At 45.0% G+C, this 144179-nt stretch overlaps 3 protein-coding genes, 2 long non-coding RNA genes and 1 pseudogene across 8 annotated transcripts; 1 reads left to right on the top strand and 5 right to left on the bottom strand.

The window, feature by feature from the left end:
• Positions 1 to 8412: 8412 nt before the first annotated feature.
• Positions 8413 to 12431, bottom strand: LOC133886535 (uncharacterized; annotated as a pseudogene).
• A 26365-nt stretch (positions 12432 to 38796) lies between these two features.
• Positions 38797 to 52008, bottom strand: LOC133886889 (putative disease resistance protein RGA4). Of its 3 annotated transcripts, XM_062326798.1 has the most exons (4): positions 51968 to 52008; positions 51596 to 51819; positions 47683 to 51028; positions 38797 to 39139 (listed from the first exon to the last, which is right to left on the bottom strand). In XM_062326798.1, exon 3 carries the CDS (start codon positions 50957 to 50959, stop codon positions 47717 to 47719), a length of 3243 nt encoding a protein of 1080 aa, XP_062182782.1. In that variant the 5' UTR covers positions 50960 to 51028; positions 51596 to 51819; positions 51968 to 52008; the 3' UTR covers positions 38797 to 39139; positions 47683 to 47716. The 3 variants fall into 3 exon arrangements, with proteins under 3 accessions (XP_062182782.1, XP_062182781.1, XP_062182780.1); XM_062326797.1 differs by lacking the exon at positions 51968 to 52008 and having other exon boundaries at positions 51605 to 51945; XM_062326796.1 differs by lacking the exon at positions 51968 to 52008 and having other exon boundaries at positions 51596 to 51944.
• Positions 52009 to 52033: 25 nt separating this feature from the next.
• On the bottom strand, positions 52034 to 52826 carry LOC133886892 (uncharacterized). Its single transcript, XR_009903466.1, has 3 exons — positions 52489 to 52826; positions 52290 to 52384; positions 52034 to 52090 (listed from the first exon to the last, which is right to left on the bottom strand). It is a non-coding gene; the product is annotated as an uncharacterized LOC133886892 (long non-coding RNA).
• A 20725-nt stretch (positions 52827 to 73551) lies between these two features.
• Positions 73552 to 125120, bottom strand: LOC133886891 (putative disease resistance protein RGA1). 2 transcript variants are annotated; one of them, XM_062326800.1, is made up of 6 exons: positions 79467 to 79767; positions 79268 to 79362; positions 78918 to 79069; positions 78597 to 78774; positions 74548 to 77683; positions 73552 to 74240 (listed from the first exon to the last, which is right to left on the bottom strand). In XM_062326800.1, the coding sequence occupies exon 5, from the start codon at positions 77640 to 77642 to the stop codon at positions 74565 to 74567; it is 3078 nt and encodes a 1025-aa protein (XP_062182784.1). In that variant the 5' UTR covers positions 77643 to 77683; positions 78597 to 78774; positions 78918 to 79069; positions 79268 to 79362; positions 79467 to 79767; the 3' UTR covers positions 73552 to 74240; positions 74548 to 74564. The 2 variants fall into 2 exon arrangements, with proteins under 2 accessions (XP_062182784.1, XP_062182783.1); XM_062326799.1 differs by lacking the exons at positions 78597 to 78774; positions 78918 to 79069; positions 79268 to 79362; positions 79467 to 79767 and adding exons at positions 123006 to 123219; positions 123365 to 123507; positions 123591 to 125120.
• On the bottom strand, positions 85757 to 87593 carry LOC133886534 (uncharacterized). The gene is made up of 2 exons (XM_062326207.1): positions 86933 to 87593; positions 85757 to 86804 (listed from the first exon to the last, which is right to left on the bottom strand). Exons 1-2 carry the CDS (start codon positions 86961 to 86963, stop codon positions 86041 to 86043), a joined length of 795 nt encoding a protein of 264 aa, XP_062182191.1. The 5' UTR covers positions 86964 to 87593; the 3' UTR covers positions 85757 to 86040.
• On the top strand, positions 90532 to 91799 carry LOC133886215 (uncharacterized). The gene is made up of 2 exons (XR_009903374.1): positions 90532 to 90926; positions 91343 to 91799. It is a non-coding gene; the product is annotated as an uncharacterized LOC133886215 (long non-coding RNA).
• Positions 125121 to 144179: the final 19059 nt, after the last annotated feature.

The raw sequence follows: 144179 nt of genomic DNA, 5'->3' as shown, positions 1-144179 counted from the left end.
CTCAGTAAGCACTATCCTCTTTGTTTTCTTCTAACAAAATTTCGAGTTGAAGTTAAAATTTCGAAGGGTATTAAAACCTGTCAAAAAATGTTTTCAAGTTTCCATTTAACTATTTGTTTCCACTACAAATTGACAACAGGAGGAGAAAGAAAAGCTTGACAATTTTGTGAGGTAAGGATGGATGATAGTACATCCACTAAGATCAGTGGATGTGGTAACTAGCTTTGGATGAAATGCAAGACTAATTAATCTAAAATATATAGGTTGATAGATAACGATAATTAAATGTTACATAGTAATCCGACTGTCCATGCTGAACCAAAGATCATCAAATGGTAGTTATAAGTGCACGCTACAGAACAGAGCATTTTGTAAGGCAAGGATGGTGATAGTATATCCACTAAGAGGTGGCAATGTGTTTCTGATGAAACCAGACTGCCAATAAAAAGGTGAGTTTATGAAAAAAACACATTGGCCAAAACGAATGGCTAAATGCAACATTAATTAATCTAAAGTATACATGTTGATAGATAACGCTAATGAAATGCCACAAGTGCCGGATCAAACTAGGGAGCATGGCTTATCGAGTGCAAAGTTCAAACAAGGTAGGAGTAGTAATGAAAGACCCAAAACTAAATCTATGTCCAACCATATGAAGCCTTAAGCCACCGTATTGGATTCAATTTTAGCTCAAAACTTGATCATTCATTTTATTAACTCAACATAGAATTTAAGATATGCAATTTTTCACAAAGCCAGAACAAGTTGTGCCTTTGCGACACAAAAGAGCACATGCTCTCTCAAAGGGTTAATCATGAGCTAAACATTTATATAGATAAAGGTCAAAGACCCTCAATCCGCTGAACTGAACAATGTGGCCTAGCACAAGCTTTTCACAGAACTAGTCCTAATTTAAGCACTGATTAAGCTAAAGCAAATACTCAAGGGTGACAAGAGATTATGTTTGTATTTCAAGTTCATTCTTTAGAAAATACAAGCTTGCTCAACAGATTTTATGCCATGTTTTCAATAAGAGCCTAAGCTTGCATAAATTATTATACATCCACTACACTTAGCACAAATTCACAACTAGTACAAGAAAGTGCAAAGAACATATAAGTGAAGCTTGCTAACATGATTATATTACAAAATGTATGGAATGCAAATGCAATAAAAGTAAGATAGAGTATGTATAAAGGCAACTCCCCCTCACACAATGCCATAGGGATGACATACACCAAGCTCTCCCCTCAGAAAGACAAACCTTGTTGCATCTAGAGGCTTCGTAAAGATATCGGCAAGCTGGTGTTGGGTATCTATGTAGCTCAACTTAATGTCTCTATTCTCATTATGGTCTCTCAGGAAGTAGAATCTCACATCTATGTGTTTGGTTCTGGAGTGTTGAACTGGATTATTGGCTAAGCTTATAGCACTGGTGTTGTCACACAAAAGTGGTACACTCTTGAAATCTAACTCAAAATCCCTCAAGGTAGCAACCATCCACAAAATCTGTGAGCAACAGCTAGCAGCAGCTACATATTCAGCTTCAGCAGTAGACTGCGCAACGCTAGACTGCTTACGAGAAGACCAACACACAAGATAAGTACCCAAAAAATGACAAGTACCAGAGGTACTCTTCCTGTCAATTCTACAGTCAGCAAAATCCGCATCCGAAAAACCTCAAAGAAAAAGCGAAGAGGAAGCAGAAAACCAAAGCCCAAACTCGAGAGTGTGCTTGAGATACCTTAGGATGCGCTTCCTGTCCGTGAAGCTTGGAAGCGAGCATACAAGCAGACGGCGAAGTGGATGTCGGGTCTTGTCGCTGTCAGGTACAGAAGGGAGCCGATCATGCTCCTATACTACTGCTGGTCCACCTCCTCGCCATCTTCATCCGGATCAAGCACGGTCGAGGTAGCCATCGGTGACGCCATTGGCTTTGCATCGCTCATGTCGAACTTCTTTAGCAAATCCTTGGTGTACTTCGTCTGATGGACGAATGTACCTTGCTTGCATTGCTTGATTTGCAGCCCAAGGAAGAAGTTGAGCTCGCCAATCATCGACATCTCGAATTCCCTGCTCATAGTTTATGCAAACTTGACCACAAGTGCATGAGAAGAGCCACCAAAAATGATATCATCCACGTAAATCTGAACAAGTAAGAAATTATTACCATGCCTAAGAGTGAACAAAGTTTTATCTGCTGACCCCATCACATACCCATGCCGTAGCAAGAAAGACCTAAGCCTATCATACCAAGCCCTAGGTGCCTACTTAAGCCCATACAAAACTTTTTGAAGCTTGTATACTCTATGTGGGTATTTGGGGTGCTCAAAACCTGGAGGTTGCTTGAGATAGACCTCTTCCTCTATGAGGCCATTTAGGAAAGCACTCTTAACATCCATTTGATACAACTTAAAACATTGGGATGCCGCAAATGCAAGAAGGATTCTAATAGCTTATAGTTTAGCTACTGGTGCAAAGATTTCTCCAAAGTCTATCCCCTCTACCTGAGTGAAACCCTGAGCCACTAGTCTAGCCTTGTTTCTCACTACAAACCCATCCTCCCCCTGTTTGTTTTTGAAAACCTATTTGGTGCCTATGGTGTGAACATTAGGGGGTGGCTCTACAAGGATCCAAACTTAGTTTCTCTCAAAGTTTTCAAGCTCTTCATTCATGGTATTGACCCAACTCGAATAACATAAAGCATGTCCAACATCATGGGGCTCAAAAGAAGCAACAAATGCAGAATCAGTAAAATAAGCATGAGAAGAGACTTGGACCTCGTTACCCTCTTCTCAAGATCTCCGATCATCATGTGCGGAGGGTGTCACCGCTGAATGTGTTGAGGGGCCTCACGCCTAGAGGTGAACTCCCCCTCAACCTGTGCGGGTGCAGGCTCGAGAGCAGCCAAAGTGGAAGTAGAGGCTGCAGGACCCTCTGCTGGAGTAGAAGAAGCAGGAGCAAGCCCTGGAGCAGGTGTGGTCGAGGGAAGTAGTGGATCATCCTCGTCATCACCAAAAGCTGGAAGATTTCCATCTACAAAGATGATCTCGCTCATCTCCTGATCACCTGCATACTCAAAGGGAGAACTAGCACAGGGGGTTGATTCATCAAAAGTCACATCATAGGATTCCATGATGGTGTTAGTGTCAAGATTATAAATCATGTAAGAATAACCATGAAAAGAATACCCCAAGAAAATACCATCGGAAGAACGCGACTCGAACTTGTCAAGATTGCCACGCTTTAGGATGAAGCAACAACAACCGAAAACTCTCAAATGAAACCTTTGGCTTCCTCCCAAAGCGCAACTCATAAGAAGTCAAATTTAAGATCGTGCATAAGAAAATCCGATTAGAGATATAGCACGCTATGCTAATGGCCTCAGCCCAAAACTTCCTAGGAGTTCTATGCTCATCGAGCATCGTCCTAGCTATCTCCACCAAAGTCCTGTTCTTTCTCTCAACCACGCCATTCTGCTGAGGGACGCGTGGGGTAGAAAATTGATGTTCAATGCCATGTTCAAGGTAGAAAGCATCAAAGAGATAGTTCTTGAACTCGGTGCCATTATCACTGCGAATTGCTTTCAATGCACCAGGAAGTTCTGTGAACAATCTCAAAACTAAGCTCCGAAAGTGTGAAAATACTTCATCCTTGCTCACAAGATAGAAGATCCAAGAGTAGCGAGAGAAATTATCAACAATGACAAGAACATACCACTTCCCACCCGCCGAACGAACCCGAGAAGGACCAACAGTGTCCATATGGAGAAGTTCTCCCGGTCGTTCAGTCATCATCAGATTGACTGGTGGGTGAGGAGCGGCAACCATCTTGCCATGCCGACAAGGAGCACACACAAGGTTCTTCTCAAACTTGAGCTTGGGCAATCCTCGGATTAAGTCTAGAGCACTCAAACGAATAAGCAAATCAAAGCTCATATGCCCTAGTCTCCTATGCCACATCCAAAGCCCAAAAGAAGGTTGAGCAAGTAAACACCGAGAAGAACTAGAAGACTCAGAAAAATCAGCTCCAAAAACTCTCCCAACTCGAGAAATCTTGCAAATCAAAATGCCAGAAGAATCAAGAATACGAGAAGTATTGCGTTTGAAACGCACTTCCAAGTCCTCATCTGGCAACTGAGATACAGAGAGAAGATTGTATCTTAGATGCTCCACCAAAACCACATCTTTGAGAGTGAAACTCTCATTCACCCTTATCATACCTTTGACTTTCACCCTTCCTTTCCGATCATCCCCGAATGTGATGTATTCGTGTCGCTTCACGGGGGTGAGGCTGGAGAACCATGATGAATCTCCGGTCATGTGGCGTGAACAGCCAGAGACAATGAGCCACTTGTTCTCCAGGCCTCCGCCTGCCACCTACACATGAGAAGAATAGAAGGTGGATGGCTCAGTACTAGGGTTAGTCAAAAACCTGCTAGGAATCCAGTACTGGATCATCCGCCCTGAAGCAGAAACAGTAGGTAACTCAACACCAACACACTGGGGCGAATACCACGATGAGAAAAATGTGGTCCGTCAAAGCGCTGGGACTCAATGCCTCTTACACATAGACCAAAACCATATGAGTCATGGTAAAATCCACGCCGGGCACCATCTCTAGGAGAAGACTGAAAAGCGCTAGAGACTCGTGAGTGGAAGTGAGGAAAAGACTCATGTACACCAACAGAGGGGCAGTACATGTCCCGGGTGCTCCATTCCCACTCACGCCGCTCATCTCTCCTACGGCGAAAGCAAAACCCAACCAAGTGACCATCTGTCTGGCAGTAGGTGCAGTGGTAGCGTCTCTCGGGAACTCTATTGTCGGTCACTCGGGGCTCTCGTACAGGCTCTCTCATCTTAGATTGTAGAGCTCTCTTGGGTTGTGGTGTGAGATTCTTCTTTGTGGGTTGTGGAATTGGTTTCTTGATGGGTTGTGGTGTGGTATTGATTTTGGACTTCTCAGCATCTAGGGTAGTAGGTGTGGTGAACACAGTCTTACTCTCCCCATTGTAAGCCACTCTCTCAAAACCCAACTCAAGAGCTAAACCTGCCTTGTCAATACACATCTTGGTCTTGGACAAGATCAAATTCATTTTCCCTTTGCCCTCTGAACACTTCTCCACCAGAGAAAGGAGATACTCATTTTCAGTCAGAAGCTTTTGAACTTGCCCTCTAACCCAATTGAGTTTGTCCTGAAAGATGGTGTAGGTGGAACAATTTGGCTGCACATCCTTAGAACTCCCAGCACTCTCCAATCTAAACTCTAGCTCCTTCAGTCGCTTGTCTTTCATATCAACATCCTTTGCAAGTAAAGGTCAATTTATACAAGCACCTAAGAGAGTAGACCTAGACTCCTCCTTAAGGAGCTTCTTCTCGGCACTCTCAAGCTGACTGGTGACTTGAGCATGCACATTACGAAGCTTAGCAAGTTCAGTTATGATAATCAGGCAACTCTCACACTCCTCAACATCAGGCCTAGACCTAAGTAATGCAAGTTCAGCAAAGGCAGACTCATACTTAGGCCTAAGATCCTTCAACTCACGCACAACTTTCTTAAGTAACCTATCCTGGTTACTAATAGCATCATTCAAGGTATCTACTTGGATGGAAAGCAGATCGCATGAAGGCAATACCTCAGAGGGATCCAGCTCGGGGTCGCTGTCGTCATTATGGTCGTCCGCCATGAAGCAGAGGCCGATGAAGTCCTTGGCCTTCTTCTTGTTCTTTACTTGCGGTTCATTCTCCTCCGAGCTATTCTCCTCACTAAAAGAAGTATTGATGTCGCTGAGAGCTGCCACGAATGCCCTAGAAGCCGTCTTGGCCGCCTTCTTGGCCATCTTGTCGCGGTTCTTCTTGAAGAAGGGCTTCTTGTTCTTCTTCTTGTGCTTGTTGTAGTCGTGGTCGCCGTCCTCCCTCTTCTTGAGCTTGGGGCAGTCCGTCTTGAAGTGGGTAGTGTCACCACACTCAAAGCAGGTACGAGAACCACCCCTCCTCCGGTCTCGGCAGTTGTTGTAGAAGCAGGTGAACTTCTTCACAATCAGCGCAAGGTCCTCATCATCCAGCGCGTCCACCTGCTCCTCTGTAACAGAAACCAAGGAAGACAAAGCAAATCCACTCGATGAAGTGTTAGCACAAGAAAAACCAGCTGCAGACTGATTGCCACCATCAGATCCGGAAACCAACGCCATGTTCTGAGACAGGGGGTTTTCGAGACCGATTCGAGCCGCCTTGACTATCTCGGTGGACTTGAGCTTGCTGAAGAGCTCATCACAAGTCAACGTGTCGTAAGTTGGAGACTCTTCAATGCTCGAGATCTTCACTTCCCATATGCTACGATCAAGAGCATAGAGAAGCTTGATCGCTCTCTCGTGGTCAGAATAGGGCAAAACACCAGTTGATCGAAGATTGCTAACAATCCCATCAAAGCGAGCAAACATCGCATCCAAAGACTCTCCGGGACCTTGCACAAATATTTGGTATTCTTGGTTGCATGTGTTTTGGCGTCTGGCCTTAATCTGATTAGTGCCTTTATGAAAGACACTCAGAGTAGACTAGATCTCCCGGGCTGTACGGAGGTGCTGAACCCTGTCAAACTCATTTTGACTCAAGCTTGTGAACAAAATATTTGTGGCCTTATTGTTACCCTCATACTGTTTGATTTGAACCTGAGTCGTGCGAGCAGCAGGGATCTCATAGTTGGAATCAACTATTTCCCATATTACACTTCCTTGGCATAGAAGATAAGCTTCCATACGCACCTTCCATTACGAAAAATCATGGCCATCAAACAGGGGAATCTTCCCACTTCTCTCCATGTCGCCTGCGGATCACAAAGCCGGTTAAGGTCAACAAGTGATCAAACCTGCTCTGATACCAATTGTGGGAACAAGAATGGCGACTAGAGGGGGGGTGAATAGGCGCCTCAATAAATTTCTTTCGAAATAGATGGTCTTTTCCTATTTTTCACCCAACGCACCTCAAAACGCTCAAGTGGAAGAAAAAGAATTAAAGAGACAAAGCAAGAAGACTAGTTTCATGGCAACATGACTCCACAGATGGAATATGAACCATAGGTTCCATTCAAGACCATTTCATGTGATTTTGTCCACAAAACTCGCAACTTTCAAAGAAACTAGAGAACATGGACACCAGACAAGGTTATCCTCCAAGATGATAGTCTAGTGGCAATGGGACTCAAGACATGCTCAAATACATGAGTATGTGAGTGTTTAAGCCACTAGCATCAAGAAAAACAACTCTGCAAAGGTGAAAAACTACAGCTCAAAGAAAAGATCTCCGGGCAAGGAACCTCTCCAAGTTGATGATCTAGAGGCAAGGGTACTCAGGACCCATGAGCATACACTCGTATGTGAGTTTTTATGCCTCTAGCAACAAGAAAAATGATCTCACAAGTTGCTGAAATTTCAGCCCAAAAACCAAAACAAAAATCAAAACCAAAAACCAAAAAACTTGCAAACTTGCAAGGAACCAATAGAGAGAAACTAGAAGGAGGGGAATTCAAGCATATGCAAAAATATAAACTTAATTACTCAAAGATGTCAGACCTATTTTAGACGGATTACAAAGATTTATCTCTCAAAAATCTCACCTATTACATAGGCTAAGCACTAATCATTCTCTCCTCTAAAACCCTAGCTCTAAGGCTCTCAAATGGGTGGCACAAGGGGCCTCAAGTGGCTGGTTCAAAGCTCTCTCTAGCCCTACCCCTCTATTTATAGGCCTAGAAAATTTGACCCTTAAGTTTCCTAGTTTTTCCCCAAAATACCCCTCTCTTGTAGTGCACTCCTACCTACCATCGAGACATTTTAGTCCATTTTCTTCTCCATTCATCGGACGGCCGCGCCGCCTTCACGACTTAGCTTCGCCTCGACGCAAGCTACGCGATGGTGCCACATACTCCTCCAGTCCTCCCACGGTTTTGAGGCCAAACCTCGAAACCGCCTGCACGCTTCTCAAAGCGTGACTCACCGCCTTGCTTACACCTTAAGCAAGCGTTTCGATGTCGATGCGTGTACTCTGTCATGCGATCCTGACTGCCGGTAAGTCTCCCCCTCTCCCGATCCCGCGGGCCGCTTGTTATTTGCACCGGCATCCCCTTCGCTTGACTTTGTCAACACGCCGTCTCCATCCGTCTTCAATGCTTTGCTTGACCTTCACGTGTTCAGTTAGGATCACCCTTGACTCCGCCCGACCTCCTTGATCGTCTAGCACCAAGTACTCCGCTTGGCCCCGATCATCCCGCCGTCGACCGCCAAGTTGCATCCATCACCTGCACACCATTAGACAAGCAAACACATATCTCCAACTCCAATTCCAATTAGTCCATAATCATTATGCTCAAATGAAATCTCAAATCAATTCAAATCACATCAAAGCTCATACAAAATCGAAGATCATCAAACCAAATAAATGACAATATTGATCACTCATCACAAGAAAACTAATGCACATTACAACTTGGTTTCTCAACGATGGATTCTGCAAGATAAGATATGTCAGTCTCACCAAGATCAAGATATCGTAGATGGATCAAACTTCCAATACAAGATGGAACACTTTGTACAAGCGTGCCAGTCAAATTCAAAACTCGAATGTATGAAAATCTTCTAAATATTGTATTATCAACTCTCAAAGACTTGTGGGATGCAGTACCTCTCCAAGTTCTCACTTCATATTTCTCCTTATCCATGCTAGGTAACACCAGCATATCCTTCACAGTGACAACTGAAATACGTCGAAATTTACTTGTAATATTAGCTCCTAATGATTCTGGATCTCCGACAAAACATCCTTCTCTAGACAAATAACGAGCAAGCTGCCATAATAGATCATGCACTTTGCATCAACTATGGTCAACATATTTATAATTTGGTTGGAGGAAATTCTGATAGATCAACTCGTAGTAGTATTCTTTTGCTGTATCTTCTAGTAGTTGGCCTTCTTGCTCATCTATAAATCCTTCAGCCACCCACAACCTGATAATATCTTCACGAAAAATACTTTTACCTTCAGGATATATTGCACAATAGACGAAACACTATTTTAAATGTTGTGGTAGCTCTTCGTAGCTTAGATATAAAGCACCTCTTATTTCACTGGGAAGGTTGCCCATGGACCATGCATCTTTTCTTAAAATCTTTTTCCATTCATTCTCTGTTTGATCTTTGCTTGCGAAAACTCTAGCGATAAGCTTTATTGCAAGAGGAAGACCACCACATTTTTGAACAATCTCAATCCCTATGTCCCGTAGATTCTGCACTTCTTTCTCTTCTTTGATGTTCATGCTCTTCCAAAATAACTCCCATCCTACATCCACTGACAGCAAATCAACTCGATGTGTATCATCCACCCCAATTTCTACAGCAACAGTTATTGAGAAAAATAGGAAAACTTTAATGTTTTCGTGGGCCTTTGGCCTGTCTCCTCTTTGTGGCCCGGGCCCATTCACGATGAGCTCTTAAGCTCGGCTGGCGCTAGGGTTCGACGAAGGGCTCAGTGGGGGCTGGCGGAGATGCTGAGAGAAGGAGGCTCGGCGGCGGCGCAACCATCTCCGGGTCCTTCGGGCTTGGGAGTTCGGATGGCGTCGCCCTTGCGCCTACTTGAAGGTCAGCATCCTCTCGGAAACGGCAGACGAGACTGGAGTATTCCTCTCGGTTTTTCCTCTCTAACCTCTCTAATCCCTTTGATTTGGCTTGATTTCTGATCTGGGACCGGAGCTTCTATCTCTCTGGAGTTGGTGCTTCGGCATTGGGAGATCGAGTGAAGGAGCAGCTGCTCCTGGTGTTGTTTGGTGCTGCACCGCTGAGGCTCGCCCGCACTGCAGTGGTAGTGTGGTAGAGGCACTGTATCTCCGTCTTCCTCACTCCGGCGGCAACGACGGGCTGTTGGATTTCTGGGACATCGGCATAAGCCGTGCCTTGCCTCTCTGATTAATTTGTTTGAGTGTGTAGCACTGTGAGTATATCAACCTTCCTCTCTCTTTCTCGGTTAAATTGGACAGCTTAGATGTGCATGCTTAGTTGCTCGATGATGATGAGATATGTAGATATATAGAGCAAATTTCTTGAGTTCTATAATTGTGATATGAGATGAGTTTGGCTCTGTGATTCACTGCCTTCCCCTGGAGGTTATTTGAGTGATGTACACTCTGTTCCTGCACCTTAGGTCATCTGTGTGATCCCAGTATGTGTGCTCGTATGTTCTCAGGGGTGTTAGTTTCCTCTGGTATTGAGTTTTGATATGCTGGCAGTGTAGAACTGTCTTTGGTAGCAGGTTGCTCCTTTCCTGTTATAAGGCCGTAGACTGCCAGCACTGAGAAACACTGAGAATTACTGAGAAACACTGAGAATTACTGAGAAACACTGAGAACTCTTTTTGATCTGTCTAATTCTTTTCAGTATGATGAACTGAAAATTCTGAGAGCTAGATTAGACTCTATCTGCTATTGTGGCACTCTGAAATTTTGCTCTAGTCATGATGCTTATTGTGGAACAATTTGGGAGCAGAACATTTACAGTTCTGGAGCCAATTGTCATTTCATTTCTGAGAGCACTAATAATTCTTTGTCACATCTGCTGTCCAATTTATACATTACTCATGATATGTGTTATTTCAGTTCTTCTGTCCCTTTTCATTCAGATCATGTGTATTGTTGATATACTATCTATATCTTATATTCTTATGTATGGAATTAAGGAATCCATGCTCTTATTTTCTCAATTTATTCAACAACAGTGTCATGTCGAGTAGTTACTAGAATTATCCCTATGGCTGCAGCATGCAGTGGAGTTCTCAGTAGATTTGTTCATGTGTCAGACTGCCAGATATCATCCAACATAAGGAAAAAACTCTTATCTTTAATGGCTGATGCTAGATTGCTTTGGAGCTCTCCAACTGATTCGCCTTGCTCTTGGTGTACTCCAATACATCGAAGAACCTCCTTTAAGAGGGCAACTTCAGAATAGTCTTTGGAAACACAAACCCATCAATGTTTGTTGAAGATCCCTTTTATCTTTTGGTCGTTGTAGATTTTCTGAGCTAATGTCGTCTTACCGACTTCTCCCGTTCCAACAATAGCGAGCTTGTAAAACTTCTTTTTCCTTATGTGCAAGCACCAAATCTACTACTCTCCTGCAAGCATATATGAACTCCTTACCCACAAGGTTGGAACTTTTTCTCAGTTTTGGTGCTGAAACTTTTTCAGTAGGTTGTGTATTGGTGAGTGATAAAAATACTTTGTCCTTTACAATAGTCTCTATTCTTTTGTTCAGGTTTCTAACACTACTATAAAAGCTATTTTTCGAGATACCTAGGTTTCATTTCTACAGCCGGTTCATAGGACAAACCGCCTGAGTAAGTGGTTGCGGTACTGTGCAGTTATAGACCACCTGTGAAAACTAATTTTCCTAAGAGGTTCATATAAGGAACCGCCTGTGAAAATAACTCCATAAATAGTGCATCCAATCGGGTAGCTCCATTCACACAGAGAGCTCTACTATTCAAACAGTAGAGCTCAAGGTGGCGGCGGATTTGGAATGTAAGGGGGGAAGGTTTTGTTTTTGAATTCTTTGGAGGAGCCATCTAAGGTAAGGGTATCTCATCCCCAGCTAGTATTTTTTTTGAAGTTTAGATTTAGATTTAAGGCTTAATTAGGGTTTAGATATGATCTAGAGATGCTCATGGTTCTTGCCATTTAGATCATCAAATTAGCTAAAATTTATTGCCAATATTGATTCAATTGTATAGATTCACATGATTCTAGCATTATATTTCAAAAATGTAGCTAGAATTTGAAGTTTTTTAGCCTTAGGAGGTTTCATCATGAATGAGGATTTTTCTCTCTAGATCTAGATCTCTAGGGAGAGAATAATGGATTCACATTATTTTGAGCCATAAATTTATGCCAATGTAGATTCAATTGCGTAGACATATTATAATCATAACATGGTCATTTTTTCTTTTTCTAAAAAAATCTTTTTTTATTCTGATTCTCAAATTAATTAATTAATGTATCTAATTTTGTGGTTGAAGTTAAAGATGGACAGAGCATGGTTGTACGATGCGCCAAGACATGAAGAAATATACATCAAAGAACTCTCTGCTTTTATTGAAGCTGTCAAGAAGGATGCTTTGACTAAGAAGACAAAGGAAATATACTATCCATGTTCTGACTGCAAGAACCAGAAAGTGTGGGACAAATCAAACATAATCAAATCACACTTGATCTTGAGAGGTTTTGTTAAGGATTACACATGCTGGTACAATCACGACGAACAACGTACAAGTGAACCAAACGAGGACATTGCTGTTGATCAAGTGGATGGTGATGATGAGGGAGTAGTCGAAGGCGACATTGATGTTATGATGGATCATGATACTGATTTTGATCTGGAAGAAATGTTGCGTCATGCAGAACCACATTTTTTTAAGGGAAATGCGAGGTTTAGATAATTTTGAGGCGTTACATAAAGCATCAAAGGAACTTTTGTATGAGGAATCGAAGGGTTGTGATAAGGATTTTACGGTGTTGCATTCGGTGCTTGAACTTCTAAGGTTGATAGCCAGCAATGGATGGTCTAACAAGAGTTTCTCGGATCTACTGAGTCTCTTGGCAAACATGCTTCCGAAGTCTAACTCCTTGCCCACCACCACTTATCAAGCGAAGAAGCTTATCTGCCCGTTGTTATTGGATGTGCAAAAAATACATGCGTATCCGAACCACTGTATCCTCTATCGTAAAGAGTACGAAGCCTTGGATAGATGTCCAGTGTGCAATGCGAGTCGGTACAAGAGAAATGATGATTGTGAGGATGAAGATGCTTCCGCCAACGCGAAGAAGAGGAAGAGTAATGCTGGTCGTGACGAAGAAGACACTTCTTCCAACGCAGAGAAGAAGTCCTACGATGGTGATGTGGTACCTACCAGTGATCTCCCGCTTGCAACGTTTGTACTCGAACCTTTGGGACTCTAAACTGATACGTTGGCATTTCGATAAGCGTAAGAAGGATGGAACTAAGCTTTGATACCCCGCTGATGCTAGCCAATGGAGAAAATTCGATGCCATGTATCCAGAATTCGCTGAAGAACCAAGGAATATAAGGTTCGCATTGAGTACCGATGGTATAAATCCTTTCGGTGACATGAGCATCTCACATAGCACTTGGCCAGTAGTCCTGGCCATCTACAACCTTCCTCCATAGCTATGCATGAAGCGGTAGTACCTTATGCTATCCATTCTTATCCAATGACCGAAACAACCTGGCAATGATATATATGTGTTTCTAGAACCATTGATGGAAGATATGTGAAACTGTGGAACGAGGGGGTCTGGGTGTGGGATGAGTTCCGACGACAGTACTTCACGCTAAAAGCCATGATTTTCGTTACCATCAATGATTATCTCGCCCTTTTTTCCCCTTTCGGGATAGGTTAAAGGGAAGCAAGGATGTGTAGTGTGCTTGGATGAAACCGTGTCTGTGTACCTTCCGTACTCACAGAAGGTAGTGTACACACGATACCGACGGTTCTTACTCAGAACTCACAGATACCGCAAGATAAAGAAACATTTTGACAACATGGTTGAGGAAGGTACTGGCCCAAAACCTCGCAGCGGGGCACTAGTGTTTCAAATGGTCAATAGCATCAATGTTGTTTTTGGGAAGCCGCCAAAAGGTAAAACGAGGAAGAAAAGTGAGACGCCGACCAGCATGCTGTGGAAGAAGATATCAATTTTCTTTAAGTATTTTCCCTACTGGAAAGACTTGGACGTCCGTCACAGCATTGATGTCATGCACGTAGAGAAGAATGTGTGTGATAGCATCCTTGACCTCTTACTGGACATACCGAGCAAGACAAAGGATGAAATCAAGTCACGTAAGGACTTGTGCATTTTGAAATCAGGCCAGGGCTACATCCTGAAGACAGACCAAATGGGAAACATTATTTTCCTCCGGCTAGCTACTCTCTGACACCTAAGACGAAAAAGGCACTGTGCAAGTGCTTACGTGGGGTGAGAGTCCCGACTGGTTACTCATCTAACATTAAGAACCTAGTCTCGATGAAAGATTTGAAGCTAATTGGCATGAAGTCTCACGATTGTCATGTGATGATGACACAGATGCTCCCTATTGCAATCAGGGGTATCAAGCCAAGATACATAAGGTGGTCATCACACGGTTGTGTCACTTCTTCAACGTAATTGCTCAGAAGATGACCGATGCTAAAAACCTGGATGATCTACATAGTTACTTGGTAAAGACTTTGTGCCAACTTGAGATGTGCTTCCCTCCATCCTTTTTCGATATCATGGTACACCTCTTGGTTCACATCGTGAATGAGATAATTTCACTGGGCCATGTATTCTTACATCAGATGTATGCGTTTGAGCGGTACATGGGCATTCTCAAGAGCTATGTAAGGAATCGTACTCACCCAGAGGGTTCCATGATCGAGAGATACAGTACCAAGGAAGTCATTGAGTGTTGCATCGATTACATAAAAGATTCTAAACCGATTGGTATACCTGTATCTCGACATGAGGGAAGATTGTCTGGAAGAGGGACCAAAGGAAAGAAAAGATTCATCGATCATGATTACAAAGCAGTGGAAGAAGCACATTTCACCATCTTGCAGCAGCTCCAGATAGTGACACTGTACGTCGAGTAACACCTGAATGAGCTTCACAAAAAAAATCAAGGCCGATCATATGATTGGATCTTGAAAGAGCACAAGCGTCGCTTCACTACATGGTTTAAGAACCAAAATCTTCCGGATGCTGAATCTGTAGATAACAAAAATGTGAAAATATTGACTTGTGGTCCATCAAGTTTAGTTACGTCATGGCAAATGTTGATATTAATGGGTACACGTTTTATACCAAAGCAAAGGACAAGAAGAGCATGATCCAAAACAGCAGTGTTCGGATAGAAGCCTATGACACAACAGGGGAAAAAGTCACCTACTATGGGTTCATAGATGAAATATGGGAACTCGACTATGGAGTGAATCTGTATATACTTGTCTTTCGGTGCAAATGGGTCAAACACCCAAATGGCGTTACGGTGGACAACTACGACTTCACAACTGTCGACCTTAGCATTGTAGGCCACAAAGATGACCTGTGGGTACTCGTTGATCACGTCACATATGTTTTCTATATAATCGACCCCGCAAATGAAAAGAAGCACGTAGTTGTTGCTAGAAAACAAAGAATTGTGGGAGTTGAGAATGTGGAGGATGAGGAAGAATACAATCAATTCGACGACGTGCCGCCTTTCGGAGATCCACAAAAGATCAAACTTGCAGAAGCAACCCTAGATAGATCTGTGATGCCCTACATGCGTCTTGATGGTGTAGGAAAAATAGTTCAAGGCAAATAGTTAATAGAACATTGTATCCAAATATTCAAGTTGTATGCTTTAACTGTCAGAGTACGTTGCTGAATACTGTACTATTTCTGAAAATATCATTGTGACCAAACAAGTTGATGTTTTGCATTATTTTACTCAAAATGTATCCACAGTCAAGGACTACCTCAAACATCATTAGAAAGCTAATAGAATATTCTATCCAAATATTCAAATTATATGCTTTAATTTAAGAAGCTTAATATGTAATAGAAGAATATTTTAAAAAAATAATCATTGCCAGTTCTAGCGAAAAAGATATGTTTCCACAGACGGTAGACCTAAGGAACCGCCTGTGGAAATACATTTCTACAGGCGGTTCCTTAAGATAACGGCGAGTGAAAATGGTTTTTCATAGGTGGTCTGTTTTAAGCCTGTCAAAATTGTTCATTTCCACAGGCATTTGATCCCAGATAAATTGGCTAAACACCTGTGAAAATGAGTTATGACCCACCTCTAAAAATTGCTTTCGTAGTAGTGTAATCTTGGCAGCAACCTCATGACGTGTTTGGAAATTAGAAAGGCAAGAGGGAAAGGGAAAGGCCACTACATGTACTTGATTTCCTTGATAATGGCGAAGAATCATCCGGCAATAGCTTGCATCCTTTCAATCTAGCCAAGCCAATAATAATATCGGCGTCATGCATAGCATCTCTTAGTTGACCAAGCCAATTGTTAACAGCTGGTTCTTCTATGTTCCTTCGCTCTCTCAAGAGAATTTAGATCAGAGAGAAGTTTACTTAGCAAATTACTTTTAGCCACATAATTACTTTTATTAAAGAATCACTCTCTCAAAAAAAAAATTAGATCAGAGAGAACTTTATCAAACAACACTCTGATAGAGTTGCCATCAGATAGACGTGAGGGAGATTCACCAAAAACGTTATGGGCTGGCAATGAATGCACAAATGATTCAACCAAAAGTTAGCTCATATGATCAACCCATCACTACTTTAACTTGCAGCAGACTGAGCCCAAGGGAGATGAAAACTAACTGATAAACCAATTTATATAACGAATAGCAGAAGCTAGCCAATCACCAATGGAAAACCACAGATCACGCTGCTACATCTAAAAAATTGGAGAAAGATTGAAAAGGCAAAGTGCTTGCTCATCGAAAGAAAGCTGGTTCAATCACCGGCTATAAATAGAATGATTCAGCAGAAAATAAGAAGAGTTACAGTGGGAAAACGTCTCAGTCTTGAGATCTTGAGATAGTTAGATGACGTACAACAGTGTTACTATAGCAATCATAAAATTTTAGTTACCACATCATATGTAAAGGGGTAAATAGCTCAAAATACTCTCATATACACATGATTGTAATATAATTTTAGAGATAAGTTGGTAATTTTCTTTGCCTCTTCTCTCTATAAAATACGCCCTCAAGAGGCAGGCAGGGGATCCCTCTCTGGACTCAATCAGACAGCTTTTCTCCCTGCTCGTTCCTCCCCTTTTGGTTTTCAGTTCATTCTTAAGTTTGAGCCACCTCGTTGGAATATGCGCTCGCCGTATTCTGTCTGGAGCCCACTTTCGTATCCTAACAGATGGCGCCGCCAATGAGAATACCAAATATAGAGTTTTGTTGGAAGGAGGGAGCAAGAGAGTAGGGGGAACTACTTATTTCTGCTCTGCACATTCCTCGGTCTTCTTGCAATGATGTCATCCGTGCGTCTCTCATCTTATGAGAACAGCACCGAGCATCACAAAGCAAGGCACAGCAACGGCGAGCGGACAAACCACCAGGAGGCAACGTGTCGTTGCGGTGAGCAAGGCAACCATGGACGCAGTGTGCACGCCATCCGCCGCCACGCTAGCATGTAGGCCGTCTCCAGTCCCAGCATGCCGCCGACGTGTGGGCTAGGTACTGCTTGACCGCGCGCATGCGCACACCGGCTCACACCTGGCGACACTTGCAAGCATGAGCCGGAGCACATCCTCGCACACCCTCCAGAAGGAACACGAAGACCTTTCTGATCCCTCCGGTTAGGTGCTAGGTACGCATCCTGGTGTTTTTGGACTTCTTGTTGGGAAGCGTTCACAATGCAACAGTGTCGAACAGGTGAGATATGCAATGCGATGGACCCGTCGTAGTGGCTTGGCACACTTTTGACTCATCACGAGCTAGGTATCTGCTCCTATCACTAGCTAGTACATCATGTAAAAAATACCGACAAAATAAGAGTATGAATCTATGCACTCCATCTTTTTCCTTTATTTGCAAGGACATATTCACTGTACACATACAATGTGCCCGACTCATAAATCTTCGGTAGCACGCGTGGCTTGCACGTTATGTGAAAAACCAAGTCACAGGCTCACAGCAGCACAGGTAAAAAATAGTGGCCGTGCCCTTAGCCTTGTGACTGCTGGTACACGCACATTGTTGGCACCCCTTTTCATGTCTTGAGTTCCGCACCGAGCGTGCTTAGGGAGCTTGTGGGTCTGGCAGACCTATAGTTCACTCCCGCGCAGCATGGCTGCAAAAGTCAGGATCCAGTACATAACGTAACTACAGTCAGATCATATGCAACCTGACCGTCACGCGGTCGACCACTGCCCCGGCCGCTCATAAACTTTTGTGTCACGACCCAGGCTCACCCCGCGGCGAAAGCCTGTGCTCAATGGACCTCAGTCACACGGCCAACACGCGGCAAGCCTTCGGCCACCTGCGGAGGCCTCCCGACATCAAGCCCTACGTGGAGCCATCAGGCGCCCTTGCCGGTGGGTGGAGCTCAGATCAGACGCGCGGAAAGGAGAGTCAGGATCCGAGGGTCCACCTCGCACGTGGGGCTATCTACGCGGCGCGATGCCACCCGCCACGTCGCGGGCTCTGAGAAAACCACACGCTCGCACTCTCGCCAGGCACAGGACAACAAACATCGCGTCCACCTGCGGCGGCGGCGGCTATTTGCTGCTGAAGCCCGAATGCTTGCCGCCGCTTGACCCAAAACGGGAAGGCTCTGGCCCACCTGCGGAGGCCTCCCCGCTGCGAGGCCCGTGCCGGAGGGGCTCCGACCGCGAGTTTTTTTATATATTTTTTCGATTAAAAATTTAAATAAATAGATTTCTCGTGAAAAAAATTGTAAAACTAGACGTCTGCAACGGCTTGAGAGGGCTACAACCCTATAAGAGCCTAATCACTCTCTGAGAGGACGGATGACCTAACCGCCCCCTCAGAGGGCGATGGGTAGACTACTAGCAGTGCTCAATAGTCAAGGAATATAATTGTCACATTGAGGAAATAGAGTTCGCTCACCGGAACCTGTCATCTGCTTTTATTGCTAATGTTATGTACAGGGAGATTGTGGACAATCTAATGTATGAGCCACGATCAATAATCCGTGCTATTGAGCGAAGGTTCCAATACACGATAAACTATGCGAAAGCATGGAGGGCAAAATAGAAGGCTATTGAGATGAGGTTCGGAACATATGAAGATTCATATCACAATCTACCTCGTCAATTAGCCATAATTTGTGGAAGGAACCCAGACAGCTACTATGATATCAAGCATTACCCCTCAACTGATGCGGAGTACAGCGGGAAACGAGTATTGCAGTGTGCTTTCTTTGCATTCGCTGCAACCATCAAAGCATTTGGGTATTGTCGACCCATCATATGCCTGGATGGAACATTCCTGACTGGGAAGTACAAAGAACAGATATTGTCTGCAATTAGGGTAGACGGTAACAATCAAGTGCTGCCACTGGGGTTTGCTTTCGTGGAGAGTGAGAACGGGGACAGCTGGTATTAGTTCCTTGAGCGGGTGAAATATGCTATTGTTCTTGACCGATCAGATGCGTGTCTGATTCATGATAGACATGCAGGGTTGTTGCAGACTTTGCTGGATATGCAACATGGTAGTGTTCGACGGGCTGTAGTAGCACAGTGGCCCGACCTGAAGAGCAGGTGGTGCATGCGCCATATGGGTGCGAACTTCTACAGACAGTTTAAAAACAAAGAGTTGATGAAGCTTTTCAAAAAGTTGTGCAGTCAAAACCAGCAACAGAAGTTCAATGCACTATGGGCAAGACTGGATGAACTAACTCTAAAACAGACAGCGGAGGCTGCATCAACTGGTGATGAACCGATAGCTCTTGGACCTCTCCCAATAGATACTCCGTAGATAGTAAGGAGGTCAGGGTCAGCTATTAGGAGCTTTTCACAGTGGATACGTAATGAGCCAAATGAAAAATGGGCTTTGCTGTATGACAGTGGTGGGACAAGGTATGGAGTAATGACAACAAATCTTGCAGAGGTTTATAACTAGGTCATGCGAGGAATGATTTCTCTCCCACTTGTTAGAATTGTAGAAGGCATTTTGCATGGGACTTGTAAGTACTTTATTGATCGGTACACAGCTACTAAAAATGTAATGGAGGACAATCGTATGCTGTATGGACGGATACTATATGAGTATATGGAGAAGACCACAAAGAAGGCCCACATGCATCACGCAAATCAAGAGGAGACTACGGAGCATAGGTTCAGTGTCCTATGCCGAGATAAGGGTCAGAGGGGTGGAAGATGTGAGCGACATGTTCAAGAGTGTATGCTAAGGAGTGGGACATGCATTTGTAGTTACCAGAAGCCACAATTACTACATAAACCTTGTACGCACGTCATAGCTGCGTGTGCGGAGCACAATGTGCTTCCCAGGCAATATGTTTCAAAGTACTTCATGAAGGATCAAATACTGAACACCTGAAATCATGAGTTGTATGGTTATGGCATTATTGACACTTTTACAAGTAATCCAAGGCCTTCAAGAACCTATGTGCCTAATTTGGAAAAGATAAAGAACGCACCTGGCCGCCGACAAACTCGCTGGATTCGCAACGATATGGATGAATCCGAGGCGGATCCTAGGGTCAAGCGATGCAGTTAGTGCAATAAAATAGGTCACACGTACAAGTATTGTCCTAAAAATGCACCTATTGTCTAGGTGAGTATTATGACGTGTTGTAGTGTGATTGTATTTAGCGTAGCTTGCTGTCTTCATTGTACTTCGATTGCTAGCATTTGAACCTTTATTTGTAAGTACATGTCGCAATATGTTCATGTTGCATATAGTTGTATATTGAATTTTCATTCAATGTATATTGTTTCTATCTACATCTAGCAATGCATTAATGTACATGTCTTTCAAATGCAGATATGGCGGACCCTGTGACCCCCGAGCTTCTGGACCCTGCAGTGGACAAGTGGCACCGCAGCTTCTTGTCCACCGAGCACCAGACGGAGTTAGGAGTGTTCCGACCACGGGGCCCTGGAGAGCTGCTTACGATCGACGATCGGTGGAAGCACAAGTACTTCGATACTTTCATACGAAATTGCCATATCATTGATGTAATTTCATATCATTGATGTACTTCGATACTTTTAGGTTGGCAGCGGCGGGACTGCTACCGCTTTGCCGTTTGGTTGAGGCCCGATCGACGGAGAACCCCGAGGCAGCGGCGCGTCGTTTCTACTTTGACCGGTCGCTGATAGCAGCACTGGTTGACCGATGGAGGCTGGAGACACATACGTTCCACCTCCCTTGCGGCGAGATGACCTCGACCTTGCAGGACGTAGCCTACCTCTTAGGCCTATCTTGCGCGGGAGCTACGGTTGGGGTCATCGATATGGATGCTGACTGGATCAACATCATGCATCAGCACTTTGGCCCAGTTGAGCGGAAGGCCGACGCACCCCCCCTACGTGCCTGAGTTCTTGTCCGATGCATGAGGGCCAACAAAGAAGTGGATCCTACATTTTCAGGTTCGGTACAATACAACCTCTCATTTACTATTCGAGTATCTAGTTATGATCATTATTGACACCTGTCATATTTGCAGCCTGCGTACATACACCCCCAGGCCAACGCAAACTCGGTCTCCAGGCATTTGGAGGCCTATCTGCTTTGGATGTTTGGGTGGGTTATGTTCACCAGTGGCTAAGGCCACCTGGTTGCGAGGACGCTTGTGTCGTACGCCAGGTTGATAGTGGATGCTGATGGCGAGGAGGTACCGCAGTTCAGTTGGGCATCTGTTGTCCTTGCTGCGACGTATCGGGCGCTCTGCGACACGTGCACAAAGAAGGAGCCACTAGCCACTTTTACCGGGTGCCCACTTCTTCTGCAGCTGTGGTCCTACGAGCGGTTCGCCATAGGCAGGCTAGTGGTCGACCGCTCCCCGTACATAGAGGAATGGTACGGCGAGCCGGAGGAGGACGCGCCTACCATGGCCTCGATGTGGTGTCGTCGTCGGGTATGTACTTTTTGTTAACACTTTCATTGGCACGCATGTTATTTCTAACGATTTCTAACGATGTTTCTCACACAGCCATACTGGGCACATGAGCAGCCTCACAGCGCTTATGAGCATTTTCGATCTCAGTTCGATAGGCTACGTCTGGACCACGTAGTATGGCAGCCGTACAACATCTTGGCCGTCCAAGGCCGTGCGAGTTTGGGTTTTCCACCGTTGTGTACCTGCAACGAGGAGAACTGTCTTATGAAGGCACCGCTTGTCTTCAACATCTACGTCGAGGAGTACTCACCGCACCGCGTCATGCGGCAGTTTGGCTGTCACCAGGCATTCCCTCTCGTCCACATTCGTACTGTCCCCGTGCATGTCCATAGGTACATATGCATAATTAAAATTTTTGTAACATTCGTCTTACTTTGAATTATATTTAACATGGTTCACTTGCAGGTACACATGCAAAGGCCAGCCGACTGGCAACCACTGGGCAGATCGCCTAGCCCCATACATGGCAGCATGGGCCCAAGCACTACAGGATGTCGTGGAGGAGGCGTGTCCCTTCGACGAGCGGAGCTTCAACGACTACCTATGGTGGTACGTTCCACGTATACGCACACAGGTCACCTACACCCCTGAGGGTCTCCGGCCCCACATCACGTCGACTACAGAGGCATACCCAGTCCATTGGGATGAGGACGCTGCATTAGCGGTATGTTTCACTTACAAGTCAGTTGTCCATACTCAAGGAACAAAACCTGTACATTTAAATTGTTTTTTTCTTGTTCGTATCTGTAGGCTAATATCATTTACGATGTCCATAGGGATGCAGCTGGTACCATGGACCGCCTCCGGCAAGGGGTGCTCCTCAGTGCGTTGGATGTCGCGGGCTTCGTCAAGCGGGTTTTGGACAAGACCACGCGCGCCTTGAAGCTTACCTCATGCCGATCCACCACAGATGTAGCTGGAGTGCCTCCCAGGTTTAGTGGGGTCCACGCCGAGTCATCCCGGGGGTCAGATGTGCACCGCCGTTCATCGGTGTCGGCACCCACACGACCCCTTTTACCACGTCATGCAGGCTCGGAGCAAATAGGTACGAATTTTTAATTTGCACGACGTTGAAATATATTCGTTTCTTACTGGTGCAATGATTATTAAACTTTTATTAGGTGCACCTACACAAGCCTCGACACAACCTCGTAGACCGAGCCCTATGCGTCCACCCTCAGGTATTGGGCGCCCCCTTCATCCCCGTTTTCGATATATTCAGCAAATTCAGCTAATATTGTGCACATGTTATTTCGGTGATGAGGCCGGCCCGTCTTCAGCTGCCCCACGCCCCATCCCACCAGCACCGTTCGAGCCATACTACGGCACGCCCGCCTGGCCATCTTCTGCTGTACCGGCATACCACACAGGTACAATTGTGCATTTTTTACTACTACTTTCATTTCCACATTGTCCATATCTAATATAATTACTTATTCGCAGGCCCCTCCAGCCAGTACACATGGACGCCAGCAGATCCTTCACAGTCCTCGTACCCTAGTCAGGAGGATGAGACTGGCCCGGACCCCGCGTACGACCTCGTTCGGGACTTCTTCGGGGGCACACCTGACTACGACGTCCTCCAGCGGTCCCAGGTACCCAGTGCTCCACTTCGGACACAGCCCACGCAGGACGAGGCCTCGACACCGGTGCTCCCTACTAGGCCTACCAGACAGGTCGGTCCACTCGACCCCCTCACCTACTCCAGGGGCCACGTGAGGATCAACCAGTGGCATCAAGACCACGATGGGGGGCACGGCCGATGGCAGCGGGGGAGATAGTAGTAGAATTTTACATTTGTTTTTGTAACTTACATATGCATATTCGATTCGCGATCTACTCTTACGTATTCAGACGCGTGTAATCTTTATGGTCCACTTAGCATGTCGTAACTGCATTTCTTATTCCAATGTGATGGCATGCTAGTTGCATTTCTTAATCCGACATGACCACACGCTACATTCTATCGTCCTCACCAATGTATATCTTATAAAGCTACTTATACACGAAGTGATAGTTCGCTTACTCTGTCGGGAGTGTAACTTTAATCACGAAGTGACCACACTACTGAACTTTAACCATGACATGACAACACATGTCTCCTTGCGTAAGCTTTAGACAAGAAGTGACAACATCGAACAGCTTTTACCACACAATAAATGACAACATAGGTACCAATAAAAATGGAATCTCTGTCCATCGTCAATGACACAACTTTCCCATTCTTCAAGATGGAATCCAATGCTCCTGCCACTCTCTGAGCCCTTGCACTCACTCCTTTCTTCAAGAGCGAATCCAATGCTCCTGCCTCCCCCAACCATAAATAGCTGAACCTCCATACGTTGATGCACCACTCATTTCTTAGATCTCTAAAGTGCAATATCTTCCTCAGCTCCACCAAGCCCACCAAAGAAACATTGGGGGATTTTCATCCCTCAAGGTATCGAACCACTGATGTGCTTCTGTGGTGACCCTTGCTGGCTCCGCGAGTCGCAGGACATCTCATACACCTATGGGATGCGCTTCTTCGTGTGTGCCAACTACGAATATGAGAAGCCTCAACATGGAACATATGAGTATTCACCGGTATAGCAACAGATATCAGCCACATCTCTGCTGATTTCGCACCCTGTTTTACTAACCGCTCATCTTGTTCTATTTGTTCAGTCCCCTCCACCGCTCTGTGATTTTATTCAATGGCTCAACAATGAGCAAAATGAGGAACAGAAGCAGTGGGTCGATATGAACATGAGGTGGAGAAGGGAAGCTTACGCACGTCGGGAGTACGAGCAACAGCAAGAGGAAATTCGCCTAAAGCGGGAGGAAGAAGAGCGCATGAGAAAGGAGGCGCACGACCAAACCGTGGCTCAGGCTTGGGAGGCTGAGAGGGAAAGGAAGTGGGAGAGAGCCCGCCGTGCTAAGACGGCAGGTCCCGATGCCCTCCGAAAGGGAAAATATCCTAGATGCACTCAGTAGAGAGTATCTAATGTAACCCGACATACTTCCACTCCCTAAGGCATGTTATGATTAGGAGCGGCGCACTAATAAGTAGGTCTTAGTGCGAACCGTACATGCCACCTTCTTTTCCTCATCATGTCATCGTAGTTACAGTCTTATGTAATATTTTCACCCTATGTTTAATATTATGTTTGTCGCCGTTTGCACCACATACGCGCGTAATATGCTGCAAGTGCTTCACATATACAATTTGTTCACAATTACTTATTTTTTATTCTTTGACAAATACCTAACCTACTCCAAATTATCGCTTCCTCAGTATACCATTTTCACTCCTCTTCAGTCTTTTTAATTCCAAATTTTCTAAATGCCCTGTTTTAAATTTTGATGAAATACACAAAATTTTGCAATTTTCGCAAAAAAATGCCATTACTGCCCCCTCAGAGGGCGGCTAGGCTGCTAACCACCCTCCCTGGCCCTACCCACCCCTTGAGAGGGCGGTTAGCACCCTTGCCGCCCTCTGAGGGGGCGGTTAGGCCACCCGCCCTCCCAGGGGGCAGTTAGCAGCCCTAACCGCCCTCTCAGGGGGTTGCAGGCGCCTAGTTTTGCAATTTTTTTCACGAGGAATCTATTTATGTAAATTTTTAATCAAAAAAATATAAAAATAAGAAAGGCCCTCCAACCGCCTTGCACGGAAGGCTCTGGAGGGGCTTCAGACCCCTTCGCATCGTGGCCACCAGGCTCCGAGGCATTCAGGCATGACGTGGCCTAGGAGAAGGCTTCGGGTTGCTCTGGTACAGGTACCTACGCCACTCCTGTAACACTGTACAAAAACTTACGTGCCCTGGTCGAACTCGCAACCACCCCCGCACGAGCTAGCTTGCTCTGGCTAGCCTCTGGGCATGTTGATTGTCCTGTGTTCAACTTGGGAGCAATTTGTTTAAATAATCATGATATAGCTAAATGTTAAGTGTTTCGGTGATTAATGTTAAGTGTTTTGGTGATTAATGACAACCGTATTATTGTGACTAACGTGTATGTTTTGAAAGGAATAAAAACTCAGTTCACAAGGATCATATAGGTATTCTTGGTCCCTTATAGAATTATATTGGATGATCAAAGGATATGCGCATCAGGATTAAGGATCTTCTAGTTCTAAGTGTCACAAGAAGATGAAAGACACTTAAAATAGTTATAGGTTCCTTTTTAGTTTTTTGACTGTACTATAAAGGGGCTAAGAGTTGTAGCTTGACTTAGTTGAGTCTAGACTTAGTTGGATGCATACTTGTGAAATTCTAGTACTAGATAGCTTAAAAAAGCCCATGTGTGAGAAGTTAAGAAGTTAGAGCTCAAAGTTAATTGAATTAGATGAGTCTCAGAAAAAATGTTCTCACTGGATGGTCCAGTGTTGCACTGGAAATACACACCAGAGTAATTTTGTGTTCTATGCAGAAACATGAAGACCTCACCGGATGGTCCAGTGTTAGAGGATAAAGCACATCGGAGTATTTAACAGAAGAGTTGTTTTCTGAACAAAATTGAAGTTAAGTACACTGGATGGTCTGGTGTTAAAGGAGTGTGAACACTGGAGCATTTAATAGAACATTTAATTTTTTAGAGAAGATGAAGGTCAAGGCACCGGATGATTCGGTGTTGAGAAGTTCAAAACACCAGAGCATTTTTCAAGACTTGGTGTCTCAGTGCAGAGAGAATTGAACTCAATGGATGATCCAGTGTATGATTTTGAAGATCACCGTAGCACTTCAGGCAACGGCTACTGACAGCTGGCTCGGCCAGCTTTTGCAAAAGGCAATGCACCGGATGTCCAGTGTGTACAAGGTTATGTGCACCAGACCTTCCGGTGTTCACAGAAAGTTTGGATGGTTGGGCAACAATTAGATTTGGACCTCTATCCTATATATACCCCCTTACTCAATTTCATTCATCTCTCTTGCAACCAAGAGAAGTTCATACACTGTGTGTGTCATCAAAAAGCAAGAGAGAGCATTTGAGTTGATTTCCAAGTTCTTAATTGAAGATTAAGGACTTCATTAGTACTTCTAGAGTAGCAAGTGTGCATCTAGCTGGAGTCTAGTCTTGATGGGGATCAAGTGAAGCCTTTAGCTTGTTACTCTTGGTGGTTGGCAATACCTAGCCGGTCTTGGTGATTGGAGGTGTTCTCAGTGAGCTATTGGAGTTCTTGTGGGAACCCCGGGAAGTGCTTGTATTTGGTTCATCTGTATCCACTTCATTTGGAGCATATCTAGACAACTGAGTAAATTTGGTCACATACTCTCTTACAGTCATTGATCCTTGCTTCAATCTCATGAATTCTTTCTTCTTCAGACGAACATCTCCTGATGACACATGATGAGTGCAGAAACTGGACTTGAATTCCATCCATGTGATAGCTACTGGGTTGTCATGTGCAGCGCAGTATGCTTCCCAGCAGTCCAAAGCTTGACCGGCGAGTTGGTGCGAAGCATAGAGAACCATCTCTCTATCAGAGCACTGTGCAACTTGTAGCTTCCTTTCTATGTCCTTCAGCCAATCATCTGCATCCATAGGCTCCACTGCATAATTGAAGACTGGGGGCTGAGTTCTCTTGAATTATCCAAGTCTTGATGGTTGGTGTGATTGAGAAACATGAGTTGATTGTTGCTGCTGCATCTATACCATGGTTTGAACTAAGGCTTGCAAGATTTGAGTTTGCATAGCCATCTGTTGTTCCAAGGTCATGGGAGGTGGCGGGGGTGGATTCTGGTTGTTGTTGTTGTTGTCCTCATAGCTGTCACTGATGTTCCTTCTTGTGTTAACCATCTGATTGGGGTTGGAAAGAGATAGGAATAGGTAAGGGAGACTGGAAAAGATTCTAGCTAAGGGAAACCCAACTATATTATATTATATAGATAATTAAAATGTGACTGTGGATAAGGTGCCAAAGCATTCCACAGCACACATCAACACTCAAACAAAAAATCCAAATCACACACTTAGCACCACAACAATTCTCACACTACCATTATTATCCTTAACGATTGAATCAAACGTTCTACTCTAACGTTTCTTGAGAAAAAGGGAAAATCCTCCTATAACTCGAAAAACTAAAACTAACATAAGCGCGGGGTAAAAAAGATCTTCAAGTCTTCAGCGTTGTGGTAGACGATTCTTCCTTGTAGCGGAGAGTCTTCAACTTCATCATCAGAATCTTCATACAAGGTAGAAGCTTCTAGTGAGATCTTCAAGTGCATCCTTCTTGATCGGAGAAATCGGGAGAGAGAAACTGAGAGGTCAGAAAAGCATGGGATGGTAACTATGACCTTATGGCACGACCATTCTATCTAGGCTTGCGGTCCTACAGTCAGTGTAACTCTGATACCACCTCTGTCACACCCGATTTTAACGGCTAAAACCAGATGCGGCTTATGTGTGCCTAGGATGTTCAACACACATAAGGACGTCACAGGTGAAGTAAGAAAAGCAATACTTTAACTTACAATCGTTAAACTCTTACACAAGGTCTTCACCTAAACAACTCTACTAACCAATCTATAACTATTAAACGACAGCAGCGGAACGAAAGCATCGGCGACCAAGCACTCCACAGGCACCGACCGGAAGACACACTCCTAGAACATCAGGTCGTCATCTTGAAAGTCTTCCACCGAGCAGCATATGTATTCTGGCAGATAGCAAGGGTGAGCACATGGAGTACTCAGCAAGTGTGGGAAAATAATGATATGCAGGCTTTCAACAAGAATAGCCTATCACACGGTATTTTTGTGTAAATGGAAGTAAAGAAAAGATATTTGAACTCAAAAGTATTAAACAGTTATTAAGTGAATGTATCCCATATAACCAACCAACCAACCTACAAGGTTCCCCACCTTGCAAACCACAACCTCCTAGTACTTCCTGTACCAGAACCATAACTACAACCAAACTCATAACCATACCATAACCATTCCACCACCAACTAATCATGTGAGGATCCAAGTCTCTCATGACCGTGAGCACGGCTGATATATCAGATTTTACACTCTGCAGAGGTTGTACAACTTTCCCATGAGTCGTGATTTCATCACCTGCAAGTAGACGACTAAAGTCAACATGTTGCAATGCCGGCCAAGCACTATACACACGCCAGTGGTGTGTTGCCAGGAGATCACTACGAAGCCTTTACAAAGAATCCTCCCAGTATGTGTCACCAACACTCCAGGTTTCACCGCTAGGTGCTACCACCTAAAAGCCTCCTCTTGTGCCATGTGGTTTCTGAGAATTACCTTCCCTCATCCACGCATCCCATCTGGCCCACACAACACTGGAAGAACCCTAATTAATCGGCTAAGCCTTCCCATATCAGTCTCGTGTTTGTACGGAACTTCTCGGGTTGTCGCTCCACGAACCGGTCCTTACTTAGGTTACTTGAGCAAACACTAAACCAACATCATAACCATGACAACCATCAAAACCACTTTGCTCAAGGCCTAAGCTTCCATGTTGCTAGACCATTAACACATTAACGACCATTGTTGCCTATGTTCATTAGTCAAGATTATGACACTTCTCAACATCCCAAAAGCATGGTTAAGCAATCTACCCATAAAAAACACCTAACCATAAATCATCTAGGTTCCAAGGGATGATAAGGGAAAATCTAGAGAAAACCCTAACATAGGTGACTACCCATCATATTGACTGTGCATGCAATTTTGTAAAACAAAACATTTAAAAATATAGGTTCAATACGATCAAGGACACTTGCCTTCTCCTTGCTGCTGCTCAGTATACTCTAGCTCCTGCTCTTGATGTTCTTCAAACTGATCCGGGGCGTTGACGACTAATCGCACAATTACCGGTAAACACACAAACAAGATACACTAAGAACAGAGCACAGAACAAAAGAACAACGAGATAAAACCTATCTAGAAAGAAAGAGCACTGAAAAATGAATCTATCGGCGACAAAATCGCTTAAAACGGAGCTACGACGAAAAAGTTAGGGCTAAAACAAATCTAGGGTTTAATCTGAAAAAGAAAAGGCTTATTTTGAATAAAACAAAAAGTTTAGGGACCTTTTTGTAAAAATAGGGGACCTAATTGTAACTATGGAAAAGTCTAGGGACTTAACTGTAAAAAGATAGGGCTCTTTTGTTATTACAAAAAAGTCTAGGGGTCTTTCTGCAAAATTACCAACTAAAGGAATTATCTAGAATTATTTTTGTACTGGAAAAGCTTGAAATATTGACTGGGCTGCTTTGGCTGACGTGGCACGGTGACAGGGATGACACATTAGCAATTTTGTTGATGTGGACGGTGATGTGGCGTGTGAGGTGGCTGAGATGTTGACTAGATCAAAGGATGGACACGTGGCAGCACGGTATAGGCGGATGAAGGGGTATCCTTTGTTTTAGTCTAGACCGCATGTTGCTAATCGGACGACTGAGGATGGATCGGGCGGCTGAGGGAGTTTGGGGACAGATGGACACTAGCGGGGAGGAAGTCCACGGTGGAGCCGAGCTTAGGCACGGCGGCGACACGCAGGAGTTCACCGGAATGGCGCTCCGGTATGCGGATTGCGACGGCGAGCGGCGGATATGCTTCAGGAGGGTAAGGGGGTTCCGATTGAGGTCTTACCGAGAGCGGTGCTACACGTGAGAGGTCCAGCGGCGGTGAGGAAGGCGGCGGCGCACGGAAAGTCGTTGAGATGGATGCTCTGGTGGTCAGGGAAGTAAATCGACGACACCAGCGCGAACAGAGGACAACGACGGAGGTATAGGGCTGCTCGACGACGGCAGAACAGTGCTAGAGCATCGTGGCGGTGACTATGGTGACGACGAGATCGATCTCGGCGATTTGGCTCGGATCTCGACGGGTTTTGGCGATGGGAGATCCGAGGGGGATGGATGGGGATATATAGGCGGCAAGAGGAGGTCAGGACGGGCCAGGACACTCAAGGGCGGCGGCACGGTGTGATCGAACCGGACTCGAGTGGAGTTTGTGACGAAGACGACCGGCGTGGGTCCACGCATCGGTGAGTCGGCGAAGGCGGAAGGGGTGGAGACGCCTTTGGTGAGCGGGCTGGCGAGCTGCACTGCAGAGCGGCTGAGCGGGCGAGCACGCGCGAGCTGGGCGAGGCGGTCGGGCCGAGGTGGGGAGATGGAGGAGCAGCGGGCTGGCGCGGCTGGGCCAGGCCGCAAGGGAAGGGAACGGGTCGAGGCAGGAGAGAGAGAGGGGGAGGGAATGTGCTGTGCCCAAGGGAGGAGGGAGCACGGGCTGGGCTTGGGCTAGATTAGGTTTAGGGGTTTTTTATATTTGTTTTGGAGAATTTCTATAGAAGAAAGAAAGCCAATAAAATTCAATAAAATACCAAATAAAGCCTAAAATTTTTAAGAAATTCAACAAGCTCAAGAAGACATTTTGAAAACAAAACAAAATATTTTGAGCTTATGAAAACATTTTGGAAATCATTTTAACACAAACAAATTAAAATAAATCCAAAGGAGCTTAAATAAAATCCAATAAGATCCAATAAAACCTAAACGCCTATGAATCAGCATGAATGCATACAAACAATTAATAACCTTAATTCAAATTTGAATTTGAATTTAGAAAATAAGATTTTTCCTATTTTGATTATTCAACCTATAATCAAATCTTGGAAAATTTTAGAAGATTGAGAAAAGTGAAAATTAGGGTGTGACAGAATTGGTGAAGAAGTCTTTTCAAGAGTGAGGAGTAAGGAATTAGCTCATGATATTTGGATCGGACTTTGTGAAGATCATGAAGGTTCTAAAAAAATTCGGGAGGAGAGATATCATGTGCTAATGAATACTCTTAATCAATTCAAGATGTTTCCTAATGAGCTATGCAATGACATGTACTCTCACATGAATATGCTTGTGGAAGAAATCAATTCTCTTGAACTCACTCAATTGTCTCAAGGAGACATTATTCGCAAGATATTGATGGTGCTTCCCTAGCCACAATACAATATTGTCATCTCTCTTGTTCATGAGCGAGATAACAATGACATGACCATCACCGATGCCGTTGGGAAGATAAGAGCTCATGATATGTTCTTATTTGGTGATCAAGAAGCATCATCAACCAAGAACAACCTCGCTCTCAAGGAAAAAATAGGTGACAAGAAGAAGAAGAAGATCAAGCTCCCATCATCAAGTGAAAGCAATGAAGATGATGATAATGACTCCGACTCTAACACCGAGCTTGCCCTTCTCATGAGAAGAACTACAAGAATGAAGAAGGGCTACAACTACAACCCAAAGAAGAACAAATTTACTTAAAGAAATTTGACAAATTCGGTAGCGGAGAGAAGAAGAGGTGCTACAATTGTGGTGAACTTGGCCACATGTCATATGATTGCCCTCATCCCAACAAGAAGAGCAAGAACAAGAGCAAGAAGATTGAAGCAAGTAAGGATGAGGATAAGAACAAGAAGAAGAGCCAATACAAGCACACAAAGAAGAAGTTCTTCACCAAGAAGGGTGGAGACCACAAGGCATACATTGCTGGTGAATGGGTCTCTAGCGAAAGCTCAAGCAAAGACTAAAGTGATGATAAAGACAATGATTTCACGGGCCTCGCCATCACCAATGAAGAACTACCACTTCCACCACCACTTATGTGCCCCATGGCAAAAGGTAACAAAGTGAGTTGTGATGAGGATAGTAGTAGCGATGATGATGGTCTATCTCCTAATGATCTATCCAAACTATTGAATGATTATGCTACTATCATCAAGAAGCAAAAGACTAAGATTAAGTCTCTTGAGAATGTCAATACCAAGCTTAGCTCTAATCATGATGAATTGCTTACTAAATACAATGATTTGCATAAGAAACATGATGATATAGTTGCTTCTAATAAATCACTTGAGGCTAGTAACAAGAAGCTAAAACTTGAGCATATGGACTTGAAATGCAAATATTAAGAACTTCAACTTGCCTATGATGCTATTGATTCTAGCTTGAATGAATTGTCTACTATTGATGTAGTTAAGGTCAATGCATCCACTTCTTGTGATGATCTTCTTGATATACCATGCTCCTCTTCATGTGATAATTCATCACCTCTTAAGACTAACCATGCAAGGGAGAAAGAGCTTAGGGATGAGATTGCGAGTCTCAACTCATGTGTGGCCTAGTTGACTAAGGGGGGTAAAAGCACACGGAAATTCTCACGAAGAATGCTATGTACCACAACAAGAGGGACCTTAGTTGCTTCCCTAACCCGGTGGAAAAGATCATCAAATCACCGGAGATCAACAAGTGCTTTATCAAGGAAGTTGGTTCTTATTGCCAACATTGTGAAGTCATCGGTCACCACACAAAAGAGTGTCCAATTCCTTCCATACCTCTCCCTACTTTGCCTTCCAAATATAAGTCCACTTTCGACAATAGTCATTTTCTATTGCATAAACTTAAAAGTGGAAAAGTAATGGCTAAATTCATTGGAACTCAAGCTAAGGGCAAGCTCCCTATGCAACTATGTGCCAAAAGCTCTTGTGACTCACGTCAAAGGTACCAAACTTGTTTAGGTACCTAAATAAAAAGCTTGATCTCATGTGTGTAGATGAACTACAAAGTCGGTGACAAGCATTGGGTGCTTGATAGTAGATGTACACAATATATAACCGTCAATGTAAAGATATTCACCCCACTAGAAGATGAAGTGGGCGGGCATGATAAGGTCACCTTTGGTGATAATTCAAAGGCAAATATGGTAGATTTGGATAAGGTGACCATCTCCAATGATCTCTCTATCTCCAATATACTTTTAGTTGAGTCTCTTAGTTTCAATCTACTTTCCGTAGCTCAACTATGTGACTTAGACTTCACATGTCTATTTAGTGATGTTGATGTTGTCACTACTAGCAAGAAGCATAATGATCTAATCTTTAAAGGCTTTAGAAATGGGCATATATATCTTGTGGATTTTTCGTCTAATGAAGCTAGCTTAATAATGTGGCTCTTCACCAAGACGTCCTTGGGTTGACTTTGGCATCATCAACTTGCACACATTGGAATGAGCCAACTCAAGAAGGCATTCAAGAACGGATTGGTGGTTGGTTTGAAGGACGTTATCTTCGAGAAGGACAAGTTGTGTAGTGCTTGTGAAAGCAAGTTGCAAGCTCACATCCATACAAGGCAATGATGTCTACATCAAGACCCTTGGAGCAACTACACATGGACCTCTTTGGACCAACCACCTACAAAAGTCTTAGTGGTAATCTCTATTGCTTTGTCATTGTTGATGATTATATAAGATACACTTACACTTTCTTTCTAGATGACAAGAGCAAGACCGTTGGGATCTTCAAGAAGTTCACGAAGAGGGTTTAAAATGAGTTTGAAGCCACATTAGTGAAGATCCAAAACGACAATGGGACGGAGTTCAAAAATACTCAAGTTGAAGAGTATTGTGAAGAAAGATGCATCAAGCATGAGTTCTCATCAACCTACACTCCTCAACAAAATAGCGTGATGGAGAGGAAGAACAAGACATTGATCACATTTGCAAGAGCTATGTTGGATGAGTATGGTACACCGGAGAATTTTTGGGCGGAAGCAATCAACACGGCGTGCCATGCATCAAATAGAGTGTACCTCCATCAACTATTGAACAAGACACCATACGAGCTTCTCATTGGGAGGAAACTCAATATCTCCTACTTCCAGGTGTTTGGGTGTAAGTGCTTTATCTTCAAAAAGATAGAACGCCTAGGGAAGTTTGACTGACGTTGTGATATTGGATTTCTTGTTGGTTATGCATCTAACTCCAAAGCATATAGAGTATTCAACAATACCACCGTTTTTGTTGAAGAAACATGTGATGTGGAGTTTGATGAATCTAATGGCTCCCAAGGAGAAGGTATTGCTTGTGATGATGTAGGTGCTGAACCCTTGAGAGAAGTGAGGAAGAGAATGGCAATTGGGGATATCAAGCCTAAGGAGGAGGATGAAGACGTACCTTCTACTTCCACTCCACACACTTCCATGGCGCCCCGAGTTGATCAAGATGAAACGAAGGATGAACAACTTGTTCCATCACAAGATGTACACATATCTCAAGAGGAAGCTCAAGCTCAAGCTCAAGATGTTGGACCATAAGAGTACTTCGGGTGGGTGCCCCTTTCTTTTGGAGGTCACTTTGGAATAAACTTGGGACAAAGCTGCTGTTTTCGACGACATGTCACCCTCAAACCGACGGACAAACGGAGGTTGTGAACCGCACATTATCCACCATGTTGCGGGCTGTTTTGAAGAAATTTTTGAGGATGTGGGAAGAGTGTCTACCCCATATTGAGTTCGCTTACAACAGATCAGTTCACTCCACCACCAAGGTAAGTCCATTTCAGGTAGTGTATGGTTTTAATCCCCGTGCCCCTATTGATTTATTGCCTTTACCAACATCTGAGAAATTGAATTTTGATGCTAAGACACGTGCTGATTTGATTATGAAAATGCATGAGTTGACTAAGGAAAATATTGAAAAGATGAATGAGAAGTATAGAACTTATGGTAGCCAAGGTCGGAAACATATTACTTTTGAAATTGGTGATCTTGTGTGGTTACATTTGCGTAAAGATAGGTTTCCTGATTTGAGAAAGTCTAAATTGCTGCCTCGAGCTGATGGTCCTTTTACAATTATGGAAAAGATCAATGATAATGCATATAAGCTTGAGTTGCCTGCAGATTATGGGGTTAGTCCCACATTTAACATTTCAGATTTGAAGCCTTACTTGGGAGAAGAAGATGACATTGCGTCGAGGATGACTCCAATTCAAGAGGGGGAGGATCATGAGGACATCACTCTTTCGGATACACACACACCGAGTATTCCTTCAACAATAGGTCCATTGACACGAGCTCGTGCACGTCAACTAAATCATGAGGTGAGCTCGTTCCTTAGTGTTCCTTTATATTTTGATAAGGATGTGATGCTACTGAATACTTGTGATGTATTGTTACTTAGGAACACGGGAGAAGACCAGCAAGAGCGCCCAAGCCAAGGTGGAGGTCCAATCAAGTTCGAGTCCGTTTCGAAGTCCAGGACCAGACTGCACTAAAATCGTCGTCCAGGACGCATACGGACTCCGTTTTTTACGTTCTACACATGGTTGGAAAGCTAAGGAGATAGGATTTCCAGCGGGACTAGTCCCATGTCCAAATACTTTCTGAGTCAACAGGAATCGTCGAAACAAGTGGACGTCCAGAATCTGTCAGGGTGTTGCGCCACCATCTTTTGGGGTCGTTGGGCCGTGTAACGTGTTGGAGTCCATTAGGGACGCATCCAGGGGTCATTGGCCGACCCTAGTCTCTTATATACAGTAGCCGCCGCCCTAATTAGGGTTGGATTTTTCTTAGATATTGATCTACACACAGATTGTGAGATTTTCACTCTTGTTCCGGACCGACTAGGCCGCCGCAAGTGTTTGTGGAACCCCGACCTCGAGTGCTTGAATTCTATTTGCAATATTTCAGATTGCATCTTCTATATTCTTGCTTGTGTTCTCGGTACGCTTGCAGGGATTGAGCCTTTTTGGCGAGGTCAACCGCGCGACACGGTTGATAACCAACGGAGCTGTGGTGTAGTGATTGCAAGGGAGACGATCTGTTCGGGTCGAAGCCTTTGGATCATCAACGTCGAGTTCTCCACCTACCGACTTATTGCTACCTATCGGAAGATTAGGCCAACAATCTCATCACTTGAGAAGGGAAGTAATATGAAAAGATAGTTTCTTTTATTGCTATGCATTCACATGCCATATAATTTGTACTCATGTTTAATTTCATGCACTTATTATGCATTGCATGTGCACTGGTGGCAGAGATCATATAGGAGAATATCACTCTTTGAGATTGTTGTTCACTTTCCATATGAACATACACCTCTATAAGTGTGATTAGAAAAATATAAGTGCTTAATGCCTATTGAGTCATGTCCTAGAAAATTTAAAGCCTACATCTTTGAATTCATAGGCAATATGACTCAAACATTTCCTTGGAGTTTCCTTCCTCTTTTTTTTGTTTTTATTGCCTATTTTGAAACTATTATAAGATAGCCATTTGAATATTTGCAACTGAGTGTTTGAGAGAGTGAGATTTCACTCAAACTGGTCCAAACATGTGTTTTTATTGAGTGGTTATTTGAAGTTTGGACTCAACGCGAGATTTTAGTTCAGCAGAAATCTTTTCTTCTCACTGAATGGTCCGGTGCTCTTTGCTTTCTTCTCAACGGACCATCCGGCGGTCAGTTTGTCAGCGTTCCTAAGGTTTCTGGAAAATAGTTTGGTGCTTCAATGGTTTGCCACACCGGACCTTCTGGTGTATGTATCAGCAGCAACAAAGATCAGAAGGAAAAGAGATAGTCTGGTGCATACAAATTATTCCTCACCGGACCATCCAATGTTCATATTGGATATTTGAGGTTGAAATGGTCTGGTGCTCAGAGTGTTAACTCACTGGACTATTCGGTGTTCGGAAATTGGTTTGGAGAAGTTTTTGCAGAGGTTCTGTTAATATGTCTGGTGCTCTATCCGGTGTTAGCAATTTTGGTGGGACCCGTATGTCATATATATCATTCTTGGCTGGAGACTTTTTCCCCTTTCACCCTCGATCTGCTTTCGCACCGTCACCGATCAACTCGCCTCCTCATTGCCGCCCACCACTAACCAGCTCCACCGCAACCTCCAACGCACCTGAACAACACTGCCGCCGCTTAGCCTCTCTGTCGTAGCAAAGCCATCGCTGCCCCTCGCGCGTGCGCCCAGTGCTCGCCGCTACTGCCGCAGCACCGTGCTGCCACAGACCTCGCCACCTCCGGTAACCGAAGCTCACTGCCGGTCTCCACCTCATCATCTTCATCTCGGTGAGCACGTTTTCCGGTAATTCCTCAAGTTTGGCTAGCCCTAGCACGAATTTACTCAAATTCATGCCGAATTCCATCAAATTCATGCAAATCTAGATCAATTTGCTGCAATTAAAGAAAAATCTCATGCAATTGATCCCATATTAGAGTCGCAATCTTGAATTCCTAGCATGTTCGTCAAATTCTCCACATAATCTTGCTTAGGATTCATATTCAGGTAAATTTTATTCAAATTTCAAAAACCCGAAGCTTTCGCTCTTCTCGATATTCATTCTTGATCTCTTAGATGGGTCGTGAGCACCGTGACAAGGGCAAGGCCGTCGAGTAGCCCAAGAAGAAGAAGACTAAGGAACAGAAGGAGTGGGATCGGGCGATTGCAGTCGCCGATGCCCCAGTGTCTCACAGATGCTTTTAGATCAAAGGAGACGCTTCTCCGCCTCGTTGATCCACTTGCACTCATCCTGTAGCAGGGTTGGGTTCGATATAGTCTAGCCAGTCAGAGCGTAAATAAGCCCATCACAGTGGCACGAGCTCCACACCTCATAGGTTACAGGCCTCGGTCGCGCGATGCACTGCCTCAATGCCCCTGTGCCTCGGCAAAGGCCCATGACGATGGCATAAATAAGCCCATCGTAGTGGCACTAGCTCCGCACCACGTAGACTATAGGCCTCGGTTGTGCGACACACTACCTTGACGGCTCCGTGCCTCGACAAAAGCCCACGACGATAGCATAAATAAATTCATCACAATAGCACTAGCTCTGCACCCCATTGGCTATAGGCATAGGTCCGGCTCGAGGGTTGGCATCCTTCTTGGAAGCTGACATGCAGCAATAGCATGCTCAAGCTGACATGCAGCAATAGCATGCTAAGCACCCAAGCCAAGTCCCATGCATGTCCCTGTCACATCGGTTAGAAAATAGCTGGCGCAACGATTTAGATCTACCAAGCCAAACTATGCAAGACACAGATAACGCCGGAGACCCGATATTTGTTGATAAGGTTCAGTCAAAGTATATATTCTCGATACCTGACTATGGATGCTCATGTCCATATTTGCAACACTAACCGTCCGAGGTCTTGGTAGAACCGCAGGAACCCCACTGCGAGTCTGTCGTTATATTGTTATTGCGGTTACAACAGCGGTTCACTCATATTTATGAGGCCAATTATAAGAGTTTAATTCCGACTCTACCTTATACCTCTAATACAACTCAAGTCCTTTTCTTTTTTTAAAAAAAGGATGTATTTCATTAAGCATGTGAAATGGTTCCCAACCTCTGCATTTTGCAATGCATTTGGCCGGTTATTATTACAAAGCTTTTGCTATGTTGTAAACTCCGTCCACACGATAGCACAGCAGCACAAACAAAAAGTAGAGGTTTAACAAATAGTATGGTTCCATTCTAAACACTTAATCTATTGTGAAACCTCCAACCAAACTTGACGAAGATGTCCATTGTCGTTGTCTCAAAAAGTCAGTATGCATTGTGCATTGTAGCTTTCATCTCTTCCTTCTGAAGTAGCGACCAAAATCTGATCCAATATGTGGCCCTGTATATAACCTGCATGGAAGTATGAATTGTTGCTCTATCATAAAATAATATTATTTCGAGTAAGCCAAATAGCCCAAACTATAGCAGCAGCTCCGACCAAAATTTGTTTCTTAAGGCTATTCCCCATTCCGTTTAGCTAAGACCCAAACATATGTTGAACACTAGTAGGAGGGTGTAGTCCAAAAGAAGTTTGAATAATTCGCCAGATAAACTTAGCATAATTGCAATCGAAGAAAAGATGTTGTGTAGTTTCATTGGAACTACAAAAGCAACACTTTTCATTCTCTTACCAATTTCTCTTAACTAAGTTATCTTTTGTAAGAATTACATCTCTACATAACTACCATAGGAAAATCTTGATCTTAAGTGGAATTTTTAGTTTCCATATTAAGTGATAATTACCTATGTAGTTGGTATTAATTACTGCCCTATACATCAAATTAACTGAAATAAGACCACTAATATGTAGACCCCATACAAACATATCTCAGTCATTGTTAAGTTGAATTATTCAAACTTAACAAGATTAGATATCTATTAGTTTAAATTAGATAAGAGTTAGATATAAGTTAGAGTTGTATTTAAATTAAACTCTATAGGCCAGCTAGCCGGCTATATAAATGTGGCATTGCGCCTAGATCAAATCAAGTAAGAAGGATTAATCTAACAGTTGAAGTACTAGCACTACATTAGATTTTATTGTTCTTCGACACATGACAAATTGAAAAAGCTAAGAAAGTGTGTAGACTGCAGTCCAAGTTAATCTGAACCCATTTATCCAAGACAACTGAAAACAACTTTTTTACATGCTCTTGAACCAAGAGTATTGAAAAAAAAATTGAACACATTTGTTACTATTACAGAATATAGCATGTCGGGAAAATGTAGAATAGGCAAATATAACATGTAATGTATCGAGTAGGCAAAGATAATATGCTGCTGTTAAGATTATCGAAGCTCATTTGCACTAGAGTTCTGTCATAGTTTCTAGACTGTTAGTCCCAACAATTGATGGCTGGAATTGAACAAATAACTCCTTTGCCAAACAAAAACCCGTAGCATGTGATCGGCACATAACTAGTGTGTAGCGGCATTGGTGACCCTGGTCCCAAGTCCAACTGTTCATATATGATCCCGCAATATAATTACAAACAAGGTTTAGTGGTTTACACTTGCAGCAGTCAGCATAACTAAATTACGACAAAGCAATAGTTAGATTATACAAGTATGCCATTGATATAAAATTTCTCAAAGGTCTATCTATCTACAAATACAGATTTCTTTTCTCCTCTATACTGAGACTGAACTAGACTGATCTTCTATTTTGACTGAACTAGACTCATATGATACCAAGTATTGAAGTTTCTGAAGCATAAAGATTCACGGGTTTGGCATTCATCTCAAGTCCGTTCATCCGTTTATGGTCACAAAGCATATCAACCCATGCACAGACATCAAACCTTAGGAAGGAGAAGAAGAAGGGGGAAGGAGGGAGAAGTATTTGGAGCTACGACGACGGGCTCGGGGTTCTCGACGCGGTGGTGACGGCGACGAGCGATGGGCTCAGGGTTCTCGACGACGGCGGTGACGGCGATGATAGTGACGGGCGACGGGCTAGGGGGCGACGGCGCCAACGGAGACAGGCTCGCGAGGTGACAGCGATGGGCTCGGACGGCGGCGACGGTGATGGGCTCGAGGGCTACAACGACGGCGACGGGCTCAGGGCGATGGGCTCAGGGCGACGGTGACGGGCTCGGAGGCAGCGACGGTAGCAGGCTCGGGGGCTTTGGGAGTTAGGGCACGGGGGCTTGGGACTTAGAAAAAATGAAACGGGACGCAGCCTATATATAGTTACATGGTCATAGGTGACTGGTCAACACTATCACCCGTCACCTATTCTATCGACCCGCCACTTATTTTACCTCATAGGTGATAGTGTTGACCAGTCACCTACGTACGACTTCAGAACGCACATATATCTCTCATATGGAAACATGTGATGCAGGAACACGGGACCAAGGTAGTGTATCTCCTTCACAAGGTGAGCAGTGAGATGTATCATGATATCGAAAAATTATGGTGGAAAATACACCTCAAGAATACATAGTCTTAAAGTGTCTTTTTTTCTAGCTCCTCTAGCGAATCTGGATCGAGCACCTTTTGTTCAATTGCATCGAAGAAAAAGCATAGGCTCAAGATAGCCTCACTAACCTTAATTGAGAGGATGTTCCTAATAGCTACAGCAAGCAGTGACGTCATCATCACATAGCAATCATGGTACTTCATCAAGGTGAAATTCATTTTCAGCTCTTTCACCGAAACAAGTCTTGCAATGTTGGACGAATAACCGAGGGAACTTTCACACTGTGCAAGAACTCGCAATTTTTTTTCTCCTTCTTGGAGAGAGTGATAGCTGCTGGGGGTAGGTGTTTTCCTTTGTCCGTATCATGTGCATGGAGCTCCGGCCTTAAGCCCATTTCTTCAAGGTCAGCTCGTGCGTTCTCATGATCCTTTCCTTTTTCCTTCATTTGGAGCAATGTACCGATCAGACTCTCGCAGATATTCTTCTTTACATGCATGTTGTCGATAGAGTGACGAACATCTAATTTTTCCCAATACTCTAGCTCGAATAGTATTGATTTTTTGTTCCACATTCCTAACTGTTCATTATCCTTGGAGGATTGTTTTCGCTTGCCAAGGGCAACATTGATATTCTTAATCTGATTGTGGATATCTTCCCCGCTGAAATGCCTTGGAGGTAACGCTTCCTCCCTTGTGCCATCGAGCTGTTTGTCCATGTTTCGGTATGGGTGCTTCTTGGGAAGGAAACGTCGATGCCGCATGTACACTATTTTCTTTGAGTTGTTCAACCTCAAACTGCATGTGTCATCTAAGCAATATGGGCAAGCTTCACCTTTTCTTTTGCTCTGACCTGACAAGTTACGAAATGATGGCAGATCATTGATGGTGACGAACAACATGGCGTGCAAGGTAAAGTACTCTTGCTTGTACTGATTGCAAACCTTGACGCCTTCCGACTAGAGTTTCTTAAGATCACTGACTAAAGGCCTGAGGTACACATTGATATCGTTGTTAGGTTGTTTCGGTCCTGATATCAAGATCGACAATATAATGTATTTTCTCTTGTTACAAAGCTAGGGTGAAAGGTTGTAGATCGACAATACAACAGGCTAGGTGCTATGTGAGGTACTCATATTACCGAATGGATTCATGCCATCTGTGCTCACAGCAAACCTAATATTTCTCAATTCTTCAGCGAACCAACCAAATGTGGAATAAACTATTCGCTACTGAGAGGAATCCGCCGGGTGCCGTATCATTGCGTCGTTCTTAAGACCCTCCTTATACCAACGCACCAATTGTGCCTCATTTTTGTTAGCAAACAGACGCTTCAGATGGAGAATTACAGGAAAATACCACACCACTTTCCTAGGACCACCTTTACTTTTCTTGCCTCCATCCCCAACACCACCGTCATTTCTACGCTTATATCGATGGGTTCCACAAACGGGGCATTGATCCAGCTCTGCATATTCTCCACGAAACAAGATATAATCCTGCTACATGCATGTATTTTTTCTATTTCCAGTCCTAAAGGACAAATTATCTTCTTCGCGTCGTAGACGCCCTCGGGCACCAAATTCCCCTTCGGTAGCATGTCCCTTAGCAGATCCATCAATGCTTTGAAATTCTTATCAGTCCAACCATGGGTTGCCTTTACCTGTAGAAGCTTTAGGTTCGTAAATATCCGCGTGTACTTCTCCTTACAGTTGGGATAAAGGGGCGTCTTGGAATCCCACACAAAAGTCCTGGAATCTAGCAAACTCACCATTGTTATACTCGTCGTGCGGCTCGACATCCCGTACCATCTGGTTCACATTCTCCACAAAATCTTCGAGATCATTATCATTGAAACCTAATATGTTCTCATCCCTGAGATCATGATCCATTTCACCGGGTGTAAGTCCTTGATCTACACAGTCGGCATGGAGTGCCCAATCCAACTCTCCCTCGTTAAGGCCTTCCTCGCCATGTTTGTTCCAACATGTATAATTCTCTTTAAATCCACGCATGACCAAGTATGCATCGATATTGTCTGGTTTAGAAAACTTCTTATCATTCCTACAGTCGCGACATGGACAATACATTACCATTTTACCACGATCTTTCATATCCACCAAGGCAGCACTTATGAAATGCTTACCCCGCTCAGGTACTCTGAACAAGTTCAGGTCTCAAGGTACATCAAACTTCTATCCGTCATCTACAATTAATGTAAAAATATTTATTTTTCATTAACAATTACCTTAATTTCGTGGTTAAGCATGCGATTAAAAATTCCAGACAAATACAATAGATCTATGGCATCTCACGGTAAATCGGGCAAACCTAGTATCAAATCTAATATAAATATAACTCACTTGTACTAAGATTTTAGATAAAGATGCAAAATAGCCGATTACAACTCAATGCACTACAAATCTACCAAATAGAGATTAGAGGTGAAAAATGAGAAGAAAATGAGAGATACAAACCTTGAAAGATCTAGCACCAATTCAAACTTCAAATCAACAAAATATTAGAAAATCTCTACCGATGCTGGTGAGAATCGCCAGCACTGTGCAGGTGGAACTGTTGAGTAACTGTTCGTCCACACAGTGACTGACCAGGTGTTAAAACAGATCTAAGTAATAAGTAACAGGTAATATTTATTACCCGTCACTTATAACTGATAATAGGTAATGGATAGAAGTTTTTCACGTAGTGAAAAAGGATGTAAAACTTGGTTTGTAAAGGGAAAGGAGGGCGGGTGGATGAGATGCAAGCACGGGGGAGGGGGGGGGGGGACAGTCCAGTGCTCTAGGCACAAAACGAACCCGTAGAGAATATTAGGAAAGAGAATAAAGTAACCAACAAGGAAAGGCTGAAAAACTAAAGGCAAGGCGTAATTCAATTGGTTGCCTGATGGAGCGGTCACATATATCTATATTGCAATGGCGGAAATAGACACATGTGTTGCTCATCCAGGTGAGGCAGGGGTATTCTATTCCCTATCTCTTTTATTGGGGAAAAATAAAAAATCCTCAAAAAATCACTTGGATTTTAACTTTCCTCTTAAAGGTTTGGTTTTGTTGCAAAAATATCTTTAAAAATTTAAACAAAATCATAAAAAATTAGAGACAATTCTAAGACTTTCTGCGAAATTTGTTTTCAAAAATAATATCCTTTGCATCATATTTCATGGAGAGTAAATTTGAAAAAAAAGAAAAACGTGCAGCTCATTTATTAATTCGAGTTAAATGCATAGTTAATTATTTACTAATCCAAAAATCATGAAACAAATTTTTTAGTTTTCTTACATGATTCTCTATCTTCTAAAAATACATGAAATCTTAAAATAGTTATTGTAACGTGCAGGATTGAGTAAATGTGTTGCAGATAGATTAATTCATAACACCCCCAAAATTAGTGAAATCACTTTTATTAGTTTATTTAAACAATTATTTGTGTAGAAAAAATAATGGTAGACATGACAAAGTTAAAATAACATGAGTTAATAAATGAACTGTACATTTTTCTTTTTTTTCCAAACTTCCTCTCCATGAAATATAATGCAAAGGATATTACTTTTTAAAACAAATTTCACAAAAGGTCTTAGAATTGTCTCTAGTTTTTTTTTTAGATTTTATTTGTAATTTTTTATTTTTTGAATTTTTGGGGGGTTTTTTGCAACAAAATCAAATTTTTTAGGGTTTTTTTTAACAAAACAACTTTTGGGGGGAAAGTCAAAATCCAAGTGATTTTTGGAGAGATTTTTGCATTTTCCCCCTTTATTGTGCTGTTTCATGTCCAAGTTTACTAGACACATGCGCATTACCTTTTCTTTCTTTTTATTTTTATGCTCGGTACACATGCACATAACTACTATAGTAATTAACATGCAGATGACGTGCAGAACACACCGCAGTGTTGCTTTAACATTTTCACACCTAAGTCACACTTTTTTTCTAGTGATTTTATTTAGTAAATGAGCCTGTAGAACAGATATGTATAAACTTATGCATGATTATATGGTTTACTTCATCGTTCTTAGTATATTAGTTTTAGATATTATTTTTCGGTCAAGTTTATAGATAATTGGATAGAAAAGTTTGAATGTTGATATTTAGTCTTTGTATTTGGAATTATTAAATTTTACGAAATGCAAATTTCACCACCCAATACTTTGGAGTATTCAATTATGCAACGGTCTTTTTGGGTTTCCTTAATTCTTATTTCTTTATTTATGTGGTTACCATTTTTTTCAATTCTTAGTTCCATGTTAAAGTATTTGTATGGAAACTAAATACTTTGGAACTTTCAATTCCAACATTATATATGGACAGCAGTCGTATTAGAATTGAATTCAGTTTCATACGTATATGTAGCAAATGTTCAGGAATTAAATACAATTAATAACAAAATCGGATATGAAATCCCATGGAAATAATGCCAACCTTCCAAATACAGTTATGTCAAGACAACATGCTGAATAGAATTATAAAAAATGGTTTGCGTGGTTCAACTATAAAATTTTGAATAAAGAAGTATTCCAACAATATAATTTACGAAAAGTCCAAAGTTCTTTCATAGATCATAGTAAAAGAAAATAGATCCAAGGCATTCATTCCATAGGACAAAGTTGTAATGCATTAGACTGAAAAGTACACACCATGTCAACACTTGATCTAGTTCTATGAACCGCAATAAGGAAAGGAGATTTCTCTATTAGATTTGTTATATGAGAAACCAAGTTGAAATGTGTCTTGGTTTTCTTATGTTGAGTAATTGATATTGTTATTTATTTGGTTTGATGATCTTCGGTTTTGCATGAGTTTTGATGTGATTTGAATTGATTTGATATTTCATTTGAGCATATTGATTATGGACTAATTGAAATTGGAGTTGGAGATATGTGTTTGTTTGTCTCATGGTGTGCAGATGATGGATGCAACTTGGCGGTCGACGGCGGGATGATCAGGGCCAAGCGGAGTGCTTGGTGCCAGACGATCAAGGAGGCCGAGCGGAGTCAAGGATGATCCTAGCTGAATACGTGGAGGTCAAGCAAAGCATTAAAGGCAGATGGAGACGGCGTGTTGACAAAGTCAAGCGAAGGGGATGCTGGTGCAAGTGACAAGGCGGCCTGAGGGATCAGGAGCGGGAGAGACTTGCCGGCGGTCAGAATCGCATGACGGAATACATGCGTCGACATCGAAGCGCTTGCTTAAGGTGTAAGCAAGGCGGTGAGTCACACTTTGAGAAGCATGCAGGCGGTTTCGCAGTTTGTCCTCAAAATCGTGGGAGGACTAGAGGAGTATGTGGCAACATCGCGAAGCTTGCGTCGAGACGAAGCTAAGTCATGAAGACGTCGTGGCTGTCCAATGAATGGAGAAGAAAATGAACAAAAATACCCTCGGTAGCAGGTAGGAGTACACTACAAGAGAAGGGTATTTTAGGGAAAAGTTAGGAAACTTAAGGACCAAGTTTCCTAAACCTATAAATAGAGGGGTCGGGCTAGAGAAAGCTTTGAACCAGTCACTTGAGCCCCATTGTACCACCCATTTGTAAGACTTAGAGCTAGGGTTTTAGATGAGAGAAGGATGAGTGTTTAGCCTATGTAATAGGTGAGAGTTTTGAGAGATAAATCTTTGTAATCCGCTTAAAATAGGGCTGATCTCTTTAAGTAATAAAGTTTATGTTTTTTGTATATGCTTGAATTTCCCTCCTTCTAGTTTCACTCTATTGGTTCTATTGTAAGTTTGTAAGTTTTTCGGTTTTTGGTTTTGATTTTCGTTTTGGTTTTTGGGCTAAAATTTCAGCACCTTGTGAGGTCATTTTTCTTATTGCTAGAGGCATAAAAACTCACATACGAGTGTATGCTCATGGGTCTTCAGTACATTTGCCTCTAGATCATCAATTTGGAGAGATTCTTTACTCGGTGATTTTTTCTTTGAGCTGCAGTTTTTCACCTTTACATGGTTGTTTTTCTTGATACTAGTGGCTTAAACACTCACATACTCATGTATTTGAGCGGGTCTTGAGTCCCATTGCCACTAGACTATTATCTTGGAGGATAACCTTGTCCGGTGTCCATCTTCTCTAGTTTATTTGAAAGTTGCGAGTTTTTGTACACAAAGACACATGCAATGGTCTTGAATGGAATCTATGTTTTATATTCCATAAAACTAGTCTTCTTGCTTTGTCTCTCTAATTCTTTTGCTTTCGCTTGGGTGTTTTGATGTGCGTTGGATGAGAAATAGAAAAAAATCATCTATTTCGAAAGAAATTTGTTGAGGCACCTATTTATCCCCTAGTCGTCATTCTCATTTCTATATTATAGTTGTAACTGAAATAGTATAATAGTTAAGTAGTTCAACTATTGGCATTATAAATTATAAACAGTGTATATATGTCGACCCTGTTCTGCACAAATTTGAAACAAGGTAATCTATATGCAAAAGAAAATTAATGGCCGCCAGTTCTGTTCATACCTTGTGTCTCTGTTGCCACCTAATTGGGTGCCTCTCAATCTCTAGGCCATGTGTAGATGTCCAAGTCTTCACCATGGAATTGTTGGCATTGTTGTTTAAGCTCAGGCACCCACAGTGAGGAGATGTCTTGCATATCCACGTCCAGCCACAGCTGCTCCAATCTGACTAAGTGCTCAATAAGCCTTAAATTTGGACAAAATGTCACACGTAGCTGTCTCACTTGGGGAAGATTCGAGACCCTCTGTAGGTCTTCACATCCATCCATTACAAGGACTTCTGAGAGGAATGGGAGGCTCTCCACCACCTTAAGCCTATCGACATCTCTTAATATGAGCTCCTTCAAGCTGGTGACCTCCTGTCCAAGCTGTCGTGGGAGAGCTCTCAGCTTGGGGCAGCGCATAAGTTCCAACTTCTTCAAACGTGGCAGCAATCGCATTCTTGGAGGTGGGGCTTCCCCTATTTGCTTCATAGCAGCTCCATCCTCTCTCCCTTCCTTACCTGCTACTGTTGCTTCTTCTTCTTCAACAATAAAGGACCACTCCTCCCAATTGGGCATATCCCAGAAGAGCAATTTTTCAAGCTTGGGGAAAGCCACTGCCTCTGCAGATCCGGGATTACCCACCCCGGAGCCAACTAATTCCAGTCCAATCCTGGTAACCGCAGTTGCTCCCGTGATTTTCAGAAATTTCAAGTTGGGTAGCTGACCGATTGGTGGAAGATGCACACAGGATTTGCAATCTATGAGGACCAAGTATATTACTGAACACAAATGGGTATTAGTACCTAGCCAGGAGGGATACCTCCGACCAAAGAATCTCGCAATACCAAGCTCTTCCAGGTTGCATGGAGGGATTAGCTGCTCAACGGTCCTCTCAATATTGATTACATCCTCTTCAGAATATGGCTCATCTTCTGTACGTTCAGTGCAACATAGCTTTGATTCTGTGAGATATGTTTTGTCTGTTAGAAGTGAATCTGTACTATAAGTAACTGTTCTGTCCAATTTAACCATATGAAGCCGCCTTAACTGTAGAAGAGAACCTAACTCTTCAAGGTTCCATCCATCTTCTGTACGTTCAGTGCAACATAGATGTAATTCTTTGAGATATGTTTTATCTGTTAGCAGTGAATCTGCACAAGGAGCTGCTCTTTCCAATTTAATTATTTCAAGTCGCCTCAACTGCAAAAGAGGACCCAACTCTTTAAGGTTCCATCCATCTTGCATTCTAGTACTATTATCACTACCACCACCAACTAGAAACCCTTGTAAATCATTGAGAGACTTCAATTTTCCTATCCCTTTTGGAACCTGATTTATTGGTGTGTGTTTAAGACCAAGGCACCTTAAGTTGCATAATCGAGTGATTGCCGAAGGAAGACTGTGCAACTCATAACACCGCTGCAAGTTCAATATCTGAAGGTTTATGAGACCATGTATGGACTCTGGAAGATAAGATATGTCAGTCCCATTAAGATCTAGTAATCGTAGATGGATCAAATTTCCAATACATGATGGAATACTTTGTATAAGAGTGCCAGTCAAATCCAAAACTCGAATATATGGAAGTCTTCTAAATATTGTATTTTCAACTCTTGGTGACTTGGCACAATGAATAAGCAAAGTCCTTGCTCTAGTCTGCTCCTTGTCCACATTGGGGAGCACTACAGAATCCCTATCAGTAACAATTGAAACACGTCGTAGTCTAGACAAAGATTTAGCCTCCAATGATTGTGGTTCTCCATGAAAACATTCATCTTGTGATAAATGTTGAGAAAGCTGCCTTAAAAGATCATGCATTTTGCACCTAGAATAGTCAGCATATCCAGGGATTGGTTGAAGGAGATTCCTACATATCAATTCAAAGTAATATTCTTTAGCTGTATCCTCTGGAAGTTGTTCTTCTTGCTGTTGCACAAAACCTTCAGCAACCCAATACCTTATAAGATCATCACGATGCATGATAAAATCTTCTGGGTATAAGGCACAGTAGAGGAAGCATTGCTTCAAATACCATGGTAGATCATCATAACTCAAATACAAAGCTCCTCTAAGCTCAATAGGAACTTTGTTCATGGACCAAGCACTTTTGTTGATGAAATTTCTCCATTGGTTCTCAGTTTTATCTTTAGTTGCTAGAACACTAGCAGTAACCTTGATTGCCAAAGGAAGGCCACCACACATACGGACAATGTCCATCCCTATACCCCGTAGGTTTTGCACTTCAGTCTCTTCCTTAATATTCATACTCTTCCAAAGAAGCTCCCATCCTACGTCTGCTGACATAAGTTCAACTCCATGCACATGTTCCACCCCAATTGCACGTGCAACTATATCATTACGAGTTGTCACTAGAATTATTCCTGTAGCTGCAGTGGTTAACGGAGTTCTCAATACATTAGTCCATACCTCATGCTGCCAAACATCATCCAACACAAGAAAGAAACTTTTATTTTCAGTGGCTAATGAAAGCTTTCTGCTGAGTTCTCCTACAGTCTCATCTTGTTGATAATGTACCCCAATGTTTCGAAGAACTTCTTTCAAAATAGCAACTTCAGAGTACTCATGAGAAACACAAATCCATGCTTGTTTGCTAAAGGTACCTTTTATTTTGTGGTCACTGTATATTTTTTGAGCTAGAGTTGTTTTTCCGACCCCTCCTGTTCCAACAATACCAATCTTGTAGGCCTTCATTTCCTTATGTGCAAGCACCAGTTGCACCAATCTTTTGCTAGCAATTGAAATGTCCTTTCCCACAAGATTAGGCTCCACAAGTTCACAAGTTTTCATCCGCCTCACTGTCGAGACTTCTGCTTTAGACTGCATATTCTGAAGCTTTAAGAATCTTTCACCTAGCTTTGAGATCTTCTCGAGTTCAGTGTTGAAGTTCCTGATCCGGACAGCAATCTCATGACGTCTCTGAATATTTGGAAGGCAAGAGAAAAATGAAAATCCAGGACATGCAATTGAGTCTCTTGATAATGAAGATGACGATGGAGGATGGTCTGATAGCAGCTTGCTTCCTTCAAATCTAGCCAAGTCAATAATATCATCAGCTTTATACATAGCATCTCTCAGCTCACCGAGCCAGTTGTTAACTGATGTTTCTTCTGTCCTCCTTTGCTCAGCATCATTTAGAAAGCATTGTATTTGCTTCATTATTCGCCGTAGTTCTTTGAGATCTTCTTTTACCCCTAGTATCAGAATGGCCTCCTCTGTAATAATACCTTGCAACTTTTTGACACATGATCCAACCAGAGAATCAAGTATGGTTGCCATCAGACAAACTTATTGAGGGAGATCGACCAGAAATACCACCCGACTTATAAGGGAGAATGGCATGCAGGGCTGCAGGATGGCAATTAATGCAGAACATGCGTTAAGCTAGTTCAAAAATTAGAAAAGATTCACTAATTTTTTAACTACTGAAAGAGATTAGCAGATTTCACTACTTATTTGCACAGTAGGTTTTTACACGGCATGTAGGTTACTCGACATCCAGAACACCGGAGCTCCTTGTTAGTAAGTTATATAACACTAAAATCTTCTTACAGGAGTAGATATTAACTTTAGTAAATATCCTTTTTTATTTTTATTTACTGAGTAGTATGGTGAGGTGTCGAAGTATCAACTCCTGAGTTAGCATACTGTCCTTTTTATTTTCCTCTTTCAAATACTGTAAGCTTACATGGCCTTGATTGTAGGGTTATCAACTAAGAAATTACTTACCATTAGTTACATTTTGATCTTCTGCAGCAGTGATGAATCACCTAGCTACAGCCCATCATTGTCTGATCCATCTTTACATCACTAACAGTAATTAATATAGTAATATCTACACGCTAGCATAGAAGTCACAAATTGCAACAAGAAAGGAAGATGCGATATGAAAGTAACATTGGAAGTCTTACATACTTTACTAACCTAGCTTCCGGCAAGAGAAAATGGTTGATAATAAGATCCAATAGTAATCATCTTCACGGAAACAGTTTGCTCAGATTAACAACCCATCACTACTTTAACATGCAGCAGACTGAGCCCAAGGGTGATGAAAAGTAACTGATAAACCAATTTATATAACGAATAGCAGAAGTTATCAGCCAATCACCAATGGAAAACCTTAAATCACACTTCTACGCCTGCAAAAATTGGAGAAAGAATGAAAAGGCGAAGTGCTTGCTCGTTGAAAGAAAGCTGGTTCAATCACTGGCTACATATAAATAGAATGGTTTAGCAGAAAACAAGGAGAATTACCACTGATTAGATGTATGATGATACAAAAAGTACCTTATTACAGGTCAGTTGATAAGCCACTGATCAGAATGCTGCACACGGAGATTAGTATGTGTCAATGCAAATGTTATGCTCCCAGAAACAAGTGCACTTATCAGCATCAAACTTATGCCATCTCTGCATGATCAGCACGCGCAATTGAGGCATGTGTATATGAGAAAGGAGGAAATAATAACTCTTTATCTGAGCTGAGCAGAGATAAAGGATGCAAGAGAAGAGGAGAGCACTATTCAATAAAAAAAATATGCCCACGAGGGCGATAATCATCTATGCAAGTTGCACGATTCAATCAAAAGGACAGTTGCGGAGGCTTTACATGATAAAATGAAGGTGGATCAGTATATATGTCGGCAGAAGGGAGCTCCTTCTTCTCGGGCGCTGTTCGAATTAGCTCTCTTGGCGGTGGCACATCTGCAAAACCAGATAGAAGGCGTCATTCGGCGGAACTAGGCATGGATCATCTGGAACTTACAACTGCAACTCCAGCAATCATTCATCTGGGAGCGATCATATACCCAGGGCTAGGGTGCAAGCTGTTCTGTACTGGAAGTCCTGGACATCATTGTGTTGCGCTGCAAGTTCTTCCTTTGGCTAGCACGACAAGATCAAGCTGGTCTTCAACATCCACATATGCCTCACTATCCCTTATGCCTTCTACAGCGGAGATGATGGACCACTTGCTAATGGAATTCGCTTTCGCGCAGCGAATCTGGTTCCATGTTATCGATCAGCTGGATAGGTTAGTGGCTCGAATCATATTCTCATGGAGACAACTCGTGATGATATTCTCATGGAGAATTGGAGAAAGATTAGTGGGTTCTGTTCTTCAGTCACTGTCGAGGGGACAACTGGCGAAGTGCAAACGATAGAAAAGAAAACAAGAAAGCGTGAGGGCATCAATTCGATCGTTGTCGTGAAACTGTGGACGGCTTCTATGGGAGGCTCGAAAATTTTATTTTTCTTTGTGAATTTTCTGAAATTGTTTCACCTACGAATCTTGAATCATATACGACAGACAACAAAGTGGGTGAGACGAGTTTTTATACGATTGATTTATAGCAATGCTGTAAATGTATTTATACAATTATAAACTAGGGTCACATTGCGTGACATGCTAAGCTTTAATTGACCAACAGACGAGGACTCACACTTCTTTCACTGTGCATAATTTAGAGAAGTGACATATAGGATGGTGCGGACATGAGTACCACTATACATAAATTTAAAAAGTGACTTAAGGAATCCCTGACGCCTTGGTCTTCACAAAACCATGCGTTTCCCATGAACTCCTACCGAAACAAATTACACTGGACGCTACAGCAAGAAGCAACGAATTACCTTCCTGTTGCCTCCATTGACACTGCCAAGCGTGGGATTTCTTGCCCACATACTAGACGAGAAATAAGCCATTTCGTGCGCCTTCGAAGCCCAGGTGGTCTGATGTGATGGCCTCTGAAGCCCAGGTGGTCCGATGTGACGCCCGTTTGTTTTGCTGTGGCCTGGCCCGTCACCTCGCGCAGTGTAGCCCAGCTCACTCCCTAGCTCTCTCTATGACAGCTCAGGTTTGCCTGTCATCCCCGTCCCTTCGCTTCACCCACGCGGCGTGCAACCACACCGCCCGATCTCAGCGCCCTCATTTCTGTGCCTGCGCCCACGATCCTGCAACCACCCAACTCTCCCTCGCGCCTATAAATGTCATCTCAACCCCACCGTTCTCCCGTTCTCCCTCAGCCCCGCTACCCATTCACCCCGAGCCGCCATTGCCAGCCGTAGATGAGCCCTCTCTGGCGCATCTAAGGTCGTCATCGGCTTCACAAGAACGCGAGGGGTCTTCTCCGCCGCCCCTCGACTTTGTTCCGTCGCCGCACGACCCTTCCCGCCGAGCTCCGATGACCATCGTCATCACCTCTTCGTCGCCAGCCCTACCCGTTGCGCCCCAAAGCCCACTTACCGCCTCTTCGGCATCGCAGAACCCCGAGGGAGCTTCGCCGACCTTCAAATTCATTTCTCCGCTATCGAGACCGTCATCCCATCGAGCTCCAATCTCCGCCGCCATAGCTCTCCATTGCCAGCCACCTCCGAGCCATCTCCGGTCGCCGTGAAGCCTTCGGTGAGAATCCCCGTCACCGTCTCTTTCATTTGCGCCATTTCTCGTCGCGTTTGGTAGCCCGTAGCGCTAGATCGAGCGTCGCCGGCGATGCTTCATCCATGCCCACAGTGGCACCACCGTCTCTCTGTCGCCGCCGGCAACCAATCCTCCCCTAAATGCCCTCGGCCGTCCGATCGTAGGTGCACGATCGAGATTACAAGCTCGGATACCCTTTCGCGTTTTATATCTCATCCGTCCGATCTAGATCGTGCACCCTAGATTTAAATAACCAAATCATAGTCAGCCTTGCCACGTCGGTGCCACATGTCGCAGTCATGGAGACAACTCGTGATAATATTCTCATGGAGAATTGGAGAAAGATTAGTGGGTTCTGTTCTTCAGTCACTGTCGAGGGGACAACTGGCGAAGTGCGAACGATAGAAAAGAAAACAAGAAAGCGCAAGGGCATCAATTCGATCATCGTCGTGAAACTATGGCTGGCTTCTATGGGAGGCTCGAAAATTTTATTGTTCTTTGTGAATTTTCTGAAATTGTTTCACCTACGAATCTCGAATCATATCCGCGGACAACAAAGTGGGTGAGACGAGTTTTTATGTGACTGATTTATAGCAATGATGTAAATGTATTTATATCTTTGGACGCAAGAAAAATTTCTCAGCCAGGGTGTAAGGGTGCAGACGTGCTAGTGTATCTAAGTACACAAAATAAACGACAAAAGACAAAAGGTAGGGAACACATTTTATTCATATTAGATAATACAAATATAGGTTTCCATATGTGTGCGCGTGCTCCATAGCTTGCTGATGGCAATTTGATTTGGGCAACGTGGTCATCTAGTTCCCAGGGTCTCGAAAAGCTCCTAGTTAATTACATCTGCGAGTCGAACTCACAGAACACCTCCGATTAAGCTACATACGTGGTCATGTTCTTCGGTCTTCGCTTTGCGTCCTTCATGCATGTGATGATGTGGTTGGTGTAGATGGGGACGTCGGCATCATCCATAGCCTCGTAGGTCTTGAACGGCACGTAGTCGTTATAGTAGATGGAAGAACATGCATGGTGGCGCTCGGCTTGTCCGATTCGATGACTTGGCAGCGTGGTCGAGGTGAGAAGCAGGAGAAAGGAAATGGTGGAGACGGACGTCGGGAAGTGGACACGTGTAAACCGGGGAACTCCATCCGCGGATACTTTCAGGCTCCAGAGCTAGGCATCAATCTCCTTCCATTGCATGTAAAATGTACGTGCATGTACATGTGCTCTAATACACATACGTGCATGTAAACACATGCAAGCACTACGTGCAGGTGTTGATTTTGGTAGCCATCGTAGTGTCGTTGAGGATTTGGGCACTGGCATGGCATCTCGGCAACCTGCGTGGTATCTCAGCAGCCTCGACATCTCCCTCGGACTCATGGTTAGGCCCGGTGGACGTTGGAGTTGGCAGCAGGAGCGACGTCCTTATTGACTCACGAGTGATCTTGGTGGTCTGGGCGTCGACCTCATCGGCTTGTGGATGACATGGGCAGCGCTGCTGCTCCACGGTGTGCATGGTCCACGGTGCGCATGATTCTCGTGTTTGTCTTGGCAACTACTTCGCTGGATGACGTCGTCTAGTACTCGGCGATGAATGCGGTATATTGGATGTCGTGACTTGATGCATCACGGATGGGTCGTCATGGTGGAGCGCTTCTCTCCAGGCAGCACGAGGGTGAACTCCAGCTGCCTCCCCAAGTTGTTGCGATGGTTGCATTGTAATGACGTAGATGTCATTCACTGTGCGCATGGACATGTGGGCGTTTGTCGATCGAGGATATGCGACTCAATGTACAACATCGACTGATGAACCCGGACGGCATCTCCGGCGGTAGGCTTAAGGTTTCCATCAGCTATGGTGTGTGGGGTGGCAGGAGCAAGCCATCCATCCATGCATGTGATCTGAGATAAGAGAGAGGGAAAAATCAAAAGAAAACAAGCTCACCCATGGATGACGTGAACACCATCCTCATCCTTCTGGCCTTCACGTCTGCTTCTTGCTTTCTTGCTTCTCTTCACGTCTAGTTACTAGTAGATGGTTTCTCTGCCTTCCGGTCCCTAGCAGATTGACCTCCAAGCTCCGACCGATGGTCCGCATGCCTATTCAGTCGTCGGTCAGCCGTCAGGGACGTCGGCTAGTCGGAGATTAACAGGCTCCCGTGGCATGCGAAGTGGTGGCAGCAAGATGACTGCGTGCGCGTAGATGTGAATGGCGACAGGTGTGAACGAAAGTCGATCCCCCTGGTGTTGTGGAGTCGATGGCCTTTTATAGGCAGGTGGTAGGGCACCCAGCCAGGAGATCGTCACGAGAGAGAGTGCGCCACCGCTTTTTTGTTCGGCAGGTGTGTGATCCTTGGAAGCAGTTCAGCTGTGTTGTTGGATGAGAGTGCCGCTTCGCCGAATAGATAAGCATGCTGCTCCTTAGCTTGCGTCTATTGAACCGCGAGATTAGATAAGGATAGGCCCACCCCTCAGGTACGTGACCTTAAGGGAGCGTCGAGTGTGCCGTACGTCGGCGGGCTGGTAGGCTTGATGGTTCCTCGACGTTCATTTGGTATACATGTAGCTGCGTGCAGGCTGACTGGTGGGTCAAGAACAAGCGTTCTCCCATGACTCCCACCGGACTGTACGTATTCCTGTACGTACTGGAGAGAGAGAGAGAGAGAGAGAGAGAGAGAGAGAGAGAGAGAGAGAGAGAAGAACGTGGTTTGTGAATGCATGCACTCTTTATCATGCATGTACGTGAATGCCAATGCAGTGCTTGCGTTCTTCTTCTTCTTTTTTCTTGTTTCTTGGATAGCACACATGTGAGTATGCATATCATCTTTAACACACACTTATCATAGAATATACCCCAAGGTTATAAACAAAATATTGTCAAACAAATGCCCCCCGACAAGTGGAGTCTGATTGCGGAACGAATTCAAACGAGACTTGGTGAAAAGGAACTTCGGGCTGATACGGCGCATTGACGCAATGCAGCCTCAACCAATTGGGATTTAACCTTTGGAAACACATCGTCTATCATAATGACCTCCTGCACACCCTGAATGGATCCGGCTCAATCTACGGGCATGTACCATCATCCAGCTCACGTATCTGTAAACCTGCACAACAAGAAGATCACCTTCCTGTGGGCATATCTGTTAGCTCTCAATTGCTCATATCTCAACCAACAATTGGTTTAAATCTATGAGTTTTATCTCCTGTACGTCCTTCCTATATATATGTGCCTATGAGATCACAAGCCTGCCATCCTTGCCTCTTTCTCCCTCAATTTGCCTAATGCGGGAAAGGTACGGACCTCTCCTTCAACACCATTGTTTTGCAGAATAGACTTCAAGGTAGTCATCCGGCCGGTGGCATGGGGCGCGCAAGTGACTCGGATCATTGACGCGCGTGGGCGTTGATCTTGATATCTCTGTATTCTTATCATCTTTGTTATTCCGTATAGACAAACTTCCTTTCTTCCTCGTTCATGGCGCACGACGACACTAGGAGTGCATCATGGGAGTACTCCACCTCAAGGAAGTCCACCTCAAGTATGTCACACTCGGTTTCAAGACCAAAACCAGATGTAAACTATATGTATGCCAGGATCAGTTTATTCATACATATAGCGACGTCATCAGTGCATAACATACACAGTGCTTCTTATTACAACGATATTTATTACAAAATGACCACACACGGGTCTAAAAGAAAATACACCACAACGGAAAAGAACAGCGCAGCTCCATGCCAACAGGTAGCCGACCGGGAGCTCCACAAGCTTAGAACTCGGCATCATCTTCAGGGAAATCATCCTCATGGAATTCTTCAAAAGTTTCACCTTCTAAAATAACAAGCGTGAGTATTTCCAATACTCAACAAGTAGGGGAAAAATAAATTTGACATGGTGGCTTGAACCAAGGTCTCCTATTCTCTAGGGTTTCATTTGCATAAAAGCCAATTTTATCCCTGAACTATGGAAAAGCAAATTTGATTTTTTTTTTAAAGGAAAAGATGTACAAAAGATTTTCTTTAACCTCTGAGAATTCAACCAGTTCTCAATCATGAAAGACATCCACCCGACTAATCATGTGAGGGTCCATGCTGCTCATAACCCACGAGTCATGATCTTCTCTGTTACCGGTACCTGCCGGTACCTTACACACTTCCAGGGTGTGCGCCAAGAGATCACTACAGGCTTTTCCAAAGAGTCTCCCAGTATGCACTTGCCCACTAAGGTTTCACCGCCGTACATAAGTGGAGTAACCCTCCACCCCAGAAGCCCCCCCTTGTGCTGGGTAGAATCGAAAAGTAACCCTTCCTTATCTACACATCCAATTGGCTCATACAACACTGGGAGAACATCTAATTACTAGGCCAAACCGTACCATATTGGCCTCGTGGTTGTTCTGTTGCCATGGATGGTCGCTCCACGAACCGGTCCTTAAAATGGTCTGGGCAAGACCGCCAATAACCCCATAGGGGTAGATTACCAACATTTCCAAACAACCAACCATGCCGGAAAAAATAGCCCTTTCTTGCCCAAAACCTAAATTATCTTTGTTGTTAACTCCCTTAACAACATCAGTTTTCATGTCATACTTCCTATATCAACTTTTAGTTCATAACTCATGATTCATCACCTACATACTACATGTTCATCTAAAAGCATGGCTAAGCATAAACATGATGTTATTTTAAGGATAAAACATCTAAAACTAACACTAGTATTTGCTATACTACCCATTTTGTAAAACAGCATGCATATTTGATAAAGACTATCTTTATGTAAAAACTGGGTTCACAACATGGTCAAGACACTTGCCTTCATCGAAGTGATGCATAGGTCCTTCAAAATCTTCTTCCTAGAAGCTCTCGAACTCTTAGACTGAATCGTCTACACGAGCACACAATCATACATAAGAACAGTACACCAAACAGTCCTAAAACTAGGGGAAAACCCTATAAACAGAATCTACACGTCGCTACAAGAATATGAGCGCAAAGATTATCTAAATCGGAGCTACGAGCAAAAAGTTATGATCATTTGAAGTTTCAGGGGCTTAACTGCCAATTTTAGTTTAATTCTGAGAATAAAATAATTAATTTTTATACTGAAAACCTTATTTATTGCAGCTGCTGATGTCATAAATAAAAATGGAATTATTTGCTACTTGAATATTATGTGAACCGGGTCCACGGGCCGTGGACTGGAGGGAAAGCCCTCGATGGACCACGATGGACCAGAGGAGGCCGGCAGCCCAGCACGGCGGCGGGCACGGCGGAGGGCCACCGGACTTGGCCGAAAATGGGGCTCCGGTGGCTGGTACGCTCCGGCGAGCAGCGGAAGGCAATGAGGAGGAGCCGATGAACTCACCCCGAGCAAAAAGTAAGGCCGGAGGGGCGTCGGGGTGACCGGGCGACGACGAGGACGGCGGCGGCGTTCGGTGCAGCGGCGAAAGGGAAGCTCCGGCACCCGAATGACGACGGCGACCCAAGGAATTGGCTCTGGATGGTCCTACAGGTCCAAAGGAGTGGTTAGCTCGGCCGAATATGGCGCGCACACAAAGGATGACGGCGGCGGCGCATCTCACCGGAGCCGATGAAGAAAAGGGGCGGCGACAGCGTTTCGAGCAGAAAAATGAGGCATGAGCGGGTGGGTGGCGTGCAGGACCTCACCGAGGTGGTAGAGGGTGGCTTAAATAGGGGAATGAGCGAGCGGGGCGGCCGGAATTCGAAGGGGCAGGGGCAGCGGCCATGGCCTTAATGGCCGGCGGTTCCTTGCAATCACCGCGCAATAGAGAGGGGGGAAAGAGGGAAACGGCCGGGGAACACTTGGTGGAGCTTAAGGGTTTGAATTCAGCGGTTATAGGGAGAGGAGAGGGCGCCGGGGAAGAGGATCAGTCGGCGGCCATTGAAGCTCGGGCGCGGCCGGAGGAAGGAGAAGAGGAGCCGTTGGCTCGACTCGGCAGCGTGGCTCGGTGGCTTGAGCCGGGCCAGCAGGTCGGCGAGAGCGGGGGCGGTAGCCGGCTGGAGAGGTCGGCTTAGGCGGGGTAGGCCGACTTGGGCTGACGCTGAGAGAAAGGGCCGGCCCACGCGGGAGGGGAAGAAGGGAGGGGGAGGAAGGAAAGCTGGGCCGGAAAAGGAATTCGGCCCAAGCGCAATTTCTTTATTTTCAAAACCTTTCCAAATGAATTTCAACATATTTCCAAATGAGGTATTAAAGCGGTGAATCCTAGTGAAATTTTGCAAACTTTTTCCACCCAATAAAACCTTATTGCATCTACAACGGCATGAATGCAATCAAACAATTTTCCTAGGCCAAGTTAAATTTAGAAATTAATTTCCTATTGAGCTAAGTTGCAACACCTGAGTTAATTTCTAGCAAAATTTTAAATTATTACAAATATTGAATTTTTGGGTGTTACAAACCTAGCCCCCTTAGGATGAATCTCGCCCTCGAGATTCGGATTGATCTTCGAACAACTGCAAAAATTCTGCCTTCAGATCATCTTCTCGCTCTGAGGTTGCCTCATCTTCTGAGTGATGACTCCATTGAACCTTGCACATTCTAATAGCCTTTCTTCTTGTAGTTCGCTCTGCAGTGTCCAGAATTCTGATAGGATATCTGCATACGTCAGATCTTCTTTTGGGTCCACTTCTTCCAGGGACAATTGTTCCTCTAGCACTCTTAAACATTTCTTTAATTGAGATATATGAAATACGTCATGCACATCAGCCAGTGCAGATGGTAGTTCCAGCTTATATGCTACCTCTCCACTTCTAGCGACTATCTTGAATGGTCCAATATACCTGGGTGCCAATTTCCCTTTAACCTTAAACCTGCGAAGACCTCTGATAGGTGAGACTTTCAAATACATCATATCTCCCACTTCAAAGGTCAATTATCTCCGTCAATTATCCGCATAACTCTTTTGTCGGGACTGTGCAGTTCTCATGTTTTCCCGTATGGTCTGAACCTACTCTTCTGCTCTTCTATGAACTTCTGGTCCAAACACTTGGCTTTCTCCAGTTTCGTTCCAATACAGCGGAGTTCTGCACTTTCTACCATACAAAGCTTCAAATGGAGACATTTCGAGACTGGCTTGGTAGCTGTTATTGTAAGAAAACTCTGCATATGGTAAGCTTTTATGCCAACTCTGCTTGTACTTCAAGGTGCAGGCTCTTAACATATCTTCCAACACTTGGTTGGTCCTCTCTGTCTGTCCATCGGTTTAGGGGTGATATGTAGAACTGAAGTTCAGTTTAGTGTCCAAGGATTCATGTAGCTTCTGCCAGAAGCGACAGGTAAATTGGGTACCTCTGTCTGACACGATCTTTTTGGGTACACCATGTAGACACAGAATCCTTGACATATACAGCTCGGCAAGTTTTGCACTTGAATATGTTGTCTTGACTGGGATAAAATGCATAACTTTCGTTAAGCGATCCACCACTACCCAGATAGAATTGTAGCCTGCTTGAGTACGGGGTAACCCGACGATGAAATCCATACCGATTTCTTCCCACTTCCACTCTGGAACTTTCAAGGGTTGCAATAATCCTGCTGGCCTTTAATGTTCTGCCTTTACTCTCTGACAGGTGTCACGCAAAGCTACATATTCTGCGACATCTCTCTTCATACCATACCACCAATAATACTCTTTCAGATCCTGATACATCTTAGTGCTTCCGGGATGAATGGAATATGCATAATCATGTTCTTCTCGCAAAATCAAATCCTTCAAAACTTTCTGGTTGGGCACACAAATCCTTTTCCTAAACCACACTGTTCCTTGATTATCTTCCGAGAACCCCGGTGCTTTATTTATTTTCATGAGTTCTTTGATCTCCTTTATTTTCTCATCCTCCCATTGTCCTTTTCGGATGTCTTGTTCCAATTGTGACTTCATTTCTACTACCATTGCATCCATGTCAGCAACAAAACCTAAATTTAACCTCTCAAACTCCTTGCATAATTCCGGCTGACTTCCTTGCAACATAGTCATATTGCAATAACCCTTCCTACTCAGAGCATCTGCTACAACATTCGCTTTACCAAGGTGGTAATGTATTCCCACATCATAATCTTTGAATAATTCCAACCATCTACGTTGCCAAAGATTAAGATCCGATTGGGTGAAAATATACTTTAGGCTTTTATGATCCATATATATTTCACATCGGTTGTCAATAAGGTAGTGCCTCCAAATCTTTAGGGCATGAACCACTACTGCTAACTCCAAATCATGGGTCGGATAATTTTCCTCATGTTTCCTCGACTGCCTGGATGCATACGCTACCACATAACCTTCTTGCATAAGCACACATCCCAACCCTTGTCGAGACGCATCACAATACATAGAGAACGGCTTCTGGGTATCTGGCATAATAAGAACCGGCGCGGTGGTTAACTTTTTCTTCAACTCATTGAAACTGGCTTCTCAAGCGACTGTCCATTTGAATTCTTCTCCTTTTCCTAGTAGTTCTGTCATTGGTTTCGCTATCTTGGAAAAACCTTCTATAAATCGGCGGTAATACCCTGCTAAACCCAAGAAACTGCGGATCTCTGAAATGTTCTGCGGGGTTTTCCAGTTTAGAACATCCCTCACTTTGGATGGATCCACGGATACATCTCCTGATGAAATAATATGACCAAGGAAAGGTACTTCTATCAACCAGAACTCACACTTACTCAATTCGGCATATAGCTGGTTCTCTCTGAGTTTCTGTAATACCATCCTTAAGTGTTCCTCATGTTCTTCCTCGTCCTTGGAGAAGACCAGGATATCATCAATAAACATCACGACGAACTTGTCCAGAAACTCCATGAAGACCTTATTCATTAGGTACATGAAGTATGCTGGTGCATTTTTCAAGCCAAAAGACATTACCGTGAACTCATAAAGGCCATATCGGGTAACAAACGCGGTCTTTGGAATATCCGAAGCGCGAACTTCAACTGGTGGTATCCGGACCGAAGATCAATCTTGGAGAAAATACACGCTCCTTTCAACTGATCAAACAGACCATCAATGTGAGGTAGTGGATATTTGTTCTTGATAGTTACTTCATTGAGAGCCCGATAGTCTATGCACATCCTTTCCGTTCCATCTTTCTTTGGTACAAAGATGACTGGAGCTCCCCAGGGCGAAGAACTAGGACGGATAAACCCTTTGTCTAACAGCTCTTGAATTTGCTCCTTGAGCTCTGCCAGCTGATTGGCATCCATTCTATAAGGTCTCTTATATATAGGTGCAGTTCTTGGCACTAACTCAATAACAAATTCTATTTCACGATCTGGTGGCATACCTGGAAGATCATCGGGAAAAACGTCCGGGAATTCGTTCACCACATTGATCTCTTCTATAGGAATGCCCTTCATTTGATTTAGTGAGCATTCCTCTGCTAAGGGTATAGTTGCAACAAACTCGACCTACGTGCCTTCTCTGTTGGTCAGTTGAACTACTCTTCTGGCACAGTCTATGATTCCCTTATATTTCGCTAGCTAGTCCATACCCAAAATAACATCAATTCCACTGGATTACAGAACTACAAGGTTGGCTAAGAAGTCTACCCCCACCCCTTATATAAAGGCTTAGCTTTGAGCATATATACTTTGCCCTCATCTCTCCTCCAGGAGAGCTAATAATCATTTGCTACTTCATAAGCACAATTGGCAGATTATACTTTGCAACATATCTTGTAGCGATGAATGAATACGATGCTCCTAAATCAAATAAAACTGATGCTAGGCTTGAGTTGACAAGGAACATACCAAGCACCACATCTTGCGCTTCTTGGACTTCTTCAGCAGTGACATGGTTGACTCACCCACGTGCGTAGTTCTGTTGAGCCTGGTTGGTTGGAGTTGGTGCTGGGTTCCCATTGCAGCCTGGAGCTTGATACTGACCTTGCTTTGGAGCATTCCCATTGCCATACTGCATGGGAGGGTTGTTGGGTTTCTTCTTCGGGTATTTATTGGCATAATGCCCTACTTCACCACAGACGAAACCTGCTTTTCCGGTGGAAGGTGCCTGATTGCCAAACTTCTGTTGAGGTGCCGGTGGTGGGGCCTGACGAGGGGCTTGAAAGTTTGAGCACTGAGTTTGCATCTGTAGCTTGTTTTGGTTCTGATGCTGATTCTGATTTTGATGCTGATTCTGTTGGCGGAACATTGGTCCTTGTTGAGGTGGATTATAGCGGGGTCGAGAGTGACTGCTTGAGCCTTGGCCTTGAGAAGACATTTTCCTCTTGTGATCCATCTGGCGGCGTTTGTGTTCCACCACCAGGGCTTTATTCACCATAGTCTGGAAGCTCTCAAAGTCTTGGGGAAGCAATGCATATTGGATACCATCATTTAGACCCTCTAGGAAGTGCTCCTGCTTTTTCTCATCCGTATCGACATCCTCGGGGGCATACCTTGATAGTTGCGTGAACTTGGCCACATATTCACTCACAGACATGGCTCCTTGTTTAAGCTCATGAAATTCCTTCTTTTTGAGTTTCATTGCCCCAGCTGGTATATGGTGAATGCGAAAGCTGGTCCTAAACTCCGTCCACGTTATGGGTTGTGCGTCTTCATGGGTGTTGACATATGCGTCACACCAATCTGCCGCTGGTCCTGAAAGTTGATGTGAAGCAAACAAGACTTTTTCCCTGTCATTGCACTGGGCTATCTGGAGTTTCTTCTCCGTGGCTTTCAACCAGTCGTTGGCATCCATTGGTTCCACAGCCTGTGAGAACACTGGGTGTTTGGTTCTCATGAACTCTCCCAACCTATTCTGCGGTGGAGGAGGAGGAGCTTGCATGTGCACGGGGGCCTGCTGCATATTTGCCTTAGTCTGAGCTAGTCCCTAAAGAATTTGCGTTTGCATGGCCATCATTTGCTCCATGTTGAACTGAGGTGGCGGAGGAGGATGCGGCAGTTGCTGGTTGTTGTTGACATTGTTGTTGTCGGCGCGGGGGTTTCTCCTGGTGTTCACCATCTGCTGGTTGCCAAGGCATGAGCGGAGAATAGAGGGAAAAAGTAAAGATGACAAGATATGATCGAAACAGATAGAACAAGAGCAAAAGACTCCCAACTAATTATTATATTATACGAGAATTGATGCAACGTGGAGAAAGAGTATCCACATTACATCAACAATCACGCAAAGATCCAACTCATAACATTGGTCACAATACAGACACAACCACACAAAAACTAGAACAGACGACACAAACGATCTAGACGACTTATTAAACTGGCTCCAGGTGGTCTCCTAAGCATGAGATCCAGCAGATGGTTTAGCAATTGATTAGTCGTCGTCCTCCGAAGACTCCTCGCTAGAAGGATCACTGCGGTGCGGCCTCTTGGGGGAGGGTGAGTGAACGGACTGGTCCTCTGAGTCAGAAGAGCTGGACATCCCATTGTGGCTCTTCTGCAGCTCCCTGATCTGTGCTTCGACATCACGAAGGCGCTTGCGGGTGTCCTGAAGCTCGTCCAAAGCTTTATCCAAGTCCTCATGCAGTGTCGTAGCCAGCAGCACCTGCTCTCGAGCCACACCACTATGCTCGCGCGTGGTCGTCTTCACTTTGATGTCCCGGCTTCCACACTCCCGACGAGGAAAGTAGTCGTAGGAAGTCCCCCTCATAGTACTCCTGTGGCGCTCACAGACACGAGCTAGTGCCTGCCTTGCTACATCTTGGATCCCTGCTTCGAAGCTTGCACGGACTGCCATTGCTTTATGGATTCCCACGATCTCATAGTTGTCGTCGCCTTCTGGAGAACCATAGATGCAGACCTCTACCGTCCACTCCTCACGTCCTGGACGAGTTTGACGAAGACCATGGTAGACAGGCGCCTTGGTGTATCCCAGACGTTGCAGCGTCTCCACCAGTATCATCGGTGCCTTCCCTGCTTCAAATCCCTTGGAATGGTACAACTTCTTGCCTCCATTCTTGGGAATAGTGACTCCACGGCTGGGTCCAGCAGAGGCGTTAGGTGCAAAGGTGGCAGGGGCGTGGGGAGGAACATAGCCACCGGTGGTCTTGCGGGCAGTCTTCTTGATGCGGGCTATCTACAGTTTGGAAACAGAGAGTATCAGTAAAACATTTTCAATAAAGCAATAAAATGAAGCTCAAGGGTAAACAAAAATTTTGCAAATATAGTTTTTATAAATTAATCCTTAATACACGACTATTTCTATCTAGGCTTGTGACCTATGGTCAACACGGCTCTAATACCACTTTTGTCACACCCGATTTCAAGATCAAAACCAGATGTAAACTATATGTATGCTAGGATCAGTTTATTCATACATATAGCGACGTCATCAGTGCATAACATACACAGTGCTTCTGATTACAACGATATTTATTACAAAATGACCACACACGAGTCTAAAAGAAAATACACCACAGCGGAAAAGAACAACGCAGCTCCATGCCAACAGGCAGCCGACCGGGAGCTCCACAAGCCTAGAACTCGGCATCATCTTCAAGGAAATCATCCTCAGGGAATTCTTCAAAAGTTTCACCTTCTGAAACAGCAAGTATGAGTATTTTCAATACTCAACAAGTAGGGAAAAAATAAATTTGACATGGTGGCTTGAACCAAGGTCTCCTATTCTCTAAGGTTTCATTTGCATAAAAGCCAATTTTATCCCTGAACTATGGAAAAGCAAATTTTATTTTTTTTAAAAAGGAAAAGATGTACAAAAGATTTTCTTTAACCTTCGAGAATTCAACCAGTTCTCAATCATGAAATACGTCCACTCGACTAATCATGTGAGGGTCCATGCTGCTCATAACCGTGAGCACGGCTGAATATTAAGTTTGATACTCTGCGGAGTTTGTACACTTTACCCACGAGTCATGATCTTCTCTGTTGCCGGTACCTGCCAGTACCTTACACACTTCCGGGGTGTGCGCCAAGAGATCACTACGAGGCTTTTCCAAAGAGTCTCCCAGTATGCACTTGCCCACTGAGGTTTCACCGCCGTACATAAGTGGAGTAACCCTCCAACCCAGAAGCCCCCCCTTGTGCTGGGTAGAATCAGGAAGATCATCATGCAGCATGCTTGTGCAGGTTGGATGAACGACGAAGATGAGTCCAACGACCACGTTGTAGTGGAGATGGGAGGAGAACCAGGTCCCACTGGGTGTGCCAATTTGTTTGGACGCGAGAAATTCATCTAAAATTTCTCAGCCCAGGGAGTAAGGGTGCGGGTGTGCCAGTGTACCTAAATACACAAAATAAATGGACAAAAGACAAAAGGTAGGGAACACATTTTATTCATATTAGATAATACAAATATAGGTTCCCATATGTGTGCGCATGCTCCATAGCTTGCTGACGGCAATCTGATTTGGGCGATGTGGTCCTCTAGTTCACAGGGCCTCGAAAGGCTCCTAGTTAATTACATCTGCGAGTCGAGCTCACAGAACACCTCCGATTAAGCTGCGTACGTGGTCGTGTTCTTCGGTCTTCACTTTGCGTCCTCCATGCATGTGATGATGTGGTTGGTGTAGATAGGGGGTCGGCGTCAGCGTCATCCATAGCCTCGTAGGTCATGAACGGCACGTAGTCATCATAGTAGATGGAAGAACATGCATGGTAGCGCTCGGCTTGTCCGATTCGATGACTTGGTAGCATGGTCGAGGTGAGAAGCAGGAGAAAGGAAATGGTGGAGACGGACGCCGGGAATTGGACGCGTGTAAACCGGGGAACTCCATCCACGGATACTTTCAGGCTCCCTGAGCTAGGCATCAATCTCCTTGCATGTAAAATGTATGTGCATGTACATGTGCTCTAATACACATACGTGCATGTAAACACATGCAAGCACTACATGCATTATTTGGCCTCCCTATTGCAGATGTTGATTTTGGTAGCCATCACAGTGTCATTGAGGATTTGGGCACTGGCGTGACATCTCGGCAGCCTCGACATCTCCCTCCGACTCACGGTTAGGCCCAGTGGGCGTTGGAGTTGGCAGTAGGAGCGACGTCCTCATTGACTCACGAGTGATCTTGGTGGTCTGGGCGTCGACCTCATTGGCTTGTGGATGACATGGGCAGCGCTGCTGCTCCACGACGCGCATGGTCTGGGTGGGATTCTCATCTTCATCTTGGCAGCTGTTTTGTTGGATGGCGTCGTCTTGTACTCAGTGATGAATGCGGTATATTGGATGCTGTGACTTGATGCATCACGAATGGGTCGTCATGGTGGAGCGCTTCTCTCCAGGCAGCACGACGGCTAACTCCAGCAGCGCCTCCCCAGGTTGTTGCGATGGTTACATGGTGATGACATAGATGTCATTCACTGCGTGCATGGACATGTGGGCGTCTGTCGATCGAGGATATTCGACTCAACGTACAACGCTGACTGATGAACCCGGAAAGAACTCGGACGGCATCTCCAGCGGTAGGCTTAAGGTCTCAACTATGGCGTCTAGGGTGGCAGGAGCAGGCCATCCATCCATGCATGTGATCTGAGATAAGAGAGAGGGAAAAATCAAAAGAAAACAAGCTCACCCATGGATGACGTGAACACCATCCTCATCCTTCTAGCCTGCACGTCTGCTTCTTGCTTTCTTGCTTCTCTTCACGTCTAGTTACTAGCAGATGGTTTCTCTACCTTTCGGTCCCTAGCAGATTGACCTCCAAGCTCCGGCCGATGGTTCGCACGCCTATGCAGTTGTCGGTCGGCCGTCAGGGACGTCGGCTAGTCGGAGATTAATAGGCTCCTGCGGCATGCAAAGTGGTGGCAGCAAGATGACTGGGTGCGCATAGACGTGAATGGCGATAGGTGTGAACAAAAGTCGATCCTCCCTCTGTTGCTGTGGAGTCGATGGCCTTTTATAGGCAGGTGGTACAGCACCCAACCAGGAGATTGTCATGAGAGAGAGTGCGCCACCGCTTTTTTGTTCGGCAGGCGTGTGATCCTTGGAAGCAGTTCAGCTATATTGTTGGATGAGAGCACCACTTCGCTGAATAGATAAGCATGCTGCTCCTTAGCTTGCGTCTGTTGAACCGAGAGACTAGATAAGGATAGGCCCACCCCTCAGGTACGTGAGCCTAAGGGAGTGTCGAGCATACCGTACGTCGGCGGGCTGGTAGGCTTGGTGGTTCCTCAACATTCATCTGGTATACATGTAGCTGCGTGCAGGCTGACTGGTGGGTCAAGAACAAGCGTTCTCCCATGACTCCCGCTGTGCTGTACGTATTCCTGTACGTACTGGGGGGAGAGAGAGAGAAAAGAATGTGGTTTGTGAATGCATGCATTCTTTATCATGCATGTACGTGAATGCCAATGCAGGTGCTTGCTTTCTTCTTCTTCTTTTTTCTTGTTTAGCACACATGTGAGTATGCATATCATCTTTAACACACACTGATGATAGAATATACCCCAAGGTTATAAACAAAATATCGTCAAACATTATACAATCATAAACTAGGGTCACATTGCATGACATGTTAAGCTTTAATTGACCAACAGACAAGGACTCACACTCCTTTCACTGTGCATAATTTAGAAAAGTGACATATATGGGATGGCACGGACATGTGTCCTATTGTACATAAATTTAAATAATTTAAAAAAGTGACATGATGAATCCCTAACACATTGGTCTTCACATAGCCATGTGTTTCCCATGAACTCCTACTGAAACAAATTGAACTGGACGCTCCAGAAAGAAGCAACAAATTACCTTCCTGTTGCCTCCATTGACGCTTCGAAGTGCGGGATTTCTTGACCACAGATGAGACGAGCAAGACGCCATTTTGCGCGCCTCCAAAGCCCATGTGGTCTGATTTAACCTCGCGCTGCCTCTCCCACGAGCTCTAGCTTCTTCCTCAAGGGTGGTGGATGACTGGCCGGCCGGTGGCCACAACAGCGAGGAGCCGACCATGGGATCGGAAGAGGAGTGAGTAACTTTAGGGTCCCTTGTGTAAAAATCCCGACACCTTTGTCTGGCAGTGGTCAGATGGGCCTGGAGGTCACCGTCATTAACGAGATGGACCTTCCTAGCCCAAATTGGGGTTAAATTAGAATGTCATCAGGTCCACGCTACTGTTGCCACAAAATATTTGGGCTTGTAAAACTCAAAACTCATCGGTTCTCACTGGCGGGTTGTAAAACCCTTATCAAATCTGTGCTCTCTTCACATAGTACATACCATCTCACAGTTCTACCACTCTACAAATGGATGGAAAAGAAGATTGACCAAATACGCCGAAGCTTCCTATGGAGAGGTGAGGAGCCAGACAAGGTCTGTGGCGGGCATTGCTTGGTTAATTGGCCGACAACGTGCAAACCAAAGGACATGGGGGGCTTGGGTATTCTTGATCTCAAAATATTTGGTAGCATTCTCAGATTTTTGATGGCTATGGTTTGAATGGCAAGATGATGACCGGCCGTGGAAAGTGTTATGGCTACTGTGTGACTCGACTGATAAGGATTTGTTCCATGCATCCATCATAGTCACAATCGGGAATGGGACAAAGGCAAGCTTCTGGCACTCCAGCTGGCTTGGACTGATAAGGATTTATTCCATGCATCCACCATAGTCACAATCAGGAATGTGACAAAGGCAAGCTTCTGGCACTCCAGTTGGATTGACGGTCAAGCCCCAAGAAACATTGCTCCCTTCATTTATGCAAAAAGCTACAAGAAAAAAGATGCAGGTGAAAGACGCCCTCCATGGCCACCAGTGTTGTGTTCCATCGGCAACGTAGAAATAGACCAAGAGTTGTCAGAGTTAACAACACTGTGGAGTCTTCTCCAAACCACTGTACTATCACCGTAGCAAGAAGACAAGATCATGTGGAGATGGACTAAAGACATACATTGCAAAAAGTGCTTACAAGATCCAATTTGTAGGGATGGTGAAAAAATACAACACCAATGCACTGTGGAAGGCGAAGGTGGAACCTAAGTGCAAAATGTTCTCTTGGGTGCTTATCCAAAACAAGAGTCTTACTATTGATAACCTTGGAAAAAGGGATTGGGCTACCCATAAAAATGTCGCCTATGCGACCAAGAAAATGAGACATCAGTTCACCTGTGTAAGGATTGCATGTTTTTCGCAACAAGTGTGGACGCTTGTCGCTCAACGACTACAAATATGAAACATGCCTTTGGTGAGTGACTTTCGAACGATCCAAGGATGGTGGAAGGCAGCTGCCAAGAGAATAGACAAATAACTGAGGTGCGAGTTCAACGGAATCGTGATCACGTATTGGTGGAACATATGGAAAGAAAGAAACCGCGAATGTTACAAACTAAGAATTTGAATGAGGCACATGTCGCGGATAAGATAAAAGGAGCAGATCGAGGAAAGGGCCAGAGCGATGTTGTTCCACTAAGTGTGATTTGTGGCATCTTGTTCCTCGTGTCTTCTTGCTAGCATTAGTTAGTCACTGATGTTCATTCGGTCCCAGCTAGTTGTTTCTTTCGTGTGGCATGTGTGCCTAGCGTGTGGGGTTGCCCTTGTGCTCCTCTTCTTGTCCTCTTAAACTCCTTTTTTCCCTCCTTGTCTAATAAAATCGGTATATCTCCTCCCGTCCAATCCAAAAAATCGGTTCGAAACAAATTGTAGTTTGCAAACAGAAGGCACCCCACTCAGGAAAAAAGAAAATATTTTCTCAAGGAATTTATCAAGCAATTTTGTGCCAGTGGACTTTCGGACCTGATTTTTTTGGGCGAATTCGGTTTATATTGATTTACCAATTGAAATATTTAAAATCAGTATGATTTCTATACAATTTGTCACGCATTTGGCAATGAGACCCTAGATGTGCTTTCTGTAATGAAAATGAACAATACTTTGTTTGGGTTAAACACTTGTTGCCCCACGGGGGTAAGTTCTACATGGTGGGGATTGCAGTTGTATTTTGGTCTATTTGGAAGATGAGAAACAAAGTTTGTTTTGAAAAGAAAATTGCGGGGTCTCCGTCCGGCACGAGCCTCCGTCCAGTCACAGGCCCAGCTGCTCTCGTAGAGCAGTGATGCCACACTCTGGCTGACCTCACGTCCCTCTACTTCCTCTTGTCCGTGGAGGCGGCCTGGCTGTCTGCGTCTGCGTTGTTCCCGCTCTGCGTGATTACTTACGGTCAGTCTTGCTTGACGAATGTTCACATTGGTTGCTTAAATTTCTGCTTCCTAGAAACAATAGTAAGTTCCAAAGGTAGCAACTGTGGTCTAATTCATTGGACACAGATAAGGGATAGTCAATAAGCATACAGGAGGAGAAAGAGCAAGGTTAATGAGCCTGGTCTTAGACTCAATAAGCACTATCCTATTTGTATTCTTCTAATAAAATTTCGAGTTAAAGTTAGAGGTTCAAAGGGTGTTAAAATCTGTCAAAAAAATGTTTTAAAGTTTGCATTCAACTATTCGTTCCACTACAAATTGACAACAGGAAAAAAAAAAAGAAAAGCTTGGCAATTTCGTAAGATAACGATGGTGACGGTGCATCAACTAAGAGGTGGCTTTAAGATGCTTCCGATTAAACCAGATTGCCAATAAAAGTGTGACTTTATGAAGAAAAAAACCTCTTTAGCCAATAACACTAATTAATTGGACAACCCAAGGAGTAAAGAAAGACCCAAAACATAATTGAAGGCCAGGACTCTGTCCATACCTTGTGTCTCCAGTGCCACCTAATCGGGTGTCTCTCAGCCTCTAATCCTAGGCCATGTGTTGCCGTCCAGGTTTCTCCATAGAGTTGGTGGCGTTGTTGTCGAAGCCACGGTGAGGAGACCTCCTGCGTATCCACGTCCAGTCACAACTGCTCCAATCTGTCCAACTGCTCAACACACTTCAAATTCGGACAATAGTGTAATCACAGCTCTCGCACTTGGGGAAGATTCACATCCTGCGATTAGAAGGACCTCTGAGAGGAACCCGAGATTCTCCACCACCTTAAGGCTGCCCACACCTCTCAAGCTGGTGGCCTCCTGTCCAAGCTGCCGTGGGAGAGCTCTAAGCTTGGGGCAGCGGATAAGGCTCAATTTCTTCAAACGAGGGAAAAGTTGCATCCTCGGTGGTGGGTCTTTCCACCTTTGCTTCGTACCTGTTGTCGTTGTTGCTTCACCTTCTTCAACAACAGAGACCAGCGGGCCAGCCAGCGGGTGGATTTTGGACCGTCTCGTGCTATCGACATTGACATCGTGCAGGCCAGCGAGTGAGAGGGCCGGCCAGGAGCGCCATGACCTCATGGCGGATCACGTGGTGTGGCGCATCAGAGGATGAGCACAAAGAAGGTGGCAACTAAGATGCCTAGCCGTTGGTTGGTGCAAGCACTACTGCAAAGCCCCTTATCAATGTCAGTTTTTGAATCAGCATGGGACAATCGGCAGTCATAATTTAAGATTATCACTGTCGCTGGAAAAAGTTAGGATATATATGCATGCATTAGAATCACGATGGGTTAGAAGCGGAGCAAAAAATCAGTTAAAACTTGAAGCAGGGTCGGCAACCAGAGTGTTCTGTATTTTCATTTGAAACAGTGAGCAGACCTCTTTCATATCCTGGTAAAGCCACAGCTGCTGCAAGTTGTTCAACTTCTCAACACACCTCAAATATGGACAGCATCGCCACAACTGTGTCACTTGGGAAAGATTCGAGACCCTCAATAGGGCGAGAACGCCACAGCATTTAGAATATAAAGAAGATATGTAGCACAAAAGCATCATTTCAATCATTTGTATACGTATACAAAATATTACTCCCTCCTCCTTTTTCCAGGCTTGGGACTGTCTATGCCATCAAGTTTTACACCCAAGATGACATAGGCGGAGTTACCTACCTAAAAAAAAAAAGAACAAACACTAGATAGCAAAGGAAACTAGAAACACAATATTACACAGTATCGATGACAAACTCACCTAAGTAGAACATACATGTATTAAATCTTAAGTACTCTCTTTTTTGGCTTTTCATTTTTCCTTTTTTTTATTTTTGGATTTTTAACTTTTTTGTTTTTTGGAATTTTTTTGGTATTTTTCCATGCAAGGGGAAAAGAGTCATAAGTGGGTAATACAATAATACAGAGAATGACAACTGCATGAGTCTCTAGGATTGATAATGTGGAGAGCCGTCTGGAACTGTCTTCGTTTTAATTGATGTAGTGCCATTGCGATCTGCCATTTAAATATGGGTTAGTATGTGACTTTATGAAAAACCTCGTTGGCAAGGTGCTTCTGATGAAAACAGAATAGAGCATTAAATGGACAATACAAACAAGGAAGCACGGGCTTCAAGAGTGCAAAATTCAAACAAGGTAGTAATCAAAGACCCAAAACTAAATTTATGTCCAAACAAGGTAGCATTAATTAATCAAATATTCTAGAATGCATTAATTAATCAGAGTGCAGATTTCAAATAAGGGATTCCAGAATGCATTAATTAAATGGACAACCAACAAAATACGCAAAACTTAATTAATACCAGGGTGTCTCTCAGCCTCAATCCCATGTGTAGACGTCCAGGTCTTCTCCATGGAGTTGGTGGCGTTGTTGTCGAAGCCCAGGCACCCACAGTGAGGAGAGGTCCTGCATAGCCACGCCGAGCCACAACTGCTCCAATCTGTCCAACTGCTCAACACACTTCAAATTCGGACAACGGCTTAATTGCAGCACTCTCACTCGGGGAAGATTCGAGACCCGCTCCAGGCCTTCACATCCATCAATTAGAAGGACCTCTGGCAGGAACGGGGGGCTCTCCACCACCTTAAGGCTGTCCACACGTCTTAATTGGAGCTCCTTCAACCTGGTGGCCTCCTGTCCAAGCTGCCGTGGGAGACCTCTCAGCTTGGGGCAGTGGATAAGCTCCAATTTCTTCAAACGAGGGAACAGCTGCATCCTCGGTGGTGGGTCCACTTTCCACCTTTGCTTCGTAGCAGCTCCATCCTCTGCCCCTTCCTTACCTGCTGTCGTTGTTGCTTCTTCTTCTTCAACAACAACAAAGTTCCACTCCTCCCAGTTGGGCATATCCCAGATGACCAATGTTTCAAGCTTGGGGAAAGCCACTGCCTCTGCAAATCCGTGATTACCCACCCCACAGCCAACAAATTCGGGTCCAATCTTGGTAATTGCAGTTGCTCCATGGATTCTCAGATATTTCAAGTTGGGGAGCTGCCCGATTGGAGGAATATGCAGACATGATTTGCAGTCTATGAGGTTCAAGTATATTACTGAAGACAAATGGGTATTAGTACCTAGCCAGGTGGGATACCTCCGACCAAAGAAATTCACAATACATAGATCTTCCAGGTTGTGTGGAGGTATTAGCTGCTCAAAGGTCCTCTCAATATTGATTACATCCTCCTCAGAATATGGCTCATCTGTATGTTCAGTGCAAAGTAGATCTAATTCTTTGAGATACGTTTTGTCTATTAACAGCGAATCTGCAGTACTAGAAGTTGCTTTTTCCAATTTAATCATATCAAGCCTCCTCAGTTGCGAAAGAGGACCTAACTCTTCCAGGTTCCATCCATCTTGCATTCTAGTACTATTATCATTGCCACCACCAATCGGAAATCCTTCTAAATCATTGAGAAACTTCAACCCGCATATCCCTTTTGGAACCTGATCTATTGGTGTCCTAGAAAGACCAAGACGCCTTAAGTTACATAACTGAGTGATTCCTGAAGGAAGACTGTGCAAAGAATCACACCTCTGCAGGTTCAATATCTGAAGGTTTAAGAGACAACGGATGGACTCCGGAAGATAAGATATGTCAGTGTCATCAAGATCAAGGAACCGGAGATAGATCAAACTTGCAATACAAGATGGAATACTTTGTATAAGCATGCCATTCAAAATCAAAACTCGAATGTATGGGAATATTCTGAATATTGCTTTATCAACTCTCGGAGACTTGCCAGATGTACTTCTCCAAGTTCTCACTTTATATTGCTCCTTATCCATGCTAGGTAACACCAGCATATCCTTCATAGTGACAACTGAAATACGTCGAATATAACTTATAATATTAGACCCTAATGATTCTGGATCTCCAACAAAACATTCTTCTCTAGACAAATAACGAGCAAGCTGCCATAATAGATCATGCACTCTGCATCGACTATGGTCAGCATATCTATAATCTGGTTGGAGGAGATTCCGATAGATCAACTCGTTGTAGTATTCTTCTGCTGTATCTTCTAGTAGTTGGCTTTCTTGCTCATCTATAAATCCTTCAGCCACCCAAAGCCTGATAATATCTTCACGACAAATAACTTTATCTTCAGGATATGTAGCACAATAGACGAAACACTGTTTTAAATGGTGTGGTAACTCTTCATAGCTTAGATATAAAGCACCTCTTATTTCACTTGGAATGTTGCTCATGGACCATGCATCTTTTCTTAAAATCTTTTTCCATTCATTCTCTGTTTGATCTTTGCTTGCTAAAACTCTGGCGATAAGCTTGATTGCAAGAGGAAGACCACCACATTTTCGAACAATCTTAATCCCTATGTCCCGCAGATTTTGCACTCCTTTCTCTTCGTTGATGTTCATGCTCTTCCAAAGTAACTCCCATCCTACATCCACTGACAGCAAATCAACTCGATGTGTATCATCCACCCCAATTTCTACAGCAACAGTGTCATGTCGAGTAGTTACTAGAATTATCCCTGTGGCTGCAGCATGCAGTGGAGTTCTCAGTAGATTTGTCCATATGTCAGACTGCCAGATATCATCCAACACAAGGAAAAAACTCTTATCTTTAATGGCTGATGCTAGATTGCTTTGGAGCTCTCCAACTGATTCGCCTTGCTCTTGGTGTACTCCAATACATCGAAGAACCTCCTTTAAGAGAGCAACTTCAGAATAGTCTTTGGAAACACAAACCCATGCATGTTTGTTGAAGATCCCTTTTATCTTTTGGTCGTTGTAGATTTTCTGAGCTAGTGTCGTCTTCCCGACTCCTCCCGTTCCAACAATAGCGAGCTTGTAAGACTTCTTTTCCTTATGCGCAAGCACCAAATCTACTACTTTTCTGCAAGCACGTACGACCTCCTTACCCACAAGGTTGGGTTCAACAAGGTTGGAACTTTTTCTCAGTTTTGGTGCTGAAACTTGTTCAGTAGATTGTGTATCCCTGAGTGATAAAAATACTTTGTCCTTTACAATATTCTCTATTCTTTTGTTCAGGTTTCTAATCTTGACAGCAACCTCATGACGTGTTCGGAAATTAGAAAGGCAAGAGGAAAGGGAAAGGCCACTACATGTACTTGATTTGCTTGATGATGGCGAAGAATCATCCGGCAATAGCTTGCGTCCTTTCAATCTAGCCAAGTCAATAATAATATCGGCGTCATACATAGCATCTCTTAGTTGACCAAGCCAATTGTTAACAGCTGATTCTTCTACGCTCCTTCGCTCTGCATCATTAAGAAAGTGTCGGATTTGGTCCATTCTTCGTTGCAGTTCCATGAGCTCTTCTTTCACACCTAAAATTAGTGTGGCCTCCTCTGTAATGAGATCTTCCAACATCTTGGCGCATGATCCAACCAATGAATCTAGTATTGTTGCCATCAGATGAAGACGTGAGGGAGATTCACCAAAAAAGTTGTGGGCTGGCAATGAATGCACAAATGTGTTAACACGATATCAAATTGGACAAGCCGACAAAGTTCATAAATTCAATCGTTCTAATAGAGATTATCACTACTGATTTGCACAGTAGGTTTTACACTGGGGCTCCTTGTTACTAAGTTATATAACACTAAAATCTTCTTACAGTTGTATGGTGAGGTGTGGAAGTATCAACTCCTGAGTTAGCATGCTGTCCTTTTTATTTTGTGCTTTCAAATACTGTAAACTAACATGGACTTGACTGGAGGGTTATCAACTAGGAAATTACTTACAATCCTGCATACAGAACAGTAACTAATATAGTAATACACTCGTTAGTTACATTTTGATCTGCTACAGCAGAGATTAATCACCTAGCTACAACCCATCATTGTCTGATCCATCTTTACATCACTAACAGTAACTAATATAGTAATATCTACATGCAGAGGTGACCAAATGGGCGGCTCGGCCTGGCACGGCACGGGCCCATTGAGGCGCGATCCGTTCATGCCTGTTAGCTAAACGGGCCGTGCCATGCAGACCCACGTGTCGCAACTCTAGCCCAAACACGACCCACTTAAGATCAGGCCATGCTGTGCCGGACCGCAGCACGGTAGGACCGATGACTTTTTTTGGCTCGTCAGCCCACAAGAAAAAAAAATCACAAAAACTTGCTTTCACCCGGAATCAAACACACGACCTTCTGTTTAGGAGTCAAACACACTAATATTGAACCACATATATAGTATTAGATCTAAACAAATTATATAAGATATTAAAAAATAAAAATAGTTAAACAGGTCGTGCCGCAGCTCCGACCCAAGCACAACCCACGCTCGCATAGAGAAGTCACAGATTGCAACAACCTATGGAAACGAAGATGCGATATCAAATTAACATTGGAAGTCTTACCTTAGTAACCTAGCTTCCGGCAAGAGAAAATGGTTGATAATAAGATCCAATAGTAATCATCTTCATGGAAACAGTTTGCTCAGATTAACAACCCATCACTGATAAACCAATTTATATAACGAATAGCAGAAGTTATCAGCCAATCACCAATGGAAAACCTTAAATCACACTTCTACACCTGCAAAAATTGGAGAAAGAATGAAAAGGCGAAGTGCTTGCTCGTTGAAAGAAGTTCAATCACTGGCTACATATAAATAGAATGGTTTAGCAGAAAACAAGGAGAATTACCACTGATTAGATGTATGATGATACAAAAAGTACCTTATTACAGGTCAGTTGATAAGCCACCGATCAGAATGCTGCACACCGAGATTAGTATGTGTCAATGCAAATGTTATGCTCCCAGTAGGGCCTCTTCAATCAGTGGTCCAACAGAAACAAGTGCACTTATCAGCATCAAACTTATGCCATCTCTGCATGATCAGCACGCGCAATTGAGGCATGTGTATATGAGAAAGGAGGAAATAGTAACTGCTTCTCTGAGCTGAGCAGAGATAAAGGATGCAAGAGCAGAGGAGAGCACTATTCCATAAAAAAAAATGCCCACGAGGGCGATAATCATCTATGCAAGTTGCACGATTCAATCAAAAGGAAAATTGCGGAGGCTTTACATCATAAAATGAAGATGGATCAGTATATATGTTGGCAGAAGGTAGCTCCTTCTTCTCGGGCGCTGTTCGAATAAGCTCTCTTGGCAGTGGCGCTTCTGCAAAACCAGACAGAAGGCGTCATTCGGCGGAAGTAGACATGGATCATCTGGAACTTACAACTGCAACTCCAGCAATCATTCATCTGGGAGCGATCATATACCCAGGGCTAGGGTGCAAGCTGTTCTGTACTGGAAGTCCTGGACATCATTGTGTTGCGCTGCAGGTTCTTCCTTTGGCTAGCATGACAAGATCAAGCTGGTCTTCAACATCCACATATATATGCCTCACTATCCCTTATGCCTTCTTCTACAGCGGAGATGATGGGCCACTTGCTAATGGAATTCGCTTTCGAGCAGCAAATCTGGTTCCATGTTATCGATCAGCTGGATAGGTTAGTGGCTCGAATCATATTCTCATGATGATATTCTCATAGAGAATTGGAGAAAGATTAGTGGGTTCTGTTCTTCAGTCACTGTCGAGGGGGACAACTGGCGAAGTGCGAACGATAGAAAAGAAAACAAGAAAGCGCGAGGGCATCAATTCGATCGTCGTCGTGAAACTGTGGCTGGCTTCTATGGAGGCTAAAAAATTTGATTGTTCTTTGTGAATTTTCTGAAATTGTTTCACCTACAAATCTCGAATCATATCCGACGGAAAACAAAGTGGGTGAGACGAGTTTTTATGTGACTGATTTATAGCAATGCCGTAAATGTATTTGTACCAGCCTAGCAAAAATTTGATCAGCTAAGCACAAACGAATTCGTTATGACGGCATATCTTTCGAGAGCAAGTAATTTATGGGATATGCACACAACATGAATTGTACTTCTGACATTCTATTTCTTTAGTAAACTATGGTTTACCAAACACACATCCATGTAATTTTTTTTTTTCATTTCTCTATCTCTAAAATAAATGCGTTAGAGCATATACCAGTAGCTCAGAACCAGTTAGGACAACCACTCTCTTTATAACTGAGGAGACCCATAGATGGACATCACCCTGAAACAGAGATTTGATCAACTTATATCCAAGTTCATGGCATAAGTCATGTCAAATTATCAGTTTTCTACTTGCATTCCTATAAAGTAAAGAAATTTAGAATAGCTCTGAAGAATATACATCTTGCTCAATTCGGTCCAACTGGTTGCATTGTTCGCACTTTCTAAACTGAAGCTTTACTCGGTGTCTTCTTATTCTTGCTCCTACTATCATCACTCGTGTTCTCAACGGCTGCCTGAGTGAGGTGATCGAGCACCGTAGAGGGCTCCATCATGGGGACCTGTTGTCTCTGATGCTTTTTTATCCTAGTCATAGATGTGTTGAATTCTTTGTTTGTTAAGGTTGCACAAGAGGGTCTTCTTCTACCGCTGACCAACAGGGAGATTGGGCATCGACTCTCTATGTTTGCGGATGATGTTGCGTTGTTCATCCATCCGTCGGCCCGGGACTTGGCAATCACCAAGGGCATCTTGCATTGCTTTGGTACGGTGTCGGGCCTGTGTACCAATATGCTCAAAAGCTCTGTCATCCCTATTTGGTGCCTGAAAAATAACTTGGACCTTGTATGCTCGGAGTTGCCGTGCGTGGTGTTGACCTTCCCATGCAAGTATTTGGGAGTTCCTTTGTCAATCTGCAACCTATCCAAGGTATACCTTCAACCAATTCTTGATAACATTGATGATATGTTACCCGGCTGGAAGGCGGGGTTGATAAATATCGCGAGTAGAGCCGTCCTAGTTAGCGCGCTACTCACGGCAATCCCTGTCTACACACGCTTTGCTTTGGATGTGCTGAAATGGTTGATTAAGGCCATCGACAAAAGAAGGCGGGCATTCCTTTAGAAGGGGCAGCAGAATGTGCAAGGCGGTCACTGTGCAGTAGCTTGGCAGCGGGTTTGTCGGTCACGTGAGCTTGGTGGTCTCAGCATCCATAATCTGGTTATGCTTGGTTGGTCGCTCAGGATGAGATGGCTTTGGCAGCAGAACTTGGTCTCTCGGTCCATCCTAATGCTCGTGCACTCTTCGTGGTATCTATGATTGCCTTGGTGGGCGATGGGAGGTTCACTCTGTTCTGGTCAGATTGTTAGCTCCACGGTCGCTCCCTGCTGGAGATGACACCACATTTGATGCCGTTTGTGGCGAAGCGGGCCATTAGAAAGCGCACAGTCTATGAGACTTTACAGGATCGGCTCTAGATTTGTGACATCTAGGGTGGTCTTTCTGTACCGGCGATGGCTGACTATCTGCGGGTGTGGGATGCTCTGGAGGGGAGGATCCTGATGGAGGAGCGCCCCGACTAGCATTTATGGTTGCCTTCAGCTTCAGGCATGTTCTCGACTCGATCGACTTATTGTCAGTTCTTCACAGATGCCACTGATTTTGAGCCTTGCAAGAGGATCTAGAAGACTTGGGCGCCGAGGTGTGCCAAGTTCTTTATCTGGTTGGCTACGCTAGGCGACGGATCGTCTTGCTCGTCGCGGCCTACAACATCCTCCATGTTGTCCGCTTTGCGACCAGGCAGATGAAACGATGCAACATCTGCTCACGATGTGTGTTTTCGCCTGGGAGGTGTGGTTCAAGGGGCTCCAGTGCGTCAGCTTGCAGACTTTGGCACCGCATGGGCCTGAGTGTGTCTTCCAGGATTGGTGATGGAACGCGCAACGCCGAGCTTCCAAGGATGTTCGTAAGGGATTCAATTCGTTAGTTATCCTAGTGGCTTGGTCCATTTGGAAGCTTTGCAACCTCTGTGTCTTTGACGGCATTCGGCCTGGGATGATGATGCTTCCGCGAGAGATTTTCGAGGAGGCCCACCTGTGGGGGGTGGTGGGGGCGGTGGGAGCGAAGGGGTTGCATTCGCTGTTAGCGTGAGCGTTCTGTTCGGGGGCGTTCACTTTGTTCATGGCGTGCATGTAACAAAAAACTAACCCGGCCGTTGGTACGGCAATGCAATTAGACAACTCTTTTTCTTAATATAATGACACGTAGCTCTCCAGCATGTTCGAGAAAAAAAAGCATGGCAAGGGATCACCTTTTTTGTTGTCATGTTGGAATCAATCTTGGCAATCTGTTTCTCCCCCTTTGAGGACTCAGTATCAGTTGCCTGAAAAGCATAGCGGCTTTGTTAAACTCTCTCCAACAGAGCAAGGTGAAGGCATAGGAAAAAAGAGTACCTGGGGGGAGGAGACTTCCTACTGGCTTTTGGACGTTTGGAAAGTCGAACGGTGTCTTCAGCCTTAATCTCCTTTCCTCATATTTTTTATGAGTGTTCAGTGTATGCTTAAATAAAAATATAAACTTGATTGTACATGGTGCATTACCTGGTGTTTAGAATAGTGATTTTAGTGTTTATAATGCTTCAACAATGTTAACAATATTATACTTTGAAAGATACTTCGACGATGGTGGCTGGTTTTAAGGAGTCAGCAATGTTATCGTGTGCAAATTTTTGACTCCTGTTGCAACGCACGGATATTCAACTAGTTAGTTCTATAAATCTCATATTGAAGGATATGAGTGGCCTGGCCTATATATAACATTTATGACTCCATTCAATATATCATGTCAATTATTTCCGTTTTCAATAAAGATCATGTTTCCATGGGATTCGCTTTAGTGGTCCTTTCTGTAACCAACTTGTGAATCTACCAACAAGTAAAAGGAAATTTGTAGACATAAACATGAGTTTGTTGGGTTGATCAAATTCCGTGGTTATACATATCACGTGCTCCTGAAAAAACTTTCAAAAGTAATACTAAAACTAGCGTTGAATCAAGCATTTGTACATCTGCCATCTGAATCATCAAACTATGCCTCAATGTGATTGGGCGAAGGCGGTCCAGTAACACAACAAACACACGTGCAATGTCATAGGCACAGTTGTGAGCTGCCCTAAATACCGTATCATTTTCACGTTATGCATGAGTTTTCGAATTTACAAATATTTAGAATTGTGTATCTGGGAAAATAATTAGATTATTCACGAAATTGATTCAGAATGATTGTTTGGATGCAGAATACCACACAAATTGTTTGCAGGTTTCATTTTGCAATCACTATTTGCAGTAAATTTGATGGCTCAAAAGTTTGATTATCTGAGTCAAATTTACACCCCCAAAGTAAAGACATGTGAAATATTAAGGGCTCATTTGAAACACAAGAATTGGAAAACGCGGGAATATGAAAATGTAGGAATGAAATGTCTGTGGTGTACAATCCTACAGGATTTTGAAACACATGAATATGAGATAGCTCGTGTTTGGATGGTTCACAGGAATTTTAGACAAAATAGAGACAGAGAGAGATTATTGGATTTCGCAAACACGGGGTTGGAGCTCATGCTTATTTTCCTACGAAATTGGTTGCATCGGAAGCCATTCCATAGGAATTTGGCATCCTCAATCCTTTGTTCCAAACATGATCCATAGAAAAATTCCTTAGATTGAAATCCTTAAAAAAATTCGTTGAAAATCCTACAATCCAAACATGGTCCTAATAAGGAAAAATTACATAAAGTCCCCTTAAAGGTCAGTCGTAATTGCAAATACCTTCCACAGGTTAAATAGTTACATTTAGTGTCCCAAAAACTTTTATTTTGTTGCAAACTCTCACATGGTGTTATCTGATTGCAGGGAATGCGTGGCTAAAGCTTACTGATCGGACGACAAACTTGGCTTGGCTTCCCTGCCCACATGAACTCATGTTTAGGTTGATTTCTTGAGTTAAGGGTAGGTTATTAGCTTAGGGACTCTGATGGTGCAAGGGTGAGCTCCACGATGAGAGAAACTAACCATGAGAATTTATGCTTTTGAAGTGTAATTTTGGCGGTTTAAGTTTTGATTTGTGCAAGGTATGCATCGTGTAAACAAATTTGTGTTTCAGTTTCAATTTTGCAGCCTATATTTCCTATCAAATTCCTAGTTGAAAAGAGGCCAAGCTAGAGTTCCTTGGGTTAGGTGATGAGAGATCATCAGGACCTCGACTGCAAGAAGTGCGGGTGGGTGACGGTAGGCCCCCTAGTTGTGGGTTGGAGCATGCTATTTTCTTGCGGGGAACATGGTGTCGAGACTAATATATTATCTCCTTCAGACATAAATAAGTGATGTTTTGGATTGTGTGTGGTTAAATTTTTCAGTTTCTAAACTTTGACCATCAATATCTCTTTGTATATTGGGATCAGACATGTGAATATTTTAGCTTCTGTTTAGAATTTCCCTTTTCTAGAAGAAGCCGTGATTTTATTAGTTCACGGAAATGTTCAAACTTGGAAGGTACGACTGCATCATCAGGTCAAGCATGAATAAGCTGTAAAGCCCAAGAGGCCCAGTGGAGAAATTAATCTGGATTCGACTGTAGGATATTGGGCCAAGGATGCATTTTTCTGTCGACGGCGCGGTGTGAGCGAGCGAGCAGATCCAATGGCGTCGTCCCCGGCCATTGTGCCTGGCTCCTAGATTCCGATTCGGTTGCCAGGGAGGGACAGCATGGGTTCAGGATCGGATTTCGGTTTCCATCCGGCTTCGGATTCTGGCGTATAAATTGGGCAGGGCAGGACAGAGATCAATCTCATCTCCTGGGAAGGGAATCCGGCCCTGCTCTGCTCGCTCGCGATGGGATCCGTTCTGTCGTCCGCCTACGCCGCGCTGTGCGCGTTCGTCAAGTCCGAGCTGCGCAAGGCGGAGGTGAGGCGGCTGATGGATTGCTATCCGGACCTGCGCGACCTGCCCGCCGAGGAGCGGGAGGATCAGCTGCGGTGGCTCATGGAAGAGGAAGAGAACGACGAGCATCCTCACCCCGAGGTTCATGAAAGGTACGCTTCTTTCTTCTTCCTCTTCGATTAGCCGCCGCTGCAAATATTGCCCATCAAGTTAAAAACTAGGGATGGGATCAGATCTAACTCCCTGCTGATTTGATTATTATCCAACTCTTATATAGATTCCAAAATAACAGCCGGTCGATCAAATTAAGCATCGTCGTCGTATTACTCTTATTTGTTTATGAATTATAACAGCAGGTACATGTTCTGATTGATATCCTGTGACTTGAATCAGGTTGCGCTGCAGATACCGACATCCGAGCTTCAGGGTTGATGACAAAGCTACTAGGGGGTAGAGAATTTTTAATTCAGAGACAGACATATTTTGTTCATGTGACCTGTGATGGATCGTAGCATTGATAAAATCACTACTCCTCTCGAGTAGGTTGTTTCTTTTTTTGTTGGCTTTCTTCTGTTCCCCGGCCTTTGGCTGTGTACATCATGTTTCTTCTATTGGCAATGAAATAGACTCCCAAGCCGTTTCCGTGTCACACTTGCTACTCTAGTTTTGAGCATAAAGCTATTCCTTGGAACATCAAGGGTACCTTACCGTACACATGTCAAACCCGCAAGACAATTAGACGAGCAATCGAACAAGAACGAGAGAAATCACAGTGAATTTTAGAGAGGACTGGAGATTTTTTGGGAAAACTGAAGAACAGCTACTGTATATTGCTCATAGCTATGTCTGGTTCATACAAATGATAAGAACAGCTACTAGTTTTGGGCATAAAGCTATTCCTTGGAACATCAAGGTACCTTACCGTACACATGACTGATCTCAAGAGGTCATACACACCAAAATACTAGGTAAATAGATCTCAAGAGGCTATTTGCGAGAATGTGATCACCAAAAGAATCAAGGATTGGCACCCAGCAGTTTGTGCCAACAGAAGAAAGAATTCTCTATCAACAATTGTCTATCTTGGAATCTCTCTCTTTTTCAGATAATAGTACTTGCCAATCTCACGGCAGATAATCCACCAATGTGCCTTTTTCACCATTGTCGACAAACCATGTTCTTTGTTCTTCTTCTTCTTCCTTCGCAGCTGGTGGGGTTCAAGAGGCTTTTCTACGAGTGGGAGATAAAAGAACCTAAATGCTTCAAACAACACCCATCTCAGTGGTCCATCAGCAGCATAGTTGTCCATAATTCTTATTTGCAACTCGTTATTGCTCTTTCTGAACCGATACTGACAACATACAACGGCATGGTAGTCACCAGAACCTGGGACACGGTACTGCTCTTCTCGTCCTCTGTAAACGCGCTCTCCCTGACAACTTTCATAGTCTCCATCCGCTGCCCAAAGAGAACCGATGACGGGGCCACGGGAATAAAGTAGCCGTGCAAAGCGATTTCGCCCCAAGTCAGGGTCCTGTCTGATGAGCACATGCCCATCTATGAGCACATGCCCATCTATGAGCACATGCCCATCTATGGGGAGTTTGATGTTATTCGTTGAGTCTGTGGTCAGCACACCTCCCATTTCAAAAATGACGTGCAAAACATCACCCGCATCTGCCCCTGACTCACTCTCCCAAACATCTCTCTTATAGCATACCTTCTTAAGCTTCCCAGGCGCCTTAGTCTTGCATCGGAAGGATCCCTTCCCATTAATTCGCTCAAAAGCCAGCCTATGCTGGGCCTCAATGCACATCGTGCATGCAGAGATTGTACAACTTGCTGCAAAGACAAATAAACAAGTTGTTCATTCAGTCATCGAGCATATCCATCTCACTGTGCCATTAAGCAATGTAGGAGACGAATCAAATATGCAAAGAAAGTAGGGACTAACATACTAGCGGACTTACAATCAGTGTTTATGATGGGCTCGCCCATCATAGACAGCCAACTAAATTCTGGCTCTGGGGGCTGCGGCACTCGAAGGTGGCCAAAGCAGCGTGCCACAACCCAGTTGAGGCCCGTCTAACATATTGATGAAACACCAAACAAACCAACCCTCATGGCGGTGATGGCCCAACCCCAACAGCCATTCCTGGACTCTGCCGGCTCAAGGGCTTGTGATGCTTTATCTCGAAAATTCCTCTCAAACTGTAGGTATGATCAATCAGCAGATAATAGGCAATCATCCAAGCAAAAAAGAAAATATTTGGATCAGATGACCACACCATCACGAAGGAGCCTGAGTGCATTATCTCAGTGTAAGTAAGAAGCATGGATTCTTTTCTTCCTGTAATTTTATCTCATTAAAAGTGCTATGTGAAAGTGAGTGTATCTTAATATGCATTTTTATTACCATTTGATTGCTGAATTAACAATAAATGTTAACTTGAATTTATGTCAATAGAGTGTAAAACTGTGATGGCTTGCCAGTATGCCACTACTGTGAAACAATGGTACATATCCTGCAAATGATAAGAAAAGGACAATGAGATGCCAAATTCATCTTGAGGCGTGATGTAACTTGAAGAAATCATCCCTTAAGCATGTGTAACTGAAATGCCAAATGTGGAGGAGGTGAGAACTTACTTTGCGGCTCCATGAAAATTCAGTGGTCCATCCAAGGCGCTCATGTTGCCTTTCCACTCCTTTAACAGCAGCAAGGAGACGATGTTCCTCATGTGTGTCCGGCCTATCAAGAACTTGTTGCTGTTGTACAATGGCACAAACAAGGGAGTTAACCACTAAACATGCATCCTATGCTAAGCAAAAGGGAGGACGACACTTACGAGGTAGGAAAATATGGAGCTCCCGTAGAAACACTCTCCATCTCCAAATACTGGCCTAAATTCTGAATAGGCACGACGAAGGAGCAGCGCATTTGAATGAAATATTACTCCTCTTCCAGCAACCATATCGAGGAGCTCATAATGCTCAATGATCCCGGTCATGGGGATTGTCTGCACCAAACAAACGTATAAAGGAATTCAAATCACAATGATATGAACCAGGAAGCAACAGATCTAAAATGAGATGGAAATTTTGATATCCTTTCAGGTTTTCAGGTCTCCACATTTACGAAAATGCTTTAAAGCACTAATAAAAATAATCTCTTTGCTGACATTGATTGGTTATTGTTCAGCGAAAAAAAGGAAAGGGCACATACCACGTTTGCTAAAGTCAATAGCAATACAAGGTTGATTAGGGCCGCGTGATAATTCACTATTATCAGTTGGAAGAGGCACATAAAAATAATATATGGAGCCAAACCTGATTATCCACATGAGGTCGTGTTACTGTGGAATTACGATTGGAGTAACGCATTCGCCTTCCTATCCACTCCAGAAACTATTCCAAAGGAAAATGTATTAAACTTCACAAGTTTGGCCAGACTTAGCAACAACGGTAAATTATTAACACCAAGACCAAACAGTTCACACTAGGAAACAAGGATAACGGAATGGATTTTTAAATAGTAGAATAGAAATATCAAAGAACTGATGTATCCAGAAACTGCCGCTCTTGCCAATGATTAGAGAAATAACATCAGTTAAGCAGTCCAGAATAAAAGTCCAGATGAACTTCTCCTATAACACCATACATCAACACTAAAATCTTGTATGGTTGGCTTCAAGATCTCTTACCAAAATATCACATTAACCAGGACATTGCCCTCAATATATCAGTACATTCTATGGTACACTGAAATATAAACCATCACACTGAACATCGTATTAAATCAGTGCTAGCAAGAACACCTTACCTGTTCAAAGTTTTGAACATATGAGAACAGTATCGTTTGCTTCTCTCAAAATTTCATAATTTTGCACGTTACTGCACAATGATCTAGAGAAACTACATCCAGCGATGCTACCTCACATAAACGTACTGATTACATCCCTGTAAAGCCATTCATTTAAAAAGAAAGCTAGACATTTGGCTCAGGTATTGGTATCCAAACATGTCAAGAACCATTAATCCCAATGTTTCCTCACATTTGACAGTGCAATGAAAAATACGCCCACCACACTGAACAGAAAAATTCAACGCAAGAATGTTCACCTAAATCACTGCAAGATTATCGCTACTTGAAGCAAAGCAGAAAGACAAATTAGCCCTAACATTTGCCCAAGGATTCCGCCTCTACTCTAGGATGCCGCACAATTTCTTGCCTCCAGTACACTGAATCATCCCCAAGATCTCACAAGAACGACAGGATCCCAACTCCCGAAACGCAAACAAGCAAGAATCACCCAAGAAAGCACTGGAAAGATCCAAGAAACCGCACCTGTTGCTTCTTCATTTTCTCCGCCTCGGCCCATCGCCGGTCCAAATCCCTGATCGCCTTCTGCTCTAGCAGCATGATGTCGAAAGCGTTCTTCAAATCGATCGACCTCACCACCTTCGGCACTAGCGGTTCCCTCCAAGAGACCGTCGCCCTCCTGACGCTGTCCACAGCGGCGACGGAGCTCGACTCCCCGGCTCCCGGGACGGAGACGACGGGGGAGGTGATGGGTGGGCTGCTGCCCACGGAACTTGGCGGGGAAGATGCCGAGGAAGATGTCGGGGAAGGATCCACGACCTTCTTGCCCTTCCGCTCTGCCGCGGCCGACGCGGCCTTCTCCTCCGCCGCTGCAGCGGTTGTGGAGGGGCTCTCTCCTCCGTCTCCCGGTCGCTCATGGGCCTGTTCTTGAATGCACACGACGGGCGGAGCAAGGGGAGGCGGCTCTGCGGCGGTGGTGGCGGCGGCGGGTGGGGGAGGTGCCTTGGACTCCTCGCCCTGCCCATGGACCGGTTCTTGGAGGTCATCTTGGTCCTGTCCTGAACCCGAAGCCATCGTGGCGGGAAAAGCCTGCCGGCGAGGGGACCGGTGGGGACTGGTTTGCAAATTCTTCAAGCGTGAGGGCGTGGAGGTGAAATGTGGGAAGGGGTGGTTGTTGATTCTCGAAAGGATGGGTGCCTATTTGTATATGTGGCAGTAGCCGGTAGTCAGAGCATATGGGATCGAGGGTGCAGGAGGAAGGGGCGGAGGGTGGTGTGGATTTTGGCAGTTTGGTCCTCGGATGGCTCTGCTTGTTAGTTAAGAGAAACTAGAGGGCATTTTCTTAGTGATGATGTTTTGCCAAAACATTCTGGTCATCTTGCCATATAGGTGATTTGGCAACCTTTCGTTCTTTAATTACTGAAACATTAACCTATACAGATACAAGAATCACTAGATGATTGTTTGTAATTTATGATGTTTGTAATTTTCTTTACCAGATTTCTATATGCAAGTTTCTTACAAAATGTACCTTTGAAATTACAGGATGACACTTTCTCACAGAAGCCGTCATACTGGGACTTCTAACAGAAGTAGCACAAGACAGAATGCAGCTGGAAGTTAGAGCAGGGCTGCTGATTCACAAGGAGTGGTGCATCAGGAAATAATTAAGGTTTACTTGCGAGGTCCTTCACCACTCCCCCCTGTTATCCCCAATGTGCAAGATCATCCATTGATTCGTGCGGAAGGAGAAACGTTAGTTTGTAAATTTCATGCAAGTTGGAACATCTGTGATGCTTTTTAATTGCTGCATTTTTTCACTTTTCAATGTAATGGGTTGAGGTCTGCAGCAGCGTGATCAGAACCTGCAAATGTTCATGAAGGTACAATCTGTCCTTTAGCATTCTTCTTTTGTACATTGGATTAGCTGTTTTCTAACTTCATGCATCTTTGCATCTAAAATGTAAAGCAAATGGCTCAGCATACTGGAATGCCTATGAGTGTAGTTCCACCTCCAGCTCCGCCGCTACCTCTGCCTCCTACATATAGTGCTACAACCTCTCCAGATCATTCATCTTCGACGCCGCTGGCTAATGCGTATGGTGTTTCAGCTTCTCCAGATCAATCTCCAGAAAATATATGTATGCTGTCCTTGGTCTAGGCTTATTTGAGTAAGCGTGTCAGTTACCTATGTATCTATATCTTCTCACTCTTTTAGTCCAGGAGGACAACATTATTTTTTAGATTAGTATATGAATATGAGAACTGAGCAAGTTCAGTGGCCTCCCTGGTTCTGTTTAAACTGGGATACTAGAAGTAGAACAATGTCCTTGTTTGATGCATGTACGTAATACTGTTATCGGCTGGCTTGTGTCCTGTTTTCTTCATTTTTTTTGCTATGTTATAAGCTCAGGCAGTTAGTACTTGTACAATAGCTGTTCACACTGCTAGCACCTCTATGCACTTGTCTCTAGGTTTATCATATATCAGATGTGAATTTAGTTAAAAAGCAGCAGAACTTTCTTATTTCTAATTGAACCTTGATCTTCATGTGTAGGTTGATAACTTTGGCTCAGCTATTGGAGTAGGAAACCCAGAAGAGACACTTCAAAGGATCGCTAACAGAATGTTCGGTGGATACGTCAATGGTTCCGGAAGTGGTGGGGGAAGCTTCTCCCCTTTGGAGCACGATCTTGCTCCTTATTGATACCTTGCATAGGTGAAATGCAGCTGTGATTTTGTGCCACAAACTTAAAACTATTTTTGTGATGTCAATGTGAGTTTAGATTGGAACTTAAGCTAGCTGGTGGTTACAAGTATTTTGTGGCAGCTGCAAACTTTGTGTCACAAAGGTGACTTGAGGTTGGAACTTAAGATGTTGTGGGTGGTTATTAGTAGCGGTACTTTGCGATGCCAATGTGCTATTTTTAAGTAAAATATGTAATGTACCATGAGATGATGCACTCTTCTAATTAATGCTGTGGAAATTTGGTCTTTATGGCCATCTGTTATCATTGATGTGTTTGATGGATTATTGTGCATGGTTAAATTGCAAATGCAGTTTATGAAATGGAATATCGTGATGTTTTTGTAGGGGAAGAATTGCAAATGAGATGCTGCCATGTGGATCTCTTTCCCTACCAATGAGGATTGTAGGGAAATGTGCTTTACACATAGGATTGTGGAGCCATCTGGATCAAAGCTCCCTACAAATGTGCATTTCTAGAGAAAGAAACAGTCCCTAGGAATCCCAAAGAAAACCATAGGGCACTCTTCCTTTCCACACAAAATTTTCCCTAGGAATCATTCCCTAGTAAATTTCGTAGGGAAACTGTTTCCCTAGCGTTTTTGGGCTGTTCCCTAGTAATTTCAGCTCTAGGGAAACTTGATGTTTCTAGTAGCGTAGATAAGCGGCTAGGGTTTTATCGTTTTGCCTCAGTTGTCACTCACTTATATTGTGTGTCCAACACATTCGAGACTTGGCTATCTCAAGCTAATTAGTCACTCTATGGCAAACAAGCTAACCTGATGCATGCTATGCACCCATGCTAAACAATATCTATCCTAAAAGCAATTGAAGTTCCATGAATCTAATGTGTTAAGCAGAGCCATAGGTGATAGAAAAGCCAGGATAAAGACATGAAATAGACAATAAGGAAATTGCTTTCTCGTTAGTAGCGGATTAGGATGTGACTCTCCGTGTAAGGTGTGAATTCACTAGGATCTTTGCTGTAACACGAAGGATGCATGATGAGATAGCTTGCTATCCATAGACAGGTTTGATGAAGGGCAATATGCGGTGGCATCAAATCAAACATGTCATTGAGATCAATAGATTAGGTTCAATGTGGTAGGCACCAAAAGAAGCAAAGAAAAAGAAATATACCACCAAAGAAAGCAGAGAAAAAAGAAATATAAACTGTTGAGGTGAGGACCCAGGAGAGAACCACCAATCATACACAATAGTAGTGGTCGATAGACCACCCAAAAGCCCTTGCTAATGAATAGGGCTAATAGTCACCATGACTTTGGAGACCAAGTATGCGAATATGTGATGACGATGTGGGAGAATGCTAACGTTGATAAAATGTATTGTGTGGAATTGCATTTTCTTATCAATGCTAACGGGATCATCATCATCGGTTAATTTTCCAGGCATTGACACTAATAAAATGCATTGTGTAGAGTATAATTGCATTTCCTTGTTAATGAAAACGGGACCATCATCATCGTCGGCTAATTTCCCGTACTATGCAGATCCACCCTAACAAACCTGCCGGTCTCCAAGCGAAATGGAGGAATAATATAAAAGGCAACGGGACAGGTCATAGTCAAACCTCACTCTGCTGTTCGATTGACCCAGGTCCCACAACTCGGCGGAACATGGGAATAGGGACAAAGCCATAAATTCCACCCCATTTTCGTGCCAGCCTCACCCAACTATGTCTTCTGCTGCATTGGGTCCAAGTCTCCATGTCGTCTCCACAACTCCACTTGTTCTTTGGCCTACTTGCAACTCCCATCCCCACGCGACGCGGCCTCCCTCTGATGCCTGAGATGTCGCCTCGCCGACGAGCGATGAAGGGAGAGGCCAACTGGCTATGGGGAACTGCTGCTCTGACGTGATGGGCCACGCCAGCTCCCACTCCGTCGGCCCCGCTTCCGCTACGACCGACCTCTTCCTCAGCTCCCTAGTAGTTGTCCAGGTGATCCCACATTAACATCTATAGAAATTAGAAGCACGCCAACTCATTAGAATATTTCCAAAACTTGCACTAAACAAAGACGCACACATAAGTAATGTCCATAAAATAAATCTTGCCGCAATGGACTCGAGGGGCGAAACTTCTGCTGCCTAACCTCACCACCAAATTGGCTAGATCCGACTGCTTCCGTCAGCGACGGACGTCGGTGACGGCGGCTAGCGATGGCTCCGAAGCCGAGCGTCGTGGTTTCCTCCTCCCTTCATCCCTTATATATCCTTTTCCACCACCGTCGATCCCCTTCACCTACCAGGCCGCGAAGATTATCATCGGCCACCATGGAGGCGTCGTCCGGCAGCATCGCAAGGATCTACACTGAGGGATACGTTGGTCTGATCATGGTGTGGCTGTCGTTGGGCGGCAACGGCTGGATCCGTGTGCTCGAGGCCAGTCATGGCGGCTTCTCGATGTGGCCGTTTTCTGATCCATAGTGGTTTGGTGGCCAGACCCGTGTGGTTCAGTGACTGAGCTCGACTCCGAGATCTCAGCATGTCGGTTGGAATGGTGTGCTTGGATGTGGCTGTTTCAGGGCCTGCGGCTGGTTCTGCTTGTTTCTGCGTGGCATCGACAACGCCTCCTAATCCGCTTGGGTGGCTACCGGCGGTGATCTGCCGCACGGCCATACGTCTCACAGTTTGCGGTTGCCTATTGACATTGGTCTGGATGGTGACTTGGTTTCGGTGGTGGTGCTCCAATTCGTTGGAGCTTTTTTGGAGAGAAGACGCTCAACTGCTCATGGAAAGGCCGGTCAGTTCTAGTTGGTCATGTTGTTCGTCACCGTTTGTGGTTGCCGGTCACTCTCAAGTGCTAATGGCTGATTGGTCTGTGGACAATCGGTGGACTTCAAGGAAATGTGAGATGCTTTAGATGCTTTGTTCCTCACCTTCCATTCGCGGTAGGACGATGGAGATGTTGGAGCTTGATCCAATCACTTCGTGGTGAAAGATAACAGGTGTTGCTGCTGCACATTAGTTCTTTGTTGTTGAAGTGTGGTTTTGTAGGGCGGTTTTGAGTTGTGGTATTGATAGTTAAAATTTTAAAAATTTGATTGAATCTTAATTAAAACGATAAGTATTTATGATCAAACTGAAGAAATATGCCAAGTTCTTAACATACCTTACTGCGATTCTTTCAGACAGGACCAACTGTAGATTCAATATTTCATATTGCCTTTTACATGCAACTTGTATCAAGACCTCAATGTTGTATAGTTTGATTTCTATTAAAAAAAGGAGCATCTGGCTCACCAGCTGATGCTCAAATGAACCTGGCACATGTCGACCTCGTTCTTGTAGATGAAAAGGTACCAAGCCTCTTCTCCATGCATCTTGCACATTTTCCGGTCATACATCTTATTAAACACTCCATTTAAAGCCTTCCTGGATTTTCGCACATGGCCTGAAATACTTGCTTCATAATACAAATTGCTAACCTTCAATTTGGAAAACACAAGGTCATACCACATACACTGAAGCAACCAATTTTCACATGCAAATTAAACCTGCTCCACAAATGTCCACCTTATACTTTCATTTATATAATTCATACTGAAATATTCAGTAACCTTGCTTTCAAAAAAAATACAAGAGTATACACATATACTAAAATATTCAATTTCAAAATAAATATTAGAACTACTTTGCAAATGTACATCTTATTCTTGCGCATACAAATATAGTAGCACACCTCTTTACATATGTTACACATTACACCGTCATGCATCTTACCATATCTTTCATTCATATAATTCATACTGAATTTACACACATATTCCTAAAGCAATCATTTGCTGTCAAAAGATGCTAGGCCACTTTTACATCCACTTTTCCACAATTTTTTTTATCATGCATGTCACTGGACCTTCTATTTAAAATCTTGACAAATTTTTGCCCATGCTCTAAAATACTTGCTTGATAATACAAAATACTGGCTTCCAATTTGAAAAACACAAGACCATATATACCGCATATACTAAAATACCCAGCTTTCAAATACACATTAAAATTACTTTACAGATGTGCGCCTTATTCTTACATGTATACATATACTAACATTACTGAATTTTCACACCTGCTCGAAAATAGTTACTTGACAACACGAAACACTAATCTTCACCTCAAAAAATACAAGGCCGTATCACATATACTAAATTTGCAGATATACACCTTATTCTTCGACATACAGACATGCTAGCGCATTTCTTTACATACTTTGCACTCTATACTGTTGCACATCATAACATATCTTCCAATCATATAGTTATTACTGAATTTACGCACATAGCTTTGCATCTTACTGACCATCGCATTTAAAGCCTAACTGAATTTTCACGTATACTCTAGAATACTGGCCCCATAACACAAACCGCTAACCTTCAATTTCAAAGACTCAAGCACATACCAGATATACTAAAATACCTAATTTTCAAATGCACATTAAACCTACTTCACAGATGTCCATCTTATACTTGCACATATAAATATACTAGTGCTCCCAAATTTTTGCACGTGCTCTAAAATACTTACTTCATAGTGGAAAACACAAGTCTTCGATTCAAAAAACACAAGAACATACACATATACCGAAATACTCAGTTTTAACATCAAGACTAAAACTACTTTGCAGATGTACATCTTATTGTTGCACATACAAATTGATAATGCAAAACACAGGCCTTCGATTGAGAAAACACAAGAGCATACACATATACCAAAATACTCACTTTTGAAATGAACACTAAAACTACTTTGCAGATGTACATCTTATTCTTGCACATACAAATACGTTAGGACAGTTCTTTGCATACTTTACACACTATACTACCATGCATCTTAGCATATATTGCAATCATATAATTCTTCCTAAATTTACACACACAACTCTAAAATAGCTGCTTACTATGAAAGGTTACTAGGCCACTTTTCCATGCATTTTATACTTTTCTGGCATACATCTCACAAGACCTTCCATTTAAAACCTTGCTGAATTTTCAAACATACTCTAAAATACTTGCTTCATAATACAAAACACTAGCCTCCGATTTAAAAAAAATATAAGAACATACCACATATACTGAAATACCCAACTTTCAAACACACATTAAAATTACTTTACAGATGTCCACCCCGTTCTTGCACATATAGATATGCGAACACTATTGAATTTTCGCACATCCTCTAAAATACTCACTTGACAATACAAAACACTAAACTTCAGTTCGAAAAACATAAGCGCGTATTGCACATACTGAAATACCCAACTTTAAAATCAACGCTTAAAACTGCTCTGCAGATATACGCCTTCTTCTTGCACATACAAATATACTAACACACTTCTTTACATGCTTTGCACACTATACTACTACACATCTTGACATATCTTCCACCATATAATTCCCGCTGAATTTACACACATAACTCTAAAATAGTTACTAGATGATTTAAAACACTTACCTTGACTTTCAAATTGCAGGGGAATGCCATCTATGCTGAAATACCCAGCTCTGAGATAGACACCAAAAGTCCACTGATCCAAGAGGGTAGCATCTACATCATCAGCCGCTTTAGAGTGTCAAGAGGTAAATCCCTCTACATGCCGGTTGATGGACCTTACATGGTAGAGTTCACTTGCTACACAAAAGTGGCTCCAGCAAAGGATATGCCAGAAACATTCCCAACATACATCTACAAGCTTACACCTTTTGTTGATCTCCCAAAACACGCTGGCGAAAATAGAAATTTCCTAGGTTAATACCACTCATATATGTAGCCCAATATTAATATATTTCCACTTCTGAACCAAACACTTAACACATGTTAGTTTAATCGCTGCAGATGTCCTTGGCATGCTCATTGAAGTTTCTGACACGCGTTTGGTTCAGCTTCCAAATCAACCAGCGCCCACCCAAAATAGAGATATTGTCCTTAGGGACCTCAGGTAATCAGCCTATCTTTTCAATGATGTCTACTAACATTTCCTACACTACAGCATCTAGTCGTTTCGATACTATATATATTAGATGTTTTTCACCCCTTTTTTTAAAAAACAATCACTAACTATTCACCTAACTGAACAAACTGGAGAAAACACCAGCAAACAAAGCTTTTACATAAAATCAAAACAACTCAGACCAAACATGATAGCTCCGCCACTCCATATTGTCACCATACACAGTTAGCCAATGCGCTGAAATATTATATGCTCTTCGACAAATTTCTATTTTACATGATTGAAAAGAGAGTTCCACAATACATTTGATATCTCTGAAAATAGTTTACTTAAGGATAAGCATCACTTTTAATACTTTACTTCAGGATCACAGCATTTGTCTCCATAATTAGTTTTTGATATCCCATCCTGATTACCTTCTACATAGCATGAAACAAGCCCAGAACTTCTCCATGAAGTAGATCACAAACAGCAGCTGTGCATCTTTCCAATTTAGCGGGAGCTGGTAAAGATGCATCATTATGAATTGGAATCTGAACAACAGCTTGTGCATCTTTCTCATCAAAAATTTATTGCACTAATTGCACATTCCAGAAACCACTACCCTGATCTATCAATTCTGCAACCCTGCAAATAGTATGGCTACCTCTTTGTAAAATGATGCATCTGGAAATGGTTCTCACATTCCATGGATCAGCCCATATACTGACACTTTCCCCATATCCTATTCTCCAAAACATACCTTCCTCAATGACTTGAACTCCTTTCACAATACTTCTCCAACAATACAAAATTCCACTTCGTGGTTCAGCTCCTACAAATTTTTTATTTGCAAAATATTTACCCTGCAAAACATGTAAACATAAGGAAAAGGAATTTTAAAGGATTTTCTAAGTTTGTCTTGCCAACATGACTAAATCGAAAATATATAAATCCCTAAAACCGAGACCGCCACTCTTTTTTGGCTTAATTAGATTCTCCCAACTAACCCAACATATTTTATTTTTTATATTAATTTGGCTTCACCAACACCAGCCTATCATGGAGCTTATATCATCACAAAAGGATTTAACAAGATCGAAGCATGCCATGACACAAACACAAATGCCTTTCTTGATGACCACAACTTCTTCAGCTTTGAATAACATTTTTTCTTTCCAAACATATATTTAATTCCAAACTCTCTCTTTTATATAATCAAAAACTGTTGATCTGAACTTACCAATGTATATTCACAGTTCCAGATATTTCCAAAAAAAAAAACTTCTGTACAAATGCTGAGCTGGAACATTATTTCCTCCGTCTCTTCAAAACTTGTGTCCTTGCTCAAAAGGATAACTGGTTTGTGTTTATTGATAGCTTCACCTAAAAAAGCTTCATAAACAGTGAGAATATGGTCAGCCTCTGTGGCATTTCTAATATTTGCTTCAAGAAGAGGAAGAGATTCACCTGCAAACAAAAGATCACTTATACTTGGAACTACATTACAGATTTTTACACCTTTTAAACTACCATTTAATTCAGCATTATGAAGCATATTGGATGTTTTCAATATTATATGCCAATATTTGCAACACTTCAACACAAATACAGCCAGTAATATTTTATATAAAACTAACTATCTTTGTCGGCAACAATGCTGAAATTAGATTAACTCTATGGGGGCAGCGATCCACTGAGTTCACCATCGACGACATTTATGATGAAGCACAACCTAAGCCAATTATTATCCTCGTTATTGGCACCCTCATGAAGACCTATTCAGGTAATCATTACCCTACACACAAAAACAACAGCTGCTTCATAATCGCACACCAGCATCTCTAATTCCTTTGTTTAAGCAGGTGAGCAATATCTGAGCGGAAATACTGCATGTCGCTGGTATTTCAATCCCACAATCTCAGAAGCTGACCAGTTTTACACCGTGTACGCAATACTAAAACTCCTCCACATCAGTCCATCACATTCCCATGACAATCTGTATTTCATTCTTTCTTACACTCTGATTATATATTTATTCACAAATATTCGTGTACAGCCTTCACAATCAGCGCCTGCCAATCAAACATATCACTGCTTCTACAGAACAAACAGCACCACTACGAACGCCACTTTCTCTTGAAGACAAGTATCTTAGCGACTTAGAGGCAATGGATCCATATGACTTTCCAGTATACAACATCTATCCTGTCATTGCTGCTACCTATCTGCACATTTATTCTTCCCGCCATAGCTCTATTCACTATCTCTAAATAGTAAAACACCACTAATTATTCTTGCATTATTAATCACATCTCCTAACAATCACTCAACAATCCAATAATAGGATAGTGGATGCCGACGCACTGTTACTATCACCTGCCTTGTCCTAACCACCCCATGGTGGTTCCCATCGTGTAATAGATGTAGCAGAACCTACATACCACATGGTGATGGCTACAAGTGCAACGCATGCTCCTGCACAAGCTACCGCTTCAAGTAAGAATCGTTTTTCCCTCCATTACCATACAACTAAAACAGCACTGATGAATGCTCTATTCAAATTGATCTATGTAGATACAAATTGTGCTTCATCGCAAGTGATGGAACCGTCGAAGCTGAAATGATAGCCTTTGGCGAGTTTGCTCGAAGTATTGTGGGTAAACCTGTCCAACATGTCCTACGGACATCAAGATTCACAAACGACACGCCGCCTATCATTGCAACCATAGTATCCTTAAAATTCACCCTTGCAATCACCTTAACAGAGCAGAGTTATTATAATCCTCAAAAATCCTATCAAGTCAATTCTGTTATTACTGCTTATGGGAGACAACATGCGCTTCAACATACAAGAGATGGCCAGCATAAGCATGTAGGAACGTCCCAGATGCCAGTTCACGCACTCACATATCCAGCATCATTAGCCACTCACCTAGCATCACAAACACTGGACTATCCTATGGGTCCTTATACCACTCCACCCAATCCTACCACACCATCTGGATCCACAAACATCTCACCATCAACAGACCCAGACATTCAAACAATGCCCCTCAAAAGCAAGCCAACAGATGTTGTAAGAATGCACTTTATCTTCTATCCTATTCAATAGCACATAAACACACACATCATCTTTTCACTGTGACTGCATACTAATATACCAAGTTTATGTTGCAGACCCCTCCACCTACACTACAACATGATGAGACACCATTGAAGAAACTTGAACTCACGTAATTATTTACCAGTATTGCAAACAAAAATAAACATTCTTACCATTATACTCTCTGATATTATGAATCTCTACCTCTGTGGCATACAGGCATGATGCTGGTTCATCTAGGCGCTCAGCTCTTCAAAAAAGGCTATTCCAAGATACAATAGATACTGCAAAGGCAAGCATACTTCATCCTCTTCACTGCATAATCACTTGTCCACATAAATCATCATCCTATCGATTGAATTATACGCATATACTTTCCTGTTTACCTAGGAGGACAATACCACTCAGAAAAAAAACCAAAAATGACTCTCCTGCAACAGGAGCCAGCGCGGCACTCCACTTGACAACCCAGCAGTATGAAAATGACCCTCCTGTTGCCTTGCAATTTACATATCACCTTTTATCATCAGCTTTAGTGCTCATTTGGTTACAACATTGTATACCACACAGGTCTGCTTCCCAGCAAGACACAGGTGGATCCACAAAAAAAGCCTGACATCAAAACACCTCATACTCAGAAAAACAAATGATGAAGGTTATTTGAGCCGCATATCACATTTCTATCTATTACCCCTACAGCCATTATACAAACATACTAACTACTACCTTGTCTTCCACCTACAGGCAACCAAAACAATGCCCACATTTTGATCTTGAAGCATTGCTTGTCTTTTGCCGCATGAAAGTGTCTGGTCTTCCCCTCTCTTTTTTTTTTGCGCCTTGCTTTTGGAATTTTGATACGCAGCCTCTTTAACGCGCCACCCATAGCTGAACAAGAAACAACCTGCTCAGCCTTTTTTTTCTTGGAGTTTGCTTTTGGAACTGTGACAGGCAGCCACTTAACACACCACCCAGAACTCCAGGTACTATCAGTACCTTTCCTGTAACATTATATGTACATATATGTCCTACTTAGACAATGCAAACAAGGTTTGATTTGTAGCTTTTCGCATGTGAATTTTCTTTCTTGTGTGCCCATTTGTTGCTTATGTAAAATAGTCAAAAGTCAAATTGTCAAAAATGGTTGTGTGTAAAGATAGCCCTATGGGACATCTAGTATTTATCCTATATCCATCGACTAAACTTTAAACACCAAAATGTTTATCAGTTCTAACTGATAAATTGATTTTTGTTTTTCTTAATAGATTACAAAGTTGATTCAAACAAATAAACATAAATGGTCTTTGGTACTGTGAAAGCATATGTTTCTCTATTAAAAAAGGAGAGATGTGTGAGCCTACCCTTATTTAAAATTTTCACCCTATTGTTTTGGGTCATTGCTACCTGCAAGTGTTAAAAGAACTTATAAAGGTAACTTGAACCAAACATCTGGCCATGCCATGATCTAAGGAACTCATCTGTGATTCTTTCCCTTTCTAATCCCTGCTGCTTTTATTCTTGAGTATCATCAATTGAAGACATAGACGATTTAGTTTGTTCATTTCAGATGTTGATATTGCGAGTGCATAACATAATTACAGTTAACAAAGTATTATGCTCTTACAACATTTAGTTTTTAGGTGTTTAACTGACAATACATTTCTTCTTGCTCTCCAACCAACGAATGATAAAGTGAATTACTGTGATTGTGCCATTCGAAACCCATTCTGATTTTTTGCTCAATAAAGATGTGCTATCGTACCTTCGGGTTTAATGAGTTGAACAAACTAACTTGATTCAACTTTCCACAGATAGCATGTGTAGATAGCATTATGTTTTTTTAATAGTTTTGCCAGCATTTCCCTATTTTGTTTCCGACTATTATTTTTCTTCGGTGCATTGCCTGCTCTCTGAAAATTCAGTGAGCTTCTAGACCTGTTGAGAGCCATCACTGAGCCATTATCCTCTCAAGTAAAGAACAAGGTAGAGTGTATCTCTTTGTATTTTTAGACTTGAAAAAGCCTATGTCCCATGATTGATGATGAAAGCCTATATCTTATAACATAATTTTTTAAAGTTACTATGTAACCTCCTGCCAATTACCATGGTAGACGTGCAAATATACTTGCAAAAGTTTTTCGAACCTGTAAATTTTCATTCTTCTCCCCAAAGCAGTACTTGCAAATGTTTTTTTTGTCTCTGAGTGGTCTATGCAAAAAGCTAGAGGATCTGATTGGTAGTAACTGCATTTTATTGGAAAGAGCATTTTCTTATTGCTGGAAGCAAAAGAGTTCTTATTCTGTATTTAAGCTCGTCGTACAGTTTTTTATTATACTTGCTTGATTCAACTCTCTTTTTAACTCCGATGATGTCCTTCTGGAATGATTACTTCGATGTTACATATCATGCCACTTACCTCATCATGCCACTTACCTTGCTTCTGGAATGATTACTTGCATGTTACCAATTCAGACGCTATCCTCCGGGATGCAAATGCCGATTGGATGGCCAATGTTTTCAATCAAATCATCAATGAGTATGGTGCTAAAAGAAGCTATTGTGCAGAATGAGTGGAAAACTGATGGTTGATCATGGCTCTGGTTATGCTTTTTACATTTTCTTCCATTGATTAAACGCATCCTATATTATTCTTATCAGGTGTAATTTAGCTTCTAGAAGTTCTTTACCTTTTTCTCTTTATTATTATTTTTTCTTTGTTCCATATAATTCACCTATCTCATCCAGTACTCAAACAGATGTCTTTTTTTCTAGATTAGAAAACAAATATAACACAGAACAATTGCATGACAAATATCAGCTCTTTCTATTCTACTCTTTTAATTGATCGCTTACTGCATTGCCTGTATCATATAAACTGTTTATTCCTACTCCAAAAATTTCCTCGTTCAAAAAAAGAAACTTTATACAACTTGCATCACTCCTTTCACTTTACACCGACACCATCTGACATGCTTTTGATGTATGATCTGATACTCTGCTTCTTCAATACAATTCATTTTGCTGCGCCATACAGGTTCTATATTATACTTCATATATCAATTATATGTAACATCCAACCAACATAATCAACGCATGTTAGTACTACAAACCTTCATATATTGCTAGCCATCACCTCAAAAACAGAATACATACTAAACACCAAACTAACATATTACCAACCAAGATCTTTCCCCCCGCGCGGTGAGCCGCGCGCAAGTCACTAGTGTGTATATGATGTGATCGCCAATGATTTTCATAACCAGATGCAAGCTTGTGAAATTGCTATTGTCTCTTGGATCCCTTCTCCTGATCAAAACTACGGTGATCAGTCTTTTTATTCTCATATTTAGCCGAAAGTTGTTTGAACGTCATTTCCGGCTTTGCTTTTTGTGTAACAACAGCTGATGTATGAATAATAGCTTTAACATCTTTGCTTCCTTTAGGGACCCAAACCATCTTCTTAATCTTGTCTAAAACTTTGCTAGCCTTTCTAGTCTTATCATCGCTAAGTTTATTGCTTTTAGGAACCCAGACCATTTTCTTCTTTTTGCTTAAAGTCTTGTTAGCCTTTTTAATTCTATGATCAATGAGCTTGCTATCTATAACTACTTTTTTTCCTTTGGTTACATCAGCCTTTTTCGGCCGAATCAACACTTTTTCACTCTCACCACTAATCACATTTACAGGGGAAATTTTTTCATCTAACTTATGCCCCTATCCTTGGATAATCTGTAAATTTTAATCGACCTTCATTAATAGCCGATTGTATTTGCCGGCGAAACACATTGCAATCATTAGTGCTATGAGTAAACAAATTATACCATTTGCAATATGAGCACCCTTTCAACTCTTCATATGATGGCATAATATGATGACCAAATAATCTAATATGCTTTTCTTACAATAAGACATTAAAAATTTGATCACACATAGTCATATCAAATATATATTTTTTCCTCTTTAGCCGATCCTTTTGTATAAATGACTTTAAAGCTAAACAAACGAATGGTTCAGATTTAACATCTACTCATTCGACTATATTTTTGTTTATACTTCCCTTGTCCGATATTTTAGAATCATTTTTACTACATGAACAGCAGTCTTTGTAATATCATCAAGCTTAAACTTTAAATTTCTAGCACAAAAATAATCATGAAACTTATGCTCCATTTGTGACCAAGTATGAATTGAATTTGGAGCAAATAAAGAAAACCATGTAAATGCAATACCCGATAAAGACAATGAGAATAATTTCAATTTTAATGCATCGCTACTGCCGGCCTCTCCACATCGTGTAACAAATTGGCCGACATGCTCTATAGTGGTTATATTATCCTCACCTGTGAATTTTATAAATTCTGGCACTTCAAATCCTTACGGGTATGGGACCGTATCAATATAATCAGGTACGGTCTTTCATAAACAGGTACCGCACTTTTAGGTTCTATATGAGGCACGTTTTCTACTGTTGTTGTGCTATGATGATCTTCATTTGTTTTAGCACAAACCGAACTACCTGCATGTTGTTTGGGCACCCCAGATGCATGTGTTCTCCGAACTGCATGTAGGTTCGGCCACTGTGTTTTCTAATGCACTATTACTAAGTTCGGCTATACCTACTGTAGCAATGCCATGCATTTTCTTAAAATTAGTTTAAGTTTCAACTGTTTACGCTGCACCCTTAAGATTTACATTAAAATACTCTTCCAAAATACTAGCTTTTTGGTCCCTACTACTTTCAAGCCTTACATGTTGCTCGGCCATACGTCGAGTTCGTGTAACATTAATTCGTTGTATAGTACTAAAATTATTAACACATGGTGGCTCAAAATAATTAGCCAAATTTATCATATTAATTCGGCCATGCTGATTGTTCATTGGCACGCTAGTTTGTGGCATTCGAGGTGGTGTAAACTTTGCCGATGTACTAGAAAACACAGGTTTATGTTGTATGTTGCTAGTGGCATTAAAATTTGAAGCATGTACACTATTTGGCACGGACTGTGGTGAATCATCACTTTGCATTTTAATAGTTGAAGATCTAAAACAATTGTCTAATGTATGATCTAAAAGGTTCGACTTTGTTGCAAAAAACACCCTCAAAAATTTAAAAAAAATCACAAAAAATTCTAAAAAAAACTAGAGACAATTCTAAGACCTTTTGTGAATTTTTTTTCAAAAATAATATCCTTTACATCATATTTTATGGAGAGGAAGTTTGAAAAAAAAAAGAAAAACATGCAGCTCATTTATTAATTCAAGTTAAATGCATAGTTAATTATTTACTAATCCAAAAATCATGAAACCAATTTTTTTAGTCTTCTTACATGATCCTCTATCTTCTAAAAATACATGAAATCTTGAAATAATTATTGTAACGTGCAGGATTGAGTAAATATGTTGCAGATAGATTAATTCATAACTAATCCATAACACCCAAAAATTAGTGAAATCACTTTTATTAGTTTACTTAAACAATTATTTGTGTAGGAAAAATAATGATAGATATGACAAAGTTAAAATAACATGAGTTAATAAATGAGCTGCACGTTTTTCTTTTTTTCCAAACTTCCTCTCCATGAAATATGACGCAAAGGATATTATTTTTGAAAAGAAAAAATCACTTTAGTCTTAGAATTATCTCTAGTTTTTTTAAGAATTTTTTTGTGATTTTTTTATTTTTTTGAATTTTTGGAGGAGTTTTTGCAACAAAGTCAAATTTTTAAGGGGTTTTTTGCAATAAAATAACTTCAGGAGGAAAATCAAAATTTAAGTGATTTTTAGGAGGTTTTTGTATTTTTCAAAAAAATAGAACAGAGTATTAAATGGACAATCCAAACAAGGGAGCAAAATTCAAACAAGGTAGTAATGAAAGACCCAAAATTAAATTTATGTAATTATGTCGAACCCTAGTTCTGTTCGTACCATGTGTCTCTGTTGCCACCTAACCGGGTGTCTCTCAGTCTTCAGTCCTAGGCCATGTGTAGATGTCCAGGTCTTCGCCATGCAGTTGGTGGCGTTGTTGTCGAAGCCGCACCCACAGTGAGGACAGGTCCTGCATATCCACGCCCAGCCACAGCTGTTCCAAACTACCCAACTGCTCAACAGACTTCAAATTTGAACAACGGGTTAATTGCATCACTCTCAGTTGGGGAAGATCCGAGAGCCTCTCCAGGCCTTCACATCCTGCGATTACAAGCACCTCTGAGAGAAACGGGAGGCTCTCCACCACCTTAAGCCTGGGCACACCTATCAAGTTGATCCCCTTCAAGCCGGTGGCCTCCTGTCCAAGCTGCGGTGGGAGAGCTCTCAGCTTGGGACAGCGCTTAAGCTCCAATATCTTCAAACGAGGGAACAACTGCATCCTCGGTGGTGGGTCTTTCCACCTTTGCTTCGTAGCAGCTCCATCCTCTGCCCCTTCCTTAACTGCTGTCGTTGCTGCTTCTTCTTCAACAACAATAAAGGTCCACTCCTTCCAGTTGGGCATATCCTCAATGATCAATGTTTCAAGCTTGGGGAAAGCCACTCCCTCTGCAGATGCGGGATTACCCACCCCACAGCCAACAAATTCAGGTCCAATCTTGGTAATTGCAGTTGCTCCCACGATTTTCAGATATTTCAAGTTGGGGAGCTGCCCGATTGGAGGAATATGCACACATGATTTGCAGTCTATCAATTCTATGTATATTACTGAAGCTAAATGGGTATTAGTACCTAGCCAGGTGGGATACGTCCGACCAAAGAAATCCACAATAACTAGATCTTCCAGGTTGCGTGGAGGTATTAGCTGCTCAAAGGTCCTCTCAATATTGATTACATCCTCTTCAGAATATGGCTCATCTGTACGTTCTGTGCAACATAGATTTATTTCTTTGAGATATGTTTTGTCCATTAGCAGTGAATCTGCAGTACAAGGAACTGCTCTTTCCAATTTAATCATCTCAATCTTTCTCAGTTGCAAAAGAGGACCCAATTCTTCTAGGTTCCATCCATCTTGCATTTTAGTACTATTATTGCTGCCACCACCGATTGGAAATCCTTCTAAATCATTGAGAGACTTTAACCCGCATACCCCTTTTGGAACCTGATTTATTGGTGTCTCAGAAAGACCAAGGCGCCTTAAGTTGCATAATCGAGTGATTGCCAAAGGAAGACTGTGCAAAGAATCACACCGTTGCAAGTTTAATATCTGAAGGTTTATGAGAGAACCGATGGACTCCGGAAGATGAGATATGTCAGTGTCATCAAGATCAAGTAGTCGTAGATGGATCAAATTTCCAATACAAGATGGAATACATTGTATAAGCGAGTTAGTCAAATCCAAAACTCGAATGTGTGTAAATCTTCTGAATATTGTATCATCAACTCTCAGAGACTTGTCATATGAATTTCTCCAAGTTCTCACTTTATATTGCTCCTTATCCATGCAAGGTAACACCACCATATCCTTCACAGTGACAACTGAAATACGTCGAAATTTACTTATAATATTAGCCCCTAATGATTCTGGATCTCCGACAAAACATTCCTCTCTAGACAAATAACAAGCAAGCTGCCATAATAGATCATGCATTGTGCATTGTCTATGGTTAACATATTCAGAAGTTGGTTGGAGGAGATTCCGATAGATCAACTCGTTGTAGTATTCTTCTGCTATATCTTCTAGTAGTTGGTTTTCTTGCTTATGTATAAATCCTTCAGCCACCCACGAACTGATAATATCTTCACGATGAATAATTGTATCTTCAGGATATATAGCACAATATACAAAACACTGTTTTAAATGGAGTGGTAACTCTTCATAGCTTAGATATAAAGCGCCCTTTATTTCACTAGGAAGGTTGCTCATGGACCATGTATCTTTTCTTAAAATCTTTTTCCATTCATTCTCTGTTTGATCTTTGCTTGCTAAAACTCTGGCGATAAGCTTGATTGCAAGAGGAAGACCACCACATTTTCGAACAATCTCAATCCCTATGCCCCGCAGATTTTGCACTCCTTTCTCTTCGTCGATGTTCATGCTCTTCCAAAGTAACTCCCATCCTACATCCACTGACAGCAAATCAACTCGATGTGTATCATCCACCCCAATTTCTACAGCAACAGTGTCATGTCGAGTAGTTACTAGAATTATCCCTGTGGCTGCAGCATGCAGTGGAGTTCTCAGTAGATTTGTCCATATGTCAGACTGCCAGATATCATCCAACACAAGGAAAAAACTATTATCTTTAATGGCTGATGCTAGATTGCTTTGGAGCTCTCCAACTGATTCGCCTTGCTCTTGGTGTACTCCAATACATCGAAGAACCTCCTTTAAGAGAGCAACTTCAGAATAGTCTTTGGAAACACAAACCCATGCATGTTTGTTGAAGATCCCTTTTATCTTTTGGTCGTTGTAGATTTTCTGAGCTAGTGTCGTCTTCCCGACTCCTCCCGTTCCAACAATAGCGAGCTTGTAAGACTTCTTTTCCTTATGCGCAAGCACCAAATCTACTACTTTTCTGCAAGCACGTACGACCTCCTTACCCACAAGGTTGGGTTCAACAAGGTTGGAACTTTTTCTCAGTTTTGGTGCTGAAACTTGTTCAGTAGATTGTGTATCCCTGAGTGATAAAAATACTTTGTCCTTTACAATATTCTCTATTCTTTTGTTCAGGTTTCTAATCTTGACAGCAACCTCATGACGTGTTCGGAAATTAGAAAGGCAAGAGGAAAGGGAAAGGCCACTACATGTACTTGATTTCCTTGATAATGGCGAAGAATCATCCGGCAAAAGTTTGCGTCCTTTCAATCTAGCCAAGTCAATAATAATATCGGCGTCATACATAACATCTCTTAGTTGACCAAGCCAATTGTTAACAGCTGATTCTTTTATGCTCCTTCGCTCGGCATCATTAAGAAAGTGTCGGATTTGGTCCATTCTTCGTTGCAGTTCCATCAGCTCTTCTTTCACACCTAAAATTAGTATGGCCTCCTCTGTAATGAGATCTTCCAACATCTTGGCGCATGATCCAACCAATGAATCTAGTATTGTTGCCATCAGCTGAAGACGTGAGGGAGATTCACCAAAAAAGTTGTGGGCTGGCAATGAATGCACAAATGTGTTAGCACGATATCAAATTGGACAAGCCGACAAGGTTCATAAATTCAATCGTTCTAATAGAAATTATCACTACTGATTATCACTACCGACAAGGTTCAAAAAAGTTGTTGGCTAGCAATGAATGCACAAATGTGTTAACATGATCTCAAAATTGGACAAGGTTCATAAATTCAATCGTTTTAAAAGGGATTAGTAGAGTTCGCTACTGATTTGCACCATAGGTTTTACACGGCATGTAGGTTACTGGACATCCAGAAGACGGGGCTCCATGTTACTAAGTTATATAACACTAAAATCTTCTTACAGGATTACATATTAACTTCAGTAAATATTCTTACACGAGGCTCCATGTTTTACAATTTTTTTTCGTTCACTGGCAAAAATAACAAAATTTGTGAAATTTCACCGAAAGTTTAGTTACTTTTCGTCATTTGCTCTGTGGATCCCATATGTCAGTAAAAAAAATTAAAATTAAATATTTTGTTTTCTGAAATTTGTGAAATTTCGATGAAATTTTAATACCTGACGGGGCTCCTTGTTACTAGTTATATAACACTAAAATCTTCTTACAGGAGTAGATATTAACTTTAGTAAGTATCTGTTTTATTTTTATTTACTGAGTAGTATGGTGAGGTGCCGAAGTATCAACTCGTGAGTTAGCATGCTATCTTGTAGGACCGAAAGTGACGGCTAGAGAGGGGGGGTGAATAGACGCCTTAATAATTTTTTACGAAATAGATGATCTTTTCCTATTTTTAATCACCCAACGCACCTCAAACCTTGAGCGGAAGCAAAATACTTAGAGAGACAAAGTAAGATAGAAAGTTTCAAGGTAATATGAATCCACGGATAGAATATGAACTATAGGTTTTATTCAAAATCATTTCGTGTGTCTTTGTGCCTAAAAGCTCGCAACTTTGAAAATGAACGAAACAGAGATGAGATTACCAGGTAAGTAAACTCTCCAAGATGATGGTCTAGAGGCAAGAGAATTTAAGACCCCATCATATATGCATATGTATGTGAATTCTATGCCTCTAGTATCAAGAAAAACAACTTCCCAATGTGTTGAAATTTCAGCTAAAAAAGAAAAACGAAAATCAACAACAAAACACCAAGAATTTGCAAAGGGAATCAATAGAAGGAAACTAGAAAGAGGGGAATTCAAACATATGCAAAAACTTAAACTTCATTACTCAAAGAGGTCAGTCCTTATTTAGACGGATTATAAAGATTTATCTCTCAAAACTCTCACCTATTACAAAAGCTAAGCACTCCTCTCCATCTCCTCTAACACCCTAGCACAAGGCTCTCATATCGATGGCTCAAGGGGTGGCTTCCCAACCAATCATACCTCTCTATTTATAGCCTAGAAAACTTGACCTCGAAGTTTCCTTGATTGTTCCCAAAATACCCCTCTCTTGTATTACAATCCTACCTACCACCATGAACATTTTGGTCTATTTTCTCCTTTATCCATCGGACGACCATGACACCTTTACGACATAGCTTCACCTCGACGCAAGCTTCACGATGATGTCACGTGCACTCCATCCGCCTGCGGTTTTGTGGCTAAACCGGGAAACCAACTCGCACGTTTCTTAAGGCACAACTCACAACTGCTTGCTTTGACCTCAAGCAAGTCTTCCGATGTTGGCGCGTGCCCTCTGTCTTGCGATCTTGACCGCCGGTAAGTCTCTCCTGCTCCCGATCCCTTAGGCCGCCTTGTCACTTGCACCGACATACCCTTCGCTTGACTTTGTCAACACGCCGCCTTCATCTATCTTTATCTCTTGCCTTGTTTGACATCCACGTGTACCGCTAGGACTTGACTCCGCCTTTCCCCTTTGATCGTCCAGCACCAAGCACCCCGCTTAGCCCCGATCACCCGCTGTCGACCGCAAAGTTGCATCCATCATCTACACACTATTAGACTAGCAAATATGCATCTCCAGAACCATATAACATCATCACATGTTAGTCCAAATTGAAATCAAGTTGAAAAAGATCAGACGTAACAAAAATGTGAACACTAGATAGTCCGACGTTCACACCAGTGCAACACCAGGCTATCCGGTGAGTACAACTCCACTGGAACCCGGTTTGCATTCCTCTCTGGAAAAAATTAGTCCAGTGATAACAAAATCCTAACATTGAACAATCCTGTGAACACCTCAACTTTTGCCTCAGAACTAAAAAGCTCCGGTGATACTCTCCGATGTTCACACGCCCATCAATGAACTGTGGGAACCGTCCAAATAATATTCTAATTAATCACCAGGAGGATCATTATTTATAATCATAACCTCGATGATTAAACAAAATATCATCCTGTAGTCCCGGTACGTGTTTTGTGCCCAAGATCGGAACACATACCTTCCAATATTTAGCATCACAACATAGCTTAAGAAAGAGCAAGTAATCAACATTTATATTACAAGTCTTTAACATGCAACCATTTCCAATAATTTACAACAAAAGGGGTAACAACAACTACACAGCGGAAACATAAACATATACAACAAAAGAGAGTGGAGCCGCATGCCCTTAGGCTCCACCCCAAAAGTACGACCTTCGAGAGTAGGATGCACTACTCTTGCCTGCCACCCTGATCGATAGGCACGAAGTAGCCAAATACTAGCTCTTCCTCACCAGCAGCACCTAAGAATGCAGGCATGAGTACAAAGGTACTCGCAAGACTTAAACCATATAGAGCACATATACATAGCTCGACTCCAAGGATTATACATTGAGCCATTAGCAAGGAAAAGACACAAGGTTAAGTTAAACATAAACGGTTAACAACCTGGACACATATGTGTGAGCAACTAACTTAACCAACAACAGCATAAATCTACCCTGCCACAACCAACTGAACATAAACAACTGGAACCATTATGAACATACATGTAACAAGTACCAACTCAACCATCTCCCACATATCCAACCATCAACCATAAGCATAACTCTACGACCGATGCAGATGGACAGAAGCATGCTTATGACCGAGAACGCGACATTTCAAAATATTTTTATACCCTGCAAGGGATACTCCTGGACCCACACGACTTGATTACCATAAGGCTTGTATGACCACACAGATCTATACAAGGGGGTACTCATTTCAACCTTTCCCAATAAGCCTCGATCATTTGAAACATGCATCGCTCAGCGTGGCGGTACTAGAACTACTCCCGGAGCAAACTAGTACCACTACAAGCCCGCCCGCTCACACCGTCGATGTTCAGGCCCCAAATGACCACAGCTACAAAGGTATTCAGCTTGCCTTACCATTAGATCGGCATGTGGAGAGTATGATAAGTGCTAAAGCCGACTACACCGACAATCGGTGCTTAAATGACGCAAGCGGTCTACGGTGTCCGGTTCCCTCTCCTAACCTACCCATGGGAACTCCACATCCGGGCAGGATCAACACCTCCTACCACCGCCCAGAACTCGTCTCATACTCACCACTCATACAACCATCATCAACAACCCATATCCAACATTGCGATCGACAATTAAACCTATCACTCGCGAACGATGGAACATTCCACCGTTCGACTTCTACCGGTGACCTATGCATTGCTAAGCATTTAAGTCGAAATTGTAATCTAGACATCAACAACATACTCAAGGCTACAAGGAAAGGATAAACAACATTTCAAGGTAGAAGTAATGCATTCAACATAGGATCTACCCACTTTTACCCAACCTCGACTAGACACATGCAAACATACATAAGCATAGTTTATCAATTTTAGACTTCATTTAATTGAACAAATGTGCAATAGGCTTAGTTGCTTGCTTGTTGCTCAGGTGACTACTTATAGTAACCCACGCAACACTTGTAGAAATCCAGAAGATTGGAGTCATCTTCAACTGCAACCGCGCCATGCTCTGGCTCCTTGTTCGCTAAACAAGAACGCGTGCAATGATGAGCATGAATGAATGCAACAAGGTACGCCACAATACTTAATATAAGACATGCGAATCGATGCAACTCTAAATAATCTAAATGAAATCTGAAAAATAACAGCCACCTGGAGTATCCGGGTTAGTTTGGAGTATCCGGGTTCGGACCCTCCGGGTGAACCTCTGAAAGAGGCGCTCGGTTACTGCCTTTTGCTTGTCTGACCCGGAGTATCCAGGTGAATCCGGAATATCCGGGTTCCGGAGCCTCCGGGCCATCCTCCGGTAAAGGCTCTCAGTTAGCTACTATTCTAACTTAACCCGGAACCTCCGGGCTGGTCCGAACTATCCGGGATGTGCCGGACACTCCGGGTGAGGCTCCGGGAGAGACTCTCGGTTATTCGCTAACGCAATTACCCGAAGTCTCTAGGCTTATCCGGATTATCCGGGTGATACAGACTTGGGTTATTTCCATAAATTTTCCCTCGGTCGATTCCACTCACTTTACAAATCTGTGCTACACAAACGTGTATATGCCCCATCCAAAGGATTCTAAACCAATCTCGCACTCTAAATCCTGACAAATTTTGCACACAATTCAATGGACAATTTCTGTTGAACCCGGAGTATCCGGGTGAGGCCGGAATATCCGGGTCAGCTCAGAAAAGCTATTCTCGAGTGGATTTTTGGTCGATTTGAGTTGCGACCTTTTCCAAGCCTAAAGGGAATATGTTAGGGATAGTCCAAGGGTTATTGAACTCACTCATCTATTAGCAACACAACTCTATAGCTCAAATTTGTCCAAAACTCCATTTTTCTCCAAAAAGCTCAAAAACTTCAAGAACTCCAAGAACTACTCGATTCCTCCACGAAAACGAAAATGAATTGGATAGATGAGAAGATCATGAGCTAGAGAATGCAATGGTATCACATGCATACCTTGAATCCTCCACGTGAGCTCGGATTTTGGGAGAAAGGGATAGGGAGCTTGAGAGGGGAGTGAGAGGGGGTGCTGCAGCTGTAGCTGAGCTGCTGAGTGAGGGCGCGGGGAGTGAGGGAGGAGGGAGAGGGAGCAGGTGGGGCTGCCCCATTTGGTGGTTGGGATGGTGGGCTACTTGTGGGGCCCACATGTTAGAGAAAAGGAGTATTTTTAATGCAATTTCTATTCTTTTCTCTCCCAATTTTCTTTCTCTTATCCAAATGATTTTTAAATGAATTGCTCTAATGTGCCAAAATAATTCCCCTCGAATTTAATTATGACACTAATGACACATGATTAAGCTTAATCACACGATTATGGAATTTGGGACGTGACAAACCTCACCCCTTAAGAAGAATCTCGTCCCGGGATTCGGTACGAGTCAGGGAGAGGGCGATGAGTCTAGGAACCACGCTGTGAGAGATATCACGCGGTGAAGTACGGAACCTAATGCAATACTTTTATTCAACATAGTGATAAGCATAGGCATGCAAGAGGTCCTAATTGTGCAAAATTTACACAATGCTTACAATCTCTTAAAAAGCTCGGAATACTCGGAGTGGATTTTATCCTCACACTCCCAAGTCGCCTCATCTTCTGTGTGGTTGCTCCATTGGACTTTGATGAATTTTATGGAATGACGCCGAGTTTTGCGTTCTGCTACATCCAATATCCGGATCGGTCGCTCACAATATGTGAGATCCGGCTGCAACTCTTGAGGTGCAACATCAACGACCTCGGTTGGAACTCGGAGACACTTCTTCAATTGCGACACGTGGAACACATTATGCACGGCGGAGAGAGACGGCGGCAAGTCCAAATGTCTAACGATTTGAAAAGGTCCCACATAGCGAGGCGCTAGCTTGCCTCGAACTTTGAAACGTCGGACGTCTTTGAGAGACGAAACCTTGAGATACACATAATCTCCAATTGCGAACTTGAGGTCTCTACGGCGGCGATCCGCATAGCTCTTCTGCCGTGACTGTGCCGTGAGAAGATGCTTTTCGAATAGCTAAAACATGCTCTTTGGCCTCCTTGACCAAATCTGGGCCTAGAAAAGCCCTTTCGTCGGATTCGGACCAATTCAACGACGTTCGGCATCGTCAGCCATATAGAGCTTCGAATGGCGACATGCCAATACTCGTTTGGAAGCTATTGTTATATGAGAACTCGTCAAATGGCAAGCAAATGTCCTACCTTTTCCCATAAGTGAGAACACAAGCCCGGAGCATATCCTCAAGAATCTGATTCACCCTCTCAGTTTGATCATCGGTTTGAGGATGATACACGGTACTATGGAAGAGCTCGGTCTCCATAGCTTCATGAAGGCTCCTCCAGAAATGAGAAGTGAACTGAGTGCCTTGATTAGAAATGATCTTCTTCGGAATCCCGTAGAGGCAAACAATCCGAGTGAGGTATAGCTCTGCATATTGCTTGGCCGAAAATGTGGTCTTGACGGGCAAGATGTGAGCGGACTTCGTCAACCGATCCATAATGACCCAAATTGAGTCATGATCATGCGAGGCCTTCGACAATCTAGTAATGAAATCCATACCGATCTCCTCCCACTTCTAGGAGGGAATAGATAAAGGTTGAAGTGTACCAGCTGGATTGAGATGCTCGGCCTTCATGTTTAGGCAAACATCACACTCAGCAACATATCGAGCAATTTCCTGCTTCATGCGAGTCCACCAAAACCGTAGCTTAAGGTCTTGATACATTTTCGTGCTCCCTAGATGAATGGATAGCAACGAGTCATGAGCCTCATCTAGTATCTTCTTCCTTAGTGCCTCAACCTTCGGAACCACTAAATGGTTCCCGAACTATAGAATACCCTGGTCATCTTCAGAAAAGCACACGGCCTTGCCGATCTTCATTTTCTTCCGGATTCTGGCCATGCCCTTATCATCCTTTTGAGCTGCTTTGATATCGTCCAAGAGAGTGGATTTGATCTCAATATTGGCAAGGAAGCCATTTGGAACCATTTTGAACCCAAGCCGGCGAAAATCATCACAAAGTGTGGCATTCCTAGGCTCGACTATAATACAATGACAATGAGCCCTTCGGCTCAAAGCATCAGCGACCACATTCGTCTTACCGAGGTGATAATGAACTTCTAGTTCATAGTCTTTGATCAACTCGAGCCACCTTCGCTGCCTCATATTCAAATCCATCCGAGTGAAGATATATTTGAGACTTTTGTGATCCGTGTATATACGGCATAAGTTGCCCATTAGGTAATGGCGCCATATCTTCAGAGTATGCACAACTGCGGCAAGCTCTAAGTCGTGTGTTGGGTAATTCTCCTCGTGGCGCTTCAACTGGAGGGAGGCATAAGCGACAACTCTGCTCTCTTGCATAAGGACACATCCGAGGCCCACGCGAGAAGCATCGCAACAGACGTCGAAGCTCTTGCCCACATCAGGCTGAGCAAGGACGGGAGCAGTCGTGAGCAGCTTCTTCAAGGTCTAGAAAGCCGACTCACATTCACTTGACCACTCAAACACGTTGCCTTGCTTCAATAGCTCGGTCATTGGCTTGGCAATTCTTGGGAAATTCTCAATGAACCGGCGGTAATAACCTGCGAGTCCGAGAAAACTCCAGATGTCGGTGACATTTTTGGGCTGAACCCAGTTGAGCACATCCTGCACCTTGCTCGAGTCAACTGTAACACCGTTCTCCGACAAGACATGACCTAGGAAAGCAACCTCCTTGAGCCAAAACTCGTACTTGCTGAACTTGGCATAGAGTTGGTGACCTCAGAGTCGTCCAAGGACAACTCGGAGGTGTTCAGAATGTTCTTCGTTGGTCTTGGAGGATATAAGAATGTCGTCAATGAAAACCACGATAAACTTATCAAGTTCCTCCATGAATACCGTGTTCATCAAGTACATAAAGAATGCCGGGGCATTCGTCAAGCCAAAGGACATGACGGTAAACTCATAAAGACCATAGCGAGTCGAGAAAGCCGTCTTTGGAATATCCTCCGGTCAGACCTTGATTTGATGATAGCCCAGTCTCAAGTCAATCTTCGAGAAAATTCGGGCACCAGTCAACTGATCACACAGAATGTCGATCCTCGAGAGCAGATACTTGTTCTTGATAGTGACCTCATTCAACAGACGGTAATCAACACACATCCGAAGAGATCCGTCTTTCTTCTTCACAAAGAGTACCGAGCATCCCCAAGGTGAGGAGCTCGGACAAATGAACCCCTTCTGTAGCAACTGCTTCTTCAGTTCCACCAATTCATTTGGCGGCATCCTATAAGACCTTTTTGATACTGGGGCCGTTCCAGGTACAAGATCAATAGAAAACTCCACGGCGTGGTCGGGTGGCATCCCCGGCAACTCATCCGGAAAGACATCTGGGAATTCACACACCACAGGAATGCTTAACAGATCCATGGTGGGGACAACCTTCAGGGTATAAAGACAAGGATTGACACCCTTAAGCTCCAAATGAACTTGAGTGCTGGATAGGCTATTAAGAGTGACGATCTGTCGAGCACAATCTATGGTAGCCTTGTTCTTGGTAAGCCAATTCATCCCCAGGATGATGTCTATCCCTTTGGAGTTCATTACTAACAGATTTGCACCGAAGGGTATCCCATTGATAATCAACAATGCTCTGGGAACACACTGATTAATAAGAACCTTAGCTACAGGTGCATCTATGAGATAAGGCGTAGGAGTGGCACTAACATTCAGCCCATGACGCCGTGTATAACTCGTCGCTATGAAACAGTGAGAAGCCCCAGAATAAAAAAGAACAACTGCTAGAATAATGACCGAATTAAAACTCATATTCAACGTACCCATCAGTACGTTGTTGCCCTCGTGAACTTCTTTAGCGGTGGTGTGGTGTGCTCGGCCACGCTTGGGGACGTGGGTAGCATGAGAAGACTACGATGCAGACTAAGCAGGTGGTGGCCTTAGAGCGATCACCACAGGTCCCGGCTTCGAACATGGGAAATCCCGAGCATAGTGGCTGACACGGCCGTAGTTGTAGCACGGGCCACCAGGGCCACCTGTCACGCTCACTTGAAAGCCAACGGGTCTTGCAGGCTGCCCTTGTGGAGCAGAGAAAGACAGGCGCCGCACCATCCATATCGACCGTGGAGCAGTCGAGGCCGACATGTGAGATGGTGGAGGCTGACTCTCAGTGCGGGCGCGTTGAGAGCTCCCGCCCATGAAAGGCGACAGACCCCTCTTGCGCTTCTTCTTCTCTTGGTGGTTCTTGAGCTTGAACTCCACCGTGAGAGATGTGCTCACCAACTTGTTGAAGTCGGTGAACTCATGCGCCGACAGCCAGTCTTGCATCTTGGAATTGAGATCGTTGACAAAGCGGTATTGCTTCCGCTCATCGGTGTTGACCTCATCCTGAGCATACTTTGCAAGGTGGTTGAACACCTGCACGTATTCCATCACCAATTTACCTCCTTTCTTGAGGTCCACAAATTCTCTTCTTTTGATTTCCATAAGACCCTTAGGAATATGGAAATCCCGGAATGCCTGGCGGAACTCCACCCAAGACACCCGATGATTGGCGGAGTGCAAGGCCAAGTAGTTGGACCACCACGCGCCCGCCGAGCCTTGGAGCTGATGGGCGACGAAAAGCGTCTTCTCGTGGTCCTCGCACCGAAGGAGAGCGAGTTTCTGCTCGATGGTGCGAAGCCAATGGTCTGCATCGAGCGGGTCCTCAACATGTGTGAAGGTAGGCGACTGAGTCCTAAGGAAATCCGAGAAGTCATCTCGGCCCCCGGCCCCACCTCCTCCATGAGGGGCTGTGTTACGCACGAGAGCTTCGAGAAGTGCCGTCTGAGCTTGATTGTTTTGCTCGATTTGCATTAGCACCTCTGCCATGCTCGGTGGTTGAGGCGGGTTATTCTCATTAGAACCTTCAGGAAGATCACCCAAACTACCATGGGTTCTCATCCTGTTGTGACGATGTAAAGAAAGAAAGGTGAAGGTTAAATTCCGACACAGGTGAAAAAGCAAACTCCAACTAATGCTACTTTACTATGTCGGATCTCGCTTATTTGGATCCGTATACTATATACTGATGAAAATGCATGTTCAAAGGCATGATGCAAAATGAGCGATGAAACATGAAAGCATGCACGTTTCTGAACTACACGTATCTTTCTCAAATGTATCTCACCCCATCAAGCATCACTACTACATACGTTATACTTAGGGGCATAATATAGCAGGTTCATACATATTCGCAAAAAGATGCACAAAAGAAATTTTAGTGAGTTGCTTAGTGAAGTTAACCACTTACTAAACAATGTTCTAATTATGTTTAGGCTACTTAATTAAACCAAGCTCTGATACCACGCTGTGGGGAACCGTCTAAATAATATTCTAATTAAGCATCAGAAGGATCATTATTCATAATTACAATCTCGATGATTAAACAGAATATCATCCCGGTAATTCCAGCACGTGTTTTGTGCCTAAGATTGGAACACATGCCTTCCAACATTTAGCATCACAACATAGCTTAAAAAAGAGCAAGTAATCAACATTTATATTACAAGTCTTTAACATGCAACCATTTCGAATAATTTACAACAAAAGGGGTAACAACAACTATGCAATGGAAATATAAACCTATACAACAAAAGAGAGTGGAGCCACGTGCCCTTAGACTCTACCCTAAAAGCACGACTTGCCTGCCACCCTGATTAGCAAGCACAAAGTAACTAAACACTAGCTCTTCCTCACCAGCAACACCTGAAAATGCAGGCATGAGGACGAAGGTACTCGCAAGACTTAAACCATATAGAGCACATATAGATAGCTCGACTCCAAGGATTATGCATTAAGCCATTAGTAAGGAAAAGCCGCAAGGTTAAGTTAAACATAAGCGGTTGGCAACCTGGACACATATGTGTGAGCAACTAACTTAACCAACAACAACATAAATCTACCATGCCACAACCAACTGAACATAAACAGCTAGAACCATTATGAATATACATGTAACAAGGACCAACTCAACCATCTCCCACATATCCAACCATCAACCATAAGCGAAACTCTACGACCGATGCAGATGGATAGAAGCATGCTAATGACCGAGAGCGCAATATTTTAAAATATTTTTACACCCTGCAGGGGGATACTTCTGGACCCACACGACTTGAGGACCATATGGATTGTATGACCACACAGATCCATACAAGAGGGTACTCATGTCAACCTTTCCCAATAAGCTCCGATCATTTAAAACATGTATCGCTCGACGCGGTGGTACTAGAACTACTCGCAGAGCAAACTAGTACCACTACAAGCCTGTCCGCTCACACCATCGATGTTCAGGCCCCAAATGACCACAACTACAAAGGTATTCAGCTCGCCTTACCATTAGATCAACATGTAGTGAGTATGATAAGTGCTAAAGCCGACTACACCGATGATCGGTGCTTAAACGACGCAAGGGGTCTACACGGTGTCCGGTTCCCTCTCCCGACCTACCCAGGGGAACTCCACATATGGGCAAGATAAACACCTCTTACCACCGCCCACATCTCGTCTCATACTCACCACTCATACAACCATCATCAATAACCCATATCCAACAATGTGATAGAAAATTAAACCTATCTCCCGCGAACGATGGAACGTTCCACCATTCGACTTCTACCGGTGACCTATGCATTGCTAAGCATTTAAGTCGAAATTGTAATCTAGACATCCGGGTCAGCCCAGAAAAGCTATTCTCGAGTGGATTTTTGGTTGATTCGAGTTGCGATCTTTTCCAAGCCTAAAGGGAACATGTTAGGGATAGTCCAAGGGTTCTAGAACTCACTCATCAATTAGCAACATGACTCTATAGTTCAAATTTATCCAAAACTCCATTTTTGCTCCAAAAAGCTTAAAAACTTCAAGAATTCTAAGAACTACTCGATTCCTCCACGAAAATGAAAATGAATTGGATAGATGAGCAGCTCATGAGCTAGAGAATGCAATGGTACCACATGCATACCTTGAATCCTCCACGTGAGCTGAGATTTTGGGAGAAAAGGAGAGGGAGCTTGAGAGGGGAGTGAGAGGGGGTGCTGCAGCTGTAGCAAAGCTGCTGAGTGAGGGCATGGGGAGTGAGGGAGGAGGGAGAGGGAGCAGGTGGGGCTACCCCCATTTGGTGGTTGGGATGGTGGTTCCACTTGTGGGGCCCACATGTTAGACAAAAGGGGTATTTCCAATGCAATTTCTATTCTTTCTCTTCTAATTTTCTTTCTCTTATCCAAATGATTTTTTACAAATTGCTCTAATGTGCCAAAATAATTCCCCTCGAATTTAATTATGACGCTAATGACACATGATTAATCTTAATCACGCGATTACGGAATTTGGGACGTGACACGAACCATCCGACGAGTACATTATCATTGGAACTTAGTTTTTAAACCTTTCTGGAAATCTTTGTTCGGTGAAACATCTGATGATCACCCATGCACACATCAGACCATCCGGTGAGGCTACCACACCAGACTTTCACATTTGCACTCTTCTCTGGAAAAATTAGTCCGGTGCTCACTCTTACCCACACCGGACATTCCGGTGAATGAATTTTTCTCTGTCTTTTCACTAAAAAGCTCCGGTGCTCACATCTACCACGCACCGGACTATCCGGTGAGATAAAAAACCCTCACACCGGACTATCCGGTGAGTGTAAGTTTGCTGCACCGGGACAATGATATAAACTCCAATTCTTTTCAACTTTGGTTAGATAAAATCAATATTGTAGTATATTACTAAGGGCCTGTTTGGTAGAGCTCTACTTGATTCAAATTCTCTGCGGAGAGTGATTCTCTAGGGGGAAGTGATTCTGTGCTTGAAAGTGATTCTCTAGAATAAACTATATGGAAGAAGTGATTTTGTACGAGAAGTGAATCAGAGGAAGCTGTTTTTTTCAGCTTCTCAACTTGTAGTTTATTTCAGAGAATCACTCATACGGATTCCACTAAGAGAGCTAAAAGTTGAAAGCTGCTGTTTGGCAGAGTTCTACCTGATTTCAGCCAGAAAGCTGTTGTGGGAGCTCTGCCAAACGGACCCTAAGCATATGCTAACCAACAAAAGACACACAAACGTCAATTACTCATCACACAAAATAAACCAAGGCACATCTCAACTTGGTTTATCATATCTTTTTATTTTGCGCTTTCAAATACTGTAAGCTAACACGGCCTTGATTGGAGGGTTATCAACTAGGAAATTACTTACCATCCTGCATACGGAACCTCTAGTAATACGCTCGTTTGTTACATTTTGATCTGCTACAGCCCATCATTGTATGATCCATCTTTACATCACTAACAGTAACTAATATAGTAATATCTACACGCTAGCATAGAAGTCACAAATTGCAACAACCTATGGAAACAAAGATGCGATATCAAAGTAACATTGGAAGTCTTACCTTACGAACCTAGCTTCCGGCAAGAGAAAATTGTTGATAATAAGATCCAATAGTAATCATCTCCACGGAAACAGTTTGATCAACCCATCACTACTTTAACATGCAGCAGACTGAGCCTAAGGGAGATGAAAAGTAACTGATAAACCAATTTATAAAATGGATAACAGAAGTTATCAGCCAATCACCAATGGAAAACCAGATAACGCTGCTACACCTGCAAAAATTGGAGAAAGAATGAAAAGGCGAAGTTCTTGCTCGTTGGAAAAAAGGTTGTTCAATCACTGGCTATAAATAGAATGATTCAGCAGAAAACAAGAAGAGTTATCACTGAATTAGAGCTATGGTGATAAAGAAAGTACCTAATTATGGATCGATTGATAAAACACTGATTAGAGTGCTGCAGAAGGAGATCAGAATGTGTCAATGCGATTTTTTTGCTCCCAACAAGATCTCTTCAATGAGAGGTCAAACAGAAACGGGTGCATCAAACCTTCTGATACCTCTGCGTGGTTAGCACATGTAAATCAGACATAAATTAAAAGAAGAAAAGGGAAGAAATGAGAACACTTTCTTGATTAAACGGACCATGTTAACACGGAAGAAAAAGGATGCAACAGCGGAGGAATGGTTGAATTGATCATTTTTCGGACGAAGCCTTCTCTTCTTGCAGATGCGGTTTGTTCAGATGTGTAAACCAGGCGTGTGTTATGAGAAGAAAAAGGAGGAAATCAGAATTGTCTCTTGCTTAACTGGAGGCCATGGAGCTTTCCACAGCCAGCGACATACCATGAGCAGAGCAGAGCGAAAGGATGCAACAGCAGAGTGATGCAGAAGGAGATCAGTATGTGTCAATGCGACTTTTTTTTGCTCCGAACAGGATCTCTTCAGTCAGAGGTGCACTGTCAACTCATACAAATCGGGCGTGACTTAAGAGAAGAAAGAGGAGAGCAATCTGAACCTTTATGCACCGATTGATGAAATGATGCAGAAGCCGAGGAGCCGGTTGAAAACCCAAAGGGCAGTTCCTACTTCCTACTGCAGTGACTGCTGGAAGAGCAAGTCAAGTCGTTGCCTCTTGGGAGCTAGCTATTGATGGCATGGTTCCGTCTCCAGGATGCGCCAGTGTCACTGCAACTGCTAGCTATACATGCACGGTCTGCCCATCCGCGTCTCTCCGGACCTCTCCGGGTCCAGTAAATTATTGAGCATCCATCCATGTATCTCACGATCTGCTAGCTATACATACTGTCAACTCATACAAATCGGGCGTGACTTAAGAGAAGAAAGAGGAGAGAAATCTGAACCTTTATGCACCGATTGATGAAATGATGCAGAAGCCGAGGAGCCGGTTGAAAACCCAAAGGGCAGTTCCTACTTCCTACTGCAGTGACTACTGGGAGAGCAAGTCAAGTCGTTGCCTCTTGGGAGCTAGCTATTGATGGCATTGTTCCGTCTCCAGGATGCGCCAGTCTCACTGCAACTGCTAGCTATACATTCTTAAACTCTATATAGGACCGATTACACGCTAAATAGGTAATCAAAAGGAGGTGAATGATTGAGAAAACTAAATTTACATTTAGATAAAAACAATTCACCTTTAATCAAAAAATGTAGATCCAAATCCGTAACTCCGATCGACCTCAAATTTTAACAGTATAAACTAGATAAACTTGCAGAACTAACCCAACAAGAATCAGGTCAATCAAATATCTAGATACACTACTACAGAAATGATCATATTTGTCATCTCATCACTGCCGAATCAATAAAAACCGTATCATTGCCGGTTCGGTAAAAAATTCATATCACTGCCAGTTATAAAATACAACCGGCAGTGATAATGACTTATCACTTTTGGTTCTCATTACCAGCTGGCACTGATTGTGTGGCCGGATCCGAAGTTTTGGTTCCTTTCGATTTTATCTCGCACTCCTCGCATTGGTTCACACCTCCTCACCGTAAAAAAATTCTAAGTCCCAGAACCCCTCCTCTCTCTCTCTCTCTCTCTCTCTCTCTCTCACTCTCACGTCCCCTAGACCTCTATCATGTTGGTGTACCGGCTGCCGGGGCCAGAGACGACCCGCGTCGTGTTGCGTCGCTGATGGCTCTGCTCCGTCTCCACCTTCCGCGGCCTCCGCTCCCCGGCCGCCCCCTCTCCAAGCCCCGGTCCCCACTTGCCTCCTCCTCCTCCTCCTCGTGGTTGTGGTGTCGCCGCCTCCCCAGCGCCACAACCACCACCTCCTCGCCCTTCTTTTGCTCCCGTCACCCAGCGTCACCCTCCTCTGACTCTGATGCCTCCTCCGTCTTGCCCTCCATCGTCAGTGGCCTCCTCAACTACCTCAACGAGTCATAGATGCAATTCCACACCACTGGTGAGCCCACCCCTCCCATGCCTGCCACTATTCAATGATATTACTACTACATAACTCCACTCACATCTCTTCCAAATCCAGGACGGGGCCAAGATGGACTCCTCTCTAGATCTGGCAGGGGGCAGGGCCGAGGGGTTCTCTCTCCTCCATATCCAGTGGGGCCAACGCAGGCGAGGGGGAGGGGCACCGTCCCAAGAGAGCGCAGGCCATCATCGGCGCTGGAAGCACCTCCCGGTGGATGAACGGCACAAGCTGCCAGAGCACATCCACTTTGTGCTCCACGCCCTCCTCGACAAGCCTCGCGAACTCTAGCTCTGTCTCATCCTTGACGAACACGACGCGGGTGTCCCCGCTGCAGATGATGGTGACGGTGAGCAACTCCGGCTCGTAGGCCTCCACGATGGGCGCTGGCAAGGTACACGATGCCAAAAGGGGTCGTGGCGGTAGAGTAGTGAACAAGCAAGTCGGCGGAGCGGCGAATGAGAACCAGTCGTCTTTATCTTTTTTTTGTTTTTGAAAAAACCATCACTGCGATCGAAAAAGCTCGGCAATGATAACAACCCCGCTATCACTGCCTCTTTCTTACTGTCAGTTCTAAAAATAACAGTGAAAGTCAGTTTAAAACCGGCAGTGAACCCATGCTTTCTAGTACAGATCTAAAGTTATGATCCCGAAAGCATACTGCGACAGATGGTAACAAAAATTGATTAAACACTAATTTTATGATTTAGCAAAAAATTACAAAAGATTAACCAACAAAACTTTCCAAAATATTAATTTGACGCTCTAGAATAATTTTGGACGGATCAAAACAAAACAAATAAATTCTAAAAATCTTGATCTTGATCTTCATTGCATGAACAAGTTCACAAGATGCTTCTCCAAAATATCCAAAAAAAATCTCCACAAAATTATAAAACTCTAATCCCTTCTTTTTCTAATTGTCTCTTTCTCTAATTGGGTTGTGTTCTTGCTTCAATTGGTTTGAGATTGGATGTTAAAAAGGAGTAACTACTCGCTAATCATCTATGTAAGTTGCACAATTCAATTAAAATATGTCCCACGAAGGCGACAATCCACCAACTCCTCACTGTGGAGTCTTAAAAAAAGCTTGTTTTATACGATGACATGATTAATTTGCATGAAAATATTTGTCATTTCATCCACTTTTCTATCAACTAAAGTTACATATTGTTTAGCCTAAATTTACATGTTGAGAAGCCTAAAATTACATATTATTTAGCAAAAAAATTATATCTCAGTCACATAAAATTCACAACTATAGAAACAGTTTTCAGAGACGGATAGTAACCTATTTATAGAGACGTTTAGCTATTCGTCTCTGGTCGAAGGCCTATGAAAATAGACTATTTTCACATGCGTAAAAGAGATCGTCTGAGGAAACCGATTACTACAGACGGTTCCTTAAGCGGACTATCTGTGGAAATCGATTACTATATACAGATCCTTAAATTTAAGTGAGTCCCCGAATCACAATTTTTTGCCTGAAAAAACGAAAAAAAAAAATTGCACCCGAGGAACCCTGCGGTTGCGCTGTCGCAAATCACAAGTCACGTGATTTTTCGCGCGAAATACATGCACGTGTGATTCGTGCCACTAGAACAAGGATCTCTCAGCTTGCGCGATTCGTCCTTACTATCCCACCACATAAGTACTAATAATAACAATACCATATATACTCCTTTTGATCTTTTCTGTCTGAAACTTTAAATAATTATTTGGACATCTAAATGACTTCAAATGAAAAAGTTTTCAACTATAAAGTTGTATGTCTCCTCGAGGATACAATTTTCATATAAAGTTTGTACTCATACAACTTCGTATGAAAAAGTTATAAATTTTTTAAGATAAATTATCATCCATTATAAAAAACAATTCACGTAAGGAATCGCCTCTGAAAATGACCTTTTACACATACAGTTCCTTATGTGAATCATCTTTGATAATCATCCTATTACCAGAGACGATTCAGATAAAAAACCGTCTCCTAAAATGATATTTTACACAGATGATTTCTTATGTGAACCACTTGTGGTAATCATCATATTACCAGAGACGGTTCACAAGCGGTTCCTTATGTGAACCGCTTCTGGTGTTATCAGAGACGGTTCACATAAGGAACCATCTCTTACACAGGCAGTTTTTTATGTCGCCCGTCTTTAGAAATCGCTCAGACGATTTGTCATATGAGCCGTATGTGTAGAGACATCTTAGTTGTCCAGAAAAATAGTTTTTATAGCAATGAATTACATATTTTTAACCTAAAATTACAATACTAAAAATATGTTATTTTAGTAGAAATGTATTGTAATTTTAAATTGCATGGAGAAATATTTGTGTTCACGAAAAAAAGTGGGTGAAATTTCTGAAATTGTTTCACCCAATACAAAAGTATGAATCTTAAAGCATATCCAACAGACAAAAAAAGTGGGTGAGATGATACAAATTTTTATGCAAATGATATATAGTAATACCTTAAATGTATTTATCCAATCATAGACTAGGGTCACATTGCGTGACATGTTAAGTTTTAATTGTCCAACAGGCAAGGACTCACGCTCCTTCAACTGTACATAATTTAAAAAAGTGACATAATCATAAACTGAAAGGATGCAGAAACGTATGGACATAGTATGCATGAAAGTTTATGTCAGATATCTTTCCTACCGAAGCATTCTCTGTTCTTCTTATCGGCATCATATCCATAGTTAACCGGCTTGGTGTCCTGTCTCTGCCGCTGCCTCGCTGACCCCTGCTTGTTGTTCTATTCAGTCGGATGTGTCCCCGACTTGGAGGAACATCGTCTGTCGAGAGTGTTCTCTACTAGGAGAGTTCCGACTAGTTTAAAATTCCTATTATGAACCAGCGGCCTTCAGAGTTTAAAAGTCCTATTATGAACCAGCGGCTTTCTTCTGAGTGGATTTGGGGTTAACTGACGAGGATATATATTATTCATTATATATTTATTATAAATATAGTATATTTAAAATAGGTATCTATCGTCACATGTCTTTTACTCGTTTCGGCATGCTTCGTAACTGATATAGAGTAAATAAGGCATATATCAAATATCTAAGTACATAATTGTATCTAACATAGGAACTATCTCCATATTTAATAATATTTCCATAGATATCTGGAAGAACTACAATTCTGCCTTCTTGTTCGGCAACTACAACTATGACAGTAGCAAGCCAAGGGTTTCGGGGAAAAAAAATGCTATAAGGATATTTCTAGCCAAAATTAGATGTTAAACCAAGACGTGAAAGCAACAAATCTTTGGCCGCGCCGCTGCTCCTGCGAGGTCGGGCTCTACGTAGGACCGATTACACGCTAAATAGACAATCAAAAGGGGATGAATGATTGAGGAAACCGAATTTAAATTTAAATACAAACAATTCACCTTTAATCAATACAATATAGATCCAGATCCATAACTTCCGATCGACCTAAAAAATATCGGCAACTACAACTACGACAGTAGCAAGCCAAGGGTTTCGAAAAAACAAAATCTGCTATAACGATATTTCTAGCCATAATTAGATGTTAAACCAAGATGTGAAAGCAGTGAACCTTTGGTCGCCCCGCCTTTCCGGCGAGCATGGGCTCTACGTAGGACTGACTACACACTAAATAGTACAATAAAAGGTGTTAATGTTACGGAAACCAAATTCAAATTTAAATAAAAATAATTCACATTTAATCAAAATAAATGTAGATCTAGATTGGTAACTCCTCAAATTTTATCAGCAGAACTAGATAAACTTACAAAATATTTCAAAACAAGAATCAAGTGAATCGAACATCTAGATCTAAGTTACATCCCTGAAAGCATATTGCGACGGATAGTGACAAAAATTGATAAAACACTAATTTCATGATTTAGGAAACATTACGAAAGATTAATCAACAATTTTTTTCAAAACATTAATTTCATGCTCTAGAATAATTTTGGATAGATCAAAACAAAACGGATCAATTCTAAAAATCTTGATCTTGATCTTCATTGCATGAACAAGTTCACAAGATGCCTCTCTAAAACGTCCACACAAAAATCTCCACAAAATTATAAAAGTCCAATCCCTACTTTTTCTAATTGTCTCTTTCTCTATTTGGGTTGTGCCCTTGCTACAATTGGTTTGAGATTGGATGCTGTCGGTGTATTCAGAACCAGGGGTCCCTAAGTCCCGAGGCCAGGCCGGCCATCCACCCCATGTCACCATCCTGCGAGGTTAGAAAAAGCTAAGTCCCGGGAGAAGGTGCTCGGGGCCGCCGCCTCTGGTTCCCGAGCACCCTAGTTCCCCGATGATCTACAGGGTCCAAATATTAAGACCGAAGTGCTCGGGAGAGAGTGCTCGGGGCTGCACGTGGCGGCCCCCGAGGACTCGGTGCCCCGAAGGCCTTACCGAAGTGCTCGGGAGAGAGTGCTCGGGGCTGCACGTGGCGGCCCCCGAGGACTCGGTGCCCCGAAGGCCTTACCGAAGTGCTCGGGAGAGAGTGCTCGGGGCTGCACGTGGCAGCCCCCGAGGACTCGGTGCCCCGAAGACCCCACCAAAGTGCTCGGGAGAGAGTGCTCGGGGCTGCACGTGGCAGCCCCCGAGGACTCGGTGCCCCGAAGACCCCACCGAAGTGCTCGGGAGAGAGTGCTCGGGGCTGCACGTGGCACCCCCCGAGGACTCGGTTCCCCGAAGGTTCGTGCAAGATCATTCAAAGACCCGAAGGGTCCCGTCGTCAGGGTGTCATCCAGTCAAAGGCCCAATACCGCATTTAATAGGCACGCGTGGTCTGACATTCTGACATCCTGACATTCTCGGCTGCCCACGCCCCAGTGTCAGACCCTGCCATGCACTGGCAGGGGGGCGTGGGTCCATTAAATGCACGGGTCCCGTCCCGTTTCATCCAGGTGCCTCGGGATAACGTTGCCAGAATCGAAGCGCTCGGCCTGCCACCCTGCCCTGGCAGAAGAACAAGACAGGGTAGGCGCACCGGGCACCTCTGAGGCTGCCCGGTGGGCCCCTTTCATGGCGCCCCGAGGCTTCCGCAGCGGCTGGTGGTCGAATGCGCGCCGCATTTCTCCACCGCCCCTGTCACTTCGCCAAGATGAAAATGATTACGCCTCTCTCCGTGGCACCTTGGCATTCGCATCCCCTCTTTCCCATTCAGGATATGTTAAGGTCGGCGCACCTATAAAAGGAAAGAGATAGAAAAGAAAGAAAAAAAGGTCCTTCGACCACCAGACGACCCACAATCTCCGACGAACCAGGCCAAAGATAGATCGACAGACACTCGAACCAGCTCAAGTTAAGCTAGAACATAAGAGCCTCAAGCTCTTTGTAAACAGCTCTCCCCTTAGAACCAGATACCTCCTTGAAGAATTCCCTTCAAGGATAAATATAGTGCTCATACAGGAGTAGGGTGTTACGCCTCCGTGCGGCCCGAACCTGTCTAAAACCCGGCGTACCCACTTTTTCTTGCATTAGGGTGATCGTCTCCCGCCAGCCATCGCATTTATTTCCGTTCCCGCTTTTTTCCCAAACAAGTTTTTCCAGGATCATCCCCCTGGCCGAATCTCTAAAAAGGGGTCTCTCGGGATCCCTGCGACAGGAGTTCACTCTCCGACAGCTGGCGCGCCAGGTAGGGGGGAATATCCCTGGATTGTTTGTTTCACTTTTTTCTCCATAGGAAAAGATGGCCGGTGGGCACCGTCTCCAGCGTTCCGGCTCCACTTCCAGTAACGGAACGCTGCCCCACGACCGAGAAAGCCCCGTCGCTGCTGCGTGCCCGCGGCAGCCGCCATCCGCGCGTGCGGTTTTTCCCGCCCAAGGGGATCAAGGCGCTGGGCCCATCAGCGCCGCCGCCGCTGCCGACGTATTTTCCGACCCCCAGCAGGTGGTCGGGGCCCCGGACGCCAGGTCCGCCTCTGGACCACGTCGGGCGCCGCCTCGGCGCAGGATCGCTTTCAGTGAGGCCAGCCCAGGGAGCGCGTTGCTTGCAGCACAAGCTCTCCTCAGGCACCCGCCCATTCGGGCCACGCCAAACACTCCGGAAGGCCGATGGATGCAAGATGTCGCCGCTTTGGTCGGCACTGCTCGTCGCCAGGCGCAGGCCGAGAGCCCTCGCGCCACTTTTCGGCGCGGTGCCGCCGGAGCCGACTCCTCAGCGGGCAACACCCGCGCGGGCCGAGGGGTCTCCAGGCGAAGCGCCATCCCCCTGGCCATGTCTGAAGCCCGGGACCTCCGTTTGCATCTTGACGAGCGAAGGGGCCACGAAGATGCCCGAGTCACTCTCGAGCGTCACCGGGAGACCCGGCAGGGGGTTGGGGCAGAGGACCAGGCTTCCTCTCTCCCGGCCCATGACCACCGGGGATCCCCGGCTCGCCGTTTCTCACCACCAAGAACCCCCGCTCGTGCTGCGGGGTACGGCACCGGTTGCCGTGCCTTCACCACCGAGCTCCGCCGGGTGAGGTGGCCTTCCAAGTTCCGCCCCGAGCTGCCGGAGAAGTACGACGGGTCCATCGACCCCGTCGAGTTCCTCCAGATCTACACGACGGCCGTCCAAGCGGCCGGAGGCAGCGAAAAGGTGATGGTAAACTATTTTCATGTTGCCTTGAGGGGTTCCGCCCGCTCTTGGCTTATGAACTTACCCCCAGGATCTATCAGCTCCTGGGATGACCTGTGCCACCAATTCGTGGCCAACTTTCAGGGCACGTTCGCACGTCCCGGGCTGGAGTGCGACCTCCACGCCGTCCAACAGCAGGAAGGGGAGACGCTACGGCGATTTATACAGCGTTTCAGCCAGGTTCGCAACACTATTCCGCGAGTGGCCCCCCATGCTGTTATTGTTGCTTTTCGGCAGGGCGTCCGCGATGAGCGGATGCTCGAGAAGCTAGGTACGCACGAGATCGAGACCCCTGCGGAACTTTTCGCACTGGCCGATAAGTGCGCCAAGGCTGCGGAGGCCAGGGCGTGGCATGCTCCTCGCCCCGCTTCCGATCAGCCAAGTTCTTCCCGCTCTGATAAGAGGGAAAAGAAAAAGAGAAGGAAGCGCGAGGCCGCTCCCGTTGAGCTGGCCCAAGTCCCCGCTCACGGGGAGCCGCAAGAGCCCGATCGCCGGCAAGAGCGTCGACCGGGTGCCGATCGGCGCCCCGTCAGGGCCCCTGCTCGGGCTCCTCCTCGGGCCTCTGTGCCCGCGAGGGCCCCGGCACCGGCTAGGGCGTCAGCTCCAGCAAGAGCCCCGGCCCCTGGCCGAGCTCCTATTCCAGCGAGGGTCCCCGCTCCCGCGGGGCCCGAGCCAGGTAAATGGTGTCCCATACACCTGACCAGATGGCACGACCTCACGGAGTGTCGTACGGTCAAGGGACTCGTGGAGCAGCGCCAGAGGGAGCGCGACGAGTCCCGCGGAGGAGGCAATACCGAGGTCGTTCCCAACAACGCCGAGCTCGGCTTCCAGGAGCCCGAGCATGCGGTTGCCTTCATCGACGGAGGCGCTTACACACCCTGCTCGCGCCGTGGCATCAAGGTCATGCGGCGCGAAGTGTGCTCGGCAACCCCGAGCGAGGAGGCCACAAGACCCCTGAGGTGGTCGGATGCTCCGATCACGTTCAGCATGGCCGATCACCCCGTCAGTACTGCAGCCGTGGGACGGCTACCTCTGGTTGTATCTCCCACTATCTGCAATGTTAAGGTCGGCAGAGTGCTGATCGACGGTGGTGCCGGCCTCAACCTCCTTTCCAAAGAGGCTTTTGAGAAGCTGCAAGTATCTTCCCGATGCCTAAAGCCGTCACTCCCCTTCTGTGGAGTAACGCCCGGGCACTCCCTGCCCCTCGGGCAGGTTGAGTTGCCTGTCACGTTCGGGAGCCGGGACAACTTTCGCACGGAGTGCGTCCTCTTCGATGTCGCGGAGCTCCCTCTCCCCTACAACGTCATCCTCGGGCGTCCGGCGCTCGCCAAGTTTATGATGGCCGTGCATTATGCATACCTTACGGTTAAGATGCCCGGCCCCGCAGGCTCTATCTCCGTGATCGCTGACTCCGGTGGCGCTGTCTCCTGCGCCGAACAATCATACATGGCCCTGGTCTCAGCACAGGCCGAGGTTGATGGCTCTTCAGGGGGCCCGGGACCCTCTTCATCCAGACCCCGACTCGCCGCCGACACCTCTGTTCCAACGAAGGAGGTCGAGGTGGGCGAAGACGCTACCCAGGTTGTCCGTATCGGCAGCGACCTGGGCAGCAAATAGGAAAGCGCGCTCGTCGCCTTCCTCCGGGCTAACGTGGACGTGTTTGCCTGGCAATCGTCCGACATGCCCGGGATCCCTAGGGAGGTGATCGAGCATCGCTTGGCTGTGCGTCCGGACGCCCGCCCAGTGAAGCAGAAGGTCCGGCGGCAGGCGCCAGAGCGCCAGGAGTTTATCCGCAAGCAGGTCCGCAAGCTCCTCGACGCCGGATTCATCCGAGAAGTCCTCCACCCCGACTGGCTAGCAAATCCAGTCATCGTCCCGAAGGCCAACGGAAAGCTTCGCATGTGCGTGGACTACACCGACCTTAACAAGGCTTGTCCTAAAGATCCCTTCCCCTTACCTCGCATTGATCAAATCGTAGATTCAACTGCGGGATGTGATCTTTTGTGCTTCCTAGATGCAAACTCTGGGTATCACCAGATTCGCATGGCCGTAGGGGACGAGGAAAAAACTGCTTTTACTACCCCGGTGGGGACTTATTGCTACATGTCAATGCCTTTCGGCCTGCGCAACGCTGGATCATCCTTCCAGCGCGCCATTCGTATCACTCTTAACTCGCAGGTTGGCCGCAACGTCGAGGCCTACATCGACGATCTCGTGGTCAAAACCCGAGACCGCGCCACCCTGCTCGAGGACCTTGCCGAGACTTTCAACAGTCTCCGCTCTACCCGCCTCAAGCTCAACCCGGAGAAATGTGTCTTCGGGGTCCCGGCGGGCAAGCTCCTTGGTTTCTTGGTCTCTGGCCGAGGAATCGAGGTCAATCCAGAGAAGATCCGGGCCATCGAGCAGATGCGACCCCCGGTTCGACTCAAGGAGGTCCAGCGCCTCGCCGGCTTCATGGCCGCCCTCGGGCGCTTCATCTCCAAGCTCGGGGAGCGGGGGCTCCCCCTCTTCAAGCTTCTGAAAAAATCCGGTCATTTTGACTGGACGCCGGAGGCCGAGCAGGCCTTCCGCGACCTAAAGAAGTACCTTACTTCGCCACCCGTCTTGGTGGCTCCTTCTCAAGGTGAGCCCCTGCTGCTTTACGTTTCGGCCACTCCTCAGGTTGTGAGCGTAGTATTGGTGGTGGAGCGAGACGAGTGTTCAGGGCCGGGTGCTGGGTCCCAGCTCCCAGAGGCCCCCGACCACTCACCTGTCCTCGTGGCTCCCCCGGAGCGAGGGATCGAGCCCGAGCACACTGCTCTTCCCAGCCAAGGAATCGAGCTCGAATGCCCGGCCAACCCCGACCATACCGCCGACCCTGGGAGCTGTGGCAGCCCCCCGGGTGGGGCCACCGTCCGGGCCCGCCGGGTACAGCGACCGGTGTACTTCGTCAGCGAGATCCTCCGGGAGGCCAAGACAAGGTATCCTCAAGCTCAGAAGCTGCTCTATGCCGTGCTCATCGCCTCCCGGAAGCTGCGCCACTACTTCCAGGCGCACAAAGTCTCGGTGGTTACCACTTATCCACTGGGACCCATTCTCCGGAACCGGGAAGGCACCGGGCGCGTTGTCAAATGGGCAGTAGAGCTGGCGGAGTTCGACCTACACTTCGTCAGTCGCCAGGCAATTAAAAGCCAGGCGCTCTCCGACTTCTTGGCAGAGTGGACGCCCGTCCCCTGCGTCGTCCCAGAAGAGGTTTCTGCCTATCCCGGGCACGACACGCCCGGGTACTGGGTCATGCACTTCGACGGCTCCCTCTCGCTGAAAGGCGCAGGGGCCAGAGTGGTTCTCACCTCCCCAACGGGTGAAGAGCTCCGGTACGTCGTACAGTTGCAATTCCGCGCATCCAACAACATGGCGGAGTATGAAGGTCTCATCGCCGGCCTCCGAGCTGCGGTGGGGCTCGGGATTCGTCGCCTCCTGGTCAAAGGGGACTCCCAGCTGGTCGTCAACCAGGTGTCCAAGGAGTACCAGTGCACGGATCCTCAAATGGCGGCGTACGTGGCCGCAGTCAGAAAGCTCGAGAGACGCTTCGACGGCCTCGAATTACGGCATATCCCTCGCCGCGACAATGCTCCGGCCGACGAGCTCTCTCGCCTGGCCTCATCACGTGCGCGCGTCCCTACCGGAGTCTTTGAAGAAAGACTCGCACGGCCTTCCGTCCTGCCTGCCGAACAGGATGAAGGGGAAACCTCGAACTCAATTCAGGGGACCCCGGCGGTGCCCTCAGTGGGAAGCCCCGTCAGGGCGCCGCCGTCCGGCGAGTGCGCTGTGCTCGCCGAATGTTCTCAAGATGCCTCGTGGATGTCTGACATCCGAGGGTACTTGAAAGAAAAGTTCCTACCCGAGGATGAGGCGACTGCCGAAAGGGTTGCTCGGCAGTCCAAACGCTATGCCATAGTAGACGGGGATCTCTACCGACGTAGCGCAGGAGGTGTCCTCCTGAAATGCATCTCTCGGGCAGAAGGCGGCGATCTTCTCGCTGAGGTCCACGAGGGCGAGTGCGGTGGCCATTCATCGTTCCGCACGCTGGTCGGGAAAGCCTTCCGGCAAGGTTTCTACTGGCCTACAGCTCTCCAGGATGCTTCCGAGCTGGTTCGGCGCTGCAGGGCATGCCAGTTCCATGCAAAGCAGATTCACCAGCCAGCTCAGGCTCTCCATACTATTCCCCTGTCATGGCCTTTCGCGGTCTGGGGTTTGGACATTCTGGGTCCATTCCCCCGAGCGGTCGGGGGCTATGCATACCTATATGTCGCTATCGACAAATTCACCAAGTGGCCGGAGGCGGTCCCAGTCATCAAGGTGACCAAAAGCACGGTGCTCCAGTTTATCCGCGGCATCGCTAGCCGCTTTGGTGTCCCCAATCGGATCATCACCGACAACGGCACCCAGTTCACTAGTGCCTTGTTCGGGGACTATTGCGAAGATCTCGGCATCAAGCTTTGCTTCGCTTCCGTCGCTCATCCTCGGAGTAACGGGCAGGTCGAGCGCGCTAACGCGGAGATACTAAAGGGCCTCAAAACCCGGACCTATAACGTGCTCGCTAAGCACGGGAAGGGATGGGTGGACGAGCTGCCAGCCGTGCTATGGGCCAACCGGACTACGCCAAGCCACGCTACCGGGGAAACTCCTTTCTTCCTCGTCTACGGCGCCGAAGCAGTCCTCCCCTCCGAGCTCACTCTGGGCTCCCCTCGAGTGCATGCATACTCTGAGGGTGAGCAGGAGCATCAAAGGCGCGACGACGTAGACTACCTGGAAGAGCGCCGGCGGCGTGCTGCTGTCCGGGCGGCTCGGTACCAGCAGAGTCTGCGGCGTTATCATCTGCGCCATGTCCGGGCCCGGTCTCTCGAGGTGGGGGACCTAGTTCTCCGACGCGTCCAGTCGCGCGAAGGAATGAATAAGCTGTCCCCTGTGTGGGAAGGTCCCTTCACCGTGATCGCGGTCCCCCGGGCAGGTTCTTTCAGGTTGGCGACGGAGGAAGGACAGCCACTCCCGCATCCGTGGAACATCGAGCATCTTCGACGCTTCTACCCGTAGATGGTCGTGCTCGCGGTTCAGGTTAGAAAGGCCGGGGGCTTCTCCCCGCCCGAGCAGTCTGAAGGCTTCGCCCCGTGGGGTAAGTCGCTGTCGCCCAACCTTGTAAATATTGCACATTCAGTATTTCAATAAGCAATCGCTATGTCAAATTATTTCTCCGGATTCCCTATGTTTAATCTGTCTGGTGAGGTGCTCGGTTGTGCGAGAAAAAGTTCGCTCTCTCTTTTTTCCCGCTGACAAAAGAATCCCGATCGGTATGCATGCGAGCAGTCGCCGCTGACCTACGTCCGGCATGGTAGGCTATGGTGTTCGGTGTCGTGGCAGGCTCCCGGGCACTACCGAGTTTCGGGGTGCTCTGGGTACTCCAATCGCTCGAGCTGCTCGAGTAGTCCGGAGCTCGGGCCCTCGGAGCGGGCTGTCGGTGCTCGGTCTGGTCTGTCATACCCGGACGCCACCGAACCATAGGACCTCTAGGTTATGCCTCTGTCCGCTCTTGTTCGCCGGTTTGGGTATTCGAGAGGTCTCGGGTCAAAAACGAGAACAGTCTATAGCGAGTACCGCACTAACAGAGCGCACCAGACAAAGAAATTCTATATTCTCTCTCAAGTCACAGGCTGGCAATCACAAGCAGTTCGGCCGCGAGGGCTTCAATGCCCCGGTCTCTGGTCGGCCCCAAGGGTCTTCGGGTGGTCCTACCGCCTAGGCTTGGGTGGTGGAGGCCACCCGACCCTAGGAGCCTCGTATGCCTCTGGGCCCTCGGGCGCTCCGTTGAAAGAATCAAGTCCCCGGGCCCCCAAGCTCGGAAGCACACCCCTTCTGGATCGATTGGCCGGAAGGCCGACAGCTGTCCTGTGAGTGGTTATATTCAGACAAGTCTGCGTTCAGTAAATTTATGTTCCCGAGTCATTCTCGAGGGCTCTCGCGCTTTAATCTGTTCGGCGAGGTGGTCTCCTTGCACGCAAAAACCCTGCCGCGTGTCTACTTTTTTCCAGAATGACAGAGCGGTTTGTAGAAAGGAGTACCGTGCGTGCGGTAACGTCCGACCGAAGCCCTTAGTGGTGGTCGTAGTGTTCGGTCCGCTTTTAAGGACCCCGAGCACTACCGTGTCCTCAGGTGCCCTGGGTAATCCTATCGCTCGAGCTGCTCGAGTAGTCCGGAGCTCAGGCCTTGGGGGCGGGCTGTCAGTGCTCGGTCCGGCCCGTTTTGAGCCCGGGCACCACCGGACCGCGAGGACTTTTGGTCACATTCTCGCCCGCACGCGTCTCCCTTCTACTAACTGAGTGGTCGCAAAGTGAAAAAGTGTTCACTGGGCACGGCGTGTTCCGAGCAGGATCGATCTATCTCCCGGGCAGGGGAGTCTGTGTCTTTGTTTCTTAAAATAGGCAGTGCGGACTCGCGAGAGCTTGAGGGCTGGCTGCGCCAACGCCAGCGACCGGAACAACTTCATTTCTCGGGGATGGGAAGGTCGGGAGCGGCCCGACTGAGTACTCCCCGGGATTTCCAGGCAGAGCACCAGAAGAAACATCAAGCATACAGAGAAATTGGAGTTGCGAGCCCAAGGAAAAGCTGCCATTATATTCACAAGACATATACAAGGCGTTTTCTAAGGGTTCACTCCTAATATGCACTCCTACATCTACAACAAAAGAAAAGAGGGCACAGAAGGCCTAGTCGGCGGCAGAGGCGTCGGCTGAATCCTCCGAGTCGTCCCCGGGGGCTGGCGGCGGCGGCACCTCTCGCCTGAAGCCGGCTGCCACCACGGAGGCGGTACTCCTAACCGCTGCACGGGCGGCCTCCTCCTCAGCCTCGACTACTCCCTCCCGCACCGGCTCCAATGGGAAGTTCGGGTCCCTGCTTCGGTAGCAGGCCAGGACGTGCTCGGCCACGGCACGTGCCAAGCCACGTCCCTCCCGGTCGGCAAGTTCCTGAACTGCCCAGGGCAGGGTCTCGAGGCACTCGCAGACCTGCTGCAGCCCCAACACTTGTCGTGCGGGGCCGTCGCCCTTCTTGTCGTCGACAAGCCGTCCGAGACCACCCTTTTCCACGGCCCGTCGCATCCGCCGGAGGATGTCCTCCAGCATATGCTCAAGGTTGACCCGCGAGACAAAGGCGGTCTCGAGCTTCTCCTTGGCGGCCCGCAGCTGTGCCTCGAGTCCCTGGTCCCTGGCCGGACCAGAAGAACCACCAGCCACGGTAGAGGCGGCAGCCTGCTTCGTCTTGGCCACCATCTCGGACAAGGCGCGTTCACGCTCGGCCAGTTCCGCCTCGTGCTTCGCGTTCTCCTCCGCCCTGGTAGCCGCGGCGGCCGCCGGAGCAGCAGCTTCGCCCTCTCGGCGACTCAGTTCGCCTTCCCGGCGACTCAGCTCATTCTCCCGCCGGGCCAACACATCCTCCTGCTGGACCACCGAATCCTCCCGGGCACCAAGTTCAGACGCCGATAGCTCGTTGTCTACTTCTCGGATGGAGACTTCCTCTTCCCAGCGCTTGATTTCTTCTCTGATCTTCCGGAGGTCGTCTTCCCAGCGCTGGAGGTCGGCGCGCGTCTTCTCGGCCGCGCCCTCCCGGCGGGTCAGCTCGGCTTGCCGCTCCTCCGCAGCCTGCTCCCGGGCTGCGACTGCCACCTCCCTCTCCTGCGCCTGGCCCATCCTGGCAAGGGCCTCGGCAGCTTGTTGCCTCGACGCCTCGGCCAAGCGGGCAGCGTCTTCTCGTTCCCGCGCGGCTTCTGCCCGTGCGGTCTTCAGAGTTTCTCGCTCCCGCGCGGCTTCCGCGCGGATGTCTTCTAGGAGCTTCTGCTCCCGCGCGGCTGCCGCACGGGCCTCCTCTTGGGCGCCCGCCAGCTGCGCCTTCTCCAGTGCCAGGCGGGCGCGCTCGGCCTCGAGCTCCCCCTCCTTGGCGTTCACCACTGCGCCCAGCTGCCCGACTGCTGCTTGGACGCCTTTAATGGCGGCCAGGAAGGGATCGGCCGGCCGGCCGGGCACTGCGGGCACCGATGGGGCCCAGGCTTCTCCGCAGAGTGCCTCCAGGGGGGCCGAGCTCTCCGCAGGGCCTTGCGCCGCCATCCGCCCCGGGCTCTGCCTGCCCGGGGTAGGCTCCGCCGGAGCCAAGGTCTCGGACGGCGGCTGCGTTCCCGCATCGGCCGCCCTGTCCACCGGCCCCGGTAGAGCATCCGCCTCCACCGTTATCCGCCCCGGGCTCTCCGCGCCCGGGGTAGGTTCCGCCGGCGCCCTTCTCGTGGTCGCTGCCTCCGCCTCTCTCCCTAAGGCCGCCACGTCAATTGGCGCCTCCGCCGTTCCTATGCCGGCCTCCGTTGGTGCAGCGGGCGGGTTCGGCTCTGGCCCCGGCGCCTGTTCTCTCTCCGTCGCAGCAACGCCTGCGGCCGGCCTACGGGAGACAAGTGAAAGTTGCCAAAACTTAGTTCGGGCCGAAAGGGCCCATGGAAAAGCAAGAAAGATGACTCACCGATACCGCCATTTGGCCGCTGGGAGCCTGATGTCCGGGTCCGGTGCCGTCGGTCCGGACTCCTCCCGCCGCCTCTTCCGCTGGGGGCTCGGCTGAGCCACTACGCGGGCCACGGGCGCCGTCGTGCGAACCTCAGGCGCCGCCGCGCGGGTCTCGGTCTCCGCCGTGCAGGTCGCAGGCGTCAATGCAGGCCCCATCCGCACCAGGCGCGGCTCCAGCACCGGAAATGCCGCCGCTGCCGTCGGCGACGGCGGAGAATCCGGCACTAGGATCAAGGCCCGGGGTCGTTTTCCCCGGTCTCCCGGCGCCAACTCTTCAACAACTTCAGGGGCGCCCTCCTCTCTGGCACGGCGGCTGCTGCTTACGGCGGCCCCGTCGCCAACTTGCGCCGAGCTGCCAGCGACCTCCTCGCCAAGGAGTTCTTCCAGCCCGGGGAGTTCAGAGACCTCGGGACTCCGGCTTCTTGGCCGGTCCACGGGCCCTTGGGCGTCAAACTCCGGCAGCCGCCTCATGATAGCCACCCGGTCGGGATTGGCGCAGAGCGCCATCTCCGGCCACGGGAGCTCCGCCCGGCTCATGTCCTCTGTCCCGGTGATCACTCGGGTCATCCCTCGCAGCTCCGCCTACCCCAGATCCCAACTCGCGCCAATCTGGGTCCTGGTGATGTCCTTCGGCCCGGTGTAGAACCAGCTTGGTCGGGCCCGCTCTCGCAAGGGCGCCAACCGACGACGCAGGAAGTCCACGACCACCATGACGGAGGTCAGCCCGGACTCGCGCAGCTCCAAGATGCGCTCCAGCACCGGCTTCAGCCTCGCGTCTTCTGGCGGCGGCGCCTCCCACGTCGATCGCCGAGGTTCCACCGCCCTCTCTGGCAATTCGAGGCGCTCGTGGGGGTCGATGTCGACGAAGAACCAGTCCCGCCGCCACTCCTCCCACTTGCTGCGCAGCACCTGGGGAATGTAATGATCCCCCAGGCCTTCCCGGAGCCGAAGGTTGCAGCACCCCGCGACGTCCGCCGTGGAGTGCCCCCTCTTCTTCCCCACCGGCCGAAGGACGAAGAAGTGGCGAAGCAGCGTCACCGACGGCATCACCCCCACGAACATTTCGCAGAGATGCGCGAAGACCGCCAACGTCACGACGGAGTTGGGGCTTAGGTGCGCCATTTGGATACCGTACGTCTCCAAAACTTGCAGAAAGAAGGCGGAGAACGGCGGCACTAGCCCCGCCGCCACGAAAGATGTGAAGAGGACGGTCCGCCCAGGCACGGTCGTCGTCGGCGTCAGAGTCGCCGGCCTCACCGCCACAGCACCCTCCTGACCCTCCGGCACCAGCAGCTTCTTAATTTTATCCGCCGCCTCCTCGTTCCTCAGACGAGACTCCGGCAAGATGCTGTCCGAAGTCCTATCCCGGCGTCCTCCTCCAACCCTCGTCATCTCAACAGGGTGGAAGGTGTTTTTTGGTGGAGAAGAGGGAGAAGGGAGAATGCTCCGATCGCCTGGGATTTTTCTGAGGGCTTCGGAGCACAAAGAAGGCAGGAGCGCAAGTGCAAGAGAGCGTAAAAAGGGGAACGGACCGATCCGTTCCCCCTTTTATATCTCAAAATTCGAAAACTGCCGCCCGAACGGTTCGCTCGGCGAAGCGTCGCCTCGATCGGCACGACTGTCAGGCGAATCTCCCGCCGATCGCGCAATGTCCGCGGTTGCCAGGCGTATTTTCCTCGATCTGCGCGGCGACCGCGCGTGCCGCCCGTATGGTTATCATACCCTTCGGAAGTTGTGTCGACATGCGTCCACTCATTTTCCCGTTGGAACATACTTGAGGTCTAGGTCCGCAAGGGCCCCCCCTTGAAAGCTTGCCACATGGCGTCCGCGCCAGCCTTGGCCTCGGTCGCGACGAAGGGCCCATTCGCAGTCTCCGTCCCATCGGCTACCAACGGGCCCGGGGGCTACTGTCGGTGTATTCAGAACCAGGGGTCCCTAAGTCCCGAGGCCAGGCCGGCCATCCACCCCATGTCACCATCCTGCGAGGTTAGAAAAAGCTAAGTCCCGGGAGAAGGTGCTCGGGGCCGCCACCTCTGGTTCCCGAGCACCCTAGTTCCCCGATGATCTACAGGGTCCAAATATTAAGACCGAAGTGCTCGGGAGAGAGTGCTCGGGGCTGCACGTGGCGGCCCCCGAGGACTCGGTGCCCCGAAGGCCTTACCGAAGTGCTCGGGAGAGAGTGCTCGGGGCTGCACGTGGCGGCCCCCGAGGACTCGGTGCCCCGAAGGCCTTACCGAAGTGCTCAGGAGAGAGTGCTCGGGGCTGCACGTGGCGGCCCCCGAGGACTCGGTGCCCCGAAGGCCGTACCGAAGTGCTCGGGAGAGAGTGCTCGGGGCTGCACGTGGCAGCCCCCGAGGACTCGGTGCCCCGAAGACCCCACCGAAGTGCTCGGGAGAGAGTGCTCGGGGCTGCACGTGGCAGCCCCCGAGGACTCGGTGCCCCGAAGACCCCACCGAAGTGCTCGGGAGAGAGTGCTCGGGGCTGCACGTGGCACCCCCCGAGGACTCGGTTCCCCGAAGGTTCGTGCAAGATCATTCAAAGACCCGAAGGGTCCCGTCGTCAGGGTGTCATCCAGTCAAAGGCCCAATACCGCATTTAATAGGCACGCGTGGTCTGACATTCTGACATCCTGACATTCTCGGCTGCCCACGCCCCAGTGTCAGACCCTGCCATGCACTGGCAGGGGGGCGTGGGTCCATTAAATGCACGGGTCCCGTCCCGTTTCATCCAGGTGCCTCGGGATAACGTTGCCAGAATCGAAGCGCTCGGCCTGCCACCCTGCCCTGGCAGAAGAACAAGACAGGGTAGGCGCACCGGGCACCTCTGAGGCTGCCCGGTGGGCCCCTTTCATGGCGCCCCGAGGCTTCCGCAGCGGCTGGTGGTCGAATGCGCGCCGCATTTCTCCACCGCCCCTGTCACTTCGCCAAGATGAAAATGATTACGCCTCTCTCCGTGGCACCTTGGCATTCGCATCCCCTCTTTCCCATTCAGGATATGTTAAGGTCGGCGCACCTATAAAAGGAAAGAGATAGAAAAGAAAGAAAAAAAGGTCCTTCGACCACCAGACGACCCACAATCTCCGACGAACCAGGCCAAAGATAGATCGACAGACACTCGAACCAGCTCAAGTTAAGCTAGAACATAAGAGCCTCAAGCTCTTTGTAAACAGCTCTCCCCTTAGAACCAGATACCTCCTTGAAGAATTCCCTTCAAGGATAAATATAGTGCTCATACAGGAGTAGGGTGTTACGCCTCCGTGCGGCCCGAACCTGTCTAAAATCTGGCGTACCCACTTTTTCTTGCATTAGGGTGATCGTCTCCCGCCAGCCATCGCATTTATTTCCGTTCCCGCTTTTTTCCCAAACAAGTTTTTCCAGGATCATCCCCCGGCCGAATCTCTAAAAAGGGGTCTCTCGGGATCCCTGCGACAGGAGTTCACTCTCCGACAGATGCTAAAAAGCGTCGTATTAACTTGCAGAGCATGATAAGGAAAGAGTAACTACTCGCTAATCAGCTATGCAAGTTGCACAATTCAATTAAAATATGTCCAAGGAAGGCGACAATCCACCAACTCCTCAGTGTGGAGTCTG

This window comes from Phragmites australis, chromosome 12, assembly GCF_958298935.1.
Source record: "Phragmites australis chromosome 12, lpPhrAust1.1, whole genome shotgun sequence".
NCBI classification, from domain to species: domain Eukaryota; kingdom Viridiplantae; phylum Streptophyta; class Magnoliopsida; order Poales; family Poaceae; genus Phragmites; species Phragmites australis.
The sequence above is the reverse complement of the archived record's forward strand: the minus strand, read 5'-3'. Positions and strand labels throughout refer to the sequence as shown.

Excerpts from the sequence above, each read along its gene's own strand:
- LOC133886534 (XM_062326207.1), bottom strand. The coding sequence starts at position 86,963 with ATGATGGGCGAGCCCATCATAAACACTGATT. Across the intron at positions 86,805-86,932 it reads GCCCATCATAAACACTGATT|CAAGTTGTACAATCTCTGCA; the intron begins GTAAGTCCGCTA and ends TTGTCTTTGCAG.
- LOC133886889 (XM_062326798.1), bottom strand. The coding sequence starts at position 50,959 with ATGGCAACCATACTTGATTCTCTGGTTGGATCATGTGTCAAAAAGTTG.
- LOC133886891 (XM_062326799.1), bottom strand. The coding sequence starts at position 77,642 with ATGGCAACAATACTAGATTCATTGGTTGGATCATGCGCCAAGATGTTG.